Here is a 144,179-nt window from a genome sequence, read left to right as displayed (position 1 = left end):
GTGGGTATAACCCTTTTTATAATATTAATGAATCAGACAATGATATAACCTTATAAATGAATTGAAATACTCCATCCTCTTATTAATCACTTCAATTATATATATTTCTTTAAATAGAAGCCAATAAATGATACATTTAAATCGAATCCTCTTAAGCCGAAACCCTTGAACAGAACAGATGGGTATTGGGTCGGGTCCCATAACAAGGTGAAAGTGGGTGGAGTCTAGTCATTATAGAGCGTTAGGGGCAAAAGACCCAACGGAATAACCCGTAGGCCATATCGAGAATTGTCATCACTTCTGGACTGCTGGTACGGCCTGTCAATAAGCCCGTCCAGAGCTAATGGCACTGCACTTTAAAGGAATACAATGGGCAGAGGAACTGTCACCTTTATGTGCAAAGGATAATTTATGTGAGAACAGAAGGCAGTTCCGTGATTTCCTTATTAAAGCTATGACTAACGCCGGGCAGTTCGGGATTTCGGCCTTGATGATTTCTACAAGAACACACATCGGTGAGGTTAGTTGAGAGAAATATAATTGATTCATGTGACAATGCTGACTGATGCATACTCGGAATTTTGGTATTCTTTAAACACATGACCATTTTTTATGACAATTATGAAAAAGAGAAAAATAGAAGGCCAAGAAAACACTTTACTCACAGATGCAGCCCCGAAGCTAGCACCGGATCCTGTTGGAGCACCTGGAAAATAGAAAAATCAGTCGGACAGCACAACATGATTAGATCAAAATCCATCAATCCATGTCAAAACAGGGTCGCTAATTAAAACAAAAATGCTAAGCATGACCTGCAAATGAGATAACTTGAAAACAGAAAGAAGTGATTGCAGAAAGCATAATAGCATAGGAAGGTACCTGAAGCAAATGGTATTGAAAAAGAACCTCCAGCAGATGCAGTTGAGCCAAAAGCTGGTGTGCTACTAGAAAAAAGAGAGGGAGTAGATGCAGATCCAAAGAGAGATCCTGATGAGGAGCTGAAGAGGGATGTTTGGATGGAAGCACCTGTGGTTGGAGTTGCAAACAGAGAAGATGACATGGAAGAAGCAGGAGTTGAAGATGGTGTACTAAAAAGAGACAATCCACCTCCTGAAGAAGCTGCCGATGGAGCTGCAGATGTCTGAGGGGCAGAGGCTGCTGCAGGAGAGGCTGCTGAGCCAGCAAGCAACCCAGCAACCTGAGTTGATGTTTGAGAATTTGCAGGTAAAAGCAAGGTTGGATGTACCCTCTTAGCAGCAGCTTCTTGCTTAGCAGTTTCTCTCCGATCAGCATCAAGAAAAGGATCATTAACATCTCCTCGACGACGGTGATCAGCAAGATATGCTGTTTTCATTGATTCAATGTATTGATGAATGCTCTCCGCCTACAAAACACAGTCATAGGACAAGTCAAATATTTTTTTCTTCTGTGTTTTGTTTTGGGTGGGGCTGGACAGGTGTTAAGAGTGCAAGTAAAAAGTAAAATTTAAGATCATATCTTGAATGCATGTTATGACTACGATAAAATATAAATGATGGACTACATAAGAAGACATTAGAAAAGCCCTGGTCTCAACTCATTTTCAGTAAATAAATTTTCAAACAAGAAATATATCTACTCCTTAACATACAACCTTAAGTGTACTGCCAATCAGACAAAACATAACCGTGCATAGAATGATTCAAGTACAAGCATCTTCCTTACCTTGGCAGCCACGTGAACAAAAAAGTCATGAACATTAGACATGACTTTTGGAAGAGATTGCAACAACGAGGATGCTTGATTGATAGAGTTTCTGTCCGAATTCAAAAGGAGAAGCTGTTCCAACTCTTCAATCCACTGGTGGCACTCACCCAAATATTTCTCAAATCTAACAATGGTATACTGTAGAAATGGAGATGGCTTCTTGGGAAGCCCATGGTAAAAGTCAAAAACGGGTACCATGCTTGTAGCAGCTGGTTGAGCACTTGAACCTGGTGCCGTTGCTGCCCCTGGAGCCTGGGATGGTGCAGTGGCATTTGAAGCGCCTCCCATGTTTGAATGAAGGAACCGTGGCCGAAGCATCATGAAAGAACGAACAGCAACCTCTGTGTTCCTTAACATATCTTTTGCAGTAACCATCAATTCCTGCAGCAAAGCTTTCTGCCTCTCCATGGCAGTGGTGATTCCTCCAAGTTCCTGTTGAAAACAACCATGCCATTTTATCCACCAATGCAAAGCACCACAACAGGAAAATGACAGGGAAAATGTTTCAAAACTGATGGCTTGTTATACATATCATTCAGACAGGAAATACTTCATAGATTGAGGGGTGGGGGGGATCCACTGACTGGTCCAAAACGGTAACTTAGGAGATGTTTTCTTCTTGTGCTCATAAAACTAGCACGGAGGTAAGAACTAAACTAACTCAGATCAATGAGTTCCACAACAACTTTTAAATGTTGAACACCCTCACTTAATGAGAGTGAAAGCAACCATTCTAACAGTTTACAAAATTGTTTCTGTATTTGCAATAGTAACAAATTGATGAACCACCCATAGTTATAGATTCAACCATCATCCAGCACATGGAGTAGCTTAGTTTCAAGAATGGAACGTAAGCCACTCCACAAAAAGAGAAAACGATACATCTAAAGTAAAATTAGATTAGAACTTAGAGCTAGTCTAAATATTCACAACAAGAGTATCTCCTTTTTATCACTTAATACTTTTATTTACTTAGACCACAATAAGGGCATCATATAATAGTTTCATGTTGAATAATAAAGCATTCCTGATTATTCACCAAATTAAAACATATAAGAAGTGAACAAGCACAAGAAGAATGAACTACATAATTAAAGCTCATCTTCTCTATCAATGGCTCAATGCAACGTCTAAAGAAGCAGGAAATGTTTGACAGAAAGAGAAACCAGAAATGAAAGCAAACACAACAGCACAAGTTAATATGAAACGGAAAGTAAAGGTTAAACCTGAATGATGTGGCTAGCATCATGCTCGAAACCTTCATGCGAAACCGAAGAATCATAGAGGCGACTACATTGATCTAACCTTTGGCTTTCATCTCTATACTCCAATATCCTTTCCCTACATTCCAACAAAATAATCACACTACTTACTACTAAGGGTGCCAATGCCATATAACAATAATAAATATCAATATCCAAGCTCAGCCCGTAAACCAGATTAGCAAGTGAAACTTATATCTCGAACTTTTCCAGGTAAAACACTAAAAATATCAAGATGCATGAAAAATCATGTTTTTTTAATTAATCGCAACAGAGAAAAAAAATCATTCTTTGAGAATCCAAAACAAAACCCATTAAGAAGAAATGAAAACATACTCAATTTGAAGTAGAAACTTTTGAGAATCAGGATGCAGATCAGCCCATTTGGTGCTGTAATTAGCAGGAGTCTTGTCATTAGTAAAAAGAAAAAGGGGCTGCTGCTGCTGCTGTTGTTGTTGCTGCTGTGGAAACTGTAACTGAGGCTGCTGCAGTTGGGGTTGGGAAAATGGGCTGCTGCTTTGCTGAAATGGTGATTGTTGCTGTTGGGGTTGAAACAATGACTGAGGTTGTTGGGGTTGTGGAGTTGCAAAAAACGATGACATTGCTGTTTTTCCTTGGTGAGAAATTTTAGGGTTCAAAAAGTAGAGGGATTTAGACGAGGACTGAGGAACAAAAAACCCTTGCTTTTTTAAACCCCAGAGAGGGAAAATTATTGAAGAAAATTAAAAACTAAAGAAGAAGAACGGGCTTGAACTAATGTCTATTTTTTGTTGGGCTGATATAAAGTTTAGAGGCCCATAGCTCTGTATTTAGTCTCACTTTGTTTTAATTACTTTAATGCTTAGTTAGGATAAGCAAAACTCACTCGAAAAATCGATTATTTTAAATTTTGAATTATTCAAGATGAGTTATTCTATTCAACTTGAATTTTTAATTCGGTTTTAGAGTTCTATTCGAGTTGAAATTTTGAAATTCGATTTACTCGAAAAATAAAAAATTTAACTAAGTATTTTGACAATTTTCTATTTAGTCTCTGATTTCATTATTCCTTCAATTCCTCATTCATTTTAAGTCTATTTTTACAAATTTGAACCAAATGCTCCTAAACCATCGTAGAATACATATGTATTTTTAATTCTTTTTTATGACAATTTTTTATTTTTCAATTTAGTCCCTCAATTTGTTTTATAATTTCCTTATTTCTTTAATTCATCTTTTATTTTTAGCCCTTTTTTTTACAAAATTTGAACCTAATGCCCATATACCACAAAAGAATACCTATGTAACTTCAATTCTTACTTTCTTTTACTAAAAATCCACTCTTTTTTATTTAGTCCCTTAACTTTACATTTTACTCAATTTAGTCTTTTGACTACAATTATTTACAAATTCGTTCTTCCCATCAATTCCTTGAATCCTTTATACTCTCATCAATATTTTACCCTCAAAATTCTTTCTTTAAAATATAATATTATGAATATATTCTATAATTTTAGATTGTATTTAACATATTAAACAACATTATAATGTGAAAATATTATATATATATATATATATATATATATATATATATATATATATATATTATGGTTAGAGAAAATTAAAAAAATTAAAACAAATCCTTATCACAATACTATAAATAATTATAATAAAATCAATATAGAAACTCGAATAACTCGACCAATGTTTTGGATAATTATTAGATGCTCTAAAAATTGTTTTTCAAAAATAAGGATCACGGCCAATGTTTTTATTGTAATTTCAAAAATAAAAAAGTAAAACATTTGTCATCATTTTAATCTAGTTTTAAATTAGAAAAGTCATTAACAATACACATGATGAATATTCTTTTACTTTAGCTTTTATATTCGATTTTGAATCTATTATTAAAATTTTGATTTTTTACGTAAACGCAATCGAGTTTGATTTTAGGTTATAGGCATAAAAATGAAGAAGATAGAGTTTTTTTTTACAAAGTAAAATTATCATTGACCAAATAATTATCACATTTTTTCGTAATAAACAATCTTTTCATTAAAAAAAAATTGAAGATGGTTTATAGATTTGAATTTATTGGAAAAAATTAATAATAAAATAGAAAATTATTCTTTTTTAGAAATCTTAGATTTAAATAATTGAATTTATAAGATATATATGTTATGAATAACTAAGAATAGATGACTTAAAAAGTTTACCCTTATACAATACACAAACAAATGGATCAAAGGTTCTAAAACATTGCCACCTCGTCATAGCACATTTCCAAGGTTCTTTTTGGTAAGATTGGGTTTAATTTTCGTAATCGGCTTTTGAGGAAAAAAACCTAAAGGCATTATGATATATTATTGTTAGTTAGGCTGTTAGGAGAGTTAGTTTATCAGTTAGCAATTAATTGGCTTCTTTGTATATAAACTACAGCTTTGCATTTGAGTGAATATAAGAGAGAATGAATTTTTCCATTCTATTGATTCGATTACTTGTTGTTATACGGTATCAGTTGTATTCTTCTTTCACGCTTCATCATGCCTGATTCCTTGAACGATAGCTTCGATAATGGTAGCAATCCATACTATTTGCATCAGTCTGACAATTCTGGGATGCTCTTGGTTACTCAGTTGTTGTCCAACAACAATTTTCATAGCTGGAAGCGGTCGATGATGCTTGCTCTTTCGAAAAACAACAAACTAGGGTTCTTTGTTGGTTTTATCCAGGCTCTAGACGCTTCATTGACAAAGCGATTCAATGCATGGACACGCGCAAACAATTTTGTTTCCAAAGATATTGTCGCTAGCCTGCGATTTGAAAAGATTTGATTGAACGTTTCCAAAAATCGAATGGAACGAGATTGTTTCAATTAAAGAAACGATTGAACGATTTAGTGCAAGGTTCTATGACGGTTAGCACTTATTACACCCAATTGAAAATTATTTGGGATGAGCTTTTTTCGATCAAACAGTTATAAAAATGTTCGTGCTGCACTTGTGGTGGTCTTTGGCGTATGCTTGAAGAGCAACAGTAAGAACAAATGATTCAGTTCTTGATGGGATTGAATGAATCATTTGCTCATATCCGGGGACAGATTCTTCTCATGGATCTTTTGCCTTTGATTTCCAAAGTTTTTTCTTTGATTATCCCAGAAGAAAATCAAAGATTTGTTAAATGTGTAAATCTTATCTCAGAACCTACCTTTGTTGTCAAGATTGATCATGGTAATCGCAAGAATCGGCCACAATGTAGTTACTGTAATGTTCTTAGTCACACAACGGATAAGTGCTACAAGTTGCATGGTTATCCTCCGTTGACTATGCACCGAAAGTTGGAATAAAATATTCTACCCACATTTGTTGAATTTTTTGGAAATGGTAAAATCACAATTTAGTCATTGTATTTTAGTATATTTATAAGATTAGTCCTTAAGCTTTAACTATAAATACCCTAGCTCATTTAGCTTCAAAATTATCCCAAATCATTCTAGCTTTCTCCCAATACTAGAGAATTTAGAGAGTTTCTTGAGAGTTGTTTTCTTCTTTTTTTTATCAAGAGAGAATTATCATTGTTTTCTCCTTGGTAGATCGAGAGAAGTTGTAATTCCTATTTTCTTATAGTGAAATTCTGCAACCTTTGCAAGTGGTTTTTACTCTATATTATTTAGGGGTTTTTCACGTAAATTTTGTGTCTCTTTTATCTTCATTTTTATCTTCTCAAATTATCAATTGCGATTTTGCTCTATCCGATAGTCGTCTTCCGCAACAATTGGTATCCGAGCCAGATTTGAGTGTGAATATCTGTTTATTGTCTTTGTGGTTGCCACCAAAAGGTGGATCCTCTAACATAAGAAAGTAAGAAGGTATTACCCATTCTTTGAAGGTTCTAGAGAACTATTTACGATAGTGAAATAGTTCTAGAGAACTATTTACGATAGTGAAATAGTTGGAGCTATCTGTAATAGAAGTTATGACAACAAATTTTGATATTGAAATATTCAAAAGGAGAAATTTCTCATTGTGGAAATTGAAGATGAAGGTCATCCTGAGGAAAGATGGTTGTCTAGTAGCTATCAGTGAAAGGCCAGTAGATTTCACAGATGACAACAAATGGATCGAGACGGACGGGAATGCTATGGCAAACTTTCATCTAGCATTAGCAGATGAAGTATTGTCAACCATCTAGGAGAATAAGACAGCTAAGGAGATACGAGATCATCTCACCAAATTGTACGAGGCCACATCGTCGCACAATAAAATTTTCCTTAAGAGAAAATTGTACACTCTCCGTATGCCAGAATCTACTTCAGTGACGGAGCACTTAAACACACTGAACACTTTATTTTCTTAGCTTACATCCTTAAGATGTACAATAGAAGAACAAGAACGGGTTGAACTTCTACTTCAAAGTCTACCTGATTCGTATGATCAACTCATCATCAACTTAACAAACAGTAATGTCACCAGTCTAGTCTTCGATGATGTTACAGTTGCTGTTCTACAAGAAGAAAATCGGCGCAAGAACAAGGAAGACAGATAAGTAAATCTACAACAAGCAGAAGCGTTGACAACGATGAGAGAGATATCAACAGAACGTGGCCAAAGTAGCAGTCACAAACATGGTAGATCGAAGTCAAGAAACAAAAAGAATTTAAAGTGTGACAACTGTGAAAAGAAGGGTCACTTGAAGAAGGATTGTTGGAGTCTAAATAAAAACTCCAATCCATAAGGCAATACCGTAAACACTTCAGATGATGGAGATGCTCTATGTTATGAAGCATCAACCACCGTGGAAGACAGAAAAAGATTTGCAGATATATGACTCATTGATTCGGGAGCGACATATCACATGACCTCAAGAAGAGAATGGTTCCATCATTATAAACCTGTCTCAAGAGGATCTGTGTATAGTTGCAATGATCATGCCTTAGAGATCGTTGGTGTGGGAACCATCAAATTGAAGATTTATGATGGAACAATTAAAGTTGTTCGAGATGTGCGGTACGTTAAAGGCCTGAAGAAAAATTTATTATCCTACATATTGTTAGATAATAATGCAAGCAAGATTGAAACACGGAAATGAATCATGAAGGTGTTCCGTGGAGCACTTGTGGTGATGAAAGGCAAAAAGATAGCAGCAAACTTGTACATGCTGAAGGGAGAGACTTTGCTAGAAGTAGAAGCCTCTGTTGCCTCATGTAGTTCAGATTCTGGAATGCTATGGCATCATAAACTTGGACACATGTCAGAACAAGGAATGAAAGTCCTTGTGGAGCAAAAGCTACTTTCAGGCTTAACAAATGTATCACTTACTTTGTGTGAGCATTGCATAACAAGTAAGCAACACTGGTTGAAATTCAACACATCAAATTCTAGAGGCAAAAGTGTTATAGAATTGGTTCACTCTGAATTATGGCAAGCACCAGTTACATCTCTAGGCGGAGCAAAATATTTTGTCTCATTTATTGATGACTACTCCAAGAGATGTTGGGTGTACCCTATTAAGAAGAAGCCATACGTGTTTTCAACTTTCAAAAACTTCATAGCGCGGGTGGAACTTGATTCTGGAAATAAGATCAAGTGTTTCAGAACAGATAATGGAGGAGAATACACAAGTGAAGAATTTGATGATTTTTGCAGGAAAGAAGGCATCAAAAGATAGTTCACAGTGGCGAACACTCCTCAACAAAATGGAGTGGTAGAGCGGATGAACAGAACCTTGTTAGAAAGAACAAGAGTAATGTTGAGGGATGCTGGCCTAGAAAAATCATTATGGGCAGAAGCAGTCAATACCGCCTGCCAGGAAATGCAAATTCTTAGGGTATGCTGGTGGTGCAAAGGGGTATCGCTTGTGGGATCCCACTGTCCGCAAAGTGATCATCAGCAGGGATGTTATCTTTGTAGAAGATAAACTACAAAGAAAAGAATATGATGATAACGCTGAAAAGTCAGAGACTACACAGATACATGTGGAAAAAGAGGTTGAACAAGGAAATTCTTTTAAAGCAGAACCAGCACATGATGAACAAGAACCAGAGAGTTCTGAAGCTCCAACAACACGTTAATCAGATTGTGTGAGAAGACGACCCAATTGGCACTCGGATTATGTTATATAAGGTAATATTGCATACTGCCTTTTAACAGAGGACGGTGAGCCATCAACATACCAGGAGGCAATAAATAACTCAGATGTTTCACTATGGATGATGGCGATGCAAGAAGAAATTGAAGCCCTTCATAAAAAATAATGCATGGGACCTTGTGCCACTACCACAAGGAAGGAATCCAATTGGTAACAAATGGGTCTTCAAAATCAAGCGAAATGGTGACGATCAAGTGGAGAGGTATAGTGCAAGACTGGTGGTCAACGGATATGCTCAAAAAGAAGGTATTGATTTCAATGAAATCTTTTCTCCTATGGTTCTACTAACAACAGTTCGAGTAGTCTTGGTAATGTGTGCTACATTGAACTTACATCTAGAGTAGCTAGATGTTAAAACAACTTTTCTTCATGGAAATCTTGAAGAAGAGATTTACATGCTCCAGCCTGAAGGTTTTGAAGAAGACGAAAAGAAGAACTTGGTTTGCAGGTTGAACAAATCTCTATACGATCTAAAGCAGACGCCGAGCTGTTGGTATAAGAGATTTGATTCCTTCATTATGTGGCTTGGATAAAACAGACTTAATGCAGACCCTTGTGTTTATTTCAAGAAGTCTGGTGATAATAATTTTGTTATATTATTGTTGTATGTGGATGACATGTTGGTTGCAGGACCCAACAAAGATCATATTTAAGAATTGAAGGCACAACTGGCTAGGGAATTTGAAATGAAGGACTTGGGATCAACAAACAAGATTCTAGGGATACAATTTCACCGAGACAGAAGTAATAGGAAGATTTGACTTTCACAAAAGAATTACTTGAAGAAGATCTTGTCACGATTCAGCATGCAAGATTGTAAGTCAATTTCTAGCCCTCTTCCTATTAACTTCAAATTATCCTCCAGTATGAGTCCTAACAATGAAGAAGAGAGGATGAAGATATCTCGAGTACCGTATGCATCGGCAGTGGGAAGTTTAATGTTCGCTATGATATGCACAAGACCAAACATTGCATAAGCAGTAGGAGTGGTTAGTCGGTACATGGCGAATCCAGGCAAAGAGCATTGAAATACAGTAAAGAGGATCCTAAGATACATCAAAGGGACCTCAAATGTTACATTATATTACAGAGGATCAAACTTACTAATCAATGGGTATGTAGATTCTGGCTATGCAGGGGATTTGGATAAAAGCAAATCTACTACATGATATGTGTTCAAAGTTGCTGGTGGTGCTGTAAGCTGGGTTTCAAAATTGCAGTCAGTTGTGGCTACATCCACAACAGAAGCAGAATATGTAGCAGCTACACAAGCCAGTAAAGAAGTAATTTGGTTAAAGATATTATTGGAGGAGCTTGGGCATAATCAAGAGTATGTCTCTCTATTTTGTGACAGTCAAAGAGCCTTGCATTTAGCAAGAAATCCAGCATTTCATTCAAGGACAAAGCACATACGAGTTTAATACCATTTTATTCGTGCAAAGGTGGAAGAAGGAACGATAGATATGCAGAAGATCTATACCAAAGATAGCATAGCAGATTTCATGACGAAGACGATCAATGCTGATAAATTTACTTGGTGTCGATCCTCTTGTGGCCTGTTAGAGATGTAAGTAGTATTAATGCACAAGATATAAAGAATGGTGTAAAGATATGATTGTTCCAATCAAATCTTCAAGTGGGAGATTGTTGACTATGCACCGAAAGGTGCATAAATTTAATGCACCAAAAGTTGGAATAAAATATTGCACCCACATTTGTTGATTTTTTTGGAAATGGTAAAATCACAATTTAGTCATTATACTTTAGTGTATTTATAAGATTAGTCCTTAAGCTTCAACTATAAATACCCTAGCTCATTTAGCTTCAAAACCATCACAAATCATTCTAGCTTTCTCACAATACTAAAGAATTTAGAGAGTTTCTTGAGAGTTGTTTTCTCCTTTTTTTATCAAGAGAGAATTATCATTGTTTTCTCTTTGGTAGATCGAGAGAAGTTGTAATTCCTATTTTCTCATAGTGAAATTCTTCTACCGTTACCCGTGGTTTTTACTCTATATTATTTAGGGGTTTTCCATGTAAATTTGGTGTCTCTTTTATCTTCATTTTTATTTTCTCAAATTATCAGTTGCGATTTTGCTCTACCCGATAGTCGTCTTCCGCAACATCCTCCTGGTTATGGTTCCAAGCACGAGTCTTCTACTTCCTCGACTACTAAGAACAATCAGCTGACTCACACCAATTCATTTGCACCCTCGAATTAAGTTGTCCGACAGGGTTCTTCATCATTTTCAAACGATGCTTTGACTTCTCAGCAATATCAGCAGTTGATTGTAATGCTCACTTCTCAATTGCACATTGTGTCTATCTCGGATGTTCCCTTGACCTCTATCAACACTGCCATGCATGGTGAGATTATATCTTATATAAATAGTTCTTCTTTTGAGAAGTTAAACTGTTGGATATTAAACTCGAGTGCTTCTAAAAAACGTCTATTTTGTTAAACCTCTTTTTGAATCATTAATTCTCATAGTAAGTGGTTCAGTGATACTACCAGACAAGTCGGTGGTTACTATTAAGGCCACTAAAACTATCAGACTTTCTCCTGATCTCTTCATCCATGATGTGTTATTTGTGCCAGATTTTTTATTTAATCTCTTATCCATTAGTTCCTTAATCAGTGAATCTGACATTAGTATATTGTTTTACAAATTGGGTTGTCTTGTCCAACACTTGTCTCGAGTGATTGGGAGAGGTAAGTTGTATCAAGGCCTTTACATTCTTCAGTTGTCTGTTGCTTATAGTTCTATTCCATGTAATAGTTTTACTTCAAACTATTGGCACGTTAAGCTAGGACATCCATGTTCTCGTATTCTTCATCTTCTTAAAGATATTTTGGTTTTAAAAAATGTAAATGACACAAAGCCTTATAACATTTGTTCAATGGCTAAGTTGTTAGAGTATGCCAAAAGACCAATCATATGATGATTGTAATAATAATTTTATTTACCGATTTTATTGAATAAAGGCATTGCCGCTATTATTTTCATTTATATATATGTGTTTAACATAAACTGGAAGATAATAAAGTCCATATAATGACTTAATTATTATTATTAAAAGATCTCTGGTCAAGTATTATTATGGGCATGGACAATAATAATACGTTTAAGACTAACATGTTATTAATTGATGACAATGAGTTGTCATTGACATAGAGATGTCAGAATTGATATATGATTATATTGTTAGAGAACAATGTATTGGATTGACCGACCATGAGCATATGTCTTGGATTATTATGTGACAATCATAACATTGCTCATGGTGATGACTATATGTATGATCCTCAGACTTGAGATCAATACTATCCCAACATATATTATTGTATGTTTTGATGCAGCTAAATAAGCTCCATAACTGATTGCTCTATAAAGACTGTTATTGAATATATTTCAATATATGTAGTGGGTGTATATGATTAAGATAGGATTTGTCCTTCCTACATAATAGGAAATATATCACAGGTCACTTGATTGAGTAAGACTAGAAACGCATGGCCATGCTCGAATAAGTTGATATGAGATATCATAAACTATTCGTTAATTAAAGTCTACTCTAGATATCAAGAAACAATAGATGGGTCATACAAGTGTGATTATTCCAAGACTTGTGTCTATTCTAGATATAAAGGACATAAGGATGTAATACATAAAAGAGTAATCACCAAGATGATATGTCGAATCATATTTTCTTGTAACTTAGGTGACAATGATATATTGCTAGATGTCACTCATTGTTTGTAATATTAGAATTGTTCTAATAATTACTACTAACGTTATAAGAACCTACAAGGTCACACCCTAGGATTGAAACGAGCAAAGATGTACAATTTGTTGTACGTTACTAAAATATATATCTAGATTTAATTAAATATATGTTTTAATAATCCCGAATATTTAATTTCAATTAATTAAATATAGATTTAATTAATTTAAAATAATAAAATCCCCAATATGATTAGGGTAACTTGGATATAAGAGGATTATTAAATTCTAATTAATTAAATATAGATTTAATTAATTTGAAATAATAAAACCCTAATATGATTAGGGCAACTTGGCTATAAAATGGTGTGTTAGGTCTAGCAGCCGTTTTTGCAATACACACACAAACCCTTCAGCCGTTTTCTCTCAAAATAGTTTGGGGAAAACAAATATTGCTCTCAATCGGGTGAACTGAGTAGAGGCCGAGACGTGATTTCGTGGAGGCTTTCGATTCGAATCGATCTACACCACTGTATTCACTGTTGTTCTTGTTGTTTTCAAGGAACCCACTGTAAGTATTCGCATCTCTTCTTCCCGATTTCGGTTTTTCGTACTTGGATCGCTGGTGAGACCGTCGAGTTTTGTTTCCGCTGCGCTATAAGGTGCGCCGACGGTCCCAACATAAGCAACAAAGATTGCATTTTCCTCGTTCCAATTCTCATGATATTCAACCTTTTGATTTGGTTCATTGTGATGTATGGGATCCAATAAACATGCTACTTATTATGATAAGCAACACTCATACATAGACCCCATACATCACAATGAACTAAATCAAAAGATTGAATTTCACAAGAATTGGAATGAGGAAAAGGCAATTTGGTTTCAATATAAAATGCTTCAGATCAGATAATGCTCATGAACATAAATTCACCAATTTATTTGCTCGGTTGGGAATTACTCATCAATTTTCTTGTGTAGAAACTCCTTAGCAGAATTCGATTATTGAGAGGAAGCATCAGCATCTATTATTTGTTGCTCGAGATTTGTACTTTTAGTCTAAAGTACCGATTAGATTTTGGGGAGAATGCTTACTCACATCTACTTATTTGATCAATCGGCCTCCTTCACCTATTTTGGACAACAAATCTCCATACGAAATGATATTTGGTCATTTACCTGATCATGCTCGTCTAAAGACTTTGGGTTATTGTCCGTGTTTCTGAGTTCTTATAAATTACGCAAAAATATGTGCAAGTATACACAATCAAACAAGTAGTATAGAGTGAGTGATTATCATCTCCACAGGGATTGGAAGAGATTATTAGTTAAGTCAAAGCAACAAACTACTTTATCTAAGTATAGCTAATGGTATGCTCAAATGGTTATGTCAAGACAAAATGAAATGTGTATAGATGGGATAGAAATGGTAGTGTGAGTGGGTGGCAAATGAGAATGCCGTGGCTAAAGTAATTGTATAAAGTACAGTCAAATGAAAATGCTAAGGTAAAATTGTTGAAACATTTTAATATTTCGATATAACAAATTAAGTTAAATGGATTTTAAGATTTTTCAAATGATTTTCTAAGTATATTCGATATAACTATTCGAATATCAAAACATTACTCCAAACATTTCAAAAATCATTTTTGATCCTTACTTAAGTGTAAAATTAAGTTTTAATCATAAAACAATTTCAAAATATTTTACAAAGTATTTCGAACCAATTCAAAGCCAAAAATTCCAGAATACTCAGAGGGAACCGATTCCCCCCCATAGGAGGAACCGATTCCCTCCTGAATGGTTTGGCTCCGAGATTTCCAGAATGCTCGGAGGGAACCGATTCCCCCCAAGGGGGTACCGATTCCCCCCTTGTTCAACGGTCGAAATATTTGAATTTTACACTTAGGGAACCGATTCCCTATGATAGGGAACCGATTCCCCCCACTGTCCAAGCTGTTTTATTAAATGTTTTCACACTAAAACGGCTATAATATCTTCTCTAATTATCCCCAACGTTCAGAAGTGATCCAAGGTGTATTTAAGCAAGCTTAGAAGCCATTGATCAACAACAAGAAACATCAAGCAACTAGAATCAAGAGAGAATCAAAGAGAAAGCATCAAACCTCAAGTTTGAGCATTTCAAGCCCATTTTCATTCAATATTCATTTTGCTTTCAAGAACACTTTTTGTGCTCAATTGTATTCATCTTTGAGTGTTCTTTTCTTTGTTCTAGAATTGTGCAAACATCTTACCTTGTGAGGTTTTCTTGTAAGTTTGCAAATTTGTAATCTTCTCTTTGAGAAAAGAGTGTTCTCAAGAGTTGGGGTATACTCTTGAGGGAATTGTAAGGTTATCTCTTTGGCCTCAAAAGAAAGAACAAATTAGTGAATTTGTTGGAAAATCCTTAGTGTGGATAGCTAAGGTAGTGGACGTAGACTTTGTTTGAGAAAGTCGAACCACTGTAAATCGCTGTGCAATTGCTTTCAATTTTCTGCAAAAGCTTCCACAAAATTTTTATTGCCAATTCACCCCCTTCTTGGCCAATTTCGTCATTCGATTAACTCAACAATTGGTATCAGAGCCTAACTCATTTGAAGGTTTAATCGCCTCTTGAGTCGATCCGGGAAGAGTTACATCGATTACAAAGTCATCAATGGCCTCCACTTCAAACTTCGACTCCGGTCTCGATTCGATGCCCGTCAACAAGCCTCCTTTCTTCAATGGAGCTAACTATGCCTATTGGAAGAATAGAATGATGTACTTCATTCAAGCAAGTGACATGGGAGCATGGAATGCTGTAGAAGAAGGATACATCAAACCTCTCACTCATCCAAGGTTGTGGAGTGAAGGAGAGACAAAAATGTTCCAGCTCAACTCCAAAGCCATCCATATTATTTTTTGTGCTCTTGGACCAGATGAATACGGAAGAGTTTCATCGTGTACAACCGCCAAAGAAATATGGGACAAACTTCAAGTCACACATGAAGGTACAGATGAGGTAAAGAAATCAAAAATTAGTATTCTAACGCATAGCTATGAAAATTTCAGGATGAAACCAAATGAAGACATCAAAGCTATGACGGATAGATTTTCAACGATTGTCAATGGTCTCAAATCATATGGAGAGATCATCTCAAATGAAAAGCTTGTGAGGAAGTTAGTCTACTCCCTCCCAAAATCATGGCAATCAAAGAAGACGGCAATCATCGAGTCTAAGGACCTATCGTCCTTAACTCTTGAAGAACTTATCGGTTCACTCCTCACTCATGAGATGATGCTTGAAGATGAGGTGGACCTTGATAAAGTTGAAGAGACACCAAAGGAGAAGGAGAAGAAGAAAAACATTGGAGTTGCTCTCAAATCCACAAAAGATGAGAGTGATTCAAATGATGATGATGACGAGGAAATGGCATTGTTTGCCAAACGGTTCAGAAAAATGATGAGACCTTACCAAGGAAGAAAATTCAAACGAAACGAAGGCCTCAAAAATGAACCAAAAGAGAAGGACCCAATCATTTGCTATGAATGCAAAAAGCCGGGGCATGTCAAATATGATTGCCCACAATTGAAGAAAAAGGGTCAATCAAAGAATAAGCACAAGGCTCATGTGGCTACATGGAGCGATGAAGAAGGTTCCGATGAAGAGGAACAAGAAGTAGCAAACTTGTGCTTGATGGCATTCGGGGAAGATTCTAAGGTAACCTCTAACTCATCTGATTTTGATGATTTATCTTATGATGAGTTATTTGAGGAGTACAATGGGTTGGCTTCGGATTATGAGAAATTATTTTTAAAATATAAAAATGATGTTTCAAAATTGAAAAATGAAAACAAACTCATATCCAAAACCAACAACGATCTTGAAAGTAAAATCAAAAATTTGCAAATCAAACTAGAAGAGTTTGAAAAGAAAAATTTAGATTTGCAAAATTTACTTTCAAAGATCAATGATGATCATCAAAAGAAAATTGATGATCTTAAAACTTCTTTTGATAAAGTTGGAACAAAACATTTGAAAAAGGTGAAAATTCAAAATCCAACTTTGTTAGAAAAAGTTTTAGAAACTACAATCATAGAGGTCCCCAAAGAACCTCAAATGGAAAAATCATTAGAAGTGTGTGGGTTCCTAAAGAACTCATTACTACTAAAGATAAAAATATCCTACACAAATGGATACCTAAAGGGACTAGGATTTTGGAAACTAATGAATATGGACCCAAAAGAATTTGGGTACCAAAAATCAAAAATTAATCTATGTTTGTAGGGAAAGGAGCATTGCTACAAGGCACGGGAAACAAATTCAAACTCATGGTACCTTGATAGTGGATGCTCAAGACATATGACCGGAGACAAAAGCCGGTTCATTGAGCTTAACGCCAAAAATGGAGGAGAAGTGACTTTTGGAGACAATTCAAAAGGTCACATTGAAGGTATTGGTACTATAGGTAATACCTCTTCCATACAAATTAAAAATGTTTTATATGTGAATGGATTAAAGCATAATCTATTGAGTATTAGTCAATTATGCGATAAAGGATTCAATGTCTTATTTGAAATTAATGGTTGTAAAGTCATTGACATTGCATCTAATCGGATTATGCTTGTTGGTCATAGAATAGGAAACATTTACATGGTGCATTTAGATTCTATTGATATGACTAATTTATGCCTAGTTGCTAAGGATGAGCATGATAGTTGGTTATGGCATAGGAGACTAGGTCATGCTAGTATGAGTGTTCTGCAACGGCTAATTCAAGGTGATTTAGTTCGAGGGTTGCCTAAGCTTAAATTTGATAATGATAAAATCTGTGATGCTTGTGCTAAAGGAAAACAAAAACGAGTTTCTTTTAAATCTATTAATGATGTATCAACTAGTAGAGTATTACAATTGATCCATTTAGATCTTTTTGAGCCAACTAGAACTACTAGCTTGGGAGGAAAACAATATGCATTTGTCTTGGTAGATGACTATTCTAGATACACTTGGGTTCTATTCTTAAGTACTAAAGATGAAGCATTAGAAAATTTCATCACATTTTCAAAAATAATCCAAAATGAAAAAGGATACTCTATCACTAGTGTTAGAAGTGATCATGGAACTGAATTTGAAAATCTTGGATTTATTGAGTTTTGTAATTCTAATGGTATTAGCCACAATTTTTCAGCACCTAGAACCCCTCAACAAAATGGAGTTGTTGAGAGGAAAAATCGAACTTTAGAAGAAATGGCTAGAACCATGCTTTGTGAAAATAATTTGCCAAAATATTTTTGGGCGGAAGCCACAAATACCGCTTGTTATGTTATAAATCGAGTAATGATTAGGCCAATTTTAAAGAAAACTCCATATGAAATTCTCAAAAATAAAAAGCCTAACATTAGCTATTTTCATCCTTTTGGATGTAAATGTTTTGTTTTAAACAACGGTAAAGAAAATCTTGGTAAATTTGATGCTAAAAGTGATGAAGGAATTTTTCTGGGTTATTCCTTAAACTCTAAAGCTTATCGTGTATTTAATAAAAGAACTTTAGTTGTAGAAGAGTCTATACATGTTGTTTTCGATGATAATCCCCTTCCGAGGAAGGATTCTTCTGTTAATGATGATGTAGGTATTGTACAAGCAAATGACGTTAGATATGACGTTGGAGAATCATCATCAAAGGAAGAAACAAAAGATGAGGAAACTCATGATCCCCTCGAGAATCCAACCATTGAAGAAAGGGAAGTATCTTTTCCAAGAGAGTACAACTATGTCAAAGATGGTGAAATTATAGGTGATCCATCAAAAGGGGTAACTACTCGATCTTCTCTTAGAAATATCTGTAATTATGTTGCATTTATTTCATGTATAGAGCCTAAGAACATCAAAGAAGCATTAAAAGATGAACATTGGATTATGGCTATGCAAGAAGAATTAAATCAATTTGAGAGAAGTAAAGTATGGACATTAGTTGAAAGGCCTAGTGATAAATCTACTGTAGGTACTAGATGGGTTTTTAGAAATAAACTTGATGAAAGTGGTAATATAGTGAGGAACAAGGCTAGACTTGTTGCTCAAGGCTATACTCAAGAAGAAGGCATAGACTATGATGAAACATACGCTCCCGTAGCTAGAATGGAAGCAATTAGAATGTTATTAGCATTTGCATGTTTCAATGAATTTAAATTATATCAAATGGATGTTAAAAGTGCATTTTTAAATGGTTTTATAAAAGAAGAAGTGTACGTGGAACAACCTCCAGGTTTTGAAGATTCAAATTTCCGGATCATGTTTTAAAATTGACAAAAGCTCTTTATGGTTTAAAACAAGCTCCTAGAGCTTGGTATGAAAGATTGTCAAATTTTTTAATTGAAAAAGGTTTTTTAAAAGGAAAGGTTGACACTACATTGTTTTTAAAGAGAAAAGGTAAAGATTTATTAGTAGTTCAAATTTATGTTGATGATATAATATTTGGTTCTACTAATGATGTTCTTTGTCAAGAATTTTCTAAGCTAATGCAAAGTGAGTTTGAGATGAGCATGATGGGGGAGCTCTCATTTTTCTTGGGACTCCAAATCAAGCAAAGAAAAGATGGCATCTTCATTAATCAAGCTAAGTACGTCAAAGATATGCTCAAGAAGTTTGGACTGGAAAATGGGAAACCTCATAACACTCCAATGAGCTCTTCAACAAAGCTTGACTTAGATGAAGGAGGTAAATGTGTAGATGTTAAATTGTATAGGTCAATGATTGGCTCTTTGCTTTATCTAACTGCAAGTAGACCGGACATTATGTTTAGTGTTTGCTTATGTGCTAGATTTCAATCATGTCCTAAGGAATCACATTTACTAGCTGTTAAGAGAATCTTTAGATACCTTAAGGACACTCCTAGTTTAGGACTTTGGTATCCTAGAGACTCTAGCTTTAGCTTGCATGCTTTTTCTGATGCGGATTATGGAGGATGCAAATTAGATAGGAAAAGCACCTCCGGTACTTGTCAATTCCTTGGAAATATGTTGATTTCTTGGTTTTCAAAGAAACAAAATTGTGTTGCATTATCTACCACTGAAGCAGAATACATTTCAGCCGGTAGCTGCTGTGCACAAGTTTTATGGATGAAACAACAACTTTTTGATTATGGAATTGAAGTAGGTACCATTCCTATCAAGTGTGACAATACTAGTGCTATTTGTCTCACTAAAAATCCCATCCAACACTCTAGAACTAAGCACATTGAAATAAGACATCACTTCATTAGAGACCATGTCACTAAGGAAGATGTAGTTCTAGAATTTGTTGATACTTTGCACCAATTAGCGGATATCTTTACAAAACCCTTAGACAAGGAAAGATTTTGGACACTTAGGAGAGAATTAGGTTTGACCAACCTATCTTCACTTAGTGTTTAAAATAATTGTAGCACTTTTAATAAATCTTGAAAAATGCTTATAATAATAATTTTTGATTGCATTCTTCCTATTAGTTAGGGGGAGTTTGTGATTCTTAATGAAAATTAATTTTATGTTCAAAAAAAAAAAAACAATTAAAGACTAATTTAATTATTTGAACATAATTAATATTTGATATATGAGTTGCCAATACCACTAGAAAAGATTAATTTAGCATTTTGTGCTTAAAAAAATCGGATTTTAGCATTTTGGTGCAGAGGGAATCGATCCCCCCCTGAGGGAACCGATTCCCCCTTTGAAGGGGAACCGATTCCCCCCACAGGGGAATCGATACCCCCCTGGGGTTCTGCTAAAATCGGACAGAATAACCCCAAACTCTCACAAACCCTCTTTCTCTCTCTCTCCGCCGTTCTCACCCTCTAAACCCCTCAAATCTCCATTTTTGCCTCAAATCAACGATATTAATCGGAATTTGCTTCATAAATCATCTTCCAAACCTGTTGGAATCATTAAAATCGTGCAAACAACATCTAAATCCCCTCAATCTTCATATTTCAAGGTAAATTTTTCTAAACTCTTTATTTCATTATTTTTGAACATAGAATTAGTTTCAATTAGTTCTAGGTTGAAATAGTGATCGGGCATTGATTATTTAGTGATTAGAAACTAGATGTTACAACTAATTTCATCAAAAACACAAGAATTTTTCAAATTTTTAAAATTTTCGAAAAAAAAAAAAAATTGATATTATTGTGTTTTGATCAAATTATATTGTTGTTATGAAAAACTATACATATATTGTTTCTCAAAACCATATTTTTCAAAAGCTTTTCAAAAACTTTGCCCATTAGGATTGATTTAGAGAATCTTGAAATATTGAGGACTCATTTGAGTTTTGGGATTAATTGAATTGCATACACTTGTTTTAAAATTGCAGGTTATTATATCTATTCCGATTTCCTTCACCATGTCAAATCCTAAACGTCCTAGGTCTTCATCTAGTCGTTCCAGTCGTCAACCAAATCCACCTCCAAATCCTCATTCTATTCCAATTTCTAATCCCAATCCCACTGATCCTAACTTGACTATCCAAAATTCGTGTTTCAATCATCCTGGGTCTAGAAATCACCGATATTGGTATTATCAGTATTTCGATTCTTACAAAATCCGGGAAGAACGTATTCCTTCTCGTCAAGCTATGTTAGCTATCAATTTTAAATATCTTCCCATTTTACAAGAATGGAAATTTGATAAACTATTTGATCTTGAACCCATCGTTTACCATCAACTTGTTCGTATATTCTACTCTAATGCCGTATGTGTTAAAAACCAAGCTGAAACCGAAACCATAGGAATTCGTTCCTACCTTCTAGGACAATTCTTATATATTGACCCGGCATATATAGCCAATACTTTTGGATTAGATAATGATGGTATTTCGAATGAAAAACAAATCTTAGGTTCTCGTTATAAAAGAAGAGATAGTGCGAGTGTCTTAGACCTACATGAGCGTTTTCTTCATCTAATGATTTCTTGGTGGTTTCGACCATCCGGAGGTCGTTATTCTACTCTTAGAGCTTTGGATCTTTGGTGGTTACATTGTTTCGAAAACCGTATTAAAATTAACCTACCTCAGATTATTTTTGCTGAAATTGTTGAAACCGTAAATCTTGTTCCTAACAAGAAACACTGTTCATCTCTAGTTTACGGTTGCTTTTTGAGTAATCTGTTTTCCAAAGCTGGGCTTAGAGTCGGTCTAGATGCCGTTTTTCCTCTTAAGAAACAAATAAATCTTCTTTCCTTAACGAGAGCGGGATGGGTAAAGGACAAAGAAACCGGTGAATGGGTTCGTTCTTCTACTCCGGGAGCTAGTTCTTCACAAGCTCCACCCGAGGCTGACGAAGATCCCGAGTTTGAACAATTAATGAGGGATATTGATGAAGCTGAAGAAGAACCTGAACAACCCGAAGAGCAGCCCGAGGAGCAAGCTCAACAAACGCATCAAATGCCTCCATATTTTCAATCCTTTATGGAGACATTCGATTTCCGATACGCTACCATGGACTCGCGCTTTTCCTCTATAGAGTCTCATTTATCCACAATGGGAGCTCAACAATTAGAGATTCTTCGGGAGATGCGTACAAACAATGAATCAACCAACGCTCGTATCAATGAACTCACACACGAGATGGCCGCTATGCGAGCCCGTTTTCCTCCTACCGATCCGGATGCTTGATTTTATGTTTAGCTTTAAAACTTTGAACAAAATGAATATTGTTTCAACATTTTGATATGTTTGATTTTGTGGATTGTTGGATTTTGGATATATGAATGGTGTGAACTTATATGTTTGGTTTGTTTTATTCATTTTTGCATCATTTACATTATCATTAGCAATATGACCAATTTTGCCATATCACATTATTTATGAATATTGATTTATGAAACTAATGGCTAACCTCTCTTTTGATTATGATCTTAGCAGCTTAAGCTTATAATTAATAAATCAATTAGCTAAATGATTTACAAAACATTGTTTTACAATGTCTTTTTGATTTAACAAAAAGGGGGAGAAGAATAAGTGTTAAAGTAAGGGGGAGTAATTTCTAATTTCAATTTTCTAATTTCAAAACTTGATTTCAAAAATCTTAAAATTACTAAAATGTTTTGTTATATCAAAAAGGGGGAGATTGTTGAAACATTTTAATATTTCGATATAACAAATTAAGTTAAATGGATTTTAAGATTTTTCAAATGATTTTCTAAGTATATTCGATATAACTATTCGAATATCAAAACATTACTCCAAACATTTCAAAAATCATTTTTGATCCTTACTTAAGTGTAAAATTAAGTTTTAATCATAAAACAATTTCAAAATATTTTACAAAGTATTTCGAACCAATTCAAAGCCAAAAATTCCAGAATACTCAGAGGGAACCGATTCCCCCCCATAGGAGGAACCGATTCCCCCCTGAATGGTTTGGCTCCGAGATTTCCAGAATGCTCGGAGGGAACCGATTCCCCCCAAGGGGGTACCGATTCCCCCCTTGTTCAACGGTCGAAATATTTGAATTTTACACTTAGGGAACCGATTCCCTATGATAGGGAACCGATTCCCCCCACTGTCCAAGCTGTTTTATTAAATGTTTTCACACTAAAACGGCTATAATATCTTCTCTAATTATCCCCAACGTTCAGAAGTGATCCAAGGTGTATTTAAGCAAGCTTAGAAGCCATTGATCAACAACAAGAAACATCAAGCAACTAGAATCAAGAGAGAATCAAAGAGAAAGCATCAAACCTCAAGTTTGAGCATTTCAAGCCCATTTTCATTCAATATTCATTTTGCTTTCAAGAACACTTTTTGTGCTCAATTGTATTCATCTTTGAGTGTTCTTTTCTTTGTTCTAGAATTGTGCAAACATCTTACCTTGTGAGGTTTTCTTGTAAGTTTGCAAATTTGTAATCTTCTCTTTGAGAAAAGAGTGTTCTCAAGAGTTGGGGTATACTCTTGAGGGAATTGTAAGGTTATCTCTTTGGCCTCAAAAGAAAGAACAAATTAGTGAATTTGTTGGAAAATCCTTAGTGTGGATAGCTAAGGTAGTGGACGTAGACTTTGTTTGAGAAAGTCGAACCACTGTAAATCGCTGTGCAATTGCTTTCAATTTTCTGCAAAAGCTTCCACAAAATTTTTATTGCCAATTCACCCCCCTCTTGGCCAATTTCGTCATTCGATTAACTCAACAAAAATATATTGATAACTTGGGAATTAAATAAGATGACTTAATAATCCTCACACAACAAGCTATTACGGAAATGAATGATGGGGTCACTTAGGAATCTTAAGTCTTATCTTTTATGATGGTTTAAACTTTTATGTCTTACTTACTCGACAGAGTTTACTATGAGTATCCTACTTTATCTCTTGTCATGGAATCTTAAGTTGGTTATTTACTTTTATTTTTGGGTTGGTTTTGAAGCCTTGAGTGATATAGAAGCTTAAGGAAAGCTTAGGGATGAATAAAACTAAGAGAAATGAATTATTAATGGATTAGTAAAATGAGTTTTTATGTGAATGAATGAAATTTGGTTAGTAATTAGATTCTAAAGGCATATTTGACTTGTCAATGGTCAAATTAAGGCATTTGAAGTCTTAGAAATGATTGAGAACATGTTTGAAGATTTTGTATAATTCTTAGTTTAAGTGTTCTTTAAAGAAATTTGGAGGTTATAAGGGGATTAATGAATGTAAGTTAGTTGGGAAAAATCATAATGGGTTTGATGGCATGATTTGAGGTAAGAGTAAGAGATTTAGGTGAAGTGTGGAAAAATTATGAAGTGAAAGAGGTAAAATATGGGTAATGGTATTAGTACTGGATGAACAATACCGATAATATAGGGTTAAATTGAAAGAAATGGTATGTATCGGATGAACAATATCGATATTGATTGAAAAAGTATCGATACTGATGTGGAGGTATCGATACCAAGAGGAATGTATCGATACTGTAATTGAAATGAAATTCCAGAATGCCAAAATGGTATCGATACTAAAGTGGGTATCGGTACCATAGAAGAGAAGTATCGCACTGTAGGAGGGGTACCGATACTATTTAGTCTAAAATTTAATTTAAGAGTTTTCGTTCCATTTTTATAAGTGCTAATTGGTTACCTGTTAATGGAAATTCGGTATTGATATTGGACATGCGTGGATTTGGATCGAAGCTTTATAGAAGAAATCGATTTAGTACGAGATTGAATGAAAGAAAAATGATTTCTTTTAGGACTTGTGTTAGGCAAAGGTGAGTGCAAGTTATTTATTTTATAGTAGATATGAGGACGGCTTGCGATAAATCAACCTCGAAGTTTTCGATCGAAAAAAATTTATTTATTTTATGTAATATTTTAATGTTTTACATAAATTATTTTTGTGAATGCATTGTTCTGATATTTGCTAGTATGTGAATATAAGATATATGAATATGTTTTATACGAAAATGTTCTACGTGAAAGTACCCTATGTGAATATACTCTACGTGAATAAAACACACTTTGAATAATGAAATGAAAAATAATTATATGGTTAAAGCCCAAGGTATATGTATGAGAAATAGAGATATAGTTGGCATGCCAAGAGTCGAGGGTTTTACGCGGTCCTTCGGGATAATTCTACGTGGTCCTTTGGGACAAATTCTACATGGCACTTCGGTGCAAATTATATGAACAGTGGTGACTGCATTAGTGCACAACCTCGTTGTACTCAGATACCTTAAGTTCTCAATAGTATGCATTGGGCTAAAATAATAAAATGATATAAATTGAATAATGAATAACATTATACGTTAATTTCATGAATTGTATCTTGATTTTAGTATGAAATATTTATATGGATTGAAAAAGCAAATGTTTTTAAATGATTTGTTAAACTTATTATTGCCTCACTAAGTCATCGACTTATCATGTGATTATTTCACACGTAGGTTCAAAGAGATCGGAGGAGTAAAGCTAGGAAAGGACAACATACGCCTGGAAAATCATATTAGAACCATTTGAATCGTAGGTTTATTTTCATTTTGTAAATTTGTTGGCATGTATCATAAAGTTTTAAATGGAAATGCTCTGATCAGTTTTTAACAGTTATATGAGGGTTTCACCACAAAATATAAAGAAAAAGTTTTAAATTTTAATACAATTTTACAAAAATCAAGTTTTGAAAAATTTAATGTGACACCTCGGATTCGTATCCGGGTCGGATACGGGTTGGGGTGTTACACTTACTTTCTGAGACTGGAATGACCAGATGCAAGCCCTCAGAAACTTCTATGAAAGTTAATATGAAGTTAAGAAAATATGGAAATCCAGTAAACAATGAGCAATATCAAAGGCTATTTAGTAAGCTTATCTATATATTCCTAACTAGACTTAACATCGCCTTCTCAGTTAGTATTATTAGTCGATATATGAATGATCCTAGAGAAGAATATTTGGCGACAATAAACTAATCTTGAGATATTTAAAGATGACACAATGACATAGGTTGATTTTTAGAAAATATGAAGACATAACAGTAAAGATCTTCTCAGATTCAAGCTGGGCTGGAGAATTAACGGATAGAAGGTCAACCACGGGATATTGCTCGTTTGTTTGGGATAACTTAGTAATATGGAGAAGAAAGAAACAAGTTGTAGTTTCCAGGAGCAATGCGAAAGTATAATATCAGGCGATAACACTTGGGATTTATAAAGGTATTTGGTTTAAAAGACTTTTAACTGAACTAGAGATGTGCGACAACGACGACTTTGAGCTTTAGAGTGATAACAAATCAGTAATAAGTATTGCAAAGAATCTGATACATCACGATAAAACAAAACATGTGGAGATCGACAAACACTTTATTGCAGAGAAAGTGAATGGCGGAACAACGAAACTAAATTACGTCTCTTCACAAAATCAACTAGTTGATATATTGACCAAGGCAGTTACAAGAAGTACTTTCAATGAAATTATATTCAAGCCAGGTCTTTACAATATTTACTTCCTAGTTTGAGGGGAGTGTGAGTAGTATTTCGGTCAAACTCTAGTTCTCCTCTTTATCTCAAACTCTAATCTCCTAATTTGTAGAAAAAAATAACTCATACTTTATCTAAGTCTTTTATCTACTTGTATAAAAACTCTATATTATCTAATTGAAAATATAGAATTTTTTCATGAATAAAGCTACTGTATTTTTATTCGTGAAAGCCCTAGTTTACACATAACATTGGTAGCATACATCTCAATACACTAACTTGCTTCTCACATTTACCAATGTTGGACAGAAGTTGATGCAATACCCAAAATACTTATTTTTATATATCATAGATAAAGTATACAATAAGATTATTTTACTCCTAAGAACATTCAATGAAGTTTAATAGCACATAAAAGTATAACAAAAGCATGAATCATAACAAAAGCATTTGCACAAACACTTGATGTTCATAACCAAATAACATTCCAACGTTTAATAAAATATCCAAGTCTAGTTTTCTACTTTCCTATCTCAACGGAGTAACAAGGGTAAAAGAGGATCTTCTCAATCACCGCTGGTACACAACATTACTCCTCAACAATTGCAACACTCCCTGGCGATGGACTTAGGCAACCATGGTTGATTAGACATTAGGTAGGTGGAGAAAATATTGGAAGATGAAAAATTGGATGTCTTAATGATGTGAAAGCATCCTTTATTTATAGGCTAAAGGAATCAACTTTTACCCAATAAAATTCTTCCACGTATTAAGTGAAATGCAGCCAATTGACAGCTTCCCAGCCAGTTGTCTTACTCTAGAAAATTTCAATAATCACCAGTGACATCAACAGTTGCTGCTAGCTCTTCACATCAATCAGACTAGCATCGCTTCACAGCACCACCTACAACATAGAGTAATACCACAACATAAGTGTACCATAATTCAACAATAAACATCAAATGTAACCCAAAGTTGCTCAACCAACTCTCATGATGCAAAATGTATAAAAATATATACAAATGTTTCTAATTATGCTCCTAATAGTGCTTAAGTCTAAGCTTATCCTAGGTAAAAAGAACATATATGATAACTCTTTTAGAGAGTTATGATCCAGTTTGAAGGGGGTATTATGATATATTATTGTTAGTTAGGTTGTTAGGAGAGTTAGTTTATCAGTTAGCAGTTGGCTTATTTGTATATAAACTACAGCTTTGCATTAGAGAAAATATACCAGAAAAGTATTTTTTTTTTCATTCTATTGGTTCGATTACTTGCTGTTAACAAAGGCCTACGTTCATGGTGTCCAATAGCTTGAATCGACCATTCAATGCCTTGCTGGCCATCGGTTCGTGCGTAAAGACTAGAGTGTATTGAGATTGGCATTGAAATACGAGGAGTGTATAGACCAATAACTTGATGCCGACAGAGCTTTTAAGTTTGGAACACTAATTGGGGGATGAAAAAGTTGGAATTTTTGGGGGTTGCATTCACAGCAGGAGAAGTAGATTTTGTACTGTGTTAACTACCATCAATTAAATTCTTGCCGCTGCCTGTGTGCTTCTGTCGAAATGTCAATCTACATTTATAACCAATTCAACCCTTCTGTCTTGCTTTCTTATTGTAGCTGTTAAATTAACACCCTTTTAAGGTTGCACTCAATTTGCTTCACTTGTTTCTATAACTCAAAAAGGCCAGTTCTGCATTTCTTCAAGCTTCATAATGGAGAAGGTTTTCATTAGTATTTTTTGAACGAAAAGTCTTGAAACTATTAGACAGAAAAAGTGAAAAACTAGACGAAAATAGTGGACAAAACAAACCAAATCACATGGCATTGGATCATTTAAGGAAGAAAAACTAAAGTCTTAGTCATATCTACTTTGATATAGCAAGATCAAAAAAAGAAACGCAATCCCCACCCCCAACAAACCCAGTCTCTCCACCTTCAAACTGCCACGTGTTCGCCATTCTCATACCAGCAGCAGCCCCGCCACAGTTGCCACCGACCGCGGCCGCTACATCTCCCATTCCTCTCCCAAGTCCAAACCCAACATCCTCTAGCGCCGGAGCAATACCAAGACCAAACCCACCGAGAGCCAGAAAAGCAGGCCCTTGAGTATTCAACAACGAAGTAATACTTCCGCCACCACCACCATTGCACTTCGGTTCCCCACCACCGATACCAAAACTCCCTTGATTACCAGAGATCGGTAACAAAACTGGCGTTGCAGGTAACGGGAAGTTATTATGACTAGTCGCGTCGGTAGTGGTAGTAGTAGTAGCAGCGACATGGGAGGAGACTGCGGTGCGTGAACGCTTAGCGTGTTTCCTGGTGCCACCTCCAACAGGGATGTCACGTAGAGTACCGCCATGAGTCCAGTAACGACGGCAGGACTTGCAGAAATGGCGCGGCTGAGAGAAGTTATAGTTGTTGTAGTAGCAAAACTTGGTATTAGTAGAATCGCAACGCGGACATGGCAACTGTTCTTGTTCTGGCGGTGGAGCTCCATGGTTAAACGCCTTGCTCTGATCAGCGGAATCCGTTGGCATTTTCAGACCAAAAACAAAACAAACTTCAAAGTAAAATCTATTGGTTTTTGCTTATGATGTGGGTTATATATATGGGGAGAAATGAATAGAGAGGATCTGTGGGGCAGGGAAAACATGTTCTGAAGGTCATATGGGACATAAGGGAGAGAAGATAGCAGACTTTTACAGTGTTGTGTTTGGGCTGGACAATGGGCTAGTCAGTCGGCTCTATCGACTAGGAATTCGGCTTTGTGTTTGTTTAATTGGTTTTTAATTTGTTGTTTTTCTTTTTGGATTTTTGTAAAATGATAATCATGGGAAGTAATCAGTAATGGATGACGACAATGTCCTTCTATGCCATTACAGTCTGCCAATACTAATACATTAATTAATGACGGTGTGTATTTGAATCAAATTTGAATTTATATACATATTTGTTTGGAATGTATGTTGAAGCAATGTGAAAGAAGGGCTAGCATTATATGGATAGGATTTCTACTTTTGGGTAACAACGAATTTTCTCCCCTGTGGTGAAAATTCAGGCTTTGAGGGGTCATTCCATCAGAGGTGAAAACTACATCTCAGAACTTGATCAATATCCAACACTATATATATATGGCATATCCAAATTCATTTCAGAAATTGCTTTATCTTTGGGGGTAAACTTGTGCTATTGCCATCATCCTCAATGATGAATCGACTGAACTGAAAAGGAGGTCAGTCAAGCATGCTGAAGAATAAAAATAATACAAATAAGAAATTAGTTGACCCTTATTTCCATATATAATGGGATAAGGGGAGGTAGGATAGTAGGCTGGCCCCCAACACCAGGTTGAGAGTAGCTTTCGTGGGAGACTTCCGAATTATGAAATGCCCTCCGTGGGACTCGATCCCACGACCACAAGGTTAATAATCTTACGCTCTACAAAAAGTTAGTTTCCAATTGTTACAACAAGATTCTGATTGAGGTCTCATCGAGGTCACTGATGCCTTGGGCATGTGTTTATTATTAAAAACTGTAAAAGAAGAAGATGAGGATGACTGAGTTTTGTCGATACTTCACATTTGATATAAAAACGACAACATAGAAGAGGATAGAAGAAACGCTAGTGATGGGGGTAGTGGGCGTGAAAGAAGAGGATACAAGGGATTTGGTTGAGGGCCAGGGGTGGGGCAGAAAAATGAGTGTGGAGCAGCGTGGGCTGTAATTTCGGAAGCATCCTCCGTACTCCACCCCCGCCTTCTGCTTCTGTTTCTCACCGCATTTCTCGCTGCCAACAGACTTTGAACCTGTACTATTATGCCAGGCTCTACAAACAAAGAATCGAACATGGATTCCTTTGAATATCACCCAATATATTAACAAAAATCAATACCAAACTCAATTCTTTGTAAACCAAAATGCTAATTCTATGAAGTAATCATTTTAGTATAAGCCATTTTTTATTAATAACCCAATGCCTCATTTTTCTAATGATTTTGTTCAAGAGTTGTGTTACAAATATAATTAGAACCAAAATAGGCCTGTCTGTGAACAGTACATAGGAAGATGGGGTCAGGAAGGCACAGACCAACAGTAAGAGTAGCCAGTGAAGGACCGGAGCTGTCGGTTGAAAATGGGGTTGGGGGGCCGAGTCGGGGAAGCACGCGAAGTGCTGAGTGTGTCTCCACCACAGTATGATGTGTCGTTATCAAATACTTACAGCCTTGCAGGCACAGGCAAGGCAATCACCGAGCTTCCATTCTTCCTCGAGTTGTGTTTATTCGGTCGCCCACAATAACTGACATTTGCTTTCATTCCTCTTTGTTTCAACTATTAAACTGCTTATCTTTTGAATTTTCCTATTCGGTTCAAGATTATTTTCTACGCTCATGTTTCTTAGACTTAGGGTCTGTTTGATAAAATAAAATGATTAAGCGTTGAATAATATAATGACCTAAATGATTCAAAGGTTCTGTATAAATTGACTCTAAATGTGACATGCTGTTTGATAATGGTTCTGAATGTACAATCTGAATTATGAATATTTTCATTTTTACCTTCATAATGATTTATTATATTATAAGATATGATTGTTTAATAAGACAACATGTAAAAAATAGGTATTATGATAAAATATCATGTGTTTAATGATTCATAATGCACTTTAATGCTTAATCATTAAGCAGTGATTTGTTGTTTCATTCAGCATAGTCTTCATTCAGATGTGAGAATCAAACACGCTGAATGTTGAACGGTTCAGCATTCAGCGCTGAACGGTTCAGCATTCAGCAGTAAACAAACGGCCCCTTAGTTTAATTAACCCATGTTTTAAAAATTGCAGTATTAAAATAATTTTGAATTATTAAACTTAAAAATTTAAGTATTCAATAAAAATACTTTTAAAAAGATAAATAATTATTTTAGACATGCTATTATAATTTAAAATATATATATTTAAATGATACTTAATTTTTAATAATATAATATATAAAATTTATCAACTTAAATTATAATAAAAATATTTTTATATTAAAAATGAATAAAATTAAAATGACTACAATTTTTCTATGAAAATATATAAATTTTAAAATATATTGTAAGTTTGTAATTTATGATATAAGATTAAGAGTATATTTATTTCACTTGAAATAATTTTAAAATTTTAATTTTAAATAAATAAATAAATTTTTCTGAAAAAATAATTTTTTTCATATATATATGATTAACAAAGACAATAATCAATGATCATGAATCCAATTCAAGCCACCTACCTGTTTATTTTCCTAAGCAATTAAAGTCTTACAAGGTAGGTGGTCTACATTTTATAGGAGGCTTCCTCACTCATATAGGGTTGTGGGAAAAATTATTTTCCTATACAAGGCATTTATTATATTATTTCATGAACTAGGGTTTCTTATTGATCTGTAGATGCCGTGCACTCCTGGGGTCTTTTCAATTTGCCTGAAGACGTCATGCAGTCGTGAAATCTTCTTCATTTGCCTGAAGACGTCATACAGTCGTGTAGTCTTCATATTTAGCTTTAAGATGCGTAGACCACTTGGCATCTTTAGGTTGATATTGTTCAATTCACCTTAGATGGGAAAATAATCCCAGAGATAGATTATATTGAGAATTAAAAAATCTCACTTACATTATCTCGTCTGTAAACACCATTTTTCAACACCAACACCTACCACCCCATTTTTTCAACACCAACACCCATCATCCCATTTTTTTCAACACCAACCCCATCACCCCTTGTTTCCTGCTAAAATCAAGGCATAATCAACTGAAAAATCATTGTAAAATTGGCTATAAAAGCCAAATGCATGTAATCAAAAAAGGGAGGATTTTCTCTCTGATTTTTCCAGAGAAATACAAGCATTTAAGGGTAATTTTTTTTATTTTCGTATTCAAATACTAATTTTTTTTTACTCTATGCTATTACGAGAAAATACTAAAATAATTTAGAATCAGAGAGAAAAGAAATAAAAATCAGATTATTCCAAGGTATTTTGAATATTCTTTTAGTTTTGAATCTAATATTTTTTTTTTGAAGCTTTGTATGTAAAATAAGAAGGAAAAAGAGTGAGTAGATTATTACCTTAGATCAGGACGGTTCGCAGTGGTGGCCATGGTGATTCATGGCCAACGATCGTTTATTCCACGAAGTAAAAATGAAATAGAAAAAGAGGAAGAAAGTTGAGAGAAATAATAGAGAGAAGAGGAGAGGAAATGAAAACCCTTGCACATAAATGATTCTGGGGAGAGAAAAAAGTAAAGTTATTTTGGGTTTTGGGTTAATCACATGTCAAGTCATCTATTTTTAATATGTTTCATGTTTTAGTTTAAGTGTTAGGGTAAATAGCATACTAGGTCATCATAGTTTTAGCGTGTTTTGCATTTATATCACTAATTTTAGGTTAAATCACTTTATTGGTCCTTTAAGTTTAATGTGATATGCGTCTTTAGTCATTTTAGGGTTAATCGTGCCTTAGGTCCCTTCAAGTTTAGCGTTTTTTGTGTTATGGTCACCATTTTCTTTTACTTTACATGATTTGTGAATTGGCTACTTTGTTTTGTATTATTTTAATTTAGTCCACTATTGTATGTATTATTTGTGTTCGAAATGGGGTACTGATGTTTATGATATTCTATTTTAGTCCTATATTTATTATTTTATTACGATTCTAGTGCTCATGTTATGTGATTTTCTTGTTTCATGCCATGATATTTATTTTTATTAATGTTTATAATTTTAAAATTATTTTTCACTCATTTTTGTCACTAAGATATTAATGAATATATATGTATATTGTTTATTTGTACCATTAAAGTATGTTTTATGTTTTAGGTATTTATTTTACTTATATTATTATATATTACTTTATTATATACATAATATTATATGTAGAGCACGATAAATATTATATTTTATATTTTCATTATATTTTAGAATAAATAGTATGTCATACGTTTAATATCATATTTAGAAAATATGTATCTATTTATAAAGTAAAACAAAGTTAAAATTAACCTTAATGTGTGTATTTATTTTTTAAATATATCAATGTATCATATTTTATTCTGTTTAAAAATAACCTTAGACTTTTAAATCTTTTAGGTCCGTTATTTTAATTCTTTGACATGTTTATTCCCCGAACTATGTTTATACATTTAATATTGACATAATTAAATATGTTAAATAGAGCCTCCATTTTAGGTTAGATTTCAAACTAGTCTTTAATTTAGGGGATAATTCGAGTTGGCCCTCGCGTAAACGCTCGAGGGACCATCTCGGTTATTTGATTTAATAATTTTTTAAAATCAAATAGGATTAATATTAGAACCTACATCTTTAGGTTTAAGCCCCTAGGTTCCTTAATTATCATAATTTGATACCTTAAGTTAGAAAAGGCCTTAATTTATCTTAGATTAATTAGGATTGAATAAGATTTTGTCCGAGTGCATTTTATTTTAAACTTTAAGGCACTGTTCACTTATTAAGGAGTTAATAGTATATCCTCCGCGATCGTGCTCAGGGGGTGACTACTGGTAATTCCCTAATTAAGTCAACATCCTTTTCAAAACCACATCATGTTTTTAAAACGAGGCAATGTTCGGTTATTAGACACAATAGCTGATCTCCCGCATTTACGCTCGGGGGCGAATGCTATCGATCTCAGTAAACGAATACCCTTTTAAAACTTTGCATTCTTAATGATTTTTAAATTAAATAAAGATCGAATTCAAAATTTCCAATTTTAAATATAGGGTAATCGACTGGGTACCAATTTTTGGGCGCTTGTGGGGGTGCTAATCCTTCCCCACGCGTAACTAACTCCCGAACCTGATTTTTGGATTTTCGCAGACCCTAAAACTCGATAATTTATTAAAATAAAATGTTTTATTAAAATCACCCGGTATTTATGGTGTCCCAATCGCACCTTAAATGATTGGTGGCGACTCCTCACATTTCAAAAAATTCTTTTCAAAAAGAAAACCCCCGAGTCGGTATCGGTCTTTCCCCGCCCGGGTGAAAAACGGTGTCGACAGCTTGGCGACTTCGTTGGGGAATTTTGTTTTTTAAACAAGTTGAGAGTCGAGCCACGAGTTGGTTACCCTGTATTTATGATTTTGGAAATTACTAGTTCGATCTTATTTAATTTATGGTTCATTATATTATTTCAAAAAGAAAAAACAGATTTCTCTCCGGTTAATGCTTACACTTCTATGAAATATTTAGGATTGTTGCATATCATAGCTCTAAACCCGAGCTCAAACCAAATTTACCTAAGTAGAGAGAAACGACACACCTCATGATGAGCATTGGCCTTCCTTGTGTGGGTCTGACAAAGTATCTCTGGAAAGTACCCTAAGTTGCCTATCCGGATATCAGTTCCGAGGTACGCTTTTAGTGGTGTAATCCCCTGAGCTGAACCCGATTCACAAGTATGTAATGGGCTAGAATCGAGGTCAACCTTAGTAGGTTGTAAAAATAACTTAGGAACCTTCGCTAGAACCCAGCCTCATATAGAGAATTTAGTAAGTCTACCCCGCTAGAGCCATGTGGATAGCCTAGGAGAACTAGAACGCATGCGGTTAGGATTATTAATTTTCTTTGTATGCTTTATTTTATCCTCAACTTTAAGTCATATTTAATATTATTATTTTTTTACTAATCATTTCAACTAACTTGATTCTTGTTGTCTTGTTTCTACTAACATTGATTTTCTTTTGTATACTCTTATTGCATTTTTGCATGTATCATTATCATATCAAATCATCTCATAAATGGTATTGATTCCAAGATCACCTAGTTATTATAAAAGAGCTTAAGGCAGCAATGTCTTCCGATGAGACTGAGAATGCAATCAGTGTTCAGACCTGGTCTGAGTATGGGTAATCACGGTTCGGGGATAGCCTTGTCACTACTGAAGAGTCAGTTTTTCCAGAGAAGGCAATTATCAGAGTCAGGTAAGCACATTGGGATAAATTATCAAGAATTTGGGCCACCTGGTATGATAATGAGAAGACAATGTTCAGGGAAATATACGGAGACATCGTAGAGCTGCTGAGAGTACCAATAGATTCAGTGTTGGTCCGGGCCCTGGTCGAATGTTGGAATCCATCTTATATATGTTTCACTTTCGGTAAAGTGGACATGACCCCTACCTTGGAGGAATATACGGCTTTGCTGAACATCCCGAATGTTAGAAAGTATTCCATTTACACCAAGGCAATCCGACCTAAGGGGTTCATTACCAAGATGGTCACGTTGACGGGAAAGACCAAGGAATGGGTCGAAGAGTACATTCGTGATGAAAGGATCTCCTGGGCTCAGCTGAAGAGTTTGATTTATGAGCAGACTCCATCAAAAAGAAGAAGATATCACTTCGCGCTTGTAGTATATGGCCTGGTAATTTTCCCCAAGATTGAGGATCACTTCGACATTGCCTTAATCAATTTCATCGAAGCTATTTCCAGAAAGAATCCCGCACCAGCCATCATTGCGGAAACATTCCTGTCACTGAATCAATGTAGACGATTGGGAGGAGGTCAGTTCATTGGATGTACTTCACTATTACTAGTTTGGTGGTGGAGCCACTCTTGGATAGTTGAGAAGGGCTGGGCTCGGAGACATCAATCAAATTTTTCGCCTCTGGTGGATTTTCTCGACAAATGTCAAATCCCGGAGCATCGCAAGAGAAAAGATTGGGTTGAAGCTCTCCGTAACGTGAAGGATACTGAGATTGTGTGGAAGGCTTATTGGTTACCCAAAGAGGATGTACTTTTCAGATGTGGTAACGATAGCTTTGTGATGCTGCACGAATTATGGGGAGCAATCGGGTATACTCCGCTGATTGTACTCAGACAGTTCAGTACCCGACAGTTCGTACCAGCTACCCACGGCTTGAATGAGGCAGAATTTTCTTTCTCTACTCCAGGTTATCGAGAGCGGATTTCAAAAATCTATATAGCGTGGCAGAAACCCCACTACATGAACTTCAAAATGATAGAGCCTGGATTCACACCAGCCTATGAGGTTTAGAGGTCGCAGAGAATTAATAACAATACACCGAAGCCAAATTTAGAAGACGAGTTGACTATGGAGGAGCGATTGAGGAGGCTCCCGACAGAGGCTGAATTGTTAAAAGAGGATATGCGACTAATGAATCTGGAGAGAGAAAAAGAACAGAGAAACTTCTCAGATGAGAAGACAATGTGGGAGCTCGAGTTGATTAAGAAGGATGGAGTGATAAAACAATTTGCCAAAGATAAAGAGAAGGCTTAGGAGAGTCTTGATGCGCTAAATCAAGATTTTCGGGCCTTAGAGAAGAATATGAGAGCCCAAGGTCTACATCATACTGTTAAGACCCTAAAAATAAAACTTGATAGGGTAGAAAGAAGCGCAAGAAGAGGTTAAGAAGAAAAGAAGCGAGCCCTGCATCACGCTCAAAGACTAAGAGAGCAAAGAGATGAGGCTAACCAAGAATTGACACAGAGGCGGGCACAAATTAAACGGCTCGAAGCACAATTACTTAGTATGGATAAGACTTTTCAGAACCCATACAACAGCGATGTATTCCGTCTTCAAAAAGAAAATGTGATGTTAAAGAAAAGGATGACAGAGTTAGAAGAAGCAAGGTTGATCCACTCATCCGCACAGGATATAGCCAAACAGGAGAATGAGGCCTTAAAAGCTAAGATCGTTTAGCTAGAAGTTGCAGTACAAAAAGGCCATCAGCGAATCCAGCAATTAGAAGAAAGCCGACCATTGACTAATTCAGAGCTTGGAATCACGCTACGGCAGGCTCACGACACCATTCAGAATCAACATGAAGCAATGGGGAGAGCAGTGAATCAGGCCCGCAGTGTTGCTCGTCAAGTCTATGAGATATCTGAAGAAGCGGCAGCCCTTAGAGTTTTTGTTATCCCAAATTCAGATGAAGAGCGACGCATCCTGGGATTGATAATAGAGCTCGAGAGATTAGGCGATAGGGCAAGATTCTACGTTTAATTTCAATGAGGATGTATTCTCTTTGCCTAAAGTGCTTAGACTTTGTGTGTTGTTGAGTACTTTTTGTATGAACTAAGTTATTTCGGAATCAATATCGGGTTGCATTTGCATTTGCATTTTCTTACGTTTTTCTAAATGTTTGAAATCTTGATAATCATATTATAACAATTCATTCATTAAATTCATCGAATAATAAAATATAATTTCCAATTATTTGTAGTTATCCTGGTATTCACCTCACACCCATACGGTACCCGTAAAACTAAGAAAATGGAGGCAAAATTAGCTCAAATTGAACAAGAACACAAACAAGCTCAAGCAGAGATGAGAGAAAGATTAAGCAAAATGGAACCAGAGATGGAAAGCTCACAAGACGGTTTGCTACAAAAGATCGAAGAAATGTTTAAGAAGCACGCTACAAGTGGAAAAGCTATTGTTGACCAACCAAAATCATCTGATCAGGATCTCTTGCATCCTCCAGGATTTGAACCTATGGCATCGCATCCTGTCGGGTTTACATCTGGCCCCCAGAACCCACCAGGGTTTACACCCGACCCTTCGTATCCTCCCGGTTTCACCCCAGTGCACATTTCAGTTAGATCGCCAGCTGTGCAAGAGGCTCACCCAGGAGTCTATATAGCGAATCAGCAAAATCATAATGAGCCCGCATTTCAAACCGATTACCCATCGGCTACTAGGGCAAGACCCATTGAATCAGGCGTAAAAGAGTTACCACCTGATTTTCAGGAAGTCTCGGAAAAAGGAAGGGTTAACAGTGATATAACCCAGTAGTTGAAAAGCCTGGAGGAAAGAATGAGATCAGTAGAAGTTGAGCCATTCTATGGAATGGATGCTAGAGAGCTAAGTTTGGTGCCTGACCTGATTCTACCCCCGAAGTTCAAAGCACTAGACTTTGAAAAATATGATGGAACTACTTGCCCATCAGCTCACCTCGTCATGTTCTGCAGAAGAATGGCAGGGTATACTGAAAATGAGAAACTACTGATACATTGTTTCCAGGACAACCTAACAGGATCAGCAATTAAATGGTACAATCAATTGACTAGATCCCAGATCAAGTCATGGAGAGACTTGGCTCGAGCATTTTATGAACAGTATCATCACGTCACCGAACTAATGCCTGACAGATGGACATTGCAGAACATGGAAAAGCGACATAATGAAACTTTCAGGCAGTACGCCCAAAGGTGGCGTGATGTTGCCTCACAAGTACAGCCACCGTTGCTGGAAAAAGAGGCTACGGTTATCTTTGTGCATACTCTGAAGGCTCCATATTTGGGGCATATGTTGGGAAATGCTACGAAGAATTTTGTTGACTTGGTTCTTTCTGGAGAATTAATCGAAAATGCCATTAAAAGTGGCAAGATTGAAGGAGGTGATAGGTCGAAGAAGCCCTATTTCAAGAAAAAAGACAATGAAGTGAGCCAGACGAGTACTTATAAAAAGAACTACGCAGCCAGCATCACGATTTCGCAGCCTAAGACAGAGAATACCAACACCCATGAAAATAAAGGGCAGAGAAGGGAGAATACAAGACCGACTTTCTCACCAGTGCCAGTACCATATTCAGAAATCTACGCCTCGCTCTTGAAGGCAGATTTAATATGCCCTTACAAATTGACTCCAATGCAGCCACCTTACCCTCACTGGTATAATGCCAATGCTCACTGTGAATACCACGCAGGGATTGCTGGGCATGATATCGAGAACTGCCCACAATTTAAGAAGGTTGTACAAAACCTTATCAACGCTGGAGATTTGGAATTCAAAACACCAGCTGTAAATACTCACCCTATGCCCAATCATGGGGGGCAAAGAATCAACATGGTCGAAGAAGGAGAGATCAGGACGACCAAGAGAAAGGTGTCAGAAGTCAAATCTCCCCTCTGTTGGGTGTTCAGGCAGCTGTGTATATCGGGAATGATTAAGGGAAGTCCCGAATCAAGGTCATTGGAACAAGAAACATACTGTGAACATCACCAAACTAAGGACCATGATATCCAGAATTATCCTGAATTTCGAGAATTGCTTCAGAAAATTATGGATAGTGGAGAAGTGGAATTTTTCAGTAAGGAAGAGAAACCACGAGAAATAGATATTTGTATGATGGATGGCTCGGGCAGAATGACGGGGACGAGAAAACCGATAGTCATCACAGTTAATCCGGGACAAGAGAGATCATCGTCAACAACTCCAAGGGTGGTGATTACAACTCCGTCCCCCTTCTCATTCAAGGATACCCGATAGGTTCCTTGGAGTTATACAACCAATGTATCAATACCAGAGGGGTCCAAGATATCTGAAAGAACAAACGAGGAAAATAAATCAAGCTCAGAAGAAGTAGGTGAGGTGAGACATTTCACACGAAGCGAAAGATGCTACTCACCAGAAATGTCCCTCGAGATAGACAAATGAAAAACTAAAGCCAAAGCCGTCGTAATGCCAAAAATTTTCAATGAAGAACCTCCACCGATCATTAACGAGCCTATGACTGAAGCTCAAGGTCATGAGTTTTTGAGGTTTCTTAAGCACAGTGAATACAATTTAGTGGAGCAGCTTCACAAACAGCATGCAAAAATCTCAAACTTGGATCTTTTGATCAATTCCGAAGTACATCGGAACGCCTTGCTAAAAGTGCTCAACCAAACGTTTGTTCCTGAGGATATCTCACCGAATAAATTAGATCGAATTATGGGTCACATAGCTGCTGACAACTATATTACTTTCACTGATGATGAGATCCCGGAAGGAGGGATTGGATCCATTAAGGCTTTAAACATCACTGTGCACTACCACAGTCATGTCCTGCCAGGGGTTCTTATAGATAATGGGTCGGCACTGAATGTAATGCCCTTAGCTACACTGCAAAGGATGCCCATTGATAGCTCACATATGAGAGCGTATCATAACATCGTCAGGGCATTCGATAGAACCCAGAAGGACGTGATGGGAAAGCTGGAAATACCCTTAATGATTGGGCCTGCTATTTACAATGTTGATTTTGTGATAATGGATATCCACCCAACATACAACTGTTTGTTAGGGAGACCTTGGATCCATGCGGCAGGGGCAGTTCCTTCATCCCTGCATCAAAAGCTGAAGTTCGTAATTGATGGAAGATTGGTCAGTATTGGGGCAGAACAAGAAATCATAGCTTCTGTAACGTCTGAGACCCCGTATATCGACATAAATGAGGACGCCTTAGAGTGCTTATTCAGGGCTTTGGAATTCATCAATGCAACCTATGTGGCTGAAGGTAGTAGAATTCTACGACCCGCACTGTCGAATTGTACTAAGATGACAGTGAGACAAACCCTAGGAAGAGGAGCAAGGATCGGTAAAGGACTGGAAAAAGAGCTGCAGGGACAGGTACGACCCATAACTGTTGAGTTGAAGAAGGACCGTTTCGGGCTCGGATTTAAGCCCACCTTCCAGCAGCGGGGTCAAGAAATAAAGAAAAAGAATGAGGCGAGAAAGGCCAGACTAAGAGGAGATGATGTCTCGGGAGAATGCATGTCCTTTCCTCCCCTGAAGAGCTCTTTCAAATTTGGAGGAGTGTACAACGCAGAACAACAGCTGACTAGCGCCATCGAAATCGAGATGATGGGCGAAGCTCTGAAAGGATTGTCAATCAATATGATTTCTGGGGGCAACCAACCCGGGAAGTTTCTAGCTGGAATCCGTCCGTGCTTACCTGGTGAAAAGCTCGACAATTGGACAGCCGAGGACCTCCCCAAAGTTTTTAGGGTCAATCCAAAGTAATGCCCCAGAATAATTTGTATTAGCATCTAAAAAATATCTGTTGGACTTTTTGTAAAACTTCACGCTTATCCCATCAATCAATTAAAGATATTTTCCTCAAATAACAATTATTTTCATTCTTCACATTATTTCATAATGTTCTTCATATCATATTATTTATTCTTCAAATCTCCAAATTCTTCATTTTTCATTACATCATATTCTTTATTTCTTTACTCTCCAATATATCCGAGTTAAATTTCATGCAGATGTCACAATAATACTAGCATAATTATTCCTGAGGCCAGTTGCAAGACAAATTTCGAGCGACCACCATGTTTGGAAGAAGTCAATGAATGTGAAGATGAAGAAGACTGTGAAGTCCCTAGTGAGCTATTAAGATTGGTGGAAAGAGATGAGAAACAGATCCTACCCCACAAGGAAGAAGTAGAACTTGTAAACTTGGGGACCGTGGAGGTACATAGAGAAATAAAGATTGGCGCTACTCTATCCGCAGAAATAAAGCTAGAGTTGATAAGTTTGCTCCAGGAGTACAAAGACGTCTTTGCTTGGTCATATCAAGATATGCCAGGGCTAAGTACTGATTTAGTAATCCACACGTTGCCCATCAAGCCAGAATGTAAACCCGTCCAACAAAAACTCAGAAGGATGAAACCAGAGATGCTATTAAATATTAAAGAAGAAGTATCAAAACAGATTGAAGCAGGTTTTCTTCAAGAGGCAAAATATCCTAAGTGGGTAGCCAATATAGTACCAGTACCTAAGAAGGATGGGAAGGTCCGCATGTGTATAGATTATCGAGACCTTAACAAGGCTAGCCCAAAGGACAATTTTCCCTTACCTCATATAGACACCCTGGTGGATAACACTACGGGGCATTCATGGTTTTCCTTCATGGATGGCTTCTCAGGGTACAATCAGATTAAAAAGAACCTTGAAGACATGGAGAAGACGACGTTTATAACCATGTGGGGAACTTTCTGCTATAAAGTAATGCCATTCGGGTTGAAGAATGCTGGGGCAACCTATCAAAGAACCATGGTGACTCTCTTCCACGACATGATGCACAAGGAGATATAAGTATACGTGGATGACATGATTGCCAAGTCCATAACAGAAGAAGAGCATGTACAAAATTTGAGAAAGTTATTCCAACGATTAAGGAAGTACCAATTAAAGCTCAATCCAACAAAATGCACATTCGGAGTAAAATCTGGAAAATTATTGGGTTTTGTGGTAAGCCAGAAAGGAATCGAGATTGATCCGGATAAGGTTAAGGTAATTCATGACCTTCCCGCACCACGCACACAGAAAGAAGTTCGAGGGTTTCTAGGAAGGTTAAATTATATATCGCGATTCATTTCTCAGCTTACTGATAAATGTGATCTGGTATTTAAATTGCTCAAAAAGAATAATCCTGAGGTATGGAATGATGAATGCCAGGAGGCTTTGGAAGTCATCAAAAGGTACCTGTCCAATGCCCCCATATTGGTATCGCCAGTACCCGGCAGACCATTAATTCTCTACTTAGCAGTTTTCGAGAATTCAATGGGTTGTGTACTAGGGCAACATGATGAATCAGGAAGAAAAGAAAAAGCCATTTATTACTTGAGTAAGAAGTTTACTGATTGTGAGACTCGATACTCACCGATTCAAAAGTTGTGTGGTGCCTTAGTTTGGGCTACTCGAAGACTCAGACAGTACATGTTATACCATACTACATGGTTAATATCGAAAATGGATCCGTTGAAATTTTTGATGGAGTCCCCTGCTTTGACTGGCAGATTGGCTAGATGGCAGATATTGTTATCTGAGTTTGATATTGTCTATGTGAGTCAAAAGGCAATAAAAGGGAGCGTTATAGCCGACTTTCTTGCAAGTCGTGCCTCGGAGGATTATGAGTCTTTGAACTTCAATTTCCCAGATGAAGATTTAATGTGCGTTTATACCGAGGAGGAGAGCTCCGAAGGCAACAAATATTGGACTTTGTACTTTGATGGTGCTTCTAACGCTTTAGGAAATGGAATTGGGGCGGTGTTGATTTCCCCAGAGGAGATTTATTATCCTCTCATAAGCAGATTAGATTTTGTTTGCACCAATAATATGGCCGAATACGAAGCTTGCATTATGGGGTTAAAAGCAGCTATTGAAAGAAAGATCAAAACACTCAAAGTATATGGAGATTCCTCGCTAGTGGTATACCAACTAAAGGGAGAATGGGAGACGAAAGACTCAAAGCTAGTCGAATACAGAAATTTAATCCTCGAATTACTAAAAGAATTTGAGGATGTCACGTTCAGATATCTCCCCCGAGAGGACAATCAAATGGCAGATGCTTTAGCTACCTTAGCAGCAATGTTTAAAGCTAATAAAAGAACAGACATGATGCACATAACAATGCAAGTTTACGAGACCCCAGCCTACTGCTATCACTTAGAAGAAGAAATAGATGGTCATCCATGGTACCACGATATCCTACAATATATGAGATACCAGACTTATCCCCCCGGTGCATCTGAAATTGACAAGAAAACCATCAGAAGAATGGCAACCAGGTACTTCCTTGATTGGGAAATCTTGTATAGAAGGGGCAGTGACCAAGTTTTACTGAGATGTGTAAATGCCAAAGAAGCAAAGAATGTGATGGAAGAAGTACATGGAGGAACGTGTGGAACGCATACGAATGGATTGTCCATGGCCAGAAAAATTATGAGATATGGATACTATTGGGCCGCAATGCATACGGATTGTGTCAATTACGTGAGAAGATGCCATAAATGCCAGATATATGCGGATAAAATCCAAGCACCGCCTTCACATTTGCAAGTTATGAGCTCACCCTGGCCGTTCTCTATGTGGGGTATGGACGTCATTGGGGCAATCACACCAAAAGCTTCAAATGGGCATCGATTCATTTTAGTAGCAATTGATTACTTCACAAAATGGGTAGAGGCTGCTTCCTATTCCAGTGTCACGAGATCTACAGTTTGTAGATTCATAAAGAGGGAAATAATATGTCGATATGGATTGCCAGAAAGAATCATCACAGACAATGCTACTAATTTGAAAAACAAGATGATGGATGAACTTAGTTCGCAGTTCAAGATAAAGCATGCCAACTCTGTTACTTATCGGCCGAAAATGAATGGGGCGGTAGAGGCAGCAAACAAGAATATCAAAAGGATCATTACGAAGACTACAGAAACTTACAGAGATTGGCACGAAAAATTACCTTTTACCCTTTATGGGTATAGAACGACCGTGCGAACATCGACAGGGGCAACGCCTTTCTCTTTGGTATATGGAACAGAGGTAGTCGTACCTATTGAGGTTGAAATTCCATCACTTCGAGTCTTGAAAGAAGTGGAGTTGGATGAAGCAGAATGGATCCAGTCTCGCCTTGATCAACTGAATCTTATTAAAGAGAAAATGTTGAATGCTATATGTCATGGACAAATGTATCAAAAGAGGATGATGAGAGCCCACAATAAGAAGGTATGCCCAAGAGAGTTCAAAGAGGGAGATCTAGTATTGAAAACGATTTTGCCTATCCAGAAGGATTTCCTCGGAAAATGGATGCCTAATTGGGAGGGGCCCTATGTTGTCAAAAGGACCTTCTCTGGGGGAGCGATAATTTTGGCGGAGATGGATGAAAGGGTACTGAAAAACCCTATAAATTCAGACTCTGTCAAAAAATATTACACCTGAAAAGAAAAAGAAAAAAGAAAAAGAAAAAAGAAGAGAAAAAAGAAAATGAGAGGTTCGAGGTGAAAACCCGTAAAGGGCACTTTGAAACCAAAGGAGGATTTGAGTCGAAAACCCGAAAAGGGCAGCTCAAATACATTTTGATATGAAGGCATCTGACAAGTAAACCCCTTGAGATAGTAGTAGTTCATGAAGGACTTCACAGAGGACCACCTCGGGGTGTCAAATCAAATGGTACAGGAACAATGGTGCTAGAATTCATTAGGATATATGCTAATTTGTTTCCAGAGTTTTTTTTTTCCGATTTCCATGACTCTGTATAAAACTTCTCTTTTGTCAATAAATTTCATGAGTGTTATTTCAATCTTCAACTTATTATTTATGTGTGCCACAAGTAACTGAGCATAATACAAATTCCAGAAATTTCTCGGTATTACTTTTAATTGACCTGTAAAATAATGGGAATCCAAGGTCGTCTATTTGGGTCGATATTTGCACTAATTAAAGAAAAGGATTGATGAAAGGGTGAAACAAGAAATGACAGCAACCCGAAAAACACAGAGTCGACAAAGACATGGATTCGACAAGGATAAAATGGGAAAACAAAGGCTTACGAAACCCTAAAAACCCAAAGAACACATAATGTATACTCATGCATTCATTGAATAAGAGCATATGCATACATTTACATAAAGTTTTGAAAACATGATAGGAATTAAGAGAATCAACGAAAGATTCCTTTCACAACTTACGTAGAGAATCAGTCCATATCTTTCATGGACCGCTGTCAATTCAAAAACCTTGAAGAGAAGATAAATATTTTCAGTAAAGAATTCGTAAAGAAGAGATTGTTCAACTTTTAGCTCGATTCTATCACAGAAGGAGGTAGATCAGCATCGACATCTCGTTCGATTCTATCACAGAAGGAGGTAGATCAGCATCGATATCTCGTTCGATTCCATCACAAAAGGAGGTGGATCGACATTTTTATCTTCGCTCAAATCCATCGCAGACGGAGTTGGATCAGCGTCAACTTTTTGCTTGATTCTATCACAGAAGGAGGTAGACCGGCATCGACATCTCGTTCGATTCCATCACAAAAGGAGGTGGATCGACATTTTTATTTCGCTCAAATCCATCGCAGAAGGAGTTGGATCAGCGTCAACTTTTTGCTCGATTCTATCACAGAAGGAGGTAGATCAGCATCAACATCTCGTTCGATTCCATCACAAAAAGAGGTGGATCGACATTTTTATCTTCGCTCAAATCCATCGCAGAAGGAGTTGGATCAGCGTCAACTTTTTGCTTGATTCTATCACAGAAGGAGGTAGACCGGCATCGACATCTCGTTCGATTCCATCACAAAAGGAGGTGGATCGACATTTTTATCTTCACTCAAATCCATCGCAGAAGGAGTTGGATCAACGTCAACTTTTTGCTTGATTCTATCACAGAATGAGGTAGACCGACATCGACATCTCGTTCGATTCCATCACAAAAGGAGGTGGATCGACATTTTTATTTCGCTCAAATCCATCGCAGAAGGAGTTGGATCAGCGTCAACTTTTTGCTCGATTCTATCACAGAAGGAGGTAGATCAGCATCAACATCTCGTTCCATTCCATCACAAAATGAGGTGGATCGACATTTTTATCTTCGCTCAAATCCATCGCAGAAGGAGTTGGATCAGCATCAACTTTTTGCTTGATTCTATCACAGAAGGAGGTAGACCGGCATCGACATCTCGTTCGATTCTATCACAAAAGGAGGTGGATCGACATTTTTATCTTCGCTCAAATCCATCGCAGAAGGAGTTGGATCAGCATCAACTTTTTGCTCGATTCTATCACAGAAGGAGAAGGAGTTGGATCAGCGTCAACTTTTTGCTCGATTCTATCACAGGAGGAGTTGGATCGACAATTTAATTCATTACAAAAGGCAGTGGATTGACATCCCCAACAAAAAAAGTTCCTAATGAAAAGAACTTTTCACTCGAAGAACATTGCTTAAGCCGAAAAATGGTGCTTTATATCTTTGCTCCATTCCCGTTCCACATCAATGAGCAAAGAGGGGCAGCTGTAAACACCATTTTTCAACACCAACACCTACCACCCCATTTTTTCAACACCAACACCCATCATCCCATTTTTTTCAACACCAACCCCATCACCCCTTGTTCCCTGCGAAAATCAAGGCATAATCAACTGAAAAATCATTGTAAAATTGGCTATAAAAGCCAAATGCATGTAATCAAAAAATGGAGGATTTTCTCTCCGATTTTTCCAGAGAAATACAAGCATTTAAGGGTAATTTTTTTTATTTTCGTATTCAAATACTAATTTTTTTTTACTCTATGCTATTACGAGAAAATACTAAAATAATTTAGAAACAGAGAGAAAAGAAATAAAAATCAGATTATTCCAAGGTATTTTGAATATTCTTTTAGTTTTGAATCTAATATTTTTTTTGAAGCTTTGTATGTAAAATAAGAAGGAAAAAAGAGTGAGTAGATTATTACCTTAGATCGGAACGGTTCGCAGTGGTGGCCATGGTGATTCATGGCCAACGATCGTTTATTCCACGAAGTAAAAATGAAATAGAAAAAGAGGAAGAAAGTTGAGAGAAATAATAGAGAGAAGAGGAGAGGAAATGAAAAACCTTGCGCAGAAATGATTTTGGGGAGAGAAAAAAGTAAAGTTATTTTGGGTTTTGGGTTAATCACATGTCAAGTCATCCATTTTTAATATGTTTCATGTTTTAGTTTAAGTGTTAGGGTAAATAGCATACTAGGTCATCATAGTTTTAGCGTGTTTTGCATTTAGATCACTAATTTTAGGTTAAATCACTTTATTGGTCCTTTAAGTTTAATGTGATATGCGTCTTTAGTCATTTTAGGGTTAATCGTGCCTTAGGTCCCTTCAAGTTTAGCGTTTTTTGTGTTATGATCACCATTTTCTTTTACTTTACATGATTTGCGAATTGGCTACTTTGTTTTGTATTATTTTAATTTAGTCCACTATTGTATGTATTATTTGTGTTCGAAATTGGGTACTGATGTTTATGCTATTCTATTTTAGTCCTATATTTATTATTTTATTACGATTCTAGTGCTCATGTTATGTGATTTTCTTGTTTCATGCCATGATATTTATTTTTATTAATGTTTATAATTTTAAAATTATTTTTCACTCATTTTTGTCACTAAGATATTAATGAATATATATGTATATTGTTTATTTGTACCATTAAATTATGTTTTATGTTTTAGGTATTTATTTTACTTATATTATATATATTACTTTATTATATAATATTATATGTAGAGCACGATAAATATTATATTTTATATTTTCATTATATTTTAGAATAAATATTATGTCATACGTTTAATATCATATTTAGAAAATATGTATCTATTTATAAAGTAAAACAAAGTTAAAATTAACCTTAATGTGTGTATTTATTTTTTAAATATATCAATGTATCATATTTTATTCTGTTTAAAAATAACCTTAGACTTTTAAATCTTTTAGGTCCGTTATTTTAATTCTTTGACATGTTTATTCCCCGAACTATGTTTATACATTTAATATTGACATAATTAAATATGTTAAATAGAGCCTCCATTTTAGGTTAGATTTCAAACTAGTCTTTAATTTAGGAGATAATTCGAGTTGGCCCTCGCGTAAACGCTCGAGGGACCATCTCGGTTATTTGATTTAATAATTTTTTAAAATCAAATAGGATTAATATTAGAACCTACATCTTTAGGTTTAAGCCCCTAGGTTTCTTAATTATCATAATTTGATACCTTAAGTTAGAAAATGCCTTAATTTATCTTAGATTAATTAGGATTGAATAAGATTTTGTCCGAGTGCATTTTATTTTAAACTTTAAGGCACTGTTCACTTATTAATGAGTTAATAGTATATCCTCCGCGATCGTGCTCAGGGGGTGACTACTGGTAATTCCCTAATTAAGTCAACATCCTTTTCAAAACCACATCATGTTTTTAAAACAAGGCAATGTTCGGTTATTAGACACAATAGATGATCTCCCGCATTTACGCTCGGGGGCGAATGCTATCGGTCTCAGTAAATGAATACCCTTTTAAAACTTTGCATTCTTAATGATTTTTAAATTAAATAAAGATCGAATTCAAAATTTCCAATTTTAAATATAGGGTAATCGACTAGGTATCAATTTTTGGGCGCTTGTGGGGGTGCTAATCCTTCCCCACGCGTAACTGACTCCCGAACCTGATTTTTGAATTTTCGTAGACGCTAAAACTCGATAATTTATTAAAATAAAATGTTTTATTAAAATCACCCGGTATTTATGGTGTCCCAATCGCACCTTAAATGATTGGTAGCGACTCCTCACATTTCAAAAAATTCTTTTCAAAGAGAAAACCCCCGAGTCGGTATCGGTCTTTCCCCGCTTGGGCGAAAAACGGTGTCGACGTCGTACATTTTACGTTTTATATGCACACAACTTGCCCTCATGATTCTTTTTAACCAATATTTTTTATTAACCAAAATAATTCGTTACAATAAATAAAATAAAAATTAAATAGTTTTCAAATCAATTATTATAGAAATTTAAAAACCAATTACCAAATTATCAAGAAATTTGATTAAGATTGTAAATCGAAAAAAAAAAAGGCACAGCTATAGATTACGAAGCTGTTTAAGATCGACTGGTGAAACATATTGGGTACTCCCGTACACGAAGCTGTTTAAGATCGACTGGTGAAACATATTGGCTGCTTCACTCGGATGGTATGCATCCCAGAAAACATGCTTGTCCCGGTCGTCACACAGACTCGATGTTGGTCCACATGGAATTATCCCCGAAATTTGGCCTACATTTCCAATTCCGCAGCAAGCTCTGCCTGCAGTCGTGAAACCTGCATAAAAAAATAAAACATACTTTCGGTGATCGATTCGTAATTTTAAATATCGAAAAAAAAGACTCGAAATGTGTTCATCGATGTTAATACCATATTGTGCATAATTTGTGATGAGTTCCATCACTAGGTCGTACACATTGGCATGAACAAATATGGCTCCTTGCAGCTTCCCGTTTAGTTCAGTCAGCAAACTCTTTAATTGCCGGTTGTATTGCATTGCTAGCTTATTTGCCAAGTCAACACACTGGAATTCCTTCAATTGGTTGATGATTTTCTGATACGGTATGCAACTGACCGGACTGACATTTGCAACGATAAACTTCCGAGCATCTAGCTGATATAGTCTCTGCCACCAGTAACAACAAATTCGAGTACATAAATTCTAGTACGTAAAGAAAAAAGAGGAGTCGGAGTTATATTTAACGTACTGTTAATTGGGTCCGTAAGTGATTGATCATGCCATCGATGAAAGCATCGGGGTTTTCAGAAATCCTTGTTCCAGTGGAAACAAGTGGGAGAAGGTAATTGTTAAGAAAATCATTGGATCCAATTGTGATCTAGAAGATGGATCTCCTGGAAATATAGTCTTTGGCCTCTGATTCACCCAGTAAATCATCAAGCTGTTTTCTTGTGTTGTTGAAGTAGTCGATTTGGATATCCAATCCTAGCCTATTAACCTGCAAAATTCAGATAAATTTAACTCTGGATTTCTATAAATATTTTTGTTGGAAATGGATAAATTTAAGATATTGAAACCCTTACAAATATGCTTCCAGTTGCATTCATGATCCCTCCTCCTCCTGATGCATAATTCACTCCATTTAATATAGCTTTCCCTGTAGAGTTCGGAGCAAGATATGGAACTGCATAATTCGGCACTCCCAATTCTTCTCCTGTCAATACACAGATGACAAACTTCAGTCCATTATACAAAAAACCGATGTTGCATCGCGTTTATCGAGGTTAAAGACGAAGCAGAGGAGGAAAAGATTACCAACAATGTCACCGATTGTTCTGCCATTGGTGAAGCGGCCAGTAGGCTGGCCGCCGGAGGCTTTAAAATCGATCCCATTCGGTGGAACATTTGCCTTGGACAAAGTTTGGAGATAGTTATTATTACCGGCATCCACCAAGGAATCGCCAAAGATGAAAGAAGCTGCTAAACCTTCATTATTATCAGCACCATTAACCAAAGAGCTCAAACTCATCATGCACAAAACAATCAAAACAAGGCTCCAAAGTTTCACCCCAGCCATGGTTATCAACTCGAAACTAATCCGAAGCAACTGTCGATGAAATTTGTATGTCTACAAGAGTACAAGTAATTGTTTTTGAATGTAAGCTTTGGAGCGCATTTATATGGAGTTTTACCAAAGTTTGATGCAGGGTAGTTGATCAAACAAGCTGCAAAATAGTTTATCAGCCTGTTGTCAACTTCTAAGGACTTGCTTTGGCCATACGTAAATGGCGACCGAGATTATATTATCTATGGTCAAATGCATAAAGGTACTGATTAAATATTTCCCTTTGATCATTTTATATCAGTGAAACCAATTGAGAATGTTGTGGGTGAGGTGTAGCTTTGGTGATTGGTAATGATTCAACAAATCCAAATATGGATTAATGAAAAAAAATGTTATGCACAAATCAATTGGCTGCCCTGGGCATATTCGTTTGAGCAATTTAAACACCCAAACTTGTCATCAACAACGGATTCAGAAATATTTTTAGTTTGATCACGTATGTTAATAATATAAATTTTTATACATAATAGACAAATAAAATTTTAAGTGGCACAGTCATCAAAACAAAAATTTAATATGAGAAAATTTAAAATTTTAAAAAAACATTTATTTATCCTAAATTTACCGTAGATCCGACACTGTCCTTAACTGCGATCAACAACTTCTATAGAAGTTCATGATTTAACTAAATCATGACTTTCATTATAATCATTAAAGGTGCATTATTTTTTATAATAAGAATCAGAGGCGAAAAGAGAAAACACATCATGCAATATGCAGTTCACCTACTTCTTCCTTCCCAGTGCATTAATCGACAGACCTTGCTTATGTTGCATACTATAGTATAAAATATTTATATAAACACTTTATTGATATATAATAAATTGTTATAAACTTTAATTCTTTGATATGCGGTGTTCAGGCAAAGAACACTATTTTATTCCTAACTAATATGGTATTCCGGGTTTAATTTTGAACGGTTTTTCTTTTTATCTTTTTGTAATATATCTTTAAAAAAATCATTAAGGTTTATAAAAAGTTTAAATAGCCCGATGGCTCCCGTCTTATCCTTGTCTTTTTTCCTATCACCTTATTAGACACTTATAAACCTCGTATTTTCGTATGAAACATTAATGCACGGCTTTTACTTTCCTACCTATTCAAAAAAAAAAAAGTTTAAATACCTTATAGTGCGTTTGGTTCACGGAATGTAAGATTATCGGTGAGAATAAAATATTATCAGGGAATAGGATTACTGGGAATGTTGTATTTTGTGTTTGTTTGGTTTAGCAGTAATGTAAGATTACCGTGTTTGGTTAAAGGAATAAAAGATTATTGGAATATATATTTGATCAAATTGTCCTTATTATATATTTGTTTTTTAACAAGTTGGAAAATATTTATATATTTTCTTTAAAAAATTAAATTCATAAAATTTATATAATTTTTTTACAAAATTGAAAATATAAAAAGGTTTAATGAAAGGGTAAAATTTTATTTTAACCACTGAACTTTATAATAAATTTTAATTATAGACTTTTTTATGTAAATCTAAAATAGTTTAAAGATAAATTTGTAATTTAACGTTCGTAGAATTTTTATTATTCAATGACATAATAAGGATATTTTTTAAAGAAAAAAATTTTAAGGGCATTTTAGTCCAAAACGCCGGTAATCCAACAATACCTAAGGAATTGCTAAGGAATGGGAGGTAATGACATTCCCGTTAATATACCCCAAAAAAATACTATTGGTAATGTAAGATTACCGGGAATGACATTCCCAGCCAACCAAACGGGAGAATGTGGATTCTATTCCCATGAGAATACACCCTTAATCCTCAATCCCTTACTAGTGTTTATTTTGTGTTTAAATACTCTTTGATTATTTATTATTATTGTTGATTTAGACATTTTTACATGATTTCTGTGTAGGAAAATGATTTCTAGAAAATGTTCTTAAAAGGATTGAAAGCTGCATTTTTGTTCTAGAATCAAAACTGGAACAGTGGGCGTGAAAAGGCTGACGTGGCAGTTCGTCATCAACTTCTATAAGGTCCAGTCAACAGCTTCCAAAAGATCCAATCAGCGATTCTAGAAGGAAGATGAACATATGAAACATTTAAAGTTCAAGTTTTTAGAATTATCTTTTTATTTTTTAGGATTTAATTTTAAGAAACTATCTTTTAGGATTTTTTAATGTAATTTTAGGGTTTTTCAGTGACTATAAATACCCATCGGGGTAAGCTTGAAAAATCATCTCTTGTCCATCGATCCATTTCTCATATTTTGTTCTTTTCTTTAGTTTTATAAAATACTCTCTTTTTACTTTCGCTCTTTATTTTTCTTTTTAAGCTTTTTTTTACTTTTAAAATGCTAAGTCTGGTTTTTATCATGTTTAGCTAAGTTTTTCGTAGTCAAAGGCTGAAGCGATGACTCAATTCCTATCGAAACACCTCATACCCTTCCGGTTAAATTTTTTAGTTTTCTGAAAACTAGATTGGTGGATCATCTTTCTTAAAATCAAGACACATTCACTTCAAAAATAGATTTTGACTTGGATGTTGTTAAGATTTATGATTGGGATTATATAATCAATTGATTCGAATTTCCTATAATACACTTAGCTATAGAACGCTAAGGGGAGATTGAGTTCATCTTCTATAGAGGAATCATAATTTGAGTCGGGAATTTTCTAAAAGCGCTTTGGATTGTTTTGAGTTAACTTCGATTGTCATGGTTAATCCGAACAAAGATTGAGGACTCCAAAATAGATTTGGAGAAAATCAATAACTTAAGGAAAATTGAGCTACAAGGATTGAACCTTGCAGACTCACACCGACATTTAACCGAAGTAAAATACTATTCAATGATTGATTGGAATTCGAGGCAAAGCGGAAGCCCGAGGCTGATTTTTACAAATATACTTTATTTCAAATTTACTATTTTTAATTTTTACTTTTAATTACTCTTGAAACTACAACCCCTTTATTTTTCATCACAATAGTCCTGAAACAAGATCAATTCATCGGCAATTTCTATATTCCCTTATCTCTCTATTCTATTTATTTCTATTTTATTATTATTGAGATTAAGGCATATTTATTTGAAACTGAAATGTTGCGTTGTCAAATTGATGTTGTTGTCGGGGAATACAACAAATTACTAATATTTTGTTTTTATTTTTTCATGACCAAGCAAAATTCGGGCACTTTGGAAGAATTTAATCTATAAATTGAAGCACGAGCTAGGCGAATCCACGGATAAATGCTTCGAGAGAGATAAAAAAGAAGACAAAAAGAACAATCAAATCTCGAAGGATCAATCGAAATTGATGCCACACTAGAAGAATCGTCGTATTCCGTTGAAGTATCATCACACGACGAGTCACATTTTACAATACACGAAGTTGAAGCCGACACACAAACGTCAGAACCAATGGACGAATGCACCATTCACGAGTTAGCCGCAACAGTCGTGAGTTAGCCGCAACAGTCGTGGTTCAACTTTGTTTCAACTGAAAACATTCTCATTCATCTCCTTCCCACCTTCAACGGTCTTCCTAGTGAAAGCCCGCACAAACATTTGGCATAATTTCATTTGGTCTGTTCAAGCATGAAACTACATGGAGTTTCTGATGACCAAATTAAATTAAGAGCTTTCCTTTTTTTTTTCTTTATCTGGCATTGCTAAAGAATGGTTATTTTATTTATCTTTGAATTCAGTTTATACTTGGAATGATTTAACACAAATTTTACTTGAAATGTTTTTTTCCAACAGCAAAGGCGAGCGAACTACAAATGAGCATCCTAGGGATTAAACAAAAAAATGGTGAATTGCTTTACGATTTCTGGGAGCGATTCAAAAAGCTTTGTGGAAGTTGTCTGTAACACGGATTAACTGAGTAAACGCTTCTCCAATACTTCAACGAATGACTGCTCCCATTAGAACTGAAGATGATCGACACTGCCAGTGGAGGAGACTCGTCAACATGACCTCGTAGGCAACACGAGATTTAATTTCAACAATGACAACCAACTCTCAACAGTTTGGCGCAACATGTGAATCAAACTGACGGGTTCACAAGGTAAGTACAATAGATTATAGACCCTCCTCAGTGGTACTCATTTTGGGACCATTTTCAATCCCCCAAAGTATTGGGTCTCACCCTTTCATTTTAACCATATAGTGTACGAACCAAAAAATGGTGGGACAGTACAATAACTGCATAGGCATTGCTCTGATGCCAGGAGTACATACACATTTCTCCATTTCAACTCATTATGGCTCAGATCACATGCATGTCTTCAATAGTTGATCCGTATCTGCTAACTGCTCCTGTTAAGCGGTTGTTTTCTGTACTACATGAGGTAATGAAAATTTCTCTAATATTTAAGAGTATAATGAAAATAATTTATCTAATTTTATACTAATGTCATTTTTTATATTTATTCATGTTCTAATTATAAAGGGTTGGACTTAATTTTCTTTATTAAATATTTAAAGCAAAAACCCTTCATCCGAACCTCAGGTCTTGAATTTTTGGGGAAAAGAATAACGGAATCCGAATGTTGGGCTTAGCTGCGCATACATGGACTTAGCCCAATGACTATTCTAAACGAAATTGTCAACGTTGGAGGGTAAAATTGAACCAACAAAACAAACCCTAAACCTTAAAATGCATTCGGCCTATAAAACGAAGCCAGCCGCTCTGTATTCGTCACTGGGTTGATTCTAATCTCTCAAAGAGATGCAAACTAATGTTCGTTTTTTCTCTTCTTTTATGTCCTTCTTGAAGTCTAAATGGTTTTCTTTGTTTCATCAGTTATGGGTTTCTTAGTGATGATTGAAAACGATGACGAGTCCGATATTTTCCATTCTATCAAATCGTGACGACAATTCGAGGCATTTGTCTGAAAGAAATCCATCTTTTCTTTTGTTTGATTTCTATTTTGATTTCAAGTCACAGTTTTTTCCTTCTGGAGCCTTAAGGCATAATGAGGATGAATTTATGATACATTATCTGATCATTCTGATGATCTATAACCTCCTACTCATTCTGAATGCCTGAAAACCCAGAGTTTTCTGTTATATTCTTCTTTTATTTTGACGATAAAGCTTGTTCTTTGATTTTAGCATTGTAATTATACTAAGAAACAGTGATTGTTGCGTATGCCTGTAGGGTTAACGAGGAATAACCATTTGTTGCAACTTATTTCAACATTTTCGAACTAATATTAACAAATTAGTTACCGCTTCAAAACAATTCTGATATCAATTAACCCATAAGATATAATTTTTTGCTGAACTTTTGTGTATTTTAGATTGAGAATGGTGATGATTAAATCTGACATAGAAATCATTATAAGAACATTTGTTGTGAAATTAAACAAGCAGGCCTATTAGCTCAGTTTGTTGCAACGCGAAGATCGCAGGGTTTTAGATCTGCATTGGCCATTCAGCATTCTTTTCCTAATATTAAAGATCTCAGTATGGGCAAAACTGGCCCATTAAGCCCCTTAAATCAATTTGGATTATAATTTGAGATCTATAGCAAATGTTACATGCAGGGTAAATGTGTTATTTGAACAAATTCATGACAAATTTGTAATTGTATTATTAGAATTTGTTATACGTGCTGATAAGTTTTAATAAAAATATATTTTATTTAAACTTATTATATCGATGTGATAAGTTCTAAATCATTATAATAATTATCGTAGATTTCAGATTAATTTTAAAGGTAACCTAATGGGTCAATTTTTTAACCTCCTACTTTATTAGTCCTATTTTGCCTCTCAATTTTGAAGGTAGTCTAATGGGTCAACTTTGTTACGTCTATTTGGGCTTTGTAGACTACCTTTTGAGTCTCATATATCTTCACTCGTTATGTCTGCATGGTTTGTTTTAATTTCAACGATGATGTCAGAGTATGATCTAAACCGGTACATCCATCCATGATGGATCGAGGTAAGTGGCTGGAACCATCCTCCTTAAAATTTTGAAATTATTATATATTTTATATTAAAAATATATTTTCTTTCTTTGATTTTATGAATTCAGGTTATCTCTCTCTAAATTAAATTTATCTTTCTAACGTAAAATCTTATTTGTCCCTTATTACGTCAAGATCAAGCACTACAGGAGTTTCAAAGAGATGTAGCTGAACTTGTTTGTTGTACTCCAGCAAGAATCATTGAGATCAAAACAAAATCTAGAGTTACTCCAACACCACATAAACTTGTACTCATCTTTGATCAATTTCAAAGATTTTCAAAGGCCTAGTCTGTTATCTAAAATTTATTATTTTATTAGATGATGAATGACCCAAACCGACTCGTAGTATTAGAAACTTGTCCAAACTTTTATTTTGGACAGAATTAGGTCAAAGATGCTAAAGACAACTAAAAACCTGATCCAAAATGTTCCTAATTACCTTATCAAGCTCAAATTTATTGTTATCCGCACAATCTTAAGTTCGGATTTGACGTGATATCAACCAAAAACCTGAATCTATAACATAAAACAAAACTTTCCTTGTTGGTGTATTATTTAATTGCTTTTATAATCGATTCTCTTCTTTTTTTTTTAAAAAATATATAACCCCTTATGTATGCAATGAACCCATTCATGAGTTCATTATGCTTTTTCAGTTTTAAATAAATACTCAATAATAAGGAGGGACCATCACGGGTGAGAGGGTCTTGCTTTTCAAAATTTTAGAATATTTTATTTAATATTTTAGAATCTTTTTAAGAGCTTTAAAATTTCTTATTATATTTTGAAAACTTTGAATATTTGAAATTTATAAAAGTTTTTTAAAGTTTAATTTTTAAAAAAAATTATAATTTAGACATTAATTTTTTTTTAAATATTTTTTAAAAATTTATTTGTCATGATCATCGTCACCAATAATTTGATTTGCTAGTAAGGGAGAAATTGATGTTGAAACATGAACATTTTGACCATAGAAGATCAGTCCCCCAAGAGGACCTACCAAATGTGCATGACAACCTTATATTTACCTATAAAAAAAAAGCGTTTTTGGACAAGGAAGGAACTTTCATGGCAATGCCGATGGATACCTTTTCTTATAATCCCATATGCCTATATGATTGAACCAAAGATACTAAATCCCATTCAAAAAATTCTACAAGATTTAGTTGAATTTAAATTCATATATTTGGTTATAACTAGGGGGAAAATGTGCAGTTTCGGAGCTTACAATTATGGATGTAATGTGTTTATGTCGGTTGGTGGGGTTTAATCTCTGTTTGCCAACTGAATTGCTTATATAATCCCATGTATTAAGCAAGAAAACATCTATACGAGAATGTTAAAAATCAAATCCTTGTCGTCTTTTGAACGGCTTTCTGTGGACATTATTTTTATTTGTGGAAACTTCAAATGTATTTTCTCAAAAATAATTTTGCATTATTATGACTTTGGATGTAATATAATAATCTTATATATGATTATTTTTTTAATAATCTGAATTCCGTAGTGATTAATAATAATAATAATAATAATAATAATGTGTAAAATAATAATTGATTTTCATCAAATATTTAGGCCAATTAATTAAAAAATGTTAGAATTAATTTGCTTTTAAAGTTTAAAAAGATTATAAAGAGGGGAAATTAATAAAGGGATAAGGGAACTCAATGAAGGTTTCATATGAAGGACAACACAATGACATACGTCCTCGTTCCTCAATTATTAAGTAGAGAAAATAATTTCAGTGACCAAAAATGCCTTATAATATACGATTTTAATCAATTTTTTTTGGATTTGCCAAAATAACCAACAAAATCTCAATGCGATCGATAATTCGCAACGCGATCTCCGGTATCGCAAATCAGTTTCCAGATTCGCAACGCGAACTTCGACTATCGCATTGCGATAGTCCAAGTTCGCGTTGCGATTTACATATTCGCATTGCGATAGTCCAAGTTCGCATTGCGATTTATTCTAAGATCGTTGCGATAGTCGAAGTTCGCGTTGCGATTTATTCCAAATTCGTTGCGATAGTCCAAAATCGCAACGACGGTATTGCATTTGTTTCTTAAGAATTTTCTCTAAAAAGATAGTATTCGCGCGGACGTGTCGAAGACACGTACTACCACTACCACGACCACGACCACGACCACGACCACGACCACGACCACGACCACGACCACGACCACGACCACGACCCGAGACGAGACGAGACGGCGGCGGCGGCGCGCGAGAGTCTCCCTTGTTCTCTATCACTCAACAAGGAAGTGGGAAAGCCAAGCCTTAAATACCATTCACAATAGTGTTTCCAATACTATGTGGGATTGAGCCTTAAATAGTGATATTATTTTTTAATGTTTTGCTTAAAATTGCAATAATCGCGATTGATTGTAGATTGACTTTTAATTATGACATATTTAATCGTATAATACTAATGCAATTGGTTGTTGATTCAGTTGTTTTAAGGTGCATGATTGTTAATTGTTTCCTGAATAATCACATTGTATTGGAAACAAGTGTTGGTAATGCTCAATCCCACATAGTATTGGAAACACTATTGGGAATGGTATTTAAGGCTTGGCTTTCCCACTTCCTTGTTGAGTGATAGAGAACAAGGGGGACTCTCGCGCGCCGCCGCCGTCATTCTCGTCTCGTGGTCGTGGTCATACGTGTCTTCGACACGTCCGCGCGAATATTATCTTTTCAGAGAAAATTCTTAAGAAACAAATGCAATACCACCAGTCGTTACGATTTTGGACTATCGCAACGAATTTGAAATAAATCGCAATGCGATTGTCGACTATCGCAATGCGAATATGTAAATCGCATTGCGATAGTCCAAGTTCGCATTGCGATAGTCCAAGTTCGCATTGCGATAGTCGACTATCGCATTGCGATTTACATATTCGCATTGCGATAGTCCAAGTTCGATTGCGATAGTCGAAGTTCGCGTTGCGAATCTGGAAACTGATTTGCGATACCGGAGATCGCGTTGCGAATTATCGATCGCATTGCGATTTAGTTGGTCATTTTTGGCAAATCCAAAAAAAAATGGTTAAAATCGTATATTATAAGACATTTTTGGTCAATGAGGTTATTTTCTCTATTAAGTATTAACCTTTATTCTATAATTAGATCAAGATCTTCCTAATCTCAACTTTAGATTACATATCTGCCACACAACAAATTTAAAATAAACAAATAAAACTATATGTTCTTTTAGTACATTTAGTATGGATTAGCTTCCCCCGTTTTATAATATGAATTCTAGATCTTATAATAAAGATTTAAACTTTGAGATTATTTTGTTTGATATAAATTTTTTGTATAATATTATTTCACCCATAGATTAAAAAACAAAATGTGTTAAATATTGTAACAATTTTTACACTTTATAATACATTATAATATCGATGGAACTGCTGTGTCATTTTATAATTATATTATATTGTATTTATTATATTATATAGTATATCGAAAGAATAGTATCAATTGAAGCGCCTAATCATATATATAATATGTATTAAAGAGTTACAAACAACAATAGGAACGTGTCTAGAATCATCTATCACATAGCTTGAATTTTTCTCATGTGTCATTTAATAAGTATAACTTACTTGATTTACGTATAATAATTAAAAACAATATCCAATGCTAAATTAATAATATATATTTTATTAATTATCTTGAAAATATTTATAACATAAATATTGATTTAATGTCAAAACTTAAATAAAGTATAATTTAACTATGAAACATAAAATAGAAAATCCAATAATCAATATATATTTGAATGCAGTTAAATCTTGTGACTGTTTTATAAATATATATTTTAATGCACTTAAATAAAGTATATTATTTTGTGACTGTTTTATAAATTTAATTATTATTTATAATTTTTAAAAAATAAATAATTGAAATAACTATTTGAATGCAGTTAAATCTTAAAACAAAAATATAGAAGAGTGGACAGCGGCAAACATGGAAATGGAAGACAGTAGACGGTGAAAGGGGCACCTTTGGAGTTAGTTGACCTAAATCAGAACAACATCAACAACAGATCAAAGCAGATCAGCTGACGCCATCAATTGTCTGAATTTGTTTAGAGTTTACTCTTCCCGAGGGCTTTCTGTTCCACGTGTCTTTTCTCATGCCATGCAACAATTCCATCCCTTCTGCATCCACGGCAGAATCTTGTATTGCCACGTTTCTCCCTCTTTCTCCAAATATCCCTCCTTTTCAATCTAATTACGCTTCCCTCACTACCTATTCCAACAGTCTAAAGTTAGGCTAGGCTATACTGTTTAAAATCACTGCTCTATTTTGCCAGTTCTATTTGCCTCCAGCGTAAACCCAGCTATGCTGTACTTGGGTTCCATTGGGCATTAACAACTGAGATTTGCAAACGCTATCAGCGTTAGCTTTCCAATGGCGCATGAGAATAAAAAAAGGGAAATAATGTACTTATAAATTAATATGAAAAAAAGAAATAAAATGAAATTTACGATAACAATAATATTAAATTGTTATAAAATAATATGTTTTCTGGATTTAAAGTTGAGTACTTTAATCAGATCTACGGGTGAAAATAGTCCCGTCAGTGTAATATCATCTCGAAACGAGGGCTGATGTGCTTAAGATTCTGATCCTCAGTCACTTGTACAGCCTGTCACCACCAACTTACAGGCTGGCAACCCCTGCGTACTGCTCCCACAAAAATGCTTATTACCACATCACGACGAAATCCTACGTGGCACTCCCTTGTTTCTCTTTCTCTTATATATAAAATCCCCCCAAGCCCCATCTTCCACTTGCCCATTCAATCCTTTTAGTTCAAAAAATATACGAAAGCAGCATTAAAATCCGCGAATCTGGAAAATGGGTACTTGTAGTTCTTGCGATTCGAATCATGCAGCCACGGCCAAGCTGATTCTCCAAGACGGGAGATTACAAGAGTTCCCTTACCCTGTCAAGGTTTCTTACGTTCTGCAGACGAACCCTACGTGTTTCATCTGCAACTCCGATGAAATGGATTTCGACGACGTCGTGTCCGCCATCGAAGAAGACGAGGAGCTTCAGCCCGGTCAACTTTACTTTGCCTTGCCTTTGAGTTGTCTTAAACATCGCTTGCAGGCTGAAGAAATGGCTGCATTGGCTGTTAAAGCTAGCTCCGCTCTGATGAAAAGTAATAAACGTGGTGAAAAATGTGGGTGCAGATGTAAATCCGTTACCCCTTTACCGGTTTCAGAGGAGTCTCATCGTCGGAGAGTTGCCTGCGCTGGCAGTGCTGGCGGTGGTGGGAAGAGAGGGAGGAGAAAGTTCAAGGCTATGTTGAGTGGTATTCCCGAATAAGGAGGGGGTTATTTTGGGAAAACATGATCGGTATTTTTGTAAATAAGCAATGAAGTTGAGTTGTTAGTTTAATCGTTGGTAAATGGAGGTGATTGATCGTCATGGTGGATGTGATTACCTTAAAAATTCTACTATGTCCTTACATTATCATTTGCCCACGTAAGGGTCGTGTTACAGTTTTACCCCTATTTGGGTCAAAAATCAATTTCACACACAATTCTCTATAATTATTCAAAATAATTAATTTAATTAATGTCATGAATCTACTCAGGACAATCTTATTAAATCTACATTTAAATTACTCGTTTCAAATTAGGAGTGTGGGCAACTAAACGATGGAGACTTGCATCAAATGTGTTTTATATAAGAATGAGTATTGGATTTGAATCCGATGAGTTTGATTTTATTTTTCTTTAGAAAAATTGAGTTAAGATCGAATCAAATTAGATTGTATTTTTAATATCATAAATTATGATTGTATTTGAGTTTAAGATGAGAAGTATTCGATAGTCAATCACCTTTATTTCACTATGACATATTGAACCAACTCTTCAACTTAGATTTATTTGAAAAGATTGAGATATAAAATATTATATCATCTATGTGTTATTCTTCAATTAGGTATTTATTTTATAAAATAAAATTAAGAATTATATATATTATGTCGGGTTGAATTTTATCTCAAAAGATAAATCATGTTTTGAGTCGAGTAAAATCCTTGTTTGACAATATACGTTTATCATATCGAATCATATTAATTGAAATTTCAACTTAATCCTATCCATGTTGGTCCTAAATTTATATACATCGTATAACTTGTAGCTGTAAACCTATCTTCTTTCTACTTGTTGGAAATGGGGCAGACTCCATATCATCATCAAACATCCGCTTCAACTCGTTGTACTGAAAACCTTTCTCTTCATTATTGGATGGAATTGAAACTCAAATAAATTGCTTACAACTAAGAGTTAGATGAAAATGCTTGACCATTAGATGGTATATCAACTTCACTGAATTGCCTGTTTGGTTCGTCAGAAAATTACCATGCATGAAAACAAAAACGGTGGGGGTAAGTAAAACCATAATTTTCAAGAGTGGAGGGACCATGACCAACAAACACCCAAACCATCCATCATTTCACACAAGTTGGTGGTCCTTAGCTTCTCGTGAGTTGGTCCAAATTTAGATGGAATCGCATTCGACTATTTCTTTAATGAAAGGCATATGTATATACACACATACATATAGTACTATCCAATCAATGTCTTGGACTCGTCTGGAAAATTCATCATCTTTTAAATTGCGGCCAACAATCTTAAACGTCTAGATGAATATAAGTACAATAATTTAGATCCCTCTAGTTTTTCTTGCGTGCTATTTTGCTAAAATAAATATCCATGCCTTCAGGGCCTCAACTACCTCGATCGTAGAGCTCTTGTTGGATTTGGATACAGCTGTTTCTCGAATAAATTTGGAGTTCTTTGGAATTGAATTTCGATGAAGAATTAAATACTTTATCCATAAATCACATGACTGTCGATGAATTAATATATATGATGCTGTCTCTCTTTTATGCATGTTTCTCCCAGTCAATGGCGAAATCGGGTAACTCTTTACTTTGTAAACAGTAAAATGAATTTATATTTTACCGTCCATGTCTTTCTTTTTGCAGTGCGTGTACTTCAACGAAATCCCAACCGTAACTTATTTTCTTTGCTCATAGTGCGTGTAATTGGACGAGTATATGATTAGGTAATCTTGGATGCCATTGCCCTACAGCCATTCTATTTGGAGCATATTAACTTTTTTCTTTTAGATTCTAGGGCACATCTCTGGGGACTTTATTAGCCTACGGAGTAGTAGTAGATACAGGGGGGCCTCTCCTTATCAAAACAGTTAAATGTTCAACTAGAAATATTGCTTATGACTACGTACAGTGAAACACAAGAGTGGTCCAAACGAGGTCACGATGTGGAGCTTCAAAAAGCATGATTATTAATTCACATTTGATTCATCATAGTAAAATTGATAAAATTAATCTAACCAAATCAAATGAATTTTTATTTAAGGAATTGATTATAAATATTTGTAAGACCGCATTTTTAAAAACAACATATCTAATCTAGCTTGTAAGTTTATAACACACTCATAATGGTGCATTGTCGGTGTTTCGGTCCGATAAAGAACACATCAAAATTTGAGGTTAGATAGAAGGAATTTTGGCGAGAATATGACATGGATGTTGGGTTCAAACAAGCATTGAAATTGACAAGATATAAGGAAACAAATGAAAGTGGGGATATGGGAGAAAATTAGTAGAGAATCATTTGAACAATCGTTGATGGGAATGTGGACAATTTAGGCTCACCGTCTTGTTACCGACGTTCAATTTTTGGTCACCATATTTACCATGGGCCCTTTCAGGCTGAGATATTTTTGTTTGGGTCGGACTACATTACTCCGTCTATAATCACCATGATAAATTTATTGGTCATAATTATTTATTTTATATATTGCATTAATAAATAATTATAAATTATTTAAACAAATCACTTAAAGCGTACATAGACAGCAATGTAAATGAGATTAAAAGTTTGACATTTTAATTGATATTTTTATTTAAAAAATATTAATCAATTCTTTTTATAAATTGAAAATTAAATTTAACCTTTCGAGGTTCTAATATGTGTTAATAAAAAGGGAACACATGGTCATGGGCTCGTGGCCGAGTTAGTCCTTCACTTGTTTATGTATAGGGATGGACATGGAACACATATATATGATTTTATAGGATTAAGTTCTTTTTTTAAAATATTTAGATTTAGATTTAGTCGTTTATTTAGAGTATAATATTGGATCAAATTTAAATTTAAGGTAATTTGACCTAATTCTATTTGAAAGTATATTCGGTATAATTATCCTTTATATGTCTAGGATAATTATAGTAATATTTATCTTTATTTTTTAAAAATAAAAAAAGTATTTTATACATTTGTACGAGATCAATTGGTTTAGATTTTTACTCCAAACTCAGGTTGAATGTTAAGTTGGGTGATAAAGTATTCAAGTTAGATTCAAGTTGATCAAAATTTTACTCAATTCGATCTGATCCATAGTCATCTAATTGTCTATCAGTTGTAAACACAAAGACGATGTCTATGTAATGTAGTTTGCTATTTTGCCCTGTTTCACATGTATAATTTTAAATTCGTTATTCAAGGAAACACCATAGAGAATAGAAATTTAGAGATTGTGGTATGGCTGAAATAATGGGATTTCAGTTTCCATTAGGAGAGAAGCCTGGTGAGAACCTTGCTTGGACTTGAAGGCGGAATGGACGCATTCTGCCTTTTCTATGCTCCCTCCTCTTGTCAAACAAGATATGAACATGGAGGAGAGTGGGCATACGTAATCAATCCTTCTCAAACTCCGCACTGTTTTTGTTACACATCATATAAAGTTTGATTCTTCCACTGAGACTCAAAATTCACCATCAATTTTTTTTTACTAAATAACTACAAATAATCATCATTTTTAAATACCCAAAATTTTATTAACCCTGCATTTACCCATACAATAACGAAAGAGCTTATAAATATCAAAATCCCATAAATCAGAAGAAAATAAATGGTAAAACTGTGCATAAAGTCATTTGGCAATTTGTTGAAGTGTGAACGTAAGACATTGGTGTGGCGCAGAAAACTACAAGAGCAAAGCCGGTGGGTGCCTTTTACGTCAAATGTGACTTTTGTGGAGCGGAAACAAAGGCTCTCTAAATTCTAAAGCTCAAATCCTGCTTTTTACTCTTTAGTCTGGGCATTGAAATTTAAGCACAACGGTCCAATATAAACCTAAAGTTTGACTCTTTTAAGACCCTTCCATCAATTTTCACTTTGGGAAATCTTTGATATTAGAAAGAAATTTATACATGCATAATCAAATATAAAATATTGCATCCAGGGCAAGGCATGCATATCAGGAAGAATGAATGGTATAAAAAACCTACTATATATATTATATAAATGTATTCAACACCGCAATCAAATCCTATTCTAGACTTTCCTGAAACACCCAAGAAAAATATTGTTAAAAGAAGGCTAAATGGGCGCCTGTATATCCTCAACTTCAAGCGCAAAATCAGGCCAAACTGTAGGAGGAGGACCGAGTTGCGTCAAGCGGTCATCGACAGCAGCCAAGGTGGTTCACATGGAAGGTCGTGTTCAAGAGTTCAGGCAATCAGTCCAAGCCAAGAACATCGTTTCTCAGAATCCTGGTCACTTCCTTTGCAGCTCCGAGTCGATGTCCATTGGGACATGCGTGCCCCATGTGCCCGATGAGGAGGAGCTTCAACCGGGACAGGTTTACTTCTTGTTGCCACTCTCCCAATCCGATAAACCCCTTTCCTTGCCGGACTTGTGTTCCCTCGCCATTAAAGCTACCGCTGGCTTTGGAAGACACAATGTGGACCTCTCCTCCAGTAACTCCAAACTCATCCTTAGGTGATGGAGGTGGTAAGATCGACATGTTCTTTTTTTTCATTAATGTGATTACTATTCTAAAAGTCAACGTTTTTGGATTGGTGTTTTCACTTTAGGAAAGTAGCCAATTCTCTTCTAACTTTGTTTGCCAATTGATCAAACCCAAACTTGCCACGGCACCCAGTGAGGCCTATCACCTATGGTTACCGTTCTTGCTTACTTAACCCATGTTTTGCTGCAATACTCTCTGATAAGTTCAACTCTAAAACTTTCATTCTCAATCGTCAACTGATGTTTTTTGTTGCTTTTGTAGTGTCTTTTTATCATTTGTTTGGGGACAGATTATTGATTCATCGCCATTTTTGTTCCCTCTGAAGCTTAATATTATAAACTCAAATGGAAATGTAAATACGACCATGTCAAATGAGAATGGCTTGGACTAAACACCTTCCACAATCAACATACTTTTCAAAGCCAATCCAACTAATGCACCAAAGTTTTGCAGTAACAGTTGAATTCAATTAAAAAATAACTCATTAGGGTGTTAGGGAATTTTAATGTTTAACGTAACATATAAGAGATTATGATAGATTTCTTTCACTCTTATAAACCGAGAAGGAACTGCAAAGATAATTTGAATTCAAATTATTGAACCAAATTCAGATTTCATGATAATCATTTATCAGATTGTGTCAAGGGGACAGTGTAACTAAGTTATCTTTTTCAATTCGAAAAAGACAATATTATGTCTATATCATCATCAAATTAATTATCTTTTTGAGTTTGGATTCAAGCTAAAGGAAAATAAATAAAATGCACTGATCCCCATGATCTTTACCCTGATTCATTGACATAACCTGACCAAAACTATTTATCACAAAGCACATGGTCTCCAATGGCCAAACGCCTTGGTTTCAATTCTAGTTCCAGCTATTTGCCATAACATAGACGACGGATAGTGCCAGAAGCTGGCCCTGGCAGCACAGCTTGACCATCAGCGCTGCCAGAGAATTCCAGGAAGCACAGAAGCAATTAAGATTCAAGAGCTACAGTATTGGTCGGACCTCTCAAGTGGAGTGAGCAACTAGCCAATGCTAACAACCCTCCTTGCTATGTGCCAAGGAACAAAATGGGTTCTCACTCAGTTTGCAGGCCTGACAGATCATATGTATGGAGCAAACCAGTCATTGGGTTTAGTGGAGCACCAGGTGACCCATCCATGGATTGTTGAAAGTTCTGAGAAGATGATAGAATCAGCTCGAAAAGGGTTTTTCTCGCACAGTTTTTCTTTTTCCTTTTACAATATGGGTATGACTGAGGACTTTGTTAAGTATGATTAATCATGAAAATAACCATGGAAGGTTGGTTCTGCGTTTTTTTTAACTTAGAGCAACTGAATTGGGAAGTATTGTCAGCTAAATCTGAAGCACTCGGCTGACAGAGCAGACCGCGTGCAAAGAGCAAAGCTGTGCAGTGTGCTCAACGTGCCATATGAACAAGGTTGGGCCCAATTCTCTATATTTCACCAACATGGCCAGAATTTTTAAGTCAAATTATGAAATGGGTTCACGTGCTATTGCAGAAGACCAACTGAAATTTAGTATAGGCATATTGAGGGTCAGATGCTCAAGTTGTGTAACTTGTGTTGGTATGGACTGGCCGAGTTACAGAGCCATGCATGCATGAATAAATGGATGATTGAAATGATTTTTAAGGAAGAACTCGTACCAAAACTGCATACAAACCTTGATGCACAATTGCACATTGCATAACACAGCATAATAACAATTACGTTACAAAATATACCCTATTTCTACTTTGTACAGAGAAAAATGTGAAATCTTACAAAATGGAAATAGCCTATTTCATCAGCATACAAGCAATCATCTTACTAGTTCTTTAGATATTAGATACCCGAAGGTGAAATTGTGAGGAATCCACTCGATGCTCTTGCGGGATTTGTTTACCGGACATTTTCTGATGCTCTTATGAAGGGTTTCAGGCAAAGATTGTTGGAGCATTTCAATGAGACCAGCTGGACATAAACTTGAGTCCTTTGCAAATGATTCTACGATCTTTGGTAACAGAATTTTCAGGTCTTTGCGGACACCAAATGAGGCTCTGATGTACTCCTGTTTTGCAGTTTCCAGCTCTTGAAATACTTTCTTCGGTGTAAAGGCACGGACCTAAAAAAAAGAATAAATATGATGAGATAATTTACATAAAGTTGACACCAAAGGAAAACTTCAAGGCCAGCATAAATCCAACATCTCTCAACTGGTTCTTAAACAATCCTATCATTGGTCCTAATAGTAGGGATGAAAAAACTCAGATCAAAGATGATATAGTACTGCAGGATCGGAATGGTTTCCCGAACAGAGAGCAAAGTGTAGAAGTGGTTCTGGATGTTCAATTGCATATGCCTGCCTTCTGTCTCCAGTTTTAAACTTTTTCCTCGAAGAAATTAATAACCGAAGCCACTACAAGCAGGAGAACCCTCAGTCAATTCCAGTTTTAAGTAATTATAGATTCAAAATCAAGGACAGGGAAGACGAAAATTTAGATCTACCTGTCCAGGACGAGACATACGACACCCAAGGATGGAACTCTGTATTATATCTGCACTAATGGTGTGACCCCCAATGTTATATGCAAGCCTGTATAGTACGACTATGAGATAATGCATTCCAGTCTAGTTTCCTTATTAATGAGAAGCAGAAATGAAGACAAGTTTGGTTACCCTCGAAAGTAGAAAGAATATCTTCACATTATTTTGTGGAATACCATAAGCCAGAAATGCCTATATTATAGAAGAAGAGGGAAGACCGAGTATTATCGTGAAATTGAAGCCAAATCTATACTATAATAGAATATTCTTTTAATTTGATGAGAATACATACATGCATCACTAATGAATTGTGTATGTTTATCCAGAACGCTAGCTTCTCTTCATGTCTCAACTTCCTTGGATTAACTTCTTCCAGTCGACAGATAAGAGACCTGTAACAGAATAATAATTTGATAAACACGTGATTAGAAGCAAGATGAGCAGAGATCAAATGTTTGGTGGTGATGATTCCAATGTTAGGAGACCGACCTGAAATTTTGTAGCAAGTTTTCAACATCAGCCATCTTTTTATTATCCCTTAAAATCCATTGCACTTCAAGCATTGTGCTATATGGTCCGCAAAACTCTTTGAGTCCTTTGATGTGGAAAGGGTTATCTAACCGTACGTCGAAAGATGAATTATTTCTGAACCCTGGACTCCACATGTCATGCTGATCTTTTGGGGAAAAAACACTAGCTGATGACATGGATGAATTGGGAGATGAACTGCTGTTTTGGATCAACGGTGGGTCTGCAAGCTTGCAATATATAACAGACATACACTTGATCATATCCTCCGAAAGCTCGTTTGGTGTGTCTGGGACATGATCAGATATTTGAGTGCCAAGATACTCGGCCAGACTGATTATATTCGATGCATTCTGAGCATACTGTAGAGAACCATGCAAAAATTAAAACCTCAAGTTCCTCAAAGTGTCATACATATCATAAGAGAGATTGCACTCCCATTAAAGATAAATTGCTCTCTTGTGCATGCAATCAAAATGAGATGATGATTGAAATACTTTATCTCAAGCTTTGAGAGTGGAAACGTAAGCATTAATTCCAAAGGTAAACAACATAAGTTTTTGGTCATCATATTTCCAGAAACAATAAATTACTAAATGCTTTACTAACATGCAACATGATCAAGAATTAGTCGAAAATGTTAAGTACAACGAAATAAAAATGTTGAGAAGATTACATGGTAAAAGTAGGTTACCTCCACCATGGACAAAGGTTGTGAATGACAGGCACGTACAGCTCTATCAGCCAAAGACTCATCCAGAGGTGATGTCCAACTAGGAAATACTGAGTGCTGTGATAGAGTGGAATGACAGCGATAAACGCCAGAATCTAATAGTTTTTCTCCTACAATGCCAATAGGCTCCTTCCATGAGTTCTCACCGTAACCACACTGCATAGTTGAATTTTCATGTTTTGATGCATCAGGTCCCGAGAACTCCAAACATCTCCCTCTCAAAGTATTTACTGGTTTTTTTAACCTTTCATCCAAAGGAAATGCCCAACTTGGAAATACTGAACGCTGCGACAGCGAGGAATGACAGCGATTAACACTAGAATACTTTTTCTCCTACAATGCCAACTGGCTCCTTCCAAGAATTCCGACGGTGACCACACTGTACAGCTGAATTTTCAAGTTTTGATGTATCATAAGGTCCCGAAAACTCCAGAAGTCTCCCACTTGGGGTATCTACCAGTGTTTGTAACATTTCATAACTTTTACTTGAGGTATCTACTGGTGTTTTTAACCTTACATCCAGAGGAGATATGCAACCTGGAAATACTGATCGCTTTGACAGTGAGGAATGAGAGCGATGAAGACCGCCATCTAATAGTTTTTCTCCTCCAATGCCAATAGGCTCCGTCCATGAATTCTCCCGGTAACCAGACCATACAGTTGTGTTTTCAACTTTTGATGCATCATCAGGTACGGAAAACTCCAAAGACCTTTTACTTGAGGTATCTACTGGCGTTTTCAACATTACATACCTTCTACTTGGGGTATCTACTGGTGTTTTTAACCTTTCCTCACTTTTACTTGTGCTATTCACTGGTGTTTTTAACCATTCAACCCTTTTACTTGGGCTATTCACCGGTGTTTTTAACCTTTCAACCCTTTTATATGGTGAAATTGAAGACACTTTTAGATCAAAGGCTTTCCTATACAAGGAGAGAAGGTACTGCTCCAAATATATAACTTCCAATTCCATAACAGCAATTTCCTTTATTAATTCCGTAGCCGGCTGCAGAAAAGCAATGTCAACGGTCAAGAGGCAGACATGAAGAATGCATAACAAAAGAGCGAAAAGCAAAGACGAGAAACAAATTTCTGAGAATCCAGGGCAAAAAAATTGGTATAAATGAGAATTCAATTGTCCATTGAGTGTAGAAGAAGCATGCCATCAAGAAGAAGAAAAACATAACAATTCCCAGAGAAATAAGAACTTGGAGGAGTTACTTTAGACATGGACACTGATGTTTCATTTGTATCTTCATGAGAGGAAGCTCTATAATCCAATGCTTTTTCTACAGCACGACGAATCTCGAATTGATCTTTTAATCTTTTCTCAAGCTGCAAAATCTGCAATAAAGATTTTTAAATTCATGTGAGCAATAGAATTTCAAAACTTGAGTTGCAGCCTAAGCTTGGGTCACAAAAGACCTGAACAGGCCACTCCTGGACTGAATTCAAGCCCTGTAAGTACCTAAATAAGACTAAAGTGATAATAAAACAGATTCAGCTCCACACCTCTTGCTTCAAAGAGCTTTGTACCTCAGAGCTTGGGGTGGGAGATTGCTTCTGGGTTTTGACAGAGTTCTTCAAGTGCCTCATGTCCTGGAACCACATACATAAATCAGACCTTTTTGCACTGGAGAAATATTCTTTAGCAATAATCCTTTAACCTTATACGATTATACCCCATTTTTCATGCATAGATACTATATTTTTATTCAGCAATAAGGAAAAGCGGGGGAAAAGAAAAGAAAGAAACGTGGGAACGAGCAGGGAAAAAGATATCTGTTGACGAAAACGGGTAAAGAAAACAAAAGAACACGAGAATTTTACGAGGTTCGGCAATGTACTTACGTCCTCGGTGCCTAGACGGCGCTAGAAATTTTTATTCAATGATATTTTAGGTCTAGGTTAGATCTCTATTTATAATAGAAAACTCTGGTACATAATTACAAAATTAACCCTGTACCCCTCACCCCAACCCACATAATTCGTAACCCCACAACGAGACTTTCTTTGTAAGGACAGTTGATGTTCGCTTCGCTCACTCCACTCCATCTCCTGTCCTCTTTACTGATATATTTATGAGCAATACTTAACAATATCCTTGTAATAATTTATATGGCTGCCACTTTACCACACCTTTACATTGGGTTCATGGGAAAAGTATTCATTAGTCAAAAAAACAATAAGATAGTCAAATCATTAGCTTACAGATTACTTTTTAGAGAAAAAGGGAAAGAATTACCAGCTTCACACGATTTGATTCTTCAAGAGAATTATCCAAGTCATCTTCTTCATCTCTTTGCTCATCAGGAAAGCTGCTGTGTGACAAAATCAAGCACCAAGAATCAATAGATAAGACTTGCAAAAGGCAGGATTTGAGGAAAGCCATTGTGAATCGTAGCCGTCTCGTGCCTATTTTGCAAAACTCAAACAAAGTATAATTTTTTTTTTCTCAATTCATCATCCTGTATCACCGATCCACTTCTTAGCTATCATTGTCAACAAACCATGTCAAAAACGGTTTTCAATTACTTGTAACTCACCAACGAGTTATTAATGGCAAACGTTACTTGAAATAAAGGATAACCATTTAATCTTTAGCAAAGAAAAGAAACATTTGATGGCAGAAGCCAAATTTCAAGCAGTTGCGTGATTTAAAGAAATTCCCTTTGAAACTCCATATAGACCACTAGCATTTAATGAAGAACCAAAACTAGGAAGTATGGACAGAAAGCCAAATTAATACGGTTTCCTACTTCTGTATAAATGCTTAAAGTTCCAAGTTTTGCCTTTTAAGTAAACCCCGTTTCATGACTCGTTTAGAGGAAAAAGCTTAACATTTTTACAACAAAGGCGATAGATAGCAAACTAAACGAAAGATTTTTGAACAGTCACCCCTTGGAACGCTTGTGTCTTGAAGATGTCACTTTCGGGCAAAGCATTTCACTTTCACCGTTGCCTTGAAACCCCATAACTGATAAATTAGTATCAGAGAGATAAATTGTTTATATCTGAGAAGAGAAACCAAAAGATAGCAGAAAATGGAACAAAGTAGAGACCTTTACCAATTAGGCTCCAAAAGAGAGGGAGGAAAAAAAAACAAGGGAACCCCAGAGATGAAACTTGAGAGAAGAAAAAGAACAAATGGGTTCTCAGACTCAGAGACCCTTGATTACATTCCAAAATTAAACTTGTCTTCTTGCATTTTCATGGCAACTAACCACAATGCATCATTTTGCTGCTAAAAAACAGCCTGAAACTTAGTGGGAGAACTGAAAAATGCTTTTGCATAAAAAAACCCACAAAAAAAACGTATAAGAAAAGATGAGACTTTCTTGGCTTTTGACCAGTGTTTCCTTCTCTTCACTTTACATTAAAAGGGGTAAAACCAGTTCGTGGGCATCAAGGAAGAAGAAGAAAGTCTTGTGTTTGACACTCTATCCCCCCTTAAACGTCAATTGTCAAATGACGAAAAGCGTACACTGTTCTTCAATCAACCGACTACCACAGGTCTCTAAAGCAGACAAATTGAAGATAGATAAATAATGACTCCGACTGTTTAAAACTTTAGAGCATAGGGAAACGAATATTTTATTGATAGTATACCTCCATTAGTCAATCTCCACGTTCTCGTTGTTTTCCATTTTTGAGAAGCAAGTGGGAGCTGATGCTGTTATTTACTATATACAGTACATATATTGTATGATAATTCATTCAGTTTCATATATGTTGAACATAGGAATGGTATCAAAATTTCTTTTATTTGTTAGAAATTTAAGGAGCAAATCTCTAACATGTCACGACTCTCGATCAGAGCTCTAAAGTCAACTATTAAAGTAAATGGGCAACTTTTTCATATGCTTTATCAACGTATATGTGGGATTAATAATAAGTTGACGTAGTAGGATAATGTATTAGATTTTTAAAATATTATCATATATTTAAATTTTATTGTTTTTAAATAAAGTAAATTGAATTGGGAGTGTTATCTTCATCTCTACAATATTCGATTAATGGATAGATTGGATACGAGTAATAAATTTAAAAAATAATTTAAATCCCTTATTTTTCTAAAAGTTAGAGAATTTATGAATGTTTTAAGAATTTAAATTAAAAGTTAAAAAATACCAGTCAAGACACATATAAAGTAAGGATTGGATGATAATTTTTTTTAACTTATATTAATAATTTGATCTTAAAATGATAATGGAATAAAACATTGCACACTTATTCTGATAAAACAAAAAACAAAACACCTAAAACCAAAAACCAAAAAAGAAAAGATGATTGTTAAGTTTATTTCCCTCCAACTTTACTTTAGCCTTGTAGTTAGCTCAGGACATTGCTTGAACTTGGTGCATTTCCATTCACCAACTTGTTGGACACAGATGTGAATTATACAAGGTATCACATGTATGTATATACGATAAGAGTTTGTGTCTCATAATTGTCAAATCAAGTAACTCATCATCAAACAAATCCATCATTTCCTGTATCGAACTGGTTGCTTAACATAGCTGAAATAATGGTTCATTTAATAAGTAATTATGCCATTTATTATATGGTGATTTTCCTGAAAAATCACCGTTCAATAGTATATTTCTCGATCATGCACCGATCAGATTATATTTCTTGATTTAACACTCTTAACAAGAAAGCGCATCTCCTACACCGCGTTTTATACTGATTTAATGTCACGTGGGCTGAAACGCACCTTACGTTGACATGAATATAACGCAGCCCTTGAGTGGGTTCTTTTTCCCACACTCAGCTCATTGTTACGTTATACATGCAAAACTATATATATAATAATGTATATAAAAAGGAGTCACGCGTTGGTGAGTGGAATAGTATTTTGTGTCAGTCACGTGAGTCTTTCACTCACTACCTTTCCGAAACAATTAAAACAAATTCAGGCTTCTCAAAAGCTTCAACCTTTTAAACAAAAGCAAAAATGCCAAAAATAAAGTTCAAATCTTTGCTTCATCTCTTCATCTTCTTCTGGGAATTTTTAACATGTTTTTCCAGGCCTATAACTTACCCTCCGCAAACCAACTTGTTGTTCCCCTCCGACGCCGTTTCCATCCTCTCCTTCAAATCCAAGGCCGACCTCGACAACAAGCTGCTTTACGCACTCAATAAGCGCTTCGACTACTGCCAATGGTGCGACGTCAAATGTGCCTAAGGTCGTGTCGTTCGCTATAACCTTCAAAATTTCGGTTTACGTGGTGTTTTTCCCGCCAACTCCCTCTCCCGGCTCGACCAGCTTCGGCTCCTTAGTCTCCACAACAACTCCCTCTCCGGTCGGATCCCTAACTTGTTTTCAAGCCAAAGGAGAAAGGCTTGTGATCTATGATTATCAACCCAATGGAAGCGTTTTTAATCTCGTTCATGGTATGAATTTTCTATTTATTTATTAAAAAAAATACTTTGGTTCTGGGTTTACTCGATGTAAGTGAGTAATGACTGAGTTTCACATTAATGTTGCGGCTGCATTGTTAGAATGGGATAAATCTTAAAAGATAAACCAAAATGGGGCCTTGCCGCAGAGTGTGGGAAAAAGAACCTAATAAAGTTAAGGCGCACCAGGGCCGCGCTATACTCCTATGTGGCGTAAGGCGCCCCAGGGACCGCGCTATACTCACGTGTATTCATATCAGCATAAGGCGCGTTTTAGGGGCGTCTTACCCCACGTGGCGTCAAATCAACATATAGCGCGGTGCAAGGGGCGCGCTTTACTGTTAAGGGTGTTAGATCGGAAAATATAGTCTGACCGATGTTAGATCGGTAAATATACCGGTTATCGGTGTTTTTTCGGGAAAAACGCCTGATTATATTACAAGAAAATGAATAAATAACATTTAAAAGTTAACAACCTATGATGCTTGGATTCAAGACGTATGGAACATATATATTTTTTAAAAATAAGAATCTGCAGGAAATCATATTATAAGTTACTTTACTTCATCTCCTTTTTAAGCATAGCATATTGTCTTTTAAACTTTCTCAAAGGAAGATGGTGGAATAAAGGGATATCCACAAAGTAAAGGAAATTTGGCGTATTTGGGAGCAAAAAGGCATTATCAAAAGACAGTGAGGACTAGTAGGTAAACACAGAGGTGGGATATCCTCCACCTCTTCTTAATACTAACACTTACCGGCTCAACTCCATTGAAAGGTAGGTGGCCGAAGAAAAAACATTCACCCAGCTGATTTCATATGATTATCTTCATTGCATAAAATGGGCTCAACGAAAATAAAGTTTCTTTTTGAATTTGATTGCAATTTCGAGAGTGGCCCCATAAAATAGTTCTTAAAAAATCCAAAATCTCTGTTTTGGGTCTTAAAAAATTGTTTTTCCCCATTGAGCTGAAGTTTTAAGACCCAAATGGCTATTCTCAACAGGCGTTTGTCTAGTTAGCAAGATGAGATTGAGAGCCAACCATCCCACGTCCCCTAGTAAATTTCCCTCGTTACAGTTTAAGTAGCAGAAGCCAGCAGCATTAGCTGGTCCCTTCGTGGACATCCGAAATAATTGGAACGATACAGAAGATTAGCATGGCCCCTGCCCAAGGATGACACGCACAAATCGAGAAAAAGTCTATTTTTTTTGCTGCTTCAAATGGCTTTCTCTTTTTGATTTCTCTAGCAGCTTCGTTCATGGTTTTGGATACTAGGTTATTGGGTTGCAAACCAGTAACTTTTCCCATTGCTGCTCTTATATGTTGCTGATTTATGATAGAATTTGGTAAGAAGAATAACATAAGTTGCTTCATATTTTGCTTGCATAATGTCTAAGGCTCCCCCCTCCCTTTTTGATTCATGCAATTATTATGTAAAAAAATCTGGGTTTGATGCATTTCATTGTGGGTTTGATTACGGAAAGTTCAATCTTGCTTGCTAAGTTGCATGTTTTTTTTCTTTCGATTTCATGATCAAAACTTGGAAAATACTCGACTTTATGCTACCATAGAGACCTATCAAATGTTCTAGTACTGTTGATTGGAAAAACATCCATGTTATATTTACTTAGGATGCTTGAATTTCATTTGAGAACAGCTGGAATAAACTGCTGCAAATACTGCATAAAAATTGATTGAACCATTAATTAGTTAACCTGTAGTCTTGAAGAATTCCATTTGATGTCCTCCATTTTAGTACTGAATCCTGAAGCAAATAAGGGCTGTTTGTTTACCTTTTAATTGAATCATTTAGATCTGAACGCTGAATCGGACCGAAGCGCGTTTGGTTCGTATAATTTCTTCGCTCTGAATGATTTAGAGTTGCTGACCGATTCAGACTTAAAACTCTCGCCTAATCATTCAGACGCACGCTAATACCCTTTTTCTCCCTCTCTTTATCATTTACTTTCGCTCATGAGCAACAACTAATCTTCCCACTCCTCGAGATAATCTGAACTATGCTTTCCTTTTGGACTTTGTTTTTAATCGTCTTAGTTATTGGTTTTTCTCTCTTCTTCCTTTATGAAATTTGCTGGAGCTGAATTTTCCATTGTTTGATATGTTTCTTTGGCTACTCTGTTTGACCCTTTCCCCCCTTTTCTTTTTAGGGATTTGGTTTAGTTCTTGTTTTGACAATCCCTTTGCTTGCCGCTGGTTCTCAACAATTCCGTTTCTAAGGTAATGTTCTCTTTAGTTCATTTTTTTCTTTGGTGAAGCCTTTTTAATTTTTATATCTTATGTCCTTCTTAAAGAACATGTTACCTTTGCCCGACTGTTTCTTTGGTTGTGTTCAGAAATTTAGTGAAGGGTTTTGATTTATGTTTTTATTTTTTGATACTTGGAAATGGGTTTGATGAATTTGGGATCCCTTTATTTGTATCAATGCTTAGCTTTGATGAATTGTCGGGTTTTTTTTATTATGCATATTGGAATAAATTCCGGCAGTAGCAAGAAAATCCATTTTTTTTAAAACTTTGGTAACTGAAATAACCCGCCCAAGTTATATCGCTGCGGTTTGATTGCTTTAGACAAATGATTTTGATCTAGTCAGTTATCTATTAGTAATGTCAGTTAAGTCGGTTTACATGAAAAAATCTAATGAACTGACTGATTAAACCGATTGCTCCTCCCTGCTAATTGGTTTATCAAAGTTCAATTTGGTACAATGTTGAATGTTTTCTTTTATATTTCAATTTTGGGTTTATTAATTTATGCATCTTGAATGACATAGCTGTCGTTTGCTTGCGGCCAGCTTCAACCATTTGCTGCTCATATGCTCTCCTTCCGCTCATCTTTGCCAACTGCCGGTTGCTGCAACTACTACCCTTTGGCCTTTGCTTCTGTTTTTCTGCTCAGTGCTCACTGTTACTGGTGTTTAGGTACACATGGATTTCTCTCCTTTTGCTATTAAGCATTGTTTTGTACCAAATGCTATTGATATAAGCCAAGGGAAAGACATCAAACTTACATGTAAAAAGGACTTATATATACTGTTTGGATATGTTATTAGACCATAGAAATTGATAGACCAATGAATATACGGAGGTCCTCTAAATATAAGAAAAAACCGTAGAATCAAGCTGTATATGGTGTTAGTTCACTTATTAAAATGTGTTGTTTGGATTAGAAATACTCTTTGGATTAGAAATATTTTTTGATGATTATAAATACTTTGTTATGTTTTAATGATGTCCTTTTATCATTTATCTATAACTTGAATGTGTCTTTTTGATGATGTCTTTTATATTTTGTTTCGACTAGGTTCCATATGGATTTAAATGACGAGGAGGTGTTTCTAATCATTATATGGTGGTTTTGGATGGTAAATGCATCACCAGGAGCTGAAAGAATTCGAGACAATAATTCAACATTGACTGGACATGCATATATACACAAGAATTGTTATTTGAGTCGAATACACAATACCATGAATTAATGTGTCTATCTCATGATGCATATATACTGTTATGTAACCTTTTAAAACAAAGAAATTGGTTGCAAAATAGTAGGATGATAACCGTGGAAGAGAAAATGGCTATATTTCTAACAATTATAGGTTATAATGAACGTTTTCGAATGGTTAAAATGAGATTCCAATACTCCACACAAACCATTCATAAATGCTTTCATGAGGTACGACGTGCAATGATAAAATTCACAAGAGAAATAATAGTTCTAACATCACAAGAAACAACACCGAATATGACACAAAGACAAAGACACCTACAAGAAATATTTTCAGTATGTTTTTTTATATATTTTTTTGTTATCACCCAAAAAATAATGTTTCAATTTCTTACCATTTATGTTATTCAATAAAGGGTGCAGTAGGTGCACTAGATGGAACACTCGTACATGTTGTAGTTCCTATCGATCAACAAGCTCGTTATAGAGGAAGATGAAAGGTGAATGTTATCAAAATGTCTTGGCAATTTGTGATTTTGATATGATACACATTTGTGTGGGCTGGATGGGAGGGCATAGCACATGATTCTAGAGTTTTGACAGAAGTTGCATTTAATCCAAACTCGAGTTTTCCTTTTCCTCCACAAGGTATATATCATTTCTTTCTATCGTATTAAAATGTTTTAATTCATTACATTTATTTATAGTTTTTTGTAACAAAATTTTAATGCTTATATATAAATAACAAATAAGTATTACCTTTGTGATGCTGCATATACCAACACACGTGGCTTTATGGCTCCATATCGTAATACGAGGTATTGGCTAGCAAATTTTCGACGTCAACGTGCCGTAACCAAGGAGGAAAGGTTCAATCATGCTCATGCACAACTTAGAAATGTTATAGAGCGTGCCTACGGAGTTCTGAAAGCAAGATTCCTAATCGTAAAGCAAATGGCTCCTTATCCTTTTCCAATACAACGAGACATAGTGATTGCATGTTTTGTTGTCCATAATTTTATAAGAAAATGCAAAGTTTATGATCAATTATTTATGGATTTCAACGAGAACAACATGTTTGATAGTGAAGAACAAGATAATGGAAATGAACAATACGAGATAAATGGAGTTGAATGGGGTCCTCAAGGCAATGAGTATATGGTTAATCTGCGTGATCACATTGCTAATCAATTGTTTTTAAATGCTTCAAATTAATATATTTTTTTTGGGTTGATTTGTCTAGAACAAAAGAATGCTTGTTATGTATTTTGTTTCATCAAAAACATAAACCAGTCTTTTATGTCAGTAGATTTGTTTATTATGAATGTTGATAATTTGTCTAAAAAATGTGTTTTTAAGTTACTTGATTTTATATTTTGTTATGATTGTTGATAATTTTGACAAAAAATGTGTTTTTATAAGCATCAAAAAGTAAAATATTTTTTAGCATTTATTCACAAGGTAGAAACAAATATATTTTATTTTGGCACAAAATCATACAGAAGGGTAATATGGTCATTTTTTGTCATTCAGACCGGCCATTCAGATGTATTATCAAACAACATATCACATTCATAGTTAATTCATACAGAGCCTCTGAATCATTCGATATTTGAATCATTTAGCGCCTAATCATTATGAAATAAACAAACAACCCTAAGCTTGATGAAAGAATGTCTCACAAAGCATCTCTCTCCTGGCAATTCCAGCTAGTTTTAACTCATAGTGTCTTGATTTGGTTGAGCTTGATGATTATACAGATTTCTGCTGTTTTAATTGCCTAATTGGTATAAGCAAATGAGAATCTATTGAAGTAAGATAATAGTCGTCCATTATCATATAATAAATTTGCCATGATTTTGCAAGAAAAAACAGTCATTGCTAAGTTGGGTTTGTTTCGTTCTCACAGTTGGTGTGGCTGGTGATGTATTACTATCATTGCACTTAATTTAGTAGCTTATCAGGACTGCATTGGAGTTCGTCTGTTTATAATATAGTGGCCTACTTTTCTCCCTTCCTTTCGGTGTGTTTTTATCTATTCAGTTTAAATGAATCTAAAACTTTATTTTAATAATAGATAAAAATTATAAGTAAACATCTATTCAGAATTCTCATTAATCATCGATGATGCATATATCTTATAAATTTAAAACATTTAGAAAGAATATTATTTTTCTCGATTGCAATCATTCAATGAATTTAAATTTCTTGAATGAATGTATTTTATATTGTCAATTAATAATAACATTAAATTGAAGTGCTGTTTAAAAATACGAGAAAAGGGTGAACATCAGATCTGTTAAAAGAGAAAGGGGTATACAGGCAGTAGGCCCTCGTAGACTTTACACAGTAACCAAAAAACATTAGACTGACCGCGCTGTAAATTTTCATCTCGATGTCTACTAATACTTGGCTACTTGCAATGCAACCACTGCTAATAAATCAAATCCCCAAAGGCCCTTCTCTCACCTTCCACCAACAAGCCCCCTTTCAGTTTTCAGATCAAAAGCTAACCAATCCCATACCCTGCTCTTTTAACATTTCGATCCTCACACGTAACCAAAGTACAAAAACAGAAGCACAAACACTTTAAAAAACAGCCCAAAAATAGACAAAGTCACAAAACCCAGTTTGTTTTTGGTCTTTCCTATTCGTTTCCAACTCACTTAAAAAAAGAGTCACATATTCACACGCGATCTTTGAATTTCCCTTTTTCAAATCAGTTTTTTTTCCTTCCCAATTTTGGCCACGGGGGACATATATGCCCATTTCCCCATATCACACAAGTCATGAGCCAATCTATCGATTAACCCCCCACACCTAAAAACACCCAAACCCCAAAGCAAACATTGGGTCATCTTCCTTTTTAAAACTCTTTATTTGGAAATGGAAGGTAAAGGAAATTACATGTTATATGCTAATATCATGTACGTTACTTTTTGCAGTCAATTTCTAATTCTATGGTTCTTCTGTGACCTAGCTGCTCTCTGCTTTGTGCTATTTTTTTTTGTATGCCATTAATATATTTGTTACTATATGTTGCCCCTTCCCCTAAAAGGAACCTGTTAACTTAATGTAATGTTTTCCCCTTGAATGTTTAGCCAAAAAAAATCATATGTTATATGATTCGGAGATTGTACATCTTTCTTTACTTCTATGATCTGCAATTTGGACCCATCTACACCATGTTATCACACCGGTTTGGGGATTATGTGGTTATTTACATTAATGAGTTTGATTGAAAAAAGTTATTTTTTTTCTTTCTTTTTTTATTTATAAAAAAGGAACTTCTTTTGGGGTTATTATTGTTGTTGCAAGATTAATGAATGACGTGTTTTGTTCATATGTTAGGGTTCTGTGAGAATTCTGTTTCTGGGTCTTGTTAGTTTGGGGTTTTGGCTTAACGATCTTTGGAGATTTTGGTTTTGAGGTGGTTTTTAAGATCTGGGTCTACCATGGTACTGTTTCTTTGGATAAATAGCATTAGGTTTTTCAGGAACCCTGTACTTGCTAAAAGAACCTAAAGGGGCTCTTATTTTTGCTAATTAACACGCAATATATTCTAAATAAATTCCTTCGAGTACATGGAAAGTTTATTTTTAATATATATTTTTCTTTTCTGATTTGCTTATTATATTGCAGCAAATGTTTGTAATTTCTTTCATTTTAAATAATGATTGATGATAATCAAGAGTGCTGGTTTATTTTATAAATGGGATGCACAGTTATGATTACAATTCTGCTCAAGTAAATTTTAACTATCAATTCTGTACTTAAACCAGGATGTTTTAGAAATGTATAAATTGCTATTCAATGTGAAGTTAAATGAATTTTAATGCTGGCAAAAAGGCCTTCAGCTTTAGCATTTTTTTCCTGGAAGCTGTTATGTCCTTTAAAGTACCTATCTTGATGCTTAGGAAGGACTTCTCCATGATTTTTATTCCAGTTTCCGTTATATATCCTTGGACAATGTTTCTTTTGCATCATCTGACTATAGTATGGTCTGAGCTTTGTTTGGACAGGAAATTGACTTTGGGGACCAATTGATGTTCATATGCATTGCACATTATACCGCTATAGAGATTTCGGTTTGAATCATGAAAGTGGCCCCTTCTTCTGGTGTTGTTGCGGGCTCTGAGTGCGCTCAACCGAGTTCAGGAACAACTTGCGAGGGAGAAACTAATTGCTTGGAACGTAGGAAACAAGTTCAAGAATCGGATGGTAGGATGGATGACTTATTGTCAAATGTGGTCAGAAATCCAGCTGGAAGACAGGATGCAGACCAAGGCACAAGGGATCATTTGCCAATTTCTGGAGATTGCCATAGTGGATCTTCAGATAATGATTGTCAAGCAGAGCGCCAAAGATTATCTTGTGAATCACATGATTACGAAGAAGTTTCAAATGTGCAGAATTGTTGCACTGGACCTGATTTGGCCTCTCAAAACTCTCATTTAATTATTGACACCATTGAAAGTGAATTGCCAAGCAACAACAAGGAGGCAGAGTTGTCTCCGTCAGAGTCCAAGTGGTTAGATCGTGATGAATCTGTGGCATTGTGGGTCAAGGTAGGATTTCTTGTTTTAGTCGTGAAACAACATATCTCTTATCCAATGATTTTGGTTTTGATTCACATTACTGATGCCATGGTTTTTTGGATGTGTTCTCATATTATGCCTTATGTTTATTTTCTCGGATTATCTGCATTTGTGTACTCATTATCTGTTTATGCTCTTAAATTCCCTTTATATTGCCGTCTGAATATTTTTCTAAATGAAAATCCTTTTTCTACTGTTCTCTATTTTTATTTTTCTCAAAAAATAAATATTGTTTTTATTAATTACTTAATTTCCTAGTCGATAAATATACGTGCAGCATGTATCTCATGTTGATACTCATCTGTTTTTCCAAATATAGTGGAGAGGAAAATGGCAGGCTGGCATCAAATGTGCAAGGGCAGACTGGCCATTATCAACTTTAAAAGCAAAACCAACTCATGATCGGAAGCAGTATTTTGTGATATATTTTCCTCACACCAGGAATTATTCTTGGGCAGACATGCTACTTGTTCGATCTATTAACGAATTCCCTCAGCCAATTGCATATAGGAATCATAAAGTTGGACTAAAAATGGTTAGAGATTTGTCTGTTGCAAGACGGTACATAATGCAAAAGTTAGCTGTTGGTTTGCTCAATATAATTGATCAGTTTCATTGTGAGGTACTGTTTTTTTTCTTCTTTCTAATCCTTTTTTATTTGGTATATTACTCAATTTGTCGGCGCCTTTCTTACCAGAGTTTTATTTCTACATGTGTAGGCTTTGATAGAGACAGCACGTAATGTGATTGTCTGGAAGGAATTCGCCATGGAGGCTTCACGCTGCATTGGTTATTCTGATCTTGGAAATATGCTTTTGAAACTTCATCATGTAAATTCTTCACTTGACATATTTAGATGTATGAAACTTTGCCAGCATGAAATCATGGACCCACCAAATAATAGCATGTAATGTGGGTGATTTGCCATGCTTGGATACTTTTCAATAAATGATAATAAGATCGGAGGCTTTAGGAACATGAACAGCAAAGATTTGTGCTTGGTCTTCCCTACTACATTTGTGCTCTTAATTTAATTTAATATATTTACACTTTATTAGAAACTCATCAAAATACCTGTTCTTTTACCTTTTATTAGACTTTTATTTGTTACTATGAGATTATATCCCTAGGGGATATAAATGGTCACTAATCCCTAATTGTAGAGTTCATGAGACACCCTGCTGTCCACCGTTGCATTTTAATTAATCCATCTCTATCATCTCTGTCAACACATGCGTTAAAGATATAAGTAATAGCATTTCTCGGTTGCAGATGATATTGCAGCACTACATAAATGCTGACTGGCTTCAGGAGTCTTATCACTCATGGGTGCAGCAATGTCAGAATGCACATAGTGCTGAATCCATTGAATTGCTAAAGGAGGTATGTCTTTTTCTACGGTTGGGCATTTATGTTAAATTCCAGTGTATATTTAAATAGAATGTGATAAAAAATTATGATTCTCAAATGACGACCTCAAGTGCAATTTCTATAATCTAATATTAACTGCCAAACCACCCTCTGCATCCCAGAAAGGGTTTTTATAATAGCAGTGACATTCCATCAAGGCAAACAAGGGACCGTGCATCAGTTGCATCTATTTATTATTGCTGGAATTGTTTCCCCTTCGACATAAAACTAATATTTTTCCCGTTGTCTTTGATTCAGGAATTGTTTGATTCTATTCTATGGAATGATGTTAGGTCTCTTGGGGATGCACCAGTGCAATCCACACTTGGTTCTGAATGGAAAACATGGAAGCATGAAGTTATGAAATGGTTCTCAACATCTCACCCTGTATCTACTGCTGGGGCTATTGATTGTCAGAACAATGATGACCCCTCAAACAAAAATCTTCAAGTTAGCAGGAAGAGGCCCAAGCTTGAAATCCGCCGTGCAGAGACACATGTCTCCCAAATGCAAAGCAATGGTTCCAATCAAACTATGACTGTTGAAATTGACTCTGGTTTTTTCAGTATCCAGGATGCTGTAGATGTCAATATGCCAACACTAGGAGTTTGTAAAAGGAAGAAGAGAGGAAGCAAACCACACCAATGGATGCATCAAATAATCTGACCGACAGTTGGGACAATATTGTGGTTGAATCAAGGCATTCTGAGCCCATCCACACCTACAGTGTTGAAAAAACACAAGCAAGTGTTGAGGTTAATAGCACCTCAGCTCTGCATATTCAGCCAAAAGAGTTGGCATTATTGTCCCTGAATCAAGCAGTTGCTAAGAAATCCATAGATAATGCGACTAAAAATCAGCAGTGCATAGCATTTATAGAGTCAAAGGGAAGGCAGTGTGTGAGGTGGGCAAATGAAGGGGATGTTTATTGTTGTGTACATTTGGCCTCTCGTTTTGCAAGTAGCTCAGGAAAAGCAGAAATGACTCCTCCTGTTGATACACCAATGTGTGAAGGTACCACTGTGCTTGGCACTAGATGCAAGCATAGGTCGCTCTATGGCTCTTCATTCTGCAAGAAACACAGACCCAAAATTAATGCAAATGATGTCCCGCATTCTCCAGAGAACACACTAAAAAGGAAGCATGGGGAGATCATTCCCAGTTCTGAGGCCACATATTGTACAGATATTGTTTCAATGGGAGAAAGTGAAAGTCCCCTGAAAGTGGAGCCAGTGTCGGTAATTGGGAGTGATGCATTCCATGGAAGACTCAGTTTAATTGAGAAGCCTGAACATTCAGGTAAAAATCATGATAGCACTGAATTACTGCATTGCATAGGCTTATTTTCCAATGGTGGTTTTGATCCCTGTCATGAAAGTCCTAAACGGAATTCGTTATACTGTGATAAGCACCTTCCCAGTTGGCTCAAGCGTGCTCGGAATGGTAAGAGCAGGATAGTATCCAAAGAAGTGTTTCTAGATATTTTGAAGGACTGTTATTCACTAGAGCAAAAAATGCATTTACATAAAGCATGTGAACTTTTCTACAAGCTCTTTAAAAGTATTTTATCTCTAAGAAACCCAGTTCCTGTGAAAGTCCAGCTTGAATGGGCCCTTTCTGAAGCTTCAAAGGATTTTAGAGTTGGAGAAATTTTGATGAAATTGGTTTACAATGAAAAGGAGCGACTCCAAATGTTATGGGGCTTCACTGACAATAAAGGTGCACCTTTGTCCTCCGTTGAGGAAAAACCAGTTTCCTTGCCGTTGGCTGTTAATGATAGCTTTGATGATGACAGGGCTATTAAGTGTAAAATTTGTTCAGTGGAATTTTCTGATGACCAGCAGCTCAGCACACACTGGATGGAGAATCACAAAAAGGAAGCACAATGGTTTTTTAGAGGTTATGCGTGTGCAATCTGCCTGGATTCATTTACTAACAAAAAGGTTTTAGAATCCCATGTTCAGGAGAGACACCATGTGCAATTTGTTGAACACTGCATGCTTTTCCGATGCATTCCCTGTGGCAGCCATTTTGGCAACACTGATGATTTATGGTTGCATGTGCAATCAGCTCATCCTGTTGATTTTAGACCGTCAAAGATTGCTCAACAGCATGATCAATCTGCGGGTGAGGAATATCCACAGAAACTTGAGCTTGGCAACTCAGTTTCTTTGGATAATAATTCAGAGATTGTCAGCAGTTTCCAAAAGTTTATTTGCAGGTTTTGTGGCTTGAAATTTGATTTGCTGCCTGATCTTGGCCGCCATCACCAGGCTGCTCACATGGGATCATGTTTAGTTAGCTCCCGGGCCCCTAAGAAAGGGGTGCATTATTTTGTATATAAACTAAAATCTGGGAGACTTAGTCGTCCTAGATTTAAGAAAGGTCTGGGGGCAGTGTCATACAGAATCAGAAACAGGGCAACTGCCACTATGAAGAAACGCTTGCAGGCATCAAAGTTGATTGACACTGACACCAATAGTGTAGACCCTGATGTAACAGACACTGCGAGTCTTGGTAGATTAGTGGAATTCCAGTGTTATTCCCTTGCAAAAATTTTATTTTCTGAAATTCATAAAACAATAGAACGACCTAATAACTTGGACATTTTTTATATTGCTCGCTCTTCTTGTTGCAAGGAGAGCCTCAAAACATCATTGGAGAAGAAGTATGGAACATTACCAGAATGTGTGTATCTTAAAGCAGCCAGGCTTTGTAGTGAGCATAACATTCAAGTCGAATGGCACAAAGATGATTTTACATGTTTAAATGGATGTAAAGCTGTCAAGGACCCAGATTTTCTGTCCCCGTTAATGCCCCTTCCTAACGGTTTTGAAAGCCACCAATCAGCAGATTCTTTGGATCGTGTGGATGAGTGGGAACTGGATGAGGGCCACTGTATCATTGATTCGCAACATTTAAGACAACTGCCCATGCAGAAAGCCCGTGTCTTGTGTCATGATATAAGTTTTGGGAAGGAATCGGTTCCAGTAGCTTGTGTAGTGGATGAAGGTGTTTGTAATTCCCTTAACATCTGTGGTGATGACTCCAATGACCAAAATGCTGTATCATCCATGCCATGGGAAAGCTTTACTTATGTTCCAAAATCTTTGCTCAATCAATTCCTTCAACTTGATCCCAAGGTACCTTCGTGTTTGTATTATTACATCCTTTTTTCTCTATTTCCACTTCATTTAGACTCCTTAGAATTATGCCAATGGACTTTACTTCATTGCATGGAACAATGACTTTAGCACCATAAGTTCTTTAGATTCTTGATAATTCCCTTAACTGGAGATTTCTGGGTTTTGTTTGATATTACTATCCAATGCAGTTATTAGGGCAAGAACAGACATCATCCTTTTTTCATGGCTTGCATCTCACCCTTTACATGACGGAGTGCATTTTTAATTGCTTTGATAGGTTTTATTCGTGTGGTTTTTTCCTTCTAATTATTGCATATCTTTTCAGAGTTTACAACTTGGATGCACCTGTTCCAATTCAACATGCTGTCCTGAGGCATGTGATCATGTATATCTCTTTGATAATGATTATGAAGATGCAAGAGACATACATGGGAAACCCATGCGTGGTAGATTTCCATATGATGACAAAGGTCGGATTATCTTGGAGGTACTTTAATTCTTGTTGTCAGCCATTACTATTTTCACTGTAAAGCATCATAGTTTTGCTTGCTTATATTGCTTCTCAAATCACTTATAAAAGAGCATGTGCCATTATTTGCTTGAAGACTCTTTTTAGAACAGTTTTTCAGATACTTTTATTGTCTGTTTTGCTCGGTCTGCAGTGAGTAGTTTATAATGTTTGTAAATGAGTGTGTTATCAATCTGATTTGATACTCAAAAGCTTATCTAAGCTTGAGGTTCCATGTTAGAGCTCCAGAAATGTCAGAGGTGTGAGCGTTCAATGTCAAATGGTTAAGAGTTATCTTTGAACATATATTGTCTTATACTTATCCTAGATTAATCTGAAAAAAGAGCTTGAATTCACTACATTATACTGTAAAAAACCTTTTTAGACAAGTATATGCGACCGCTTAGACTAGTTGGCATATTTACCCCTCTTTTGATTTCGATTTATATTCTGTGATTAAACCCTTTTGAAACTGTGCAGGAGGGTTACCTTGTCTATGAATGCAATCACATGTGTAGCTGCAATAGAGCATGTCCAAATAGGGTTTTGCAAAACGGAGTACAAGTGAAATTGGAAGTCTTCAAAACAGAGAATAAGGTAATGATTTCAAATTTTGGTTTTATTCTAATGCTTTGTTTTTCTACTTTTCTTCATGTTGATCTTCAGGGCTGGGGAGTCCGAGCTGGTGAACTGATCTTGAGTGGCACATTTGTGTGTGAGTACGTTGGTGAGATTCTAGATGAGCAGGAGGCAAATAATAGGCGCATCAGGTTTCACCTCTTGATTTATGAAGATTCTTTTTCAATTTATTCTTGCTTTGATGTTTTTTACTGAATGGGCTATATGATCAAATTTCAGTTACGATAGAGAGGGTTACAACTACATGTATAATGTTGATTTTCATATCAATGATATGAGCAGATTGATTGAAGGACAGATCCAATATGTTATTGATGCTACTAAATATGGAAATGTTTCTCGGTTCATCAATCATAGGTAAGTACACATGCTATGCATCACGTATCAAAATGCTTTTCCTTATTATTCTGATATTTTCTAAATTGTAGCTTGACCATAATAATTGTGAACGATTCAATGGTTTTTGAATATATTGACCATTTTTCATTGTGAATACGACTACTCTTGACAACTTCTTTGTCTAATTTCCTTTAAATTCTCCCAGTTGCTCGCCTAATCTTGTGAATCATCAAGTTCTTGTTGACAGCATGGATTGTGAGCGTGCTCACATTGGGCTCTATGCCGGTCAAGATGTAAGCAATTCTCAACATCATAAAGTCAAATGTGATGCCTATGAAATCTTGGATGATCTAAGTTCAAAAATGTTATGCAAAAGCAATAAGATTTCGAATATGCATCTCTCAACTTATTTCTTCAACCAAGATGTTGTAGGACTGATATTTTAATTTTTTATGGATAATTGTAGTCATGTAAGCCTCTTGTCATTGAAAAAGAAAATGAACTTTTAAAAAATTGTCAGTTTCATTTTTCTCAAGTGCTTTACATGTATTGATTCCTGCCATCTTTTCATTTTACATTTTTGCAGATAGCTATGGGTGAAGAGCTGACTTTTGACTATCATTATGAACTGCTGCGTGGGCAAGAACGTCCATGTCAATGTGGAGCTTCTGCCTGTCGGGGCCGCCTTTACTAAACTATCAATGAAACGAAGGGCTCTCCATGCCCATCTAAACTTTGCCTTTCTAGTTCCCAAATCAGGATACATGGCACTAACATAGGATCGCTACCTCCAATTCAGTCACAGGACTAAATCTGGCATTTATTCTTGCATTAAGGCAGCTGATTAATTGCCAAATCACGATTGTTGGCAATTGAGTTATGGAGGCTCCAGACAACATGCAACTTAAAACTTTTGTCATGGAACCTATGCAATTTCTTCTTTCTAAATGAGCTTCAAGAAAACAGGCGAAAACATGCAGTGTCTTTTATGAATTCTTTTTTCAAGTTCCGCTTCTTTCCCCGAGTGCTGAAATCAGGCAAAAACAGTAGGTTTTTTTCTCCGCATTGTATCAAGTTCTTAGGTTGAAAGCTTAGCCTAGGAATATTAGAAAGCAGTTCTTTCTGATGTATGAATTGCCTCTTTTGGTAGCTGTGCATCAGCCTTAATAGTGACACTGGTTTGTTCTCTCCATTGTAATGTTCGAGCAGTTCAACAATTTGTTCCTTTATTTCATTCAGGTTATTTCGATACTCAGATAAGAACATAAATACAGCTATTCTCTAATGTCATAATAGTTTACATGCATGAAAGCCAACTATGGCTCATCCAGGGTGTTATTTAGATCATTGCTTGGGATGGACTCAATGGATATCAAATTTATTTATTTTTTATTTATTAAGGAAAAGATTCTGAAAACAAAAATATGACAATGATACTTAAGATGTGACTAATCATCATACTTGTTATCTAAGATACAGTGTGCCAAACTATATAGAGATTAAAACAAGCAAATGACAGAATCAAGGTGATTAATGACATTCTCTAGATTATATTAGATTAGATTATAGAGACCATGATAGCATAAACATGGCACATGAGTTCAGCTCCACCAAGGACGACCCATCACATGGAAAAAATGATTCAGAGGAGCGGTGAAGTGGGCCAAATTTCCAGTTAGGGTCAGTCACGCCATCTTTGCAAATGGAACCACTGATGATGAGAGACCATCCTTTTTTTGTTTTTCTTTTCATCATTGCTAAAAACTCCATTATTGCCTTGCATCAGAACCTTTTAAAGAGAAAAAAAAAACAGTAAAATCGAGGAAAAACAAAAAGAACAAAATGCCAGGGGTGGAAAGGGGATGTCATGTCCCAACTCCAACCCGAAGTCAAAAGGATTTTGGAGAGTTGCTTTATTGTTTATTTTGGTGTTCTATGATCCATCACGCTTTTATTTTTACATTAAACAAATAAGTGATTTCTCGTTAAAATGCAAATGTAAATCGACACAAAATTAGGGAAATGTAAGTTGAAGACTTTTTTGGTGTTGGACCATCCATCATTTTCACCGTTACTTATTTGTCATTCCCAATCCCCAGCACTACCAAAGAGACGGTTGGTTTTTTAGCTTCGCATTCTTCATCGAATTTCCCATCACAATGACCTCACAAGTTCCCACGTTGAGTTGACAAACAATTTTCTTTTTTTTTTAAAGAAAAGAAAGCATCTATCTCATTAATTAGTCATTTCAATCAACTCGCACCAAGGCACAACTAGTCATGGAACCAACGTTCACTTCTATGCAGAACAAACAGCACCGGCAAATGAAAGCAACCCATAAATTATATGGGGTTTGGCAGTTCTCTCTCTTTCTTCTAAAATTAAAAGGTTGAAATTTGGGAAGAAATATTATTAAAAAAAAGGAAACTTGTTTGATTTCAAAGCAAGTGTTTTCTGCACAAAAGAAAGAACATTTAGGGTGGCAACTGGCAAAGCCATTCAAAAAGTGAGAAACAGTGTTATTGAACGTAACCAAAGCGCATCAAGTTGGTTATTTTTCTTTAGTTTACTTTTACTTTAGCTGTTGTGTTTTCATTTTTTTATACAAAATATCATTAGTAAGTGGCACTTTACTCATCATTCTGCTCTGGGGGAAGTATGAGTTGAACCGGGTCCTTTGATGCTCGACACACCAGAGCACTTTTACTCGATCATTTTAGGCTCCCACGGGCTTAGAAATAACCGACAAGAAATGGGTTTTCAGGGCAGATTCCAGATTCCACATTAACACCGGTCTTTCTTCAGCTGAGGGTTGAGTGTTTGCAAGTTTTCAAGATTCTCTTTGTTGGGTATTGAAAAATGGTACTCTTTTGTTACGCTTGTTTCTCATTTTTATAATTAAGAAGAGTTTTCAAGTTTCTTTCTTAATCCCCCCTTTTTTCTATCTCTATAGTGATAGGAGAATCTGTAAAGTTTTAACTTTTTTTCCGGGGATTTGTCGTTGTATGTTGCCGATAGAATTAGTGTCTTGAAGAAACTTTAGCCTGGCTTAATTTGGATCGCTATTTAAATTTGTTTTCTCTTAGGAAGCTGCAAGTTAGGGAGCTTTTAATTTGTGTTAGTTTTATTCCAAATAAAATCCCATTTTTCTGTTTTGGGCTGGTTTGTATAATCTTTTCTGGCAGGGAGAGAGCTTAACCGGTTACTGTATAGAAATCTTTTAGCTGCTTTAACTTTAAGGGGGTTTCTGCTCAACTTTCTTACAATAATGCATTGAATTCTGACTAAAAATGGCTGAAATTGGAGTTAGAAAGGTAGAAGAGCAAGGCCAAACCAAGATTAGAAATGTTCCAATTGCTGTAACCCCTGAAGGTTTTTGGTGTTGTCCCGCTCCTGTTGTGTTCCAAAAGACTCTCAAATCACAAAATGCTCCAAATAAACCCAAATCATCCTCACCACCGCTCAAGTCTAATGTTCAGAAGAAACAAATCCCACTTACCGAGAAGAAACCAGCGATTACCCCGATAAGATCTGCATCTACCTCTGATGATCAAAGAAGTTTTACCCCAGATGATCCTGGTGTAGGTGCTCCAATATTTCCCAAGAGACCACCGATGCCTAAGGTAGAACATGTGCCTAGGAAGGTGGCAATTGAATTTGGTGAGCCAGGGACCAGTGATATGGAGGTGATTCTGCTTGGCAAACATGGGTATTGTGTTAAGTTGAGCGTCCACAAGAAAGTTTTTTTGGAGAATAGCAGTTTTTTCACTGAAAAACTTTCTCAACAAGAGCCTGGTTTGTTTTGCCTTGAAATTGATGACTGCAAGGATGCTGAAATCTACATCGAGACTGTTGGACTCATGTACTGCAAAGAAATGAAGCAACGATTAATCAAACAAAGTGTTTCACGTGTGCTCTACATTCTCAAGGTAGTTTGCACATTCATGCTACGGCCTTTTCATTTGAGGAGCCTAAATTTTTTATGTTTTGCATATACACACGCGCTAAGGACACCATCTGTAGTTTATTTCAAACTTAACAAATAATAATCTTAGATTGTTACTCAATCATGTTATCATATCTCTTTGAACTTCATAAATGCTAGTTAAGAGACATGAAGGCATGTCATTCTGCCTACATCTTGGTTGAAAAACGAACATTGTCTCTTCGTGCAAGTTTTTTGATATCATTTAGTTAGTTGTTCAGCTTGTATCATGCAACTTTTTCTTGCATCTGCAATACATTTTGTTATTTCTACTATACAATGTACTATAATTTCTGAATGAAGTTGGATCTGTTGGGCAATTAGCTATTTCATTACAAAATAAATTTTTGCATTCTCTTATATTTCGATCCCCAAATGATATTTGCTTGTTTATGCCGTGTAATATAATGTTTATTGAAAATTCACCTGAATGTTGATGCACATCCAACAATTTCTTTAGTCATAAACTCCGATACATGTAGCATGTAGTTGTAAAATGTCATGTTTTGCTTTACGTGATTGCAAAACCATCTTCTGTATTTTAAAATTTTTCATCCGTTTATGAAATTTTTTAGGTCATGAACTTCTTTGCAGGTCGCTGAGCTACTCGGCTTTAATTCATGCATACTTTCATGCTTGGAATACTTGGAAGCAGTTCCTTGGGTTGACAAAGAGGAAGAAGAAAAAGTGGTCTCTTCAGTTCTGCGGCTCCAGGGTGAAGGTATTGAGGTCACACCAGTATTAAAACGCATCTCTTCTGATGTGTCTAATTCCCCCAGAGACACAATTTTGCACATTATGGAACTTGTTCTCAAAAACAATGAGGAGAGAAGCCGGCGTGAAATGAAATCTATGGTATTGAAGCTTCTTAGAGAGAACAATAGTCTTCCAAGCTATGCTGATTCAGCCGACGTCGTCAACAAAACTGTTTATATATCATGTAGAAACTGCTTGGATTCACTCTTGTCTCTGTTCAAACAGGCAGCTGAACCAGAATCCATGGATACCAAAGAACCTGTGGTGAAGCAAATAGCTTTGGATGCTGATAATCTGTCATGGTTGCTTGAGATTTTGGCTGACAGGCAAGCAGCAGATGGATTTGCACGAATTTGGGCTACGCAGCAAGAGTTGGCAACACTGCATTCAAAGCTGCCCATTGTGTCCCGTTACCATGTTAGCAACATTACAGCTAGGCTATTTGTTGGAATTGGAAAAGGGGAGCTGCTACCAGTCAAAGACACTCGTCGACTGTTGTTCCAGACATGGTTGCAGCCTTTGATCAATGACTACAGCTGGTTGCAACATGGCTGCAGGTCATTTGATCGGAAAGTTGTGGAGGAAGGTATTGGTAGGACGATCCTCACATTGCCTTTAGAGGATCAGCAGAGCATTCTGCTTGCTTGGTTGGACAGCTTTCTGAAGGCTGGTGACAACTGCCCAAATCTCCAAAGGGCATTCGAGGTCTGGTGGCGAAGAACTTTCATTAGACCATACGCTGATGTCCAAGCCGAAGTGCTCCAATCAGACAACTCAATGACTTCGAAGCAGTAAATGAAAGAGATAACAATACAGGTAAACAAGACCATACGAAAATTAAGCGGAATATTTCTCCGGCACCAGAAATTGACATGGCAAGTCTCACGGATATGGCATGATTTCAGTTTAATCACTTCATGCTGACGTTTTCTGCTAGAACTTCAGCATGGAACTTTGGATTGACAAGTGCGGCTGATTTTTTAGATCCGTTGGTTCTCGGAATAAAATTTGGCTCTTAGGGTTGTGTTGTGCATTACTCTGGTGCAAATTTATGTTGAATTTCAGTTTATTTATATCTCAGTAGGGTCCAAGTTTTCATTAGAAAGATTGACAGTTTTCGTTGAGTTGCCGAACTGGATTGAACATATATGATAATGTAAAATTGATTGGTGAAAAGTGTTCTGAAGTTTATGCATGCCGATCAGCTACATCAAAATGGCAAACAATCGAGAATATCAGATTGCACTCGAATCGGCTGATAATACCAGGCTACGTATGTGCTGAAGACAGAGAAGAAAGCAAAAGCTTATCCAGAACTGACCCAAACCTTGAAATGGGGGTCCAATGGAGATTTCTAAAAACATCAATCAATGTGAAACGTAAAAGCAGTCAATTGAACTTTTCGTCTGTTTCTTTGGCATTGAATTTGCAATTAATAATGCCCCTGAACAAGACAAAGAACAAGACTCAGGACCACTCTCCCTCTCATCCACAAACACAGTAAGCACTGAATGTAAAGGACATAAAAACCAAAACAAAACCTTCATTTAGAGAATGATCATGGATTCGAAGAATCTATTTTTAAAACGTTAAAATAAACCAAACAAGCCTTTGATTTTATTTCTCTCTCACTCCCAAATCAAGAAAATGAAGAACACAGCCGAAAGTGACACTGCTTCCTATTCTTATCTGTTGCTGACAGTGAAACGCTTCGAGACTGATACGGGTTTATTTGGATTTTTTTTTTCAGCTTTAACCGATGGAATATCATATCCAAAGCCCTCTTTTTTATCTTCATTATTTTGTCCAGCAATATTGATTTTAACCAATTAAATTATGATTATCTTGGATTAAAATGGATTCGCATGGAACAATTAAGACCGTTAATTATTAGATAGGGTAAATTACAAATTTGGTAATTGAATTTTATTCTCTCTTCTATTTCACTCACTATACTTTTAATTTTTTAATTTTTTAATTGAACTTAATACATTGGATTTTTTGATCACCAGCCGTTTTTTCACTAACGATGTTATAGGGTTTAGAGAGTCTCCAAACTGCACGCGATGTTGTCAATGATGTGTTGAGTTTAGCAAATTAAATGAGATGGAGGCTCTCGGGTTCTTCTCCACCACCAAAAGACTGATGGGCACTGGCAACAAAAATCTGTGGACTAAACCAATTGAAGGGTTCTTTAAAATCAATGTGGATAGTGCCTTTTCGGCTCAAAACGAGGTTGTGGCGATAAGGGTTGTTGCTAGAGATCACCATGGAATGGTGATGGGCGGAAGCACACAAAAGTTGGAGGGTACTCACACAGCAGAGTCAACTGAAGCTAAAGCCTTCACGGAGGGCATTCGCATGGCGATTGAGAATGGGAGGGAGAACGTGATCATTGAAGGGGATGCTATCTCCATTGTGAATCGCTTAACTAATCAGAATGAAGACTTATCAATGCTAGGATTGTTGCGCAACGAGGCACATGCACTTTTAGAAAGTTCTTCGACTTTTAAGGTTCATTGCTTAAATTGAATTGCCAATCAAGTGGCTCACTCACTTGCACATTGGGCTTCATCGAGTATCAATCCTCATTTTTTTGTATTTGATGAACCAGAATATATTAAGAGCGATGTACTCTTTGATGCTATTGACATTTAAATGAAACTTTCTCATCCTTAAAAAAACAAAAACAAAAAAAAAACTAACGGCGTTATGACGTGATTTTTTATCAAAAAATCCAATGCATAAAGTTCAATGATTAAATTGAAAAAAATTAAAAGTATAGTGAGTGAAATAGGAGAGAGAGTAAAGTTTGATGATTAAATTTGTAAATTACCAATTAAAAAATAAATAAATAACCACTTAATAACGTCATTAGTGAAGATAGTTACCAAAAAACCTAATGTATTAAGTTTAATGAGAAAAATGAAAAGATTTAAAGTATAGTGAGTGAAATAGGAGAGAGAGTAAAATTCAATTATCAAATTTATAATTTACCCTATTAGATATTATATTGATGAAAGGAAGATTCAATGTTGAATAGAACTTTATTAACAAAGGCTCAATATGCTTACAATTAGCTCAAGTTTTAATACAAAGAAATGACAATAATTGCTTCCAAATTTTTTAAACCTAATTAATAAACTTGTTGAGCTAAGCAGCTTGTTAACTAACCAACTTGCTGAGTTGGCAAAATTGATGCTTTCAGAATATACTCAACATGTTCCCTGCTATTTCATTTCTTCAAAGGAGAAAACACCCAGCCTTTGTCTAAACACACCAAAGTAATCTCTAGTCAAAGCCTTGTTTAGTCCATCAGCTACATGATGCTCTGAAGGAACATAGTTCACATTCAACTCGTGAGCTCTCACCTTTTCTCAGACAAAGTGGACATCAAGCTCAACATACTTCGTTTGGAGTGGTACACCGAATTTGTACTCATAGTTATTGCGCTTGAGTAATCGCTCCAGTCAACCGGTTTGGCTTGAGCTTCAACTTTCATATCTTTAAGTAAAACATCTAGCCATGTCACATCCGAGGTTACATCCGTCAAGCTTTTGTATTCAACCTCAGTAGTGGACCTAGACACTATCTTCTGCTTCTTGGAACTCCACGTAACAAGACTACCCCCTAGATATACGTTGTTACCGGATATCGACCTTCTACCATCCATGTTTCCTCCCGAATCTGCATCCGCAAAAGTAACTAGATGTAAAGGATCCTCACTCGGGAAGAAGACTAGACCATAGTCAATAATTCCATTCATATATTGTAATACTCATTTCACAGCAGCTAAATGTTGCTCACATGAAGCATGCATGAACTGAGCAAGCTTATTCACGTTATATGTAATGTCAGGCCTAGTGTGATATGCATACAACAACGAACCAACCAAGTTTCGACACCCTTTTGCCTCACTCAAGATACTGTCAGTGTCTTTAGTGAGTTTGAGAGAAGCAATCATGGGCGTAGGCGTAGACTTAGCATTACTCATGTTTGCTTTAGCAAACAACTCCAACACATATTTCTTCTGATTAAGAAAGATTGCATTATATACCCGCTTCACTTCAATGCCAAGGAAAAAATGCAGTTGTCCAAGTTCTTTAAGAGATAATTTATTCCAAGCAACTCAACCACATTCTCAATTTCATTACATCGTCCACATAGACTAGAATATGTACATTACCTTCCCATCTTCAACCTTAGCAAACAAATAACTAACATCTTGTGAACTCTTAAACCCTATACCAACCATAAAACTTTTAAACTTTGCATACCAGTTGCGTGGGGCTTGTCGAAGCCCAAGGCTTTTTGAAGCTTGCAAACCAACACCGAACTGTTTGAAGATTCCTTCTTAAATCCATGTGGTTGTTGCATATAAATGTCCTCAAACAAATCTCGATTCAAAAACGCGTTGTTCACATCCACTTGTCTTAACTCCCATTTTTTACGAACTGCAAGAGCAAGCATAACATTTATAGTAGACAACTTAACAACATTATTGAAAGTGTCTTGAAAATCTTGACCAGGCATTTGAGAGAACCCCTTGGCCACAAGCCCAGTTTTGTATCGTTGAACGGTTTCATCAGCATTCTTCTTAATTTTGAATAACCATTTACAGTCTACTATAGTCCTTCTATCAAGTAACACGACTAACGTCCAAGTATTATTTTTTCACCGTGGCTTCATACTCTGCTAGGATAACTTTCTTCCATTTCTTGGACTAAAGGGCTTCATGTATCGAACTAGGTTTAATTTCCCCATCCTCATGCTCGATTGTATACAACTTTGGCTTAAATATCCCTCTTTTATTACGAGTGACCATGTGATAACCACTAGTTACAAGAGTTGTATCCACAAGATTTGCACATTCTTTCTCGACACCCATAGTAATACTCTTAGTGCAAGAGTTTTCACTATTAAACTGTTGAAAGTCAATGGTAGGCACTGAAAGCACAAAAAAGTTTGGGCTGCAGAAATTATCAACATTCGGTGCAACATTTGTTGAAATTAAGTAATGGGATAATTATACATTTAGTCCTTATACTTTATGATATTTATAAGATTAGTCCTTAAGCTTCAATTATAAATACCCTAACCCATTTAGCTTCAAAACCATCCCAAATCATTCTAGCATTCTCTCATTACTAGAGAATTTAGAGAGTTTCTTGAGAGTTGTTTTCTTCTTTTTAGCAAGAGAGAATTGTCATTGTTTTTCTCTTTGGTAGATCGAGAGAAGTTGTAATTCCTATTTTCTCATAATGAAATTCTTCTACCTTTGCCCGTGGTTTTTACCTTATATTATTTAGGGGGTTTTCACTTAAAATTTGTGTCTTATTTACTTCATTTTTATTTTCTCAAATTATCAGTTGCGATTTTTCTCTATTAGAGCCAGATTTAAGTGTTTAATATCTACTTATTGTCTTTATGGTTACCACCAAAAGGTGGATCCTCCAACATAAGAAAGTAAGAAGATATTACCCATGCTTTGAAGGTTCCAGAGAATTATTCACGATAGTGAAATAGTGAGAGCTATCCGTATTATAAGCTATGGTAACGAAATTTGATATTGAAAAATTCAATAGGAAAAATTTCTCATTGTGAAAATTGAAGATGAAGGTCATCCTGAGGAAAGACAGTTGTCTAGCAACTATCAATGAAAGGCCGATAGATTTAACAGATGATAACAAATGGATCGAAATAGAAGGAAATGTTATGGTAAACTTTCATATAGCATTAGCAGATGAAGTATTGTCAAGCATCGATGAGAATAAGACAGCTAAGGAGATATGAGATCATCCCACCAAACTGTACGAGGCCACATCATTGCACAATAAAATTTTCCTTAAGAGGAAATTGTACACTTTCCGGATGCTAGAATCTACTTCAGTGACGGAGCACTTAAACACACTGAACAATTTATTTTCTCAGCTTACATCCTTAAGATGCACAATAGGAGAACAAGAACGTGTTGAACTTGTACTTCAAAGTCTACCTGATTCGTATGATCAACTCATCATCAACTTGACAAATAATAATGTCACCAGTCTAGTCTTCGACGACGTTGCAGCTGTTGTTCTATAAGAAGAAAATCAGTGCAAGAACAATGAAGACAGACAAGTAAATCTACAACAAGCAGAAGCGTTAACAACGATGAGAGGGAGATCAATAGAACGTGGTCAAAACAGCTGTTATAAACATAGTAGATCAAAGTCGAGAAACAAGAAGAATTTAAAGTGCTACAACTGTGGAAAGAAAGGTCACTTGAAAAATGATTGTTGGAGTCTAAGTAAAAACTCCAATCTACAGTACAATACCACAAACACTTCAGATGATGGATATACTCTATATTGTGAAGCGTCAACCACCGTGGAAGGTAGAAAGAGATTTGCAGATATATGACTCATTGATTTAGGAGCAACATATCACATGACCTTAAGAAGAGAATGGTTCCATCATTATGAACCTATCTCAGGAGGATTTGTGTATAGTTGCAATGATCATGCCTTAGAGATCGTTGGCATGGGAACCATCAAATTGAAGATGTATGATGGAACAATTAAAGTTATTCGAGATGTGCGTCACGTGAAAGGCCTGAAGAAAAATTTATTATCCTATGGATTGTTGGATAATAATGCAAGCAAGATTGAAACACATAAAGGAATCATAAAGGTATTCCGTGGATCGCTTGTGGTGATGAAAGGAGAAAAGATAGCAACAAACTTGTACATATCGAAGGGAGAGACTTTGCTAGAAGCAGAAGCCTCTCTTGCCTCATGTAGTTCAGATTCTGCAATGCTATGGCATCAAAAACTTGGACACATGTCAGAACAAGGAATGAAAGTCCTTGTAGAGCAAAAGCTACTTCCAGGCTTAACAAAGGTATCACTTACCTTGTGTGAGCATTGTATAACAAGTAAGCATCACCGGTTGAAATTCAACACGTCAAATTCTAGAGGCAAAAGTGTTCTAGAATTGGTTCATTCTGACGTATGACAAGAACCAATTACATCCCTAGGCGGAGAAAAATACTTTGTCTCATTTATTGATGACTACTCTAGGAGATGTTGGGTGTACCCTATTAAGAAGAAGTCAGAAGTGTTTTCAACTTTCAAAAACTTCAAAGTGCGGGTGGAACTTGATTATGAAAATAAGATCAAGTGTTTCAGAACAGATAATGGAGGAGAATACACAATTGAAGAATTTGATGACTTTTGCATGAAAGAATGCATCAATAGACAGTTCACAGTGGCGAACACTCCTCAACAAAATGGAGTGGCAGAGCGAATGAACATAACCTTGTTAGAAAGAACAAGAGCAATGTTGAGGGATGCAGGCCTAGAAAAATCATTTTGGGCAGAATAAATCAATATCTTCTGTTATTTGGTGAATCGAGCTCCATCAACTGTAATATAGCTTAAGACACCAATGGAGATGTGGACTGGTAAACCAGCTGATTATTCAAACCTCCATGTATTTGGAAGTATCGTGTACGTGATGTACAACTCCCAATAAATTTCAAAGTTGGATCCAAAATCCATGAAATGCAAATTCTTGGGGTATGTTGATGGAGTAAAGGGGTATCGCTTGTGGGATCCTACTGCCCACAAAGTGATCATCAGCAGGGATGTTATCTTTGTAGAAGATAAGCTACAAAGAAAAGAAGACGATGATAGCTCTGAAAAGTCAGAGACTACACAAATACATGTGGAAAAGGAGTCTGAACAAGGAGATTCTTCTAAAGCAGAACCATCACATGATGAACAAGAATCAGAGAGTTCTAAAGCTCCAACAACTTATCAATCAGATCGTGTGAGAAGACGTCTCAATTGGCACTCAGATTATGTTATAGAATGAAATATTGCATACTGCCTTTTAACAGAGGACGGTAAGCCATCAACATACCAGTAGGTAATAAACAACTCAGATGCTTCACTGTGGATGATGGCGATGCAAGAAGAAATTAAATCCCTTCAAAAAAATAATACATGGGACTTTGTGCCACTATCACAAGGAAGGAAGCTAATTGGTAACAAATGGGTCTTCAAAATCAAGCGAAATGGTGACGATCAAGTTGAGAGATATTGTGCAAGACTGCTGGTCAAAGGATATGCTCAAAAAGAAGGTATTGATTTCAATGAAATATTTTCTCATGTGGTTCAACTAACAACAGCTCAAGTAGTCTTTACAATGTGTGCTACATTGAATTTACATCTAGAGCAGCTAGATGTTAAAACATCTTTTCTTCATGGAAATCTTGAAGAAGAGATTTATATGCTCCAGCCTGAAGGTTTTGAAGAAAAAGAAAAGAAGAACTTGGTTTGCAGGTTGAACGAATCTCTGTACGGTCTAAACCAGGCGCCGATGTGTTAGTATAAGAGATTTGATTTCTTCATTATGTGCCTATGATACAACAGACTTAACACAGAACCTTTTACTTATTTCAAGAGGTTTATTGATAACGATTTTGTTATATTGTTGTTGTATGTGGATGACATGTTGGTTGCAGGACCCAACAAAGATCATATTGAAGAATTGAAGGCACAACTGGCTAGGGAATTTGAAATAAAGAACTTGGGATCAACAAACAAAATTCTAGGGATGCAAATTCACCGAGACAGAAGTAATAGTAAGATTTGGCTTTCACAAAAGAATTACTTGAAGAATATCTTGTCACAATTCAACATGCAAGATTGTAAGCCAATTTCTACCCCTCTTTCTATTAACTTCAAATTATCCTCCAGTATGAGTCCCAACAGTGAAGAAGAGATGATGAAGATGTCTCGAGTACCGTATGCATCAGCAGTGGGAAGTTTAATGTTCTCTATGATATGCACAAGACCAGACATTGCACAAGAAGTGGGAGTGGTTAGTCGGTACATGGAGAATCCATGCAAAGAGCATTGGAATACAGTAAAGATGATCCTGAGATACATCAAAGGGACCTCAAATATTGCATTATATTACAGATGATCAAACTTACTAATCAATGGGTATGTAATTTCTGACTATGCAGGGGATTTGGATAAAAACAAATCTACTACAAGATATGTGTTCAAAATTGTTGGTGGAGCTGTAAGTTAGGTTTCAAAATTACAGTCAGTTGTGGCTACATCCACAACAGAGGCAGAATATGTAGCAGCTACACAAGCCAGTAATGAATCAATTTGGTTGAAGATGTTATTGGAGGAGCTTGGACATAATCAAGAGTATGTCTCTCTGTTTTGTAACAGTCAAAGCGTCTTGCATCTAGCAAGGAATCTAGCATTTCATTCAAGGAAAAAACACATACGAGTTCAATATCATTTCATTTCTGAAAAGGTGGAAGAAGAGACGATAGATATGCAGAAGATCCATACCAAAGACAATATATCAGATTTCATGACGAAGGCAATCAATGCTGATAAATTTACCTGGTGTCAATCCTCTTGTGGCCTATCAGAAACGTAAGCAACATGAAGGCAAAAGGTAGAAAGAATGGTGTGAAGATATGATTGTTCCAATCAAATCTTCAAGTGAGAGATTATTGAAAGTCAATGGTAGGCACCGAAAGCACAAAAAAGTTTGGGTTGCAGAAATTGTCAACATTCAGTGCAACATTTGTTGAAATTGGGTAATGGAATAATTACACATTTAGTCCTTGTACTTTAGGGTATTTACAAGATTAGTCTTTAAGCTTCAACTATAAATACCCTAACCCATTTAGCTTCAAAATCATCCCAAATCATTCTAGCTTTCTTTCGATACTAGAGAATTTAGAGAGTTTCTTGAGAGTTGTTTTCTCTTTTTTATCAAGAGATAATTGTTATTGTTTTTCTCCTTGGTAGATCGAGAGAAGTTGTAATTCATATTTTCACATAGTGAAATTATTCTACCTTTGCCCGTGGTTTTTACCCTATATTATTTAGGAGTTTTCCACGTAAAATTTGTATCTTATTTATCTTTATTTTTATTTTATCAAATTATCAGTTACGATTTTACTCTATCAGATAACCGTATTCCGCAACATAAACATGTGACTTGCCTGTCCATCATCACTAAAAGTATGTTCAGACCGACCTTGAATGTCAAACATTTCACTGACTACGTGTTGTTCATCACTTATTCCTGGCAAACAATGACTGATACGAGTCATAGCACTTTGTTGGCCATGGTTAATTTGTTGACCGTTGTCGACATCATAGGGTAATAGTATGACCCATCACTAGATCTTGAGGATTAAGAGGATTCAGGCTAGAATCACGTAGGTATACATTAGTTGTTTCTTGATTATTTTGCAACGTGAAGGACTTCATGCACACTCTTTGTGCACCGTCAACGACAGGCAACACAACATGCACTCTACAAGAACTTTGGCCAGTGTCATAAACCGGATTTGCTTGCTTTCTTTCACCTGAAAATGGGAAACATTTATCATAAAAAATTACATGTCTAGACACGTATATTCTACCATTCTGTGCGATGCATTGATAGCCCTTGTGTTGAGGACTATATCTCAAGAATGTGCACGATTCAGATCTGTAGCTCAACTTATGATTCTGATATGGCCATAAATATGAAAACAGTGGTCGTAGCATTGCTGACTTTGCAACACCTGAGAGGGGTTCGAGATGGTTTATAAGATGCACTGATGTACAAACTGTATAGGACCAAAACCTGAACAGCGGGGATGCTTGAACCATCAAAACAAGCTCTAGTTCGATAATATGTCGATGTTTTCGTTCGATGATGTCGTCTGCTCATACGTGTGAGGACAAGATAGAATAGTGGTTGATTCTCATACTAGCCAACATCGAAGACAATGGTCGAAACTCACCACCCCAGTCGCTTTGTATTTCTTTGATTACTATATTAAACTGAGTCTTAACCATTTCTTTAAACATTCAAAATGGTTGTAGAGCTTGGCTCTTTGTCTTAAGTAGATACAACCACCAATGTCGAGAACTGGCATTTACGAACTACACATAATAATAGAGTTCATTTGATGCAACATGAGATGACCCCTATAAGTCAGTAAACATAAATTGAAAAGGAGTATTGTAAATAGTAGATTTCATTGAAAGGAATTTTATGGATTTTGCTCATTCTACAAGGGATACACAAACCGTCAATAACTTTATATGCTGAGAAGGAAACATAACACCAATCTACTTGCAGGCTTGCACAAGAGATACATGAGCAGTGTGCCCAAGGCTAATAATATGCCAAAGATCATAAGCCTCTTTAGTGCTACTAGCTACATTTATTTCTATTCGGCCACAACTTCTGTCAAAACCTTCACCACCTCGTTCAAACAAACCGATACAAACCACTTACCTTCGTGCCCTTCAGGGCCGGTCCTGACATTTTAAGGGCCCTAGGCAAAATAAGAGATACGGGCCCTTAAAAAAATAACTTAAATTTCAAGAATAAATTTCGGTAAATGTCAAACAAATTTTTTCATTAAAAATTATACGAGTAGATTCTATTACATTAACCAATATTATTTTACCAAATATATAAAGAGACATCATAATTTTCACTCAATTTACTCCTATTATGTCTTCAATCATCTCTTATAATCGTTTCTCTCAATCGAAAATTGACGCCTCTCACCTACAAAACAACATACACAAATTCTCATAAGAAACGGTTTCTTCTAGCATTTTGAGATGCAAAGTCATTGATAATAACATCAACATCAATGTTTCCTATCATCTCATTCTCAATAGTTAATGTTGCTAAACCATTCAACCTTTCTTGTGACATTGATGACCTCAAGTACGTTTTTATTAATTTAAGCTTTGAGAAACTTCTTTCGGCTGAAGCTACGGTCAAAGGCACAGTTAATAAAATCCTATAAGCAATTGAAGCATTCGGATAACAATCTGCAGAATTGACAAACTTAAGAATTTCAGTAGCGGATAACAATTCTGTCGGCAAAGTCATTTGTAAGACTTTTAATTCAGAGAAAAGATCATCTAAATCAACATCTGATGAATTGCCATGAGAAAAGGTAGAATGAAAATGAGCACAACATTATTTCAACTCATTATCATCTAATGACTTTAACTTATTTGAATCATATAAAATCCAAAATACTTTCAAATGTCTTCAATTGCTCAAATCTATTCTTCGAAGAAGTAATTGCCATATCTACCACAACCAAAAATAATTGACTCTAAATGACTTCTCAGGCGATTCAACTTCGTTATTCTCATTATTCTCTCCAAAAAATTCTTCCTAATCACACGACGTTTTTGCGGGAAAGATAGGCTCCACATCCATTTCAAGTGCAAGACTTTTAGCTACATTCATACTAGTTGTAAAGCCTTCATCTCTATATTTTTCAAAGTAGGACATCACACCTTCTAGTTGCCTTATGGTAGTATCAATGCACATAGACTTAGATTGTAATTTCTTGCTTACCATATTAACAGAAAATAAAATGTCATACCAAATCACAACACCAAGCAAAAACTCAAAACTTGAGAGTGCATTCACCAAACTTTCAGCTTCACTTTTGAATTTGCATCATTTTCACAAGATTCATAATTCACAAAAGCCAATCTTATTGGGGACATTGAAATCTAATAGCTTTGACACTTTTAATTCGACTCTCCATCGAGTATTTGATAAATATTTCACAGTTAATCCAGGAACATTATCAAGTAAATTTTCCATCTCTTTGTAGAACCCGAAAACATGCATATATGCGTTGTAAAACTCCAAAAAAGAAATAGCTTAACACAAGAATGTGCCATATCACCAAGAGTGAGATTTAAACTATGACAAGCACAAGGCATGTATAATGCTTTTGGATTAATTTCAAGAAATCTTTTTTGAACACCTTGGTGCTTTCCTTTCATATTAGAACCGTTATCATAACCTTGTCCCCTCACATCATCAACATTAAGATCAAGAGACTTCAAAACATTTTGCAGTTCATTAAAGAGTCCTAATCCATATGTATCATCCACTTTTAGAACTCCAAAAAGAACTCCTCAATTTTAACTTTGTTATTTAATATATTAACACATCAAACTATGAGGTCATTTGTTCTTGATGGCTCACATCAGGCGTACAATCAAGAATGGAAAAGTATTTAGCCTCTTTAATCTTAATGATAGAATTTTTCACACTTTGAGACAAAGGGAATGAACTCATTTTGAATTTTATGTCCAAGATAATGATAATGAATTTCACGATCCTGAATGCGTCTAACATGATCTTGCATAATTACATCAAACTCTGCAATCATTTCAATCAATCCTAGAAAATTACCATTGTTATCTTGATATATTTTTTCATTGGATCCTCGAAATGCAAGATTATTTTTAGCAAGACATTTCACAACTGAGAATATTCTTTGTAACACTTGTCCCAACGCTCTTTCTCTTTCATAATCTTTCTTGCAATTTTTATCGATTGTTTGATTTTTATTCAATCTAACTCTCAATTCATTCCAAGTGTTCATATTAGTCATATGTTCAACACTATTTTCATGTTGTTTAAGTCTTTGGCTAATATGTTTTCCAATCACTTAAGCCATCATTTGCTAACAAACTTTCATTACTAATCGATTTGAACAACTTGCAACAAAACAATATATTTTGTCAACATTTTTAGAATAAACTAACCATTTTCTATCACTAGTCTCACCATTGCTCAACTTTCTAGAATAACATGCATATGAGAAATGTCTATAATTTATCAACAGGAAATTCAAGATCCATTTCTCTTATGGGCCCTTTTTCAACTAATATATCCCTCGCATTATTGTCAAGATTCTCCCAATTTATAGGATCATATATATTCAAATGAGAAGTGTTTCTTCACCAATGCCTAAATTTACAACATTTTCATCAATTGGCACATCATTAAAGTCAATTGGATCATTCACATTTTCAGAATTTCCAGAATTTTCAATATGCAATTTCAGTTGATTGATTCAAAGTTTCATGAGAATCAACATTTTTAAACACAAATTTATCAAGAGCACCTTTTTGTGACTTTTTTAACTCCTCATCTCGCTTTCTTTTTTCTTTTTTCACTTCCAAACAAATGATTTTAGGCAACATCTCATCAAAGAGTCAAACACAAACCAATTCTAATAAATAAGTATAAGAAACAATTGCACCTGGATTCTTCAATTAGAATTGTAACAATTGCAGCCAAATTCCCAATTTGATAATTGACACTGTTGACATAAATATTAATAGTTATAACATGAACACCCAAATAAAACATCAAAAAACATCAAGTAAACAGAGCCTTAGAAAAATTGTATCAATCATCGATTCATCCTTTTAAACATTTAAGTTATAACAAAAGTTTACTACACAGACAAATCATAATTTAAAACCAGAAATATATGCCAAAACTTTACTAGACAAATCATAATTTATTTTTTTCCCCTTCATTCAAGAGAATCAGAGAATACCAAACATTTTCTTTAATTTTTGAAGCAACACACAAACCAGAAATCAACAATACAAGAGTCTTTATCCATTCGTTTTTTTATTTCGAATACAACAATAAAAACAAAAATTTATAAAGCAAAATAGAGTCAAAGAGAAAGGGGAAAGCGTTACTTGTGAGTCATCGGAGCTTCCCATCGAAGTCAGGTTCATCGGAGCTTCCCATCGGCCATCGAAGTTTGGGTTCATCGGAGCAACAGAAACCAAAATTCAGGTCTCGGTTAAGGGCGTTTTGGCCTTATTTATGTGATTTTCAATTTTGATTTGGATTAAGGTAAATAGATCGGAGTGTTTAGGATGTTGTAGGCTTTGATGCTGAAGGTAAATAGAGTGGTGGCCGGTGAGATGTTGAAGGTTTTGGAGAAGGCGGATGTGAGTTGCAGAGAGAAATGGGGAGAGTAAAACGACTTTTAGTGCTTATTAAAGAAATGGGGCCACATTTTATAATTAAATGGTAAGAAAAATGGTACAATAACGTTCATGTCTGCCATAGTACTTATTAAATAAATGGGGGCCTATTTTATAATTGAATTGTAAGAAATTGTACCGTTCATGTCTGCCATAGTGCTTATTAAATAAATGGGGGCCCTATTTTATAATTGAATTGTAAGAAAAATTGTACAATCACGTGAATGCAATTGCCATCAACTTTTAGTGCTTATTAAAGAAATGGGGACCATGTTTTACAAATGCTTTAGAATATTTATATCCATTTCTTTTTACATATCTTCTAGGGTAAAAGATAAAAAAAATCTGAGTTTGTATCTTGTATCGACTTTCAAGAATGGGCCCCTTCCAAGAATGGGCCCTAGGCGGTCGCCCCCTACGCCTGGGCTCAGGGCCGGCCCTGGTGCCCTTGAAGTAGAACATCTCTGGTGCCTTCATCTTTAACCAAGCACTTCGATACAAGGAACTCAAATTAGACATCATTATCTCTAGCAAACTTAGATACGGAAAGGAGATTCTTAGTAACAATAGGAACATGAAGGAAAATATGAAGAAACAAAGCATGAGTTTGTGTGTTAAGAATAGTACATTCAGTCTTGTAAATATCTAGGTTATATCCATTATCTACAACCAACTTACCGGGATTAGTGTAGTCCGAGCTATTCGCCGCCTTTAAAGAATCGGGAGTGACATGATGTGCGGCGCCAGAGTCTACAACCCATTTATCCTAACTTGAAGAAGAAACATGAACTTGCGCTCGATTGTTACCATTTCACGTAAAGCATTCATTTCCAATATCACATGTACCGACATGCACAACAACAAAATCGTCTTTGGTAGCCAACACCGCTGGGAAGTTTTTATCAAAATGATGTCGGTATCTAACTCGAGTATTGTAGACCAAACATCAACTGTTGTCTCTGCCCCTAAAAACTGAGGAAGAAGCTGGTCACTAATGGTGGAAAGCAACCACGACGTTAATGCACTATCTTGTGCAACAAAAATCTCGTAGTCTTCATTAACAACCATATTGCCTTCAGCATTGTAGATCTTCTCCGGCGCGATTGCAGACCTCCAATGAGCAGTCTCTCCAACCGGTGACTCCGAATGGTTAAAAGCACTTGTTGTTTCCACAACAAGAAATTCATTTCATCAAGAACAATATTGATTCTCTTGTTAGTGAACGACCGGCCACCCCGCGAGAATTCTTCGAGATCAAGATGCTGACCAATATCACCCGTAGCCATTGAATCAAAAGGTAAGACGAGATCGATCAGGAAGAAAGAAGGGTTGGAACAAGGAGCAAAACAAATAACAAAGAAGAAAGGAAACAAAAACACAAATCAGAAAAGCAACGGAGAGAATATAGACCCAAAATTAACAGTAAAATATATCATGTTGAAAAGAACTTTATTAACAAACGCTCGATATGCTTACAATTAGCTCCAACTTTTATACACAGAGAGATGACAACAACTGCTTCCAAATTTGTTAAACCTTACTAACAAACTTACTGAGCTAAGCAACTCGCTAACTAACCAACTTGCTGAGTTGGCAAAAATATGCTTCCAGAATATACTGGGCATTAAAAATTTCGAATATATGTATTATGAATGTCAAAAACATTTAATATTGGCTTAAGGGTGAAAGTTTGTGTTTTTAGATAATCAAAAACAATATTAATCATATTCTTAGAAATTCTAAGAAAATTGAACTGCAGAGATGTTGATTTATATGATTTTCTCTAAAGCAACATATTAGGTAAGGAGTACTTGTTTCTTTGCAAGTTAATTAGTTGTTTCATGAGTAAATTACATCATCGGTAACTAATATTTGGTTAAATTTATTTTTCATACTTCTAAAGTTTAAAAAATTATATTATTATGAACCCATTCAGCTAGTAGTTAAAAGGAGTGTCGTTCTACTTAGAGATTTTGTGTTTATGCATACAAAATATATATATCTATTGTCAATTGACTAAAAATATTATAAACAAATATCAGCTTATAGTAAACTCGACGAATAAAAAAATTATCAACTCAGGCTGCCTGAAATGCATATCCTAGACATCGGCGTTGGCTTCGCATCTAGTCCCAAGTTTACCGAAGCAGCTTCCACCCACAAAAGCCCAACATGCAAAGGGATGAAAATATAAGTTTTTAGACCGACAGCGATCCGGTTGATATAGTATTCAAGGGTTTCGAATTGCCAGAACTGGACGTCAATGATGAAGAAAAATAAGTGGTATGGGCTAGTTTGATTACTAGCTTGTTTCTTGCCATCAATAATGAACAAAAACCCTAAAGCACGTATATAGAAGTGAAAAAAGCTGCGGCTATACACTCATAATAAGGTCGAACACAACTAACAAACTTTGATGCTACGTTTATCGTCATGCATTCTTTGTTTCTTAATGGAATTGAAGAAAAAGATGGGGTGAGAAAAATAAAAATGAACATTTGATTGTTGTTTTGTATTTTAAGAGAATAATTATAATATAGCTATTACTATGGAATATGTATTTGAAGTTAATTAACAGCCCTCAAAGTCTCTAACTGAGAAAGAACTCTTCTCGGGCATGTTTCCAGCATGTCGGAGCCCTAAGGTGAGTGAGACATCTCCAGTCGTGGTCCCCAACCTTATGAGTGTCGAACCGATGTCAGTGTTATTACCATGGGTGGTGGTGGTGGTCCCGTAACCGGTGCTGCCACCATGGGGAATGGGTGGCGCCACGTCAGTGGTTGTGGCCTTGAAGGCGGTGGGAGGAGGAGGACCAGTAGCAGTAATAATATTGTTGTTGTGGTGGATGCACTGTTTTGCTTGGATTACCGAGGAGCGTCGCCTATTGATTTCAAGGAGTGAAGGGTCGTTTTCCAGGACATTGATTTCGGATCTTTTGCCTCCTGCTGCTTCTGGTGCTGACGGCGTTGATGCTGCTGCTAAGCCTGCTGTTGTTGAAGGCGTCGATTTCTGTGCATTGTCGCTGTTGTTGCTCTCATTATCATCTTCATCCTCTTCTTTAATCTCTTGTTGGTACATATCTTCCACCATGGGTTTCCACAACCTAACCCTGGCATTTATGAACCAATTTGAAACCTGCAGATTACGCAAAACATTGATTTTTTTCATCTCATTAAATTCCCAGGGCTTATTATGTTGTTAGCTATATTTTACCTCAATAATGTCTGTTCTTACACAATGCTCCAAGAAAACTTGAGCACTGTCTAATAGCAGGCATGATTATTAATGACCCCGAAACCTTTGCATGTTTTTTTTTTCATTTTGGCTTTCATGCAAAGTATATATAGCAGTTTTAACTTAAACCTAACTGAAATAAGTATATTACTGTTAATTTATATCATGGTTTGCGGAGCAAGAAACTATAATGGAATTCGTCAAAGTAAAAGGTAGCTAAAAAGTAAATGAATTCTATAACAATGTGTTGGTAAAAAAAAATGCAGGTTAAAAACTTTCCTGCTCTTTACTTTGGGGCTTTATCGTGTTTTTGGAAGGGTAAATAAGATAGAGAGAGAGAAATGGAAGATAGAGAGAGAAATGGAAAGCTGCAAACTTTTTCATGTCTCATCTCTTTGTGTACTTTGTCCCTGCATGCCCTTTTAAGTAAATAATAAATAATAATAATAATAACCTGCTAAGTTCCTTCACCATTCAGTATTTAAGTCTTTCTATTTCAGAAACCAGAATCTATGTCGTTATATATATAATTATTTTCTAAAATTGAATCTAAAATTAAAGGGGAAAACAAAAGAAATTTCTCAAAACAGTCGAGTAGAAAAATCAAATAAATTAAACCTAAATCCATGCAAAATTACTGAACCTACTGATGGTTCCTTCCTATGGTTTTCCTTATCTTTTATTGGTTCTTACAAAGTAGTGTTGGGTTTTTTTTTGGTACCATTAATTGCAAGCTCTTATGTTATGTCAATGAATATATTTATAAATTTACGAGAACCAACCTGATTTTTCGATAAACCAGTCTGTCGAGCCAGCAGAAGCTTATCAGCATCGCTTGGGTATCTGAAAGAGAAGAGAAAATGACATCAGAGTCGTTGCCAATAATCCATCAGATGTGATTGCAGCCTATCCTGTTTTTCTTTCATTCCCTGTATGGGCGCGAGAATCTAAGACAAGGAAACATCATCAGCAACACCGCTTCTTTTTTATTTTCTTCAGCTACTTTCAGCATCTCTCAGTATTTTCATTTATATCACTCCTCCTTTATTACTACAGTAGTAAAAAAAAAAAAAAAGTTTTTTTGTTTGTTCATGAACTATGACAAGATGATCTGAAAGAGAGAGAGAGACTGACAGAGAGAGAGAGAGAGAGAGAGAGGACTGTCATTTCTGTGAAATTATGCCCGAATAAAGTTGCTAACTAATACCTGGGTCTGTTAGTCACAAAGTAAAGCTATACATATATAAACATCTAAGGTTATCATAAGAAAGAAAGCTGAGAGGGAAATTAATGAAGGTCATTAGCCAGCTTTTGGCAACATCCAGGGAGAGCCTGCACTATTGTTTTTTCCCTGCACACTAAATATACTTATGATAGATTGTTGTTTCAAGTTCCAGCTTTTTAGCTTTTAAAAAATATTAGGAAGATGCAGATTACTAGTGCTAGAGGTAAAAGCAAAAGCAAACACGTACGGGTGAAGAAAATGCTCGAAAAGCCAAGCTCTCAAAATGTAGACAGAACGTTCAGGCAAGCCCCTTTGAGGTCTCCAAGCTTCTTGTTCCATCATCCCCATTTGCTGGAAAGGGTATGTTCTTTGGTGTCTTAAGCTTTGCTCCAACATCTTCAATCTCGGTGTCTCTCCTTTTGTTATGCCGGAGTTTGCAGCAGCATCTTTCTCGCCCAGTACCTCACAGCTTTGCTGCAGCTGTGCTAATATCTCATCTTTCAAACACTTAAAATGCCTAGACATTGCCTTCTTAGCGAGTGCAGTATAAGGCACTGCTGCATCGAAACCCATCGCCAGATCAAACGAGTTCACCACGGTCTGCATTTGTTCACAGTAATGGTTGTATCTCCGGTCCACCTGTTATATCAGAAATTTAACGACCCCCAATAATCATTTTGACTTGACTAGGTCAAGGAATCAATGCATGAATTCAAAGCTTCCTATACAGTGAAATGATTGTTAAACGGAAAGTGGGGGTAAAAAAAAAGAATATCCTTTGGCCAATTGATGGGATCGTGTGAGTAAACGAGAGAGAAACAGTATAAGAAAATGAAAGGAAAAGGAAAGAACAACTGCTTTATCCATAGTCAACCAAGTTATAATATTAATGTCTTTTCCTGCAATATTAATATTATTATGATTGTTATAAACGGATCTCAGGTAACAGTAGCTACAGAATTATTATTCTGATATATACGTAATAAGGTGCAACGAATATGTCATGCTTATTAGGATTGCCAACAAGTTATCTGATTTTTAAATTCTTATTACCAAACCATAATTGACTAAGTACCAACTAGACCTATGAAGTTCTGTTGCACCAGCCGGCTTTGTTGTGTATCTGGGTTTTTTCTTTAAAAATGGCGGCCTGGAGTTTCTTACTTGTGCTTGAAAGAATTATAAAAAGATTGTGTCTTTGGTTCTTTGAAAGGGAGAAAAGATAGAGAAAGATAAAAGAGATTACATGCCTCATCAAGCATGGTTAAAAGTTTGACCTTCCTCCTTTGATGTTCATTCCTATCAGCTGCTGATACAGGGAGGGGATCTTTTGTTGATGAAGAAGAACCGCCTTCACCTCCTGGATTAGAATTAGGGTTTGTGTTGTTTTTACCAAACTTGTTCTTCTTGAACTGGCCTCTCCCAACACTACAGAATTCTTCCAGTAACTCTTGAGAAGCTTTGGCGTACTTTGAATTTCTCAACGCATTGACCATTAACGAGGGTCCGAACCCGGCATGAACTTGCTGGTTTTTCCCCGCTCCACCTTGCAAATGCAGTGACTGATGATGATGACTGGCCAAATTCTTGTAATGAAATTGAGCAGCAGCAGAAGATCCCGCTTCTTGACTATAGAACAGTGAGCCACTATTTCTCGTCCTCAATTCTTCAGCTTTGGCAGCCTCCAAGCGTTGCAAAGAAGATGATAAGGAAAGTGAAAGGCCACCTCCGATTTGACTCGAGTTGTTGAGTTGGGAACCAGTGTTATCTCCTTCATGAGCAGCATTAGGAACCCAAACAGTACTTATATCGAAAGGCTCCCCTCCTGGACCTGATACAGTAAACGCTTGAAGAGAAGCAGATGAATTCGGAAGCAACATATGGAAAGTATTAGAAGTTGATGGAGGGGATGGCGATCTTGGCTTCGGATTCATCATGAAAAGATTCATGGCAGCTGCGGAGTCGGCATTAAACGGCTGATGTAGCTGTTGAGTTGCTAAAGTGTCACGGTTATCATGACTCTTTGATTCACCTACCAGGCCCAAACCCCCAACACCACCTTGCCTATTGCTAAACCACTCGTTGGTATTACCCGGAGGCCTGTTTTCTCGATAATTAGGCAGCATATGTTGGTCTAATAACTCGGCCGAGGCCGTCACACCGGAAGGAAAGTTGAACAAGTCAGATAACACACCTTCGGCTTCATAAACAGGAAGAGAATTCAATGCTTCCACTTCGAGCCCTACTAATGGTATAGTTGACGCCTCAAAGCCTTGGACTCTTAGTTTATCTCTCCGGATCTGCTGGGCTAAGTGTTGCTGTTGGTGGCTCATGGCTGATCTCTCGAAACCATTCGAGAAGCTGAAGATTCCAGATGCTTGGCGGTAATCTTGGGACATAGAATTTGCAGAATGATTACTCTTGGAGTGCTGAGAAATAATTGATGGGACGACCGGTGATGTAGCTATCCCCATATCGATATCTTCTTCATGATCCTATATATATATATATTTCCTTTGCTTATTTTCTCTCCTTCTACCAACCCTCAAACTCTTCTTCCCCTTCACCTTTGTTCACTTCAATTACGAATCGGCAACCCATAAACAAAAACAAATAAACACCCACCTTGAAATTAGTGTTATTCATCATAAACAATACCAAAAATCATCAAACAAAAAGAAAGATACAGAAAGGGAAGGAAAAAAGGAGATCAAACAGTAGCTATTAAGTGAAAGATATGAACTGAGCTTTGATGTTCATATATATAAATGAGAGTATGTAAGAAGACCTTAGGTGCAGAGCATGTAAAGCTCATAGACATCGTTTTCTCTTTCTGTGTAGTACTGTAAGCTTCTTCAACTCCCTCCCTCCTTTCTTTTCTGTTCTCTCTCTTTCTCACTGTTTATCTGTGTCGTCTCTTTCTTTCTCTCTCTTCTTTTCTTACCTCTTTGTTGCTCTTTGCATTTGTGCTTTTTTTTATCTGTCTTCCCTTGTTGAAAAGGGGAGATGAAACATATATGGGGGAAAATGAGGTCGAGAGAAACTGATCTCTCTTGCTCAATAAAACATGTAATGATAGCCTCAGCTTTTTCCCGGAGAGGGAGAGAGAGAGAGGAGGAGAAAAACAAAAGTTAGCCTTTTTTTTTTAAAAAAAGGATATAGTTAGTAGGTAAATTTTATACTATTAACAATAAATAATATGGTATTCCATGTCTAGCAAAATACTATTAATTATTAAAAAAAATTAATCATTTAAATTTATTTTTAAGACTTTTATATTAGACTATTTAAATTTTCTTCATTTGCAAATTAAGAATAATAAATATTGAATTTTATATTATTTTATATATTACATTAACAATAATATTAATCAAGTTTAATTAGTTAAATTTAAATTTTAACTTTTTTCTTACTTTTTAAACTTTCTCTAGTTTTTGTTAATTTTTTATCCTCAAATTGAAAAAGAAAATAAGTCAAGTTAAAGTATGACACAATATAGAGATTTAATTCTACAAAATATATTTAAATTATGAATTAAAATTTTAAATTATCAACACCCTTCCAATCAAATTCTTATATTAATCATTTTATTAATTATTTAGATGTCTTACATAGATGGAAAAATGACGCCAGACAGAATAGTGATTATCCTGCAGGCGCTCCAACAGATGATTCACAAGAGAAAATTTGCCTAAAAAAAACTAGAGAAAAAAAGTCTCTAGGGTTTAATAAAATATTATAAATCAAACAATCCCCAAAATCAGTCCACAAGCTGGACTGTTATAGCCAAAAATCGTCTTTATTCGAATTTTGCCAAAAATAGAAAATCCCGAAAATCACTCTAAATTGAAATTCGAAATAAAATAAGCAATCTCCAAAAAAATCCGGCCTAAATCGGATTTAAATTGACTTTCTAATTGACAATCGAAATATTACCATAAATAGTAAAAAATATCTAAATCTAGCGATTCGGAGGGGAAAACGACAGAATTTGAGGTTGAAAAAAAGGTCATATGGAGCATAGCTCGATGTGGAGAGCGTGCGCGTCGAAAAGAGCTTTCCGGATTGTGGTCTTATGCGCGATTCTGACACCTGTAGCCAAAGTTATGGCCAAAAGACTGAAACATACTCAAAACGACCCTAATGAGGAATATATCACAATCAATTCCCGCCTTTGCGCTGATCTGCCAATAAAAATATGTGGCTATTTAAAAATTATTTTAAAATTTGCGGTTGTCATTCATTGAGACAATGAATGACGTGATGAGTCAGATGGATGAAATAATTTCTCCAATTGATGACATATCTTACAATGTATTTGTGCCACATGTTATTTTCTTTTTCTTTTTCACTTTATTATTTTTCTTTTCATTACTCTTTTATTCCTATTTTTAGAATAATAAAAATAAAAACATATAATACTTTATGTTATAATCACCATTAAATTAATTATCATTTATAAAAAATAGTTGATCTCCGCGATATCGTTATTATCATCCCCACTAAATTAATGATCATTTATATAATAAAACCTAAATTTTAATACCCATTTATAATTTTAAAATATAAGTATCTAAAAAATACTTGAAAATAACTTGATGACCTCTTTATGAAGTTTACCCTAAATTATTATTAATTCGTTAAGCCGCCATTGTAACAATTGTTTTCTGCCAGTTGATACTACCAAAGCACTATTTGTCGTAAATATTTAAATTGTTAGTATTTTTTTTATTTTTTAATTAAATCAGATAGAGGAGAAAGAACTGAACTTCTCTTTCACTTCACAATTGTGTAATTAGCACATTTATATAGCCAATTTGGGAAGTGAAATCCCATACAAACTTGGGGTTTTAATTAATACTTTCACTTGGTTGAATCCCTTAACTACAGTTAGGAATATGAATTATGAAATAGCGTTAGCGTTTAGCCAGGTAGTGTTTATGTACCACTACGTAATAATGGAGATGATCTACCTTGTACATGACTTATGATCGTCTCCTTCTCCCCATGCATTGAAGTCCGCTTATAAATTCAGCTAATGTCTTTCAGCTGGACAGAAAGTAATTACGGATACTGAATTCATTTTCATGCAAAGTGCAGAGAAAAATGGACCAAAAACACACGTCACCCCAAACTTAAGTGAAAATAAAGGTGTCTAATTTGCTATAAGGGGAATCAAACCAATGTCAAAGGCAATAAGAAAGGATTTGGGCGCTTGAACCATTAGGCCAAAGGTTCCCAAAGGTTTAAATTATGTAACAAATAATATTTGTACTTTAAAAGCTTGTTAATGATAAAAAAGTAAAAATAAAAATTAGAAAAATATTAGGTTTGTCTAATTATTTATGTGATATTTTATTTTATAATTTATGTAGGTTCTAATTCTAATTCTATTTCTTTTATTTCTATTTTATTTTACCACTAACAAGCCTTTAAAGGACAAATACTATTTGTGGCATAATTTAAACCATTTAGAATCTTTGGTCCTATGGTTCAAGTGTCCAAATCTTTCCTTGTTGCCTTTGACGCTGGTTTGATTCCCCACGAGTGAAAATTAGACTCCTTTATTTTCACTTCATTCGGGGTGACATGTGTCACCTCCTGATTGGATAAAAAATAATTTAATTAAATAAATTAAAATTTATAAATAAAATCTTTAATCATATATTGATATGTGTCACTTTCTGATTGAATGATTACTTTATTAAATTAAATTTAAATTCGGACCAACTTGGTAGAATATATAAATAATAAGGACTAGATGTTAAATTATGTCAATTTTTTAACTGTTACGTCGGTAGTTCCATTATTTGTTAATGGTAAGTGGTTTTATTGAACATAATTAAATAGTTAAGTGGTCTGATTGAATATAATTAAATAGTTAAGTGATCTGATTGATAAAATTAAAAAATCAATGATAAAAGTGAAAGGGATACATAATTAAATAATCAATGGTATAGTTTACCCTCTAATCTTACGTGTCAACGGTGGGAGAGAAATATCTTTACACCCTTGCCACATCCTTACATCCGTCAAATCATTAGACATTTTTAATATAAATTAATTATGTGATTAATCATTTATATTTATATTTTGTTTATCTTTTTATATTTATTTCAAAAATTAAAATATATGATCACTCTAGAATTTATTTAATTAAGACATGACCATTATAAATTAATTATTGTTATTATCATATTAGGTGATACGATAATTAAATATTTTGATATATAATCATACATTTGATCCCTATTATTTATATATTATATCAATTTAATCGTAATTTTAATAAACTAATATAAATTTAATCCTCTAATCAAATAGTATCACGTGTCATCATTCGGTTGGAGAATTAACTTTATTTTAATTTTATTTTTATAAATATATTTTTATTACATGATTGGTGTAAAATAAATATATTAAATTAAAATAAATTAAAATAAAGTTAGTCCTCCAACCGAATGGTAACACATGACATGACATGACATGTGACCCTAGTGACATTGCATCATTTGATTGAAAGATTAAATTTATTTTAATTTATTAAAAGTGTGACTAAATTAAAAGAAAATGTAAATAATATAAAATAAATGTGTGATTATACTAAAATACCACATCACCTAACATGTTAAGTGTTAACAACAATTAACTTGTGGTGACCACATCTTAATTAGATAAAAAAAACAAAAGTGATCATATCTTAACTAAATAAAATTGAAAGTGATCGTATATTATGTTTTTTGAAATCATTGGTGAAAAGTGAACGAAAAGCAAACATAAGTGATTAATCATGTAGTTAATCCTATTAATTTTTTTTAAAAACTATATTTTGTTTAATAAAAGCATCTTATTTTATCCTTAACAATTAACTAAGCCACCACCCTTTGCCATGCACTCCCAATCCAAACTAAATCCTAATCTTCTTTTAAAATTTAATAAGTTTATGTGTATATTGCATCGCTTGTTTATGTTTGAGGGGAAAACACAAACAAAAAAATATGGAAACAATCTTTGGTTGAATTTGAGCAGAACAAAAATCATATAATGTCTGATTACATTTTTTTTTTATTTTGTTTCTTCACTGTATAAATCATCAGTTTCCAAAATATTTGTCACATGGTGTTTTAACCCCGCAAACCAGACAAGGGTTGAAGGCATAAATTTGTTTAGAGGTCGACATAAATTTATAAATTTTGAAATAATAAAAAAAATTAAGAGAGAGAGAGAGAGAGGGGGAGAGAATAGACTGAATTGTTATGTGTTAGAGGTCTTCGTTTAATAAAGGATTGGATTGATTAAATTGAGTGTTTTCTTTGAAAGAGACTAAAAAACAATATATTATTTAAAAAATTAATTAAACTATAACGTAATTGTAGTATCTATTCTAAATATTATTGATTGTTTAATTATAATTATTTAATGACCTTTGTAGTCGCTGATATTTGAAACGTGATTTTTAAAAATAATAATATTTTTTACCGACTGAGACAATTTAATTTATACAATATAAAATTATATTTTTAAATTAACCAAATAGTTAAAATAAATCCATTTTATTCTTTCTCGTATTCTCTTATTTTTTTTAAAATACTTTTTGAATTTACCAAACAATTAATAATCAATACTGAAATTGAGATAAGAAGTGGGATAAATTAGGAAAAAGAAAAAACATGGGTGATGAGTGTTTCGGTTTATGGTGGATGGGCCCATAAATGAAAACGACCCCAAATTATAGAGAGCACGGCGTGGCACTTCTGATAAATAAAAAATTGAAAACCTTTTTTTTTTGAAGTGAAAAAAAAAATTGAAAACCTTTCAAGACTGTATTATGTCTATGAGGTGGTCCAGAATTCCCATAAGGTGGCCCACGTGGCACGGCCGGCAAAGTGTGGCCGAGGCCACGTGGGAACGGTGGTCCATGCAGATATCAAAGTATTTGAAAACAACACGTGGAAGATAAAGAGAGGTGACAGGCTGTTTATCAGGACGCGTGTGTGTGATTTTTGTTGATTATAGTTGTGCGAAGGAAGGATAAATGGATTATCCATCGTAACGACTTCGTTTTTATTATTTTTTGTTTTAAGGCAAAAGTTAAATTGGATCACTTTTAAATTCATGATAAAAAATAATTTAAAATAATAATTTAATTATTTTTAATATAATTAAAGATAATTATAATAATAATACTTTTTTTTATTAATTACGTCTTTATTTTTACATAATAAACATAAAAACTATATATATATATGTCAAATCAGATATAAAATTTTATCTAAAATCTAATTAATTCTTGGATCAAATAAAATTTCTCCAAATATAAATTAGATTAAATAATGAATAAAATAATATACTAAATAAAATCCGAATCTATAAAAAAAAACTTGATCGCACCCAGGTGAACTGATTCTTATTTGTTTGTTGCAGGGCCTTTCAAATTTCAACAAGACATTTGGGGTCTTGTTTTCAAAAGTCTACAACTAACTTTAACCCAACATTTTAGTGTAGGGCCTTGTGTTACTCAAAATCCAGTTCCAGGCCCCTAAACATTTATACATTACGTGAATTGATTCGGTACTTATATCACATCAATATTTATATTAAAAATATTAAATTAAATAGTGAATTGTTAGAAGGGATCAAAATCCATTCGTTTCTCTATTACTCTTAATATAAATTCTATAATTTTATAACATTATTATATATAATGAAAAAGCAATATCCAAATTCTATTAATTTTTCCTGCATATTAACAGCCACAAACGTCGTATTCAACTGTGGGGGCTGCCATCATTTTCTTTGCTAATGAATTATTATTATTATTATTTGAATACTCGAGTTCAACACCATAAATATCAGAAGAATAAATATTTAATATCAAAATATTAAAAGTTTATCTTAAAAAATATTACATTTTACTTATACTATATTAATAATAAAAAAAAAATTAAAAGACTATTGAAGCTAATGTCGGAAACATGATAAAAGGTCTATTTTAAGATGAAAAACTTTCCTTGAAGATCAATTGAATAAATATTATTCAAATTCAAAAGGTAAATCTTCAGAAGATATTGTTTTTTCTTATTCTATTTACCTTTTGTTTAACATTTTCTACAAAATCATCTTAAGAATCTTTATCATTAGACTTAGGGTTAGTTTGATGGGATTTTTGAAAATTAACTTTTAAAATTACGGTAGAAAATAACTTTTAAAATTGATGTTTAAAAATGTAAATTAAAATTTAATTGTTTGTGATTGTTGTTACAAAATTGAGTTTAAAAATATAAGATATCTATTATAGATATTATGTTGTAAATTAAAAATATAGAATTTAAATTATATTTACACTTATTAATAATATATATATAAAATATATTAACTTAAACTATAATAAAAATATTAAAAAATTATTTTAAGATAACTCGTTAATAATATTTTTATAAATAAAATATTTTATTAAAAAAATATATTTTCAATACTTTTTAACATGTGGATATAAATTATTACGAAATAATAATTTAAATACTTGTTTTGACAAAAAGGATATTTAAAAAATAAATTAGTGTTTACAAATTAAAACGAATTTTAATATATAAATCATGAATTATATTTACTTTAAGTAATTAAAATTAATTTTTAAGTAATAAATTATTTTTAAGAAAGTTAATATTAAATTGTTGAAATGAAATGTAAATACATAATTGAGTGGAGTCCATGCATTAATAACTGTAATATTATAATTGGTTTCCAAAACATAAAATTGAGAATAAAAAATTTAAAAATCGTACCTTTTGCAGTAGGTTGGAAACCACCGTTTTCATTGTAATTTTTATTTTTATTCATTTGACATTAATTTTGTGATTAAAACAAATATTTTAACTAAACGTACTTTTGAAAAACCACATCGAACGGACCTTACAAAAATTAACTTGTTATTATTTATATTGCTATCTCTAGAGACCTATTATTCTAAATAAAACTTAACTAGTTATTATTTATATTGCTAAAACATAATTTTCTTACGCAGATATTACTTAAGCTAATGGTCATAAAACAGAAAAGAGCTTCCTCACTTTGCAAGAATGGGGTTTAGAGTCCGCTTGATAGTCCATTTAAAAAGTGACTTTTAAAAATACGCTATAAAAGAATTCTTAAAAATATTGTTTAAAATTATATTTTAAAATTTAACTGTTTGAGATTATTGTTAAAAAGTAAGTTTAAAAAGATAAAATATCTATTATAGACGTTATGTTGTAAATTAAAAATATAGAATTTAAATTATGTTTACACTTATTAATAATATGATATATAAAATATATCAACTTCAATTATAATAAAAATATAAAAAAAATTAAGATAACTCATTAGTAATATTGTAACATCCCAAATTACATGTTAGTGACCAAATCGTAAATTTTTAGAATTTGGTGATTAAAGTAAAATAGTTGAATAGTTTAATGATTTATTTGGGGATATTTTCTTGAAAGTTTATAGTAATTATCCAAAGAATTAAAGGGCAAAATGGTCATTTGTCATGAAAGATATTTTTTATCCCTTTAATAAGAGATAAAAACGTGTGAAGATGAAAATATTTCATCTTCTTCCTCCTTTCTTCTTCTCCAACCGTGAAAGACTAGGCAAAGGTGAGTTTCTATTTTTGTTGATTATTTGTTGAATTAATGGTTGGGTTTTGATAACTAGATGATAATTAAGCTTAAGGAAAGCTTAATTTATTCTAAAATAATAATAAGATGAAAGGTGTAGGAGAGATTAAAGATTTTGAGTTCTTGAATGAAATCTTGGAATAGAATTGATAAGTTGAATTTTAAGTTGAATTTGACTTGTCATCTATGAGAATAAGAAGTTAGAAATGTTAGAACTAAGTTTGGATAACATGAAAAATTTGGTATGATTATTGATTTCTATATGGAGAATAGAATTTTGAGGTTTAAGATGAAATAAATGGATATAAATTAGTTTAAGTATGTATATTTGAGTTAAGAATAGAAAAGTGAATGAAACATGAAGAATTTAAGTTGTTATAGTGAATTTTCGGGCATGAACAGTGATTTTCTGGGTTTAAACGAAATTTCTAGATTGTGCAGGGGGAACAGATTCCCCCTGGGGGGGTATCGATTTCCCCCTAAATGAAAAATGGAATTTGATTCATTAAACCGGTTTAAGTTATTAACATCAAGTTTAAAGTTTAGGCTTCTGATAGTTATTTTGAAATGATATATTTATGTAGATATTGAGCCTAAACAAGTTCCGGAATAATCAAAGGATTAGGATCGAATCAAAGCAAGGCTAATGTGAGTGCAATTTAATTGTACTTATGCGATCGAAAAATATTGGCTTGCGATGAACCAATGACGGAGTTACTATGGTAAGAAGTGACTCCTAAAATGTTATATGATTTTTATGAGTGCATTTTAGTTTATAAGATTATAAGAAATTGGACTTGTGATAAGTCTATTTCCAATAGTTATAGTGTATGGAGTATTGATTATAAGGATGTGAATGACATGAAATGTATACTTGATTATATGAACTGATATGTGCTATATGATATACGTGATGCATGTGAAGCATATGAGAACAAGAGATGACATGATTTGTATGATATATGAATTTGTGAGTAAAGGCATATGTAAATATAATTTGTATGCATTATATGTCATGTGAACATAAGAGAATAAAGCATGTTATATGATATGAGGTTAGGTGATGAAACATAGATGAAATATATATGATGATATAAGAATAAAACATGAATCAAATGATATATATGTCTATGTGAATCCATGCAAAGTGATACGAGCTATGTGACATATGAATATGAATTCATATGAAAAGTGACATGAAAGTAAACTACGTGATTATATGCACATGTGATATGTGATCATAAGAGCAATGATATGAGTACATGAATATATGAAGCATAAGAATAATGCCCATGTTATATGATACGAGAGCTATAGGTATAGTTGGCATGCCAAGAGTAGAGGGTCTACGCGGTCCTTCGGGACAAATTCTACGTGGTCCTTCGGGACGTATATGTATTCTTTGGAGCATGTATGAGGTCTTTTGAGACACTTACTTGATCCTTGGTATATGTATATGATTTTTAAGGAATTTATATGTGGTCCTTATGGACAATCTTATATGGCACTACGGTGCAATTCTACGTGGCACTTCGGTGCATTTCTACGCGGTCCTTCGGGACAAATTCTACGTGGCACTTCGGTGCAATTTATATAAGCTGTGGTGACAGCATTTGTACACAACCTCAGTGTACTCACATACCTTCAGTTCTCACCAGTGTATCATGGGCTAATAAAGAGACAATAACAAATACAATATATAAGATGCATATGCTTGTGGTGATATGAACGGTATTGCATGGATTATAGGATGTTATGTGTTCTAAGATATGTATAGAAATGTTCAACACATGCTTATATGATCACAAGGAATTAGTAACAATAATATGAGTATTGAAAAGCATGTTAATGATATATGTTTTTATATGATATGATAATATTGGCATATGTATACCTTTTGTTTATATGAAATGATAGATGGTTATAGTTTATGTTTTGTATGCCTCACTAAGTCAACGACTTAGCGTGTGATTGTTTCACGCGTAGGTTTCGAGAAGAGGAAGATTGGTAAAAGTTATGCAAGAAAGGTCAGTTTCTCCTTTCCAAAGATCAGATCAGAAAATAAATGTATAATATGTATTTTGTAACAATGATAGTGGTTGGCATGTAAATAAAGGTTTAAATCCGATATGTTTTAATCTGTTTTGTAAAATCATATGATTAAGTTTTGTAATGTTTATATGTAAATAGAGATGTTATACGAATTTATAAGTATTTTGCCGAAAGTACTGCAGCATGTACTATTCATACGGTACTGTTCATACCGTATTTTACTATTCATAAATACGGTTTCCTCAAAATTTTATACCAAACACAATTGAACAATATATGATCGTATTTTTCTTAATATAAGTTCAAAATGTTTCGATATTTTACAAGAATAAAGGTTTTAAAAAGGTAATGTGACATCTCAAACTCGTATCCGGGTCGGGTACGGGTTGGGGTGTTACATTTAATGGTATCAGAGCTACGGTTTAGCCAATTCTAGGCTAAAAACAAAGTTAAAAGTATTTTAAAAAGTATACATGCCAACACAAAGTGAAAAATTTTCTGATCTGATAGGGTAAGGAGTGTATTGTCTTGCTAATATAATTAAAATGCTATGTTATATTATATGTATGATAATGAGAGCTTCTAAAGTGAAGCACAAGGCAATAGACTAAAGGTAATAGCATTCACCTGCCCTGGCCAGGCAGGGAGAAGAGCGAAAAACCTCAGGGAGTGCCTGTACAAGATTAGAGAATGTTTCATGATGTTGAATGATATTATGATGTGTTTTTAATTTTATACTTATATATTTCATAGAAGGAATGTATTGTAAAGAGTTGAGAACACTCGAGTTCAAGGGTGAATTCGAGAAATGTTCTATTGTTATAGACATTTGATTAAATGATAGAAAGATAATGTGAGAAAGTGTTCATTTCTCCAAAGTGAAGAAGTTAAATTGAATAGTTTCGTTACTAAGTGGGTAAGCTAGATTATGGTAGAAAAATGTCACCCATAAGGATGTTAAAAGATCAAGTGATGTGATTATTTTTTGTAGAACATGTTGGAAATTTAGTGTGATTCTTGAATGCCATGTAAATGATAGAATTTTGAGTTTAAAGAAGTGATTATGGAGTAGAAATGAGTTTAAGTATGTGTATGAAAGTTAGGAATATTAAAGGGAGTGGAGTATGAAGTGTTGAGCTGAAAATGAAGTGATTTTCGAGCTAAAAATATGATTTCTGAGCTAGGGGAATCGGTACCCATTCAAGGGGGGAACCGATACCCCTTCAAACGAACAAAAATTTCCAGAATGTCATGAGGGAACCGATACCCCCATAGTAGGGAACCGATTCCCCCTAAAGGGAAATTATAATGTCTGAGTTTGAACCCAGGAAAATTGCATTATGTATGAGTATAAGTTTAATAAGTTAAACAGATTTATTGTTGAGTTGATTCTGATTAAGAGGGATACATATGATTAATTGTTTAAGGCTTGTGCCTTAAATTAAAAGAGTTTTACTGGTTTTGAAATTGTTCTCATTTAAAGAAATGGTTGATCGTGTTAAAGCTCTAGAGAGAGCTAAGAATAAAAGGATTGGAAAAAAAAATCTCAGATGATTAAGAGAATTAGTGCTTCATAGAATTAAGCACCATCAAATAAAGGTAGAGATTATGGTTTTCAATTTTAAACCAGACATGAATTAGTTGTATTCTCCATTAGAGAATCAAATCAGATGAGAGTTCGACAAACTCCAGCAGTAGGTTTGATTTTGAAAGATTAAACAAAGAGTTAATTGATGATAAGTCAGGGTTAAAGACAACCCTTGTGAATTGGGTTAAAAGCTCTGTCAGAAGTTATGTAAATCGAAGCAGAAAAATTATTTTAAATGGATTAGATGAGTATTGAAATCTGGTGATTTTTGAAACAAGTGGAGAAAACATAAGAATAAGAATAATAAAGAATAAGGTTTTGTGCAAGTAAAGTTGGCTATCAAAGTCATGAAAATGTGATAAGGGGTGATAGTTAAGGATAAATATATGTGATATAAAAAAAATGGGAGCATGAAGATATGATATGGATTAGTTATGTATAAGACAAAGGTAAAGGAAATGGTTGAATTCGAACAAAATGAATTGTATTATGGACGAATAAGAATGAAGGTTTGATAAGTGATGGAAATATCGAATGTATTATTTTAATTGGAAAGAATATATATATGGATAGTTTGATAAAGGTTTATATTTCGATTAAAAGAAATAAGTTGAATAATAAAGTAGTTTGATAGAGAATGTATTAAAGATAAATGATTTGTATGTTTGACGGAAATAAAGATTGATAGAAAAGTTAAAAAGGAATAAAGAAGGAAAAGTATAAATGATATGAAAGGAATGTAAAAGCATAAGAGAAAAGGTAATGAAAGAATTAAAGTAATGAAGTGAAGTTTATGATAGCACGAAAGATTTATTGAAGAAGTGATATATAAAAAGGAATAGTAGACATGTAAATAGTATTGGGTATAAGCAAGAGTGGGGATATGATGAGGGATTTGTATTATAAATGGAAAAAGTTAGCAATGGCTAACAAAATTATGTGATGGAAATGTATGGGAAGTATAAGAGATTGTTAAGTTATGATAACCAAATATGAAGGGGATTCGAATACAATGTATACTTTAATTATGTAATGTGATGTAGTGAAGGAGATAAGGATTTGAATGTTCAAGAGAATATAAAGAGTAATAGAAAAATTTGAGAATGAGTATGTCGGTGAACAATTTATAAGATAGGAAGTTATAACGTTGGATTTTGAAATGAAGGAATAATATTATGTGTGAATAAGAGTCCGAGTTTGAAAAGTTGAATAAGATATCGATGAGGGAAATTTTGATGGAAAAGAATTTATATGATCAAGTTGATAAGGGTTGTACCCTAGATTAAAAAGTTGAGCATTGTGTTCAAAAAAATTTAATGTACAACCGAATACTATTAGAGGATCTCCACTATCCTAAAGTGGAAAAGTTAGATGGAATAATGTAGTCGCTATACGGTTGAACTAAAATATGGTAAACAAATGTTATAATGGGAATAATGGAAGATTCATTGATGTGAATATTGTTTCGGGAAAAGTTCAAGAAATAAGTACGTCGGTGATTATTTTATAAGATGGAAGACGTTGAAATGTTGAGAGTGAACAAAGAAATTTCATGGTGCACGAGAATAAAGGTGGATTTGAAAAGTTAAGTAAACTATGGTTGAGATAATTCTGATTGAAAAAAAAATATATACCAAATAAATATATGATTAATTGATTAGGGTTTGTGCCCTAGAATGAACAATTGTTATTAACTAGCTGTAAGAGTAAAGGTGATAGAGTTATAAGATTGGAAGAAAAGATAAAGTGAATTAATCAAGTATGATATGGTTCTGAATATGGTTATGTATTTGGATCATATAAATATGATGAACGCAACGAGAAGATTATTTACAAGTTTTAAAGGGAGCTTTAAAGAAAAAAAAATACAGGTATAAGAAATGGTGAAGAATAAGATTCTATATAAGTAAAGCTGATTATCAAAGTTATAAAAATGTGGTAAATATCAATGATTAGAGATGAACATAAGTGATAGGAAAAGAGTATGTAAACATGAATAAAAAGATATGATCTGAGTATAAGGAGATTTTACTTTGAAGGAATAAAGGAATAATGGAATAAGGAAAGGAAATGATGAAGTATAAAGGATCAAATATGATAAAGGTTATATGAAAGTTTAGATGATAAGTTCGGTATAGAAACACGAGAAACGTGTAAGGTAATGTGAAGGATTGTTTGATTCCGTAAGGTATATGTTTAATTATGTTTGAGGAAGATTTAAAGTTAATACTTTTTGTTATAAAAAGGTGATTATTATTTGAACAAATACATGAGATTATATGAAAAGATTTTGTGTATTGTAATACAGACAATAATTTAGGAATGAGTAAAGATTTGGTTTAAGGTGTAAAGTAATTAAAGAATGATGAAGAAAATCAATCGATTCATAATATTGAGTAGTAAGGATTGGATGTTACTGTTTACATGATGAGTGATATTTTATGGAATTTTCAAATGATCAAAGGAAAATGCAGAATCAAAGGAGAGAAAAGATAGAAATGGATGAGGTTACTGGTTACTGTTTATATGATGAACGATAGTAGATGGAAAGAAAAAAAATTAGTGGAAGAACTAAAGGAAGGAAAGAGTGAATAAAGGAAACAACATGAGAGTATTAAAAGATATGTTCTTATCAATGTGTGCAATAAAAATTCGAGGACGAATTTTCTTAAAAAGGAGGGGAGATTTGTAACATCCCAAATTACATGTTAGTGACCAAATCATAAATTTTTAGAATTTGGTGATTAAAGTAAAATAGTTGAATAGTTTAATGATTTATTTGGGGACATTTTCTTGAAAGTTTATAGTAATTATCCAAAGAATTAAAGGGCAAAATGGTCATTTGTCATGAAAGATATTTTTTATCCCTTTAATAAGAGATAAAAACGTGTGAAGATGAAAATATTTCATCTTCTTCCTCCTTTCTTCTTCTCCAACCGTGGAAGACTAGGCAAAGGTGAGTTTCTATTTTTGTTGATTATTTGTTGAATTAATGGTTGGGTTTTGATCACTAGATGATAATTAAGCTTAAGGAAAGCTTAATTTATTCTAAAATAATAAGATGAAAGGTATAGGAGAGATTAAAGATTTTGAGTTCTTGAATGAAATCTTGGAATAGAATTGATAAGTTGAATTTTAAGTTGAATTTGACTTGTCATCTATGAGAATAAGAAGTTAGAAGTGTTAGAACTAAGTTTGGATAACATGAAAAATTTGGTATGATTATTGATTTCTATATGGAGAATAGAATTTTGAGGTTTAAGATGAAATAAATGGATATAAATTAGTTTAAGTATGTATATTTGAGTTAAGAATAGAAAAGTGAATGAAACATGAAGAATTTAAGTTGTTATAGTGAATTTTCGGGCATGAACAGTGATTTTCTGGGTTTAAACGAAATTTCCAGATTGTGCAGGGGGAACAGATACCCCCTGGGGGGGTATCGATTTCCCCCTAAATAAAAAATGGAATTTGATTCATTAAACCGGTTTAAGTTATTAACATCAAGTTTAAAGTTTAGGCTTCTGATAGTTGTTTTGAAATGATATATTTATGTAGATATTGAGCCTAAACAAGTTCCGGAATAATCAAAGGATTAGGATCGAATCAAAGCAAGGCTAAGGTGAGTGCAATTTAATTGTACTTATGCGATCGAAAAATATTGGCTTGCGATTAACCAATGACAGAGTTACTATGGTAAGAAGTGACTCCTAAAATGTTATATGATTTTTATGAGTGCATTTTAGTTTATAAGATTATAAGAAATTGGACTTGTGATAAGTCTATTTCCAATAGTTATAGTGTATGGAGTATTGATTATAAGGATGTGAATGACATGAAATGTATACTTGATTATATGAACTGATATGTGCTATATGATATACGTGATGCATGTGAAGCATATGAGAACAAGAGATGACATGATTTGTATGATATATGAATTTGTGAGTAAAGGCATATGTAAATATAATTTGTATGCATTATATGTCATGTGAACATAAGAGAATAAAGCATGTTATATGATATGAGGTTAGGTGATGAAACATAGATGAAATATATATGATGATATAAGAATAAAACATGAATCAAATGATATATATGTTTATGTGAATCCATGCAAAGTGATACGAGCTATGTGACATATGAATATGAATTCATATGAAAAGTGACATGAAAGTAAACTACGTGATTATATGCACATGTGATATGTGATCATAAGAGCAATGATATGAGTACATGAATATATGAAGCATAAGAATAATGCCCATGTTATATGATACGAGAGCTATAGGTATAGTTGGCATGCCAAGAGTAGAGGGTCTACGCGGTCATTCGGGACAAATTCTACGTGGTCCTTCGGGACGTATATGTATTCTTTGGAGCATGTATGAGGTCTTTTGAGACACTTACTTGATCCTTGGTATATGTATATGATTCTTAAGGAATTTATATGTGGTCCTTATGGACAATCTTATATGGCACTACGGTGCAATTCTACGTGGCACTTCGGTGCATTTCTACGCGGTCCTTCGGGACAAATTCTACGTGGCACTTCGGTGCAATTTATATGAGCTGTAGTGACAGCATTTGTGCACAACCTCAGTGTACTCACATACCTTCAGTTCTCACCAGTGTATCATGGGCTAATAAAGAGACAATAACAAATACAATATATAAGATGCATATGCTTGTGGTGATATGAACGGTATTGCATGGATTATAGGATGTTATGTGTTCTAAGATATGTATAGAAATGTTCAACACATGCTTATATGATCACAAAGAATTAGTAACAATAATATGAGTATTGAAAAGCATGTTAATGATATATGTTTTTATATGATATGATAATATTGGCATATGTATACCTTTTGTTTATATGAAATGATAGATGGTTATAGTTTATATTTTGTATGCCTCACTAAGTCAACGACTTAGCGTGTGATTGTTTCACGCGTAGGTTTCGAGAAGAGGAAGATTGGTAAAAGTTATGCAAGAAAGGTCAGTTTCTCCTTTCCAAAGATCAGATCAGAAAATAAGTGTATAATATGTATTTTGTAACAATGATAGTGGTTGGCATGTAAATAAAGGTTTAAATCCGATATGTTTTAATCGGTTTTGTAAAATCATATGATTAAGTTTTGTAATGTTTATATGTAAATAGAGATGTTATACGAATTTATAAGTATTTTGCCGAAAGTACTGCAACAGGTACTGTTCATAAGGTACTGTTCATACCGTATTTTACTATTCATAAATACGTTTTACCTCAAAATTTTATACCAAACACAATTGAACAATATATGATCGTATTTTTCTTAATATAAGTTCAAATGTTTCAATATTTTACAAGAATAAAGGTTTTAAAAAGGTAATGTGACATCTCAAACTCGTATCCGGGTCGGGTACGGGTTGGGGTGTTACAAATATTTTTATAAATTTAATATTTTATTAAGAAAAATAGATTATCAATACTTTTTAATATGTGGATATAAAAAATATTAAGAAATAATAATTTAAATATTTATTTTGACAAAAAAAGAATATTAAAAAACATATTAGTAATTGCAAATTAAAATGAATTTTAATATATAAATCATGAATTTTATTTACTTTTAAGTAATTAAAATAATTTATTAAAATAATTTATTTTTAAGGATGCTAATATTAAATTATTAAAATAAAATGTAAATACATAATTGATTAGAATCTATGCATTAGTAAGGGATTTTTGACCAAAAAACCACCATATTAAAAAATATTACATATCAAACACTATTTCCTAACTATTTCCTGATCTAACACCTTTTTTTAGGAGAGAGAAGGAGGCACACGGCAAGAGATAGGTCGTAGCCGATGGGAGGGAAGATGTGTTAAATGAAACACTCATTCTATAGGTTTTATGAATGACCCCTCCCTTGAATGGCACATCATAGGAACATGCCTCTCATGCCCGATAGTTTTAGGTTTGGGGTTTTACGTTAAAGTAATTTTAGGATTTTATAGTTAGTTTTAGGGGTTTTAGTGATTTAGGGTGTTATATTTTTATGGTTTAGGGGTTTTAAAGAAGTTTAGGGTTAAGAATGTTTGTATTTTTAAAGTATGGGTTATGGTTAAAGTTGATTGTATATTAGATTGTAAGAAATAAACGTTAAACATTTAATTGGAAAAAATATATAGAGATACGAAAGGGTCATCTTGAAAAGTAAACAAGTTGAAATCACATTAATTAAAACTAAAAGAAAATGAAATAACGTAAGTTGAAACATTAGAAAACATGATTACATGAGTGGTGGTCAACGGTTATGTGATGATGAAAGAGATAGACAGTTTCTCGTGTTGTAGTCAGGGTTTTTACAATGTTCACATCTTAAGTTTTGTCTTGATGTCTCTGGAATACCCATGTCATAATAAATTCGAGTGGATTTTAGAGTACCTAGCTCCTTTAATAAGTCCATATCTGGTATAATTGAAAGCCAAGTCTGAACCTCATTTGAGTCTTTGTCATTACTTGGAGGAAACTCATATTCATATACCTTGAATACTTGTGAAAGTTGGTATACGGGTTCCACATAACACTTATAGTCTTGACGAGAAAATGAGCAAGATGCTATGACATGGGAGCTTGGATACTTCAAAGCTTGAAAAAACCCACAATCACATCATCTAGCTCGTATATTAACTTTGAAAGAGTTAAATTCAATCCCTTACAGAGGTCGTGTCATTTTTGTGACCCGAAATAATTCTTAGGTGCGAGAAAAACTTATCATAGACATGTTGTTTAATGTTGCAATCTTTTACTACAGGTTTGCTACTAATCGTGGGTGATAAACAAGACAGTTTTGTATCAAAGTAAAAGGTTGTCCCTCGAGCTTGGTAAAAAGTTGACCGAAACGAAAATACATCGTTTTAGCCAAAGCAGTTATTGGTAAATGACGAGTCCCCCTGAATTGATTGCCTCAACCAAGTTGGTTGTCATATGTCCATATCGATATCCATCATCGTATTCATTTGTCCACTTTTCTTTGTTGATTTCACTTATGTAATTGTATCCATGTTCATTTTTTCCTTGCAATTCTTGAAGCATAACCTCAAACATTTGAGGTGAGAGTTCGTAACCTAAGCGAAATGAAGTAGTTAGTATAAAAAAATGAAAACGAGTGAGAAATGAAATTGGGAAAATGTAACATACACATGAGTAAAATTAACTATCGTTCATCATTCTTCTTCTATATGCCATGATAATTTGTAGCAATATGTCATATATAGAGATAATGTTGTACGTAGGGGGTTTCCACATTGGACTCAAAGAGTCCATTGCTACTTTGATCCCGATTCCTTGGTCAGAAATGACACAAATATGTTCCCTTGTGATAACATGTAACCATATATTTCTGAGGACAAAATCCCAAGACTTTGTATCTTCTCCTTCAACAAGGGCAAAGGCAACGGGAAAATGTTGCGATTATCATCTTGGACAATTGCTAATAATAAAACATGTTTATATTTTCCATACAAGAATGTACTATCAATTTGGACAACGAGTTTACAGTATTTCACTTGCATTGTGAGTAAGTAAAAAACGATGGAATTGGCATTGATCTCGAATAACTTGATCATTATGGTAGTCATGACGAGTTTTGAACTGTACTATTATCCCAGGATTCGGTCATTGAACCAGGTTAAACCAACTGGGTAGTTCGTTGTAAGATGAATCACATTCTCCGTGTAATTTTATAATGACATTCTATTTTTTCTTCCATAATTTTTTTTATAGGAGACGATGTACCCATATTGAGATTGTATTGCAAAAATTGACACTACAATAGGTATATGGGAGCTTGATCTAAACAAGGGTATGATGGCTTGGCAAATCACGTTGGAGTCCAAGTTTAAATGGTTCTGGTTGATCCCCTATGTACAACATGTATGAGGATTGATGTATTTTGTTAGTTCTCATATGTCGGTCTTATTCCTCTTTGAAACACAAATTATTAAGTTGCAGTCGTTATTACGTTGACATAATAACAGACATACTTTTCGGTGGTAGATCGGTAGACTCTGACTGAACTGAATTACGAATATTATAATTCTTAATTGCCATCATTGTTTTTTATATATGAACTCCATTTCACGATATAAATCACCATCATTAACTGATAAATACCTCTCATAGTCTCCAAGATTAAGCAGATCATGAAATTCTGGCCCGTACATTGCATCATAGTCAACTTTATACATGTGTACTGGAGGTTCGAATTGTACCATATTTTTAGGAAATTTATCCGCATCATCATTAGAGTCCATGCTGAATTACGGTGACTCGAGTTCAAGAAATAATCCAGTTTCAATACCATCTGATCCTAGCTCACGAAGAGGTTTTTCTAGATGAGATGAGGGTTCTTCTATGAATCCGATATTTAGTTCAAACAAGTTTGCAGATGAATACCTTCTTGGGAACTTGAAGGGATGTCGCCATATGGGTTATGAATTGAGTGTTGTATAGATGTCATTGTTATATCGAGGTCGAAAGGTGCTGGCAGATGAATGTTTCCCCTTGAACTGGAAAATATCTTCATATAGAGGTCGAAAAGATTAGCATATGAATGTTTCCCCCTGAAACTTGATGATATGCTAATAGGAGGTGAGTTAGCCATTAATGACGTGAAATCATTACAGATTTTTTGAGTTGGACTGTCAACTTGATCAAATAGTTCAAACAAGCCCTAGTGGAAGGATAATGACATACCCTGAACTAAATGCACGTCAACAAAAGTGGCATATATTTCTGTAATAGTGTTTGAATTTTGACTGGAAGTATCAACCATCATAGTAACATCTTCGTCATTTAAGAGATTGAATGATGTATATGTTAACGAAAATAAGTATTGAAGTGTTTCCAGAAATCCAGATGCATTGTTCAGGGAAGGTATAGTTGAGTTTTTTTCCAAATATTGTGCCAATGTTAAAGTTGGTTGTCATATCTTGAAGCAAGGCTCTACCATCGGACTCATCGAAGCAACTTACACTTTAGGCATATGATTGTTTCACATAAAAGAGAAGTTGCAAGAAAAATATCAAGTGTTGTCCAGCCTAAACCGATGAATATGCCATCTGGACTTACGGATGTGGCATTTGAACTGGTTGCAGTGGCGTCTGAAAGTTAAGTGGTGTCCCCATGTTAATTGAAGGGTTAGGGATGTAAAATGGTGTCGTTGATTATTGGTGTGATGGTTTTGGTGGCATAGTTTAGGATGACCCAGAAGTACCAGCTCTTCGTCCAGTAGTGGAGGGACGATGATGTTGTGATGTCAGATGTTTTTGTCGACGACGATGAATTGTCACCCCTCGTGCTTCCGCTAAAAGTAAGAATGGCTTTCTGTTTGTGTTGAACCATTCAGTATAGCCATCTAAAACCATCAAACCAGATTATGTTATATAATGTCGATGGGGCAAGCATTGATGTCAGTTGTCCCATATCGCCAACCACTATATATGATTCACCAACCAATTCACCTCTTTCTTGCCCTGTCTATCAATGTTATGCATATTGTCAAGGTTCCTTGGTGCATATGGAATAAATTGTGTAAACCCAAACTGACGAAGCACACGATCAATCGAATGCCACTCAATAATAGCATAACAAATAACGACACAATTGTCACCCATACATCCAATATCTCACTCAAGTTAGATGGGATGCAAACCCTCAATTTGTCATCCAAATATGACAATCATTTGAACTAAAACAAAAAATAGATTTCTTTTCAAAATTAAAATGAGATTCAAATTATATAAATACAATTAAATAGAGAATTAAAATTAAAATTATATAAATCCAATATCTTGTAATTCTTATGGGATATCACGATGATTTTTCCTATTACTTGACCACCCATTTAATATATATATATCATTCTATAATAATTGAAAACATTATTTAAAAATAAATTTACTATTGATACCTTGAAAGTAACGGAAATGCATATGGCTCATTCATGATCAGGTACAAAAAAGACATGCAGTACCATGCCTACGATTGGAGAAGCATAAGACAACTGCTAATAGCAATCTTCTTATAATTCGTAGCCTGACATATTTCTCTAAACAAAAATGCCAACACTACAGACCCCCAACTCAATATGCCAGTTACTTCAAAATCGATCAAGTGCCTCAACCACATTCGATGAACCTAGTTCCGAGATTTGTCAGGCATCAATATATCTCCAATAAGTTGTAGTATATATGCCCGAGCAAATGCTTTTGCCTCTTCCTCTGAACAATTTTTGCACAACTCTTTAAATTCACTTTTCAGCCATCATAATGTTATTCAACCACTGTTAAAACTGGGTGGACAACTTCTAAAATACTCCCTGCATAAACCCCCCAATCATCATCTACCACACCACAAATTACAATTTCATCGACCAGGAGCCCTAGTTGCATTGAAACATCCTCTAGCGTAATGGTACACTCTCCACATGGTAGATGGAACGTGTTGCAGAAATCAGGGCGGGTTCAAGTTTACAACCTCCTTCAATTTTTGCTAAGTAATTGAATCCAACCATAGACAAATATGGCCAGATATGCCTTGGTGTTTTCCATCTTCTTGTTGCGAATAAAAACTTCTAATATATGATCATTTTCCTAACAAATAAATTCTAACCATTAAAATTTGAACTATGTTTTCAAAATTATTTAAATAAATTTAGATAAATTCTAATATTTTAAATAATATATAATCGATTTCATAATATTCATAAATTTTTAAAAAATATAGTTTTATATTCTTATCGTATCGACAAAATGACTTGAAATATGATCAGCATCCAATCGCAACAACACGCCTTCCATTTTTTAACTGTAATTAATAAATATTAACTAACTAAATAAGTTTACAATTAAATAATCAAATAATAAATAAATACTAAAATAAAATAATAATAATTAAGTACTTAAATAATAAAAATTTAATGAATAAAAAAATAAATTATAAAAACAATTATACCTTATTAGATTGGAAGTAGATACGAAGGAGATATATTTAGGTGTGATTTATTTGAGTTGGGAAAGGGGTTTATATAAGAAGTCGGTTGGGTGAAATAAGCAGGATAATTTGGCAGGAGTTCAGGGCTGGAAGGGGAAGGTGCACCCCATAGGATGCGTTGATGCGTCTTCCAGGGTTGTCAAAAAACCCTGGTAAGGTGCGCCCCTGGGGATGTGCCTTCCAGAGGTATCATCGATGTCAGACGGTTTTTAGCTAAGGTGTTTCCTACCAACTGCGCCTTACCATCCGATCCTCCTGAAGCGTGTTTCACCGAATGCGCCTCCTTCTCTCAGGTGTTAGATCGAACAATATTTGAGAAACAGTGACTGACAGATAATATTTTATTTGTAGGGTGATTTTTTGATAAAAAATTATTAATAATAGTAAAATTATAATTTGTTTTTAAATATAAAGTTAAAAATGAGAAAAAAGTTATAAATCTTAACTTTTTACAATTGATTTGAAACTATCATTTTTATCATAATTTCTTTTTTATATTTTACCTGTTTGATGATAAAAACAACCTTTTTAAACTAAAAATGCATGAACCTTAATCAATTCGACTTTTGGTTTTTTATTTCGGGCATCATGGCAAAATTGGACTATTTAGTGCACAATTCGTTCAGCTTACGGACATGGAATAACAGGCCCAGGTGTCTTATTGTCAATGAAGGAAATTGTCGGCTGAGGATTTGCTTTTTCTTTTCTTGCCTACTACGGGAATTGGATTTTGTGGCCATATACTGCTTTCTAGATTTGAAATTTTGTGGCATTTAATACTACTATTTTACTGATTAGTCAACTGATTTTGAGTCAAGTAGTATTCGTCAAACGAATACATTGGAGTCAAGTAGTATTCGTCAAACGAATACATTGGAGTCAAGTAGTATTCGTCAAACGAATACATTGGACCAGAAAGTGGGACGAAAAGCTGACAAAAGGGGCATGGGACGGTAATAATTCAACTGATTTATGAGGAGAATGTGGATTGAAATTGCCACCTTATGATAGCTTTGTCATCCTTAAGCCCACCAATGTCCTCCGTATCTTTTTCTTGGAATGCACGCATTGCCCTTCCAATTTACCTATTATATACTTCCTACCATATATATATATATCAATTATAATTCAAATTTAATTGGATAATTTTGAATTTAAATATAATTTAATTTTTATATAATGTTCAAACTACCTTTCCCCCCAAAATTTTTATATAAAAAACTACTGTATATTTACATATCTTTAATTTGACATCTTCATAAACATTACACGATAATCAAGATTCAATTAATTATTTATTATATAATACATATTCCGATACTTTAAAAATAAACAAATATCTAAAATGTGAATATTGAAATACATGTAGTAATGAACTATACGAATTCCTATTAATTATAAGATCAAATATATTAGATGTTATTGAATTATGTTAAAAGAATTACATTAATTATTAAAATTTTAAAAGTTATAGAATAATTATTAAATTGGTCAAATTATTATAAAATGATTATTATAAATAATACAAATTTGATAAATTTAATAATTATTTTATAGTAGTATGATAAATTTAATAATTATTTTGTAATTGTTTATAAATTAATAATTATTTTATATTTTTTTTAAATTAATAAATAAAAAAATATTTGAATATTTTTATAATCATTTTATAATTTTGAAAGTTTAATTACACTAAATTCACTGATTAAATTAAATTATTACATCATAAAATTGTTTTTCCATTAATGATTTGCCTCAAGGACATCATTTGGGTGTGTCACTCAAATTATCAGCCTTCAAGCATGATCAATAGTAGGAATGTATAAGGAAAGATAACTTAATATAAGATTAAGAAAATGTGCTATCGAAAATGTTAATATTGTTTTTAATATTTTTGGTAAAACGCTATCTAAAGTGTTATTTTTTTACCGGAAATATTAATATCGAGCACTACCTAAAATGTTATTTTTCTACTGAAAATATTAATATTTGAAATATTCATTTTAAACAGCGAAATTAACATTTTTGATAGAAAAAAATAACATTTTAAGTAACGTTCTACTAAAAATATTAAAAAATATTAATATTTCTGATAACATATTTTCTCAAACTTATATTAGACTGTCTTACAACAAAATTATCCGCACCTAATTAACTTCACTCCATAAAAAGCAACCTAAAGGCTACAAGTCTATAGGCAACCAAACCAGAACAAAATATATATCACCTAATCTATAACAAACCAAATAAAGTAACTCTACGACAAGTTCTGCATGCAATCATCAGTTAAGCTCTTTTTTATTATTATTTCTTGCGCATAATCTGAACAGGCACATTACAGTTTAGACTCATGAAATTTAGCTATCTTAAGCTATCTTAAGATTCATAGCACATGAGATGACTATCCAGCTCAGTTGGTAGAGCACAAGGTTTATAACTTTGAGATCGTGAGATCGAGTTCCACGGAGAGCATTTCATAATTCGGAGGTCTTCTACGGAAGCTGCTCTCAACCTGGTGTTGGGGGCAGCCTACTATCTTACCTCCCCTTATCCCATTATATATGGGAACAAGGGACAACCATTTTCAAGATTCACAGCACATGCAGAATAAAGCTGTGAATGATGTTGTATACACAAGCAGAAGAGTAAACAATGGAAGAATACACATGCTCATATACTCGTTATATTACAATGATGAGGACGAACATATGATTTTATGTTAATGGTATAAATTTAAGAATTTATATTAAAAAATTAAGGACGTAGAATTACAAATTTTTAAGAGATATGAAATTAAATTATTAATCGAATACAAATAAAATACATAAATTATAAGAGAATTTAAATTTCTCTCCATCCCTAATAATAATTAATTATCATTAATGTAGTTTCAATGAATCAATATAACTTTATAGTCCAAATGGGAATATGAGCAAACTGTTATGATATGGGAGCATAGAAACTTCAGAACTTGAAAAAACTCACAGTCACACTATCTTTCTTGAAGATTAACTCTGAAGAGTTAGATTGAATCCCTTGAATAAGTCGAGGAATTCCTGTACACGAAATAATTCATGAGTGCGAGAAAAATTTGTTACCAACATTACATTTGATGATGTAATTTTTTTTCCTGTAGATCTGCTACTAATATAGGGTGATAAAAATGGTCGTTTTGCATTCAAGTAAGAGCTTGTCCCATGAGCTTGACAAAAAGTTTACCTAAATGAAAATATGTCATTTTAACAAAAGCAATTACTGGTAAATGACGCGCCCCTGTTAAGGTTGATTTGATAGCCTCAGCTAAGTTGATTACATATATCCATATCGATATCCACTATCATATGCATTTGTCCACATTTCTTTTTTAATGGCTCTAATATAATTGTATCATTCCACATTTTCTTCTTGCAACTCTTGAAACATAAACTCAAACCTTTGAGGTAAGAGTTCATAACCTAAGATATATGTACTCTTTAGTGTGATCCAAAAATAGGTAAAATGAAAATGATTGAGAAACAAAATTGAAAAAAGTAACATACTCATGCGTATAATTATTTGGCGTTCATCATTCTTCTTATATTTTCATGTTAGTTTGCAGTAATATGTCATATACAAAGACGATGTTGTATATGTGGGGGTTTTCACATTGGACCCAAAGAGTCCATTGCTGTTTTGATCCCAACTCCTTGGCCTGAAATGATGCAAATACGTTCCTTGGTGATAACACATAACCGTAGATTTTTCAGGAAAAAAACCCAAGATTTTGTATATTTTCTTTCAAGAAGGAAAAAAGCCACGGTAAAAATGTTGCGACTAGCATCTTAGATAATTGTCAATAATAAAATTTGCTTGTATTTTCCATACAAGAATGTTCCACCAATTTGGACCACGTGCTTGCAGTATTTTACCGCATTAATGCAATGTGGGTAAGTCTAAAAACACGATAGAATTGATATCAATCTCGAAGCACTCGATCTTTCTGGTATGTATGACGAGTTTCGAACTCAATTATCGTCCCATGATTAAGTCTTTCCGTTACTTTAAACCAACTGGGTAGCTCGTTGTTAGATGAATCTCACTCACCATGTAGTTTTATAATGACATTCTGTTTTACCTTCCACG

The 144,179-nt window shown here is 34.7% G+C and overlaps 10 protein-coding genes, 1 long non-coding RNA gene, 3 other non-coding genes and 2 pseudogenes across 15 annotated transcripts; 11 read left to right on the top strand and 5 right to left on the bottom strand.

Moving 5' to 3' along the window:
• Window positions 1–171: 171 nt before the first annotated feature.
• On the bottom strand, window positions 172–3,647 carry LOC120152183 (nuclear pore complex protein NUP58-like). The gene is made up of 6 exons (XM_039164454.1): window positions 3,345–3,647; window positions 2,973–3,087; window positions 1,705–2,178; window positions 880–1,384; window positions 666–706; window positions 172–497 (listed from the first exon to the last, which is right to left on the bottom strand). The coding sequence occupies exons 1-6, from the start codon at window positions 3,608–3,610 to the stop codon at window positions 459–461; spliced, it is 1,440 nt and encodes a 479-aa protein (XP_039020385.1). The 5' UTR covers window positions 3,611–3,647; the 3' UTR covers window positions 172–458.
• Window positions 3,648–28,635: 24,988 nt separating this feature from the next.
• Window positions 28,636–29,310, bottom strand: LOC120152377 (dof zinc finger protein DOF3.4-like). Its single transcript, XM_039164603.1, has one exon. The coding sequence runs from the start codon at window positions 29,308–29,310 to the stop codon at window positions 28,636–28,638; it is 675 nt and encodes a 224-aa protein (XP_039020534.1).
• Window positions 29,311–35,810: 6,500 nt separating this feature from the next.
• Window positions 35,811–36,824, top strand: LOC120152376. The gene has a single exon (XM_039164602.1). It carries the CDS (start codon window positions 35,811–35,813, stop codon window positions 36,822–36,824), a length of 1,014 nt encoding a protein of 337 aa, XP_039020533.1.
• Window positions 36,825–38,606: 1,782 nt separating this feature from the next.
• Window positions 38,607–40,061, top strand: LOC120152375. The gene has a single exon (XM_039164601.1). The coding sequence runs from the start codon at window positions 38,607–38,609 to the stop codon at window positions 40,059–40,061; it is 1,455 nt and encodes a 484-aa protein (XP_039020532.1).
• Window positions 40,062–49,951: 9,890 nt separating this feature from the next.
• Window positions 49,952–51,492, bottom strand: LOC120152246 (annotated as a pseudogene).
• A 4,778-nt stretch (window positions 51,493–56,270) lies between these two features.
• LOC120152483 lies at window positions 56,271–56,358 on the top strand. Its single transcript, XR_005518680.1, has one exon. It is a non-coding gene; the product is annotated as a small nucleolar RNA SNOR75 (small nucleolar RNA).
• A 67-nt stretch (window positions 56,359–56,425) lies between these two features.
• LOC120152485 lies at window positions 56,426–56,499 on the top strand. Its single transcript, XR_005518682.1, has one exon. It is a non-coding gene; the product is annotated as a small nucleolar RNA Z105 (small nucleolar RNA).
• A 5,756-nt stretch (window positions 56,500–62,255) lies between these two features.
• Window positions 62,256–62,884, top strand: LOC120152224. The gene has a single exon (XM_039164490.1). It carries the CDS (start codon window positions 62,312–62,314, stop codon window positions 62,783–62,785), a length of 474 nt encoding a protein of 157 aa, XP_039020421.1. The 5' UTR covers window positions 62,256–62,311; the 3' UTR covers window positions 62,786–62,884.
• A 3,903-nt stretch (window positions 62,885–66,787) lies between these two features.
• LOC120152275 lies at window positions 66,788–67,301 on the top strand. The gene has a single exon (XM_039164530.1). It carries the CDS (start codon window positions 66,887–66,889, stop codon window positions 67,286–67,288), a length of 402 nt encoding a protein of 133 aa, XP_039020461.1. The 5' UTR covers window positions 66,788–66,886; the 3' UTR covers window positions 67,289–67,301.
• Window positions 67,302–69,015: 1,714 nt separating this feature from the next.
• On the bottom strand, window positions 69,016–74,706 carry LOC120152280. Its single transcript, XM_039164538.1, has 13 exons — window positions 74,201–74,706; window positions 74,031–74,109; window positions 73,378–73,450; window positions 72,645–72,731; window positions 72,354–72,476; window positions 72,002–72,138; window positions 71,094–71,376; window positions 70,361–70,761; window positions 70,164–70,263; window positions 70,015–70,063; window positions 69,833–69,930; window positions 69,615–69,743; window positions 69,016–69,449 (listed from the first exon to the last, which is right to left on the bottom strand). Exons 2-13 carry the CDS (start codon window positions 74,105–74,107, stop codon window positions 69,147–69,149), a joined length of 1,860 nt encoding a protein of 619 aa, XP_039020469.1. The 5' UTR covers window positions 74,108–74,109; window positions 74,201–74,706; the 3' UTR covers window positions 69,016–69,146.
• A 2,793-nt stretch (window positions 74,707–77,499) lies between these two features.
• On the top strand, window positions 77,500–80,031 carry LOC120152281. Its single transcript, XR_005518666.1, has 4 exons — window positions 77,500–77,883; window positions 78,706–78,775; window positions 79,350–79,476; window positions 79,859–80,031. It is a non-coding gene; the product is annotated as an uncharacterized LOC120152281 (long non-coding RNA).
• On the top strand, window positions 77,646–77,746 carry LOC120152484. Its single transcript, XR_005518681.1, has one exon. It is a non-coding gene; the product is annotated as a U6 spliceosomal RNA (small nuclear RNA).
• Window positions 80,032–83,736: 3,705 nt separating the features above from the next.
• Window positions 83,737–91,845, top strand: LOC120152279 (annotated as a pseudogene).
• Window positions 91,846–92,978: 1,133 nt separating this feature from the next.
• LOC120152453 (BTB/POZ domain-containing protein At3g50780-like) lies at window positions 92,979–96,484 on the top strand. 2 transcript variants are annotated; one of them, XM_039164673.1, is made up of 3 exons: window positions 92,979–94,571; window positions 95,222–96,218; window positions 96,253–96,484. In XM_039164673.1, exons 1-2 carry the CDS (start codon window positions 93,933–93,935, stop codon window positions 96,176–96,178), a joined length of 1,596 nt encoding a protein of 531 aa, XP_039020604.1. In that variant the 5' UTR covers window positions 92,979–93,932; the 3' UTR covers window positions 96,179–96,218; window positions 96,253–96,484. The 2 variants fall into 2 exon arrangements, with proteins under 2 accessions (XP_039020604.1, XP_039020603.1); XM_039164672.1 differs by having other exon boundaries at window positions 95,222–96,484.
• Window positions 96,485–97,489: 1,005 nt separating this feature from the next.
• LOC120152374 lies at window positions 97,490–97,915 on the top strand. The gene has a single exon (XM_039164600.1). It carries the CDS (start codon window positions 97,490–97,492, stop codon window positions 97,913–97,915), a length of 426 nt encoding a protein of 141 aa, XP_039020531.1.
• Window positions 97,916–112,605: 14,690 nt separating this feature from the next.
• On the bottom strand, window positions 112,606–117,818 carry LOC120152423 (BEL1-like homeodomain protein 4). The gene is made up of 5 exons (XM_039164642.1): window positions 117,498–117,818; window positions 115,960–117,285; window positions 114,957–115,348; window positions 114,267–114,327; window positions 112,606–113,385 (listed from the first exon to the last, which is right to left on the bottom strand). Exons 2-5 carry the CDS (start codon window positions 117,181–117,183, stop codon window positions 112,822–112,824), a joined length of 2,241 nt encoding a protein of 746 aa, XP_039020573.1. The 5' UTR covers window positions 117,184–117,285; window positions 117,498–117,818; the 3' UTR covers window positions 112,606–112,821.
• Window positions 117,819–144,179: the final 26,361 nt, after the last annotated feature.

Source organism: Hibiscus syriacus, unplaced genomic scaffold, assembly GCF_006381635.1.
Source record: "Hibiscus syriacus cultivar Baekdansim isolate YM2019G1 unplaced genomic scaffold, ASM638163v2 tig00111088_pilon, whole genome shotgun sequence".
In the NCBI taxonomy this organism is placed as follows: Eukaryota; Viridiplantae; Streptophyta; class Magnoliopsida; order Malvales; family Malvaceae; genus Hibiscus; species Hibiscus syriacus.
The sequence above is the reverse complement of the archived record's forward strand: the minus strand, read 5'-3'. Positions and strand labels throughout refer to the sequence as shown.

Coding starts and splice junctions, on each gene's coding strand:
- LOC120152224 (XM_039164490.1), top strand. CDS start 62,312: ATGGGTACTTGTAGTTCTTGCGATTCGAATCATGCAGCCACGGCCAAG.
- LOC120152377 (XM_039164603.1), bottom strand. CDS start 29,310: ATGCCAACGGATTCCGCTGATCAGAGCAAGGCGTTTAACCATGGAGCT.
- LOC120152374 (XM_039164600.1), top strand. CDS start 97,490: ATGGAGGCTCTCGGGTTCTTCTCCACCACCAAAAGACTGATGGGCACT.
- LOC120152453 (XM_039164673.1), top strand. CDS start 93,933: ATGGCTGAAATTGGAGTTAGAAAGGTAGAAGAGCAAGGCCAAACCAAG. Junction 94,572..95,221: donor GTGTGCTCTACATTCTCAAG/GTAGTTTGCACA, acceptor ACTTCTTTGCAG/GTCGCTGAGCTACTCGGCTT.
- LOC120152280 (XM_039164538.1), bottom strand. CDS start 74,107: ATGGGGTTTCAAGGCAACGGTGAAAGTGAAATGCTTTGCCCGAAAGTG. Junction 72,732..73,377: donor AATCAAATCGTGTGAAGCTG/GTAATTCTTTCC, acceptor ATGTGGTTCCAG/GACATGAGGCACTTGAAGAA. Junction 69,450..69,614: donor GAAACCATTCCGATCCTGCA/GTACTATATCAT, acceptor TCTTTTTTTTAG/GTCCGTGCCTTTACACCGAA.
- LOC120152375 (XM_039164601.1), top strand. CDS start 38,607: ATGAGATCAGTAGAAGTTGAGCCATTCTATGGAATGGATGCTAGAGAG.
- LOC120152183 (XM_039164454.1), bottom strand. CDS start 3,610: ATGTCATCGTTTTTTGCAACTCCACAACCCCAACAACCTCAGTCATTG. Junction 1,385..1,704: donor TTGTTCACGTGGCTGCCAAG/GTAAGGAAGATG, acceptor TGTGTTTTGTAG/GCGGAGAGCATTCATCAATA. Junction 707..879: donor TTCAATACCATTTGCTTCAG/GTACCTTCCTAT, acceptor TCTATTTTCCAG/GTGCTCCAACAGGATCCGGT.
- LOC120152423 (XM_039164642.1), bottom strand. CDS start 117,183: ATGGGGATAGCTACATCACCGGTCGTCCCATCAATTATTTCTCAGCAC. Junction 115,349..115,959: donor TTTTAACCATGCTTGATGAG/GCATGTAATCTC, acceptor CTGATATAACAG/GTGGACCGGAGATACAACCA. Junction 113,386..114,266: donor CTGGTTTATCGAAAAATCAG/GTTGGTTCTCGT, acceptor CGTAATCTGCAG/GTTTCAAATTGGTTCATAAA.
- LOC120152275 (XM_039164530.1), top strand. CDS start 66,887: ATGGGCGCCTGTATATCCTCAACTTCAAGCGCAAAATCAGGCCAAACT.
- LOC120152376 (XM_039164602.1), top strand. CDS start 35,811: ATGTTCAGGGAAATATACGGAGACATCGTAGAGCTGCTGAGAGTACCA.